This window comes from Lepisma saccharinum, chromosome 23 (genome assembly GCF_977018435.1).
Source record: "Lepisma saccharinum chromosome 23, izLepSacc3.1, whole genome shotgun sequence".
Taxonomy (NCBI): Eukaryota; Metazoa; Arthropoda; class Insecta; order Zygentoma; family Lepismatidae; genus Lepisma; species Lepisma saccharinum.
Window position 1 is genome coordinate 55,246,500 of NC_139251.1, and position 124,462 is coordinate 55,370,961.

The following is a 124,462-nucleotide window of genomic DNA, read 5'->3' on the forward strand; positions in this document are numbered from 1 at the left end:
GTGTCAAATGATACATTAAAATGCTTCATTTGAGTTATGCATCTATACGTGCCATTAGAGTTAAAGAAATGTTTGAATGCATTCTAGGTTTGTCAAATGACACATTCATGACTATTCATGGAGATAGAACTTTCCTTGAAGGTTATTCAAAGACATTTCTCCACTATAAAGGAAATTGTGCACTTTTCGCCCGACCCTGTGGCCGAGCGGTTAGCACATCGCGCTGCGACGCCAAGGGTCCCGGGTTCGAATCCCGGTCGGGCTTGGTTGTTTGTGAATGTCCATTCATCAATTTCATCCTTTCATCACTCATCCTCATCTTCGCAAATTAGCCAAGAGGCACAAAACGCGAAGTAAAATAAACTAAATCAATCAATCAATCAATCAAATTGTGCACTTTTCAAACCACTTCTGGAAGCCACCTTCATTTCTTAAACGTGCACCAGAAGTGTTTGTAAGTGTTCGAAATGTGTAAAGCAAGTGATGAATATATGTACTCGTATGTATGTATATATGAATAACGCGTAAAAAAAGTGCACTCTAAAAACAAATTTTAATCACTTCTAGTATATTTGACACATTTGGAACATGCTGAGAACAATTTTACACACATTGAAATAATTCATCACTACCTGCAAAAGCACTTGCACTGGAAATTTTTGTGGAGGATTTTAAAACTGGATTGGCCAATACTTTTGTTCGAAGTTTTTCTGTGGAGTTTCGTCCGTTACAAAAGCAAGGCTCAATACATATTCGATGTACTTTATCAATTACTTGTGACAAGAAACGTGTTTGTGTTATTGCTTCTTTCTTGTTCCTTGAACTTTCATTTCTGAACCTGGTTTATGAAATATCTAGACATTCTCTAATTCAAGATAATTGTATTCAATCAACAGAAGATTTGATGTCCAGAAGAAAGTTACAAAAATAAAATGGCTACCTCCAGTTTGGATGAAGGTTCATGGGGTCGTATGAAGAGAGTAGAAATAAGCAACTACAACCCCCAACCCTTAGTAGTAATTAATTGATACAACACGGAATTACATAGAAATACGAGACTTCACTTTGTATACTGAGACTTTAATAATGATTCAACTTAGCGTATGTCATTTTATCTTCCTCTCCTCAATCCCCTACTTAAACCGAATCCTCCCCTGGAAATCAGACCTTGGTCCACTTCCAGTTCACATCCATATTTTTCCACAATCCTGGATTCGTTATTCACATGACACTTATATTGAATTTAATATCTTTTTTTTGGTGAGTTGAATTATTTCAATGCTTTATTTATTATTATTATTATTATTATTATTATTATTATTATTATTATTATTATTATTATTATTATTATTATTATTACTATTACCTACCAGGATAGAGGAAGCGGTAATACAATATGTACATGTTTTGGGACATCAAACGATCGAAGGCACCAGCTTTTCTATAAACAATTCAGCCACATTGTTGGTGCTAGTTCAAGGAAATGTCACACGAAAATTTTGTTGCAAAAATAGGTATGCAATGGGCAAAGTAAGCAAACAATGTAATCTGTTGCATGGAAACTGTATTTTTAGACATAGAATACATAACATACGTGACAAAAAAAAATTCACTTTAATGCCTTAGCATAGTAGTGAAAGTTCATTAAAAATAAGGATCAGAGATAGAGATTGGATTTGGTAAGTTTACTGTGTCATTCAATGTCAAATTAGGCAGTAGTTGACTATCATAATCTCTATATTATTAAGTTTTTAATGACTTTGGACTGTGTCACAATGGCTACTTCGATAGCTTTTTGCTGAAATTAGATTATTCAATTGCATAGGAATGTTATTAAGAAATTATTTTTGGCAGGATATTTTCCATTATTATGTATATGTGAACAGTATATGGAGGGGGATGTAGAAAAGATGCGAAATATTGCGTGGATATTCGTTTAAATGGGACAATTTAACACCAATGCCAAATATTTAAGTTCAACCGTTTCTGCTGAGAAGGTCTCATGAACATTTCTTTCGAGGTAAGTGTGTGATACGTGCAAGCGCCTGTCTGTATTTTTATACTATTAAACGTATTATTATATTTATTAATAACTTAATAATACTCAGCGGTGAACGATGAGACTCGGTGAAGTACACAGACTCCTCTCAGATACAGGGATAGTGTTAGGCAAAGGCAATATTCACAGCACAGAGAAATAAAACGACATTACTGCAGTATGTATAAACTGAAAGGTTTTATTCTTTATTTATTGCAATTATAATGCAAATATACTTGAGACGAAGACGAGGATTTCGCTTTGTCGATGAATTGACTCAACTTGCATAAACTCAATGCGTGGCTATCGGCATGCCTATGATCACATAGACCTAGCTTGCGCCCCGAACTACCACACCAAGAGATATGCAATAATATCTGAGCCAATATTTGCTCTTTAGCCATTTATTTCCAAATTAATCCTTAGGCTAGCTTTATTATTTAACGTAGAATGGTTGCAGTATTGTGCATAGCATCAATGCATGGCTATCGGCGTACCTATGATCACATAGGCCTAGCTTGCACCCCGAACTACCATACCAAGATGCATGCACAACACCGAGGAGTTCCTTTTAAATTTAAATGCTTCGTCGATCCGTGGCGAAAGTGTGATGATTTCTTACGCGATATCCTCGCTTTTATACTATTTTCGAGAACACAGATTCAAGTACAGATGAATCACTCACTATCTACAAAAGGATACTATCAACAAAACTGATATCTACACATGTTTAGAAATACAAATTCACATAGTGCACTCGGGGTGTAAGGGGTGCTCCTTCCACATAGTGCACCCAATAGTCAACCTCACTTCCCCGTAGTACACCCTGGACTGCAGACTAACGAGGCTCTGGCGACTGGCCCCATGGCCAGTATAATTTTGTTTGTGTTGTCCTGTGTTTTGTCCTTATTTGTGCTGAGTGCTCCTTTACAGCCTCAGCTTTTAACGGAAGTCAGAAGATTTTAATATTTTATATTTCATGCTTTTAGTTATGCAACGTTAGAGTTGTTATTTGTAACAATAAGGGGCTGGACCCCGAATAATGTGACGGGTGCAAAATAGCCTTAGTGCTGACGCACCAAAAATTTTAAATTCAAATTCAAATTCAAAACATGTTGCACTCTCGCAAACATGAAGATACATTAAACTACTCATAATAGAGCATAAAATACAATAAACATTAAACAAAAGATATACATTACAAACAGGGTGCAATATTATATATAATAACACAACATTTACGTGTCCTTTCATAAAAGTATAATATATCCGTGACATATTTTAAAGTTGTGACGTCACATAAAAATGTGGATCATATCCTCTGCTCCAGCCATAAGTGAACTCTATTTGTGCTTGTACCTATATGTAATTGTTATGGATCGTCTGTGTATCATAAATGCTTTGATGGCTCAAATGCACTTCTTGTAGAATGATTCAGAAGAAGTAAAAACTCCTGCAGGGTCCGGTGTCCCATTCTACACCCTCTATTTCGAAAGTTTTTGTTTTTATTTATGAAGATTATGTGATGCTAATTATGAAGAAAAAAAGTTGGAGCGCGGAAACAAGTATTTACGAATGTACAGCCGTTTGAAGTTGAAATATTGTCGTTTGAAATTGTTGAGTCCAAATTTCCTACCGATTCCGGGCCCCATCCCTGGGGTAATTGACCTACCGCCCCCTACCGCTTCCGCGGCCCCGCCTTTATCTATAGAGTCCCTTTAAATGCATGTTAGAAATTAGCCGGACTCACCTGCCCCCACCACTATTTCTCACTGTTTTCCGCATTGACACATGAATATACCAAAAATTAAGGCTAAAATTAAACCTAAGAAGGTAACTTACCTTTTTTTACCAAGGCCAGGCACTGAATTGCGGGTCGAAGTTAAATTTCGGTATTCACTGCACCGTCCAGAGTAAAATGCGTCTCGTCAGTCCACAGAATATTCCCCGGCCACATGTCATCCACTTCCATGCTTGCCAATAACCGATGGACAAACTCACGGCGTTGTGGAATATCTTGGGGTTTCAATTGGTGCACAGTTTGAATCTTGTAGGGATACCAGTGTAAAATGCATCGCAAAACCTTGCGAACTGTTGACCAGGGAAGTGACAATTCACATGCCACAGCTCTAACACTGGTTGCAGAAGTTGAGGCATGTGCTGCACGGTCAGCTACAACTAAAGCAACTTAGTCCACAACTTCCATGGGGATGGGCCGCCTTCCTCTCCCTGGTGCAACACCCAATTCTCCTGTTTCCTCGAATTTCTTCATCATCTTCTTCAGCCCATTAATTGACATGGGCCCTCTTCTCAGCCCTTTCTGTTTGGCGATATTTCCGCAGTGCAGCGTTGCTATTGCTCCCATTCTGGTAAAACAACTTCACTAGCAGTGCACGTTCTCTCTTCGCAATAGCAATTGCTTTTTACACGGAAAAAATCAAACTTTTTAATGTTCGGCGAACATTCACATCTCAAAAGGAAAAAAAGCAACAAGCGTCACCAACAAAAACCAGGGAGCTCACATAATCGTTAGGCAATGTCACCGAATTTGGAATAACATCTTGACGTCAGATTTACGGAAAATTCCACGTTTTGCCTATTTACAGCGCCATTTTTTACCCTGGTGGCGAGAATTGGAACTATTCGCGAGCGCATTGCTTCATTAGCATATCTACGAAGTTTCAGACTGCTACTCTCATTACAGCCCGTGCTGTACCACTCTGAACACCGTCACTTTAATTATAACCACCTGGTATATACAGGGTGGCTCAATAAGTCACTTAACACCCCCAGTACAAGGCCACTGCGGCATAGAACGTGAAAATGGCGATGACCAATCGTTGCCTGGCCAAGGGAGAACCACATTGACGTCACCCGCATTGTCGGCAGCCATCTTGATGTCCGCCATCTTGAATTCAACTTCAGAAATTTAAATGGGAAGGGGGTCGTGCGACATATCAAAATGGGCTAGAATTTCACACACACGGGTAATCGTCTCTCCCATGACCTTACCACATTCTGAAGAACCTCAGACATCCACAATGCGTGTGCGCAAATGGGCCAGATCCCTGATTTTCGTAGCATACACCATGGCTTTCAGGTGTCCACAGAGGTAAAAGTCCAATGGTGTCAGGTCAGGTGAGCGTGCAGGCCATTCCACAGTCCCTCGGCAACCAATCCAGTGGCGAGGTAATTGTTGATCCAGGTACTGACGGACTATCATCCCATAGTGCGGTGGAGCACCATCTTGCTGGAACCAATCAGGATAGCTCCCATCCTCGGACAGTAAAGATGGTAAGATCTGCTCCCGTAGCAGAAGCAAGTAGTGCTCTGCATTTAAGTTGCCCTCAATGAAAAATGGACCAACAAGTCGGGAACCCCAAGTACCACACCATACCATTAGCTTCCCGCCTCCCGTCACCTTGCTGGGATCTGTCCAATGTGGATTTTCGGGTGACCAGTACCCAGATTTTGCTTATTCACCTCCCCCGACATATAAAAATTAGCCTCATCACTGAACAGAATCTTGCTACCGACGGCAGGGTCACGTTGTAGTTGTGCTATAGCCCACTCACAAAACTGCAAACGCATGTCTGGATCGTCCTCACTAAGGTGCTGCTGCAGCTGTATCTTATACGGATGCCAGTGGTGGTCACGTATAATCCTTTGAATTGAACCCCTGCCGACACCGCTTTCCAGCGCCAGTCTCCGTGTGCTACGGGTTGGGGACTTTGCAAATGATGTCAATCCGTTCCTCACGTGTTAGTGGCATTTTCGTTCAGATCAGTGAAAAAGGAAATGTGCTACTCTTGACACGATCAATTCACTCTTTTAAACTTTTATGTAAAGACAAAACACAATTGTAATTCCCATGTCAACCAACACTACAAGATATGTACATACCGGTAAGTCAATATCCGGACATTTTCAGTGATTGGTCTAAACAATAAATACCACATAATCACATACTAACGATAATTTGAACAATAAACATTTAAGCAAAAAGGAAAGGACGTGTCACTCTCCCATGCGGGAATCGCCCTTAAATTTAAAGTTAGGTGAAAACAAATGTCACAGTTGTTTTCCTGGTGAAATTCTAGCCCATTTTGATATGTCGCACGACCCCCTTCCCATTTACATTTCTGAAGTTGAATTCAAGATGGCGGACAACAAAACTCATACTAGAATGTATTCACTTTCATGCCTCGTGACAGTTGTGTAAATTTATCGAAAGTAAAGAATATAGATGGTATACTTACCAAATCCAGTCCCTGCCATTCAATGCAGAGATTGTGTTCAAACATTATGATGTAATTAAGCTTTTATTGTGGTTTTTGCAAAACGCGAAGTAAAATAACACTAAATCAAATCAAAATCAAATCTTGACTTATAAAGTAATAATTAAATTTAATTCTATAATTGCATGAAATAATTTATTGTATTAATGCAGAACTGTCATTTGTAAGCTCTAAACCAAACTAAACACTCCAACCATTTAACCAACTCGTACGTCTCGCTACCAGACCATCTGGGCTTCTGTATCCTCCAAATCGCTTGAGGTAAAAATTACATTAATTTGGTATGTATTGGAGCCATAATTTTCTTTTTTTTATTATTGTTGTTTATGACTACTGAACGACAGAAACAATATTTTTTGCCATGCTCTACATACACACCAGGGGTCATGGGTTCGAATCCCGGTCTGAGGATGGGTGTTCTTTGTGAGTCGCTTCATCAATTTCATCATAGCATCACTCATCCTCATCGTCGCGATTAGCTAAAAGTAGCAGAAAAGCGACACCAAATAAGAAAAGTTAATCAATGAAATAAAATAATATTTTCTGCAACTAAAAGGAATGATCTGTTTTCCCCTTTTTCCTTACATGGTTCTCTCTTTCTCTTTATGAATTTTAATAGCATATTTTCAATGGCAATTTCTACCAACGCCGTAGAGTTAGGCAACACACATAACGCCTTGCAAGCAAGCGAGTATTCCAGGATGTAGGTGTCCCATTTGTATTGCTGGTGAGTGTACATACACACTTAGACATGGAGAAAAAAGTAAATCAATGCACGTATGAATATATAATTCAACACACAGAATATAGTATTTATTTTCAATCTCCCCCTTCCCCCCCACCCAAAGAAAAAGAAAAATTGATCAGGAAGCAGGGCGAAAGTGACCTGCCTACTCTCGTCATCAAGATAATGCATGATTTATATTTTGACTGAAATTTAATCAATTATATAAACGTTCCAGATATGTTCTTATTTAGTACGTTTTACACATGAAATGTTTCTGAATTTAAAATATATGTTTATTTTTTAACTTAGGCAAGCAACCTAACCACACTAACACAGCGTTGCAAGTGTTAGGAAGGCGTACATTCTTACGCGGAAAAATCTTGAAACACTAAGGGTGCCGTGAAACGAAAAGTTTGGGAACTACAGATTTATGTGACTTTTCATCACGATAGTGGGATATGCTGTATGCTTCATTCTTCCTTTCTTGTTTTCTCGTTATCTGGATATAGTGGACTGAATGAACAAAGATAAATATTTACAAGAAGGATTTATACGTTTTTTCCCCAATGAGAAAATATTAAATTTAACCTCTATTACTCTTCATAAAATATTTTCTAATTTAAGATATAATATGAAACTGTGTATATTTAAATATCGTCCTTGGGCACCTGGCAACTCTGAAATTACGCCATTTTTTGGTAACCCAGTAACGCTTTGTGTTAGTTGGGTTGCCTATAATATAAAATGTCGTTGTTATGAAACTTTTGGTAAACGCTCTACACTTAGGTTGCAATTTTAGTTTTCCTCGCGCAGTACAGGAACTCAAAGTGCAAATAATTTGTGTTGTGCGAGAAAGTTCGAAAGTTAGATGGAATTTAGCATCAATATGGTGATTAGGATTGATTTCTTCTAAGTTTTTATCGCATTTCATGTTTTCACTTTTACCACAGCTATACTTCTAAAAGAACCGGGAATTGCCAAAGAGAGACGGGTCCCGAAATTGTTAGTTACGCCACGCCCCTGTTCTTACTGCTGCCGATATTCTTCGATTTAGAGACAAAGCATTCTCTTTTTGTGAAACGACAGGTGCAACCGCGGCGTAACGTATACAAAACAAGACACTGTTTTGTGCTTTGCGCCATATCCTTCGTGGCTTCAGCTTGTAATAGTTCGTAATCTCGCCGCTTGCTCTGGCGCTGCTATCACAACTTCATCCTTTCTACGAAGCTCGTTCTTGCAGTATGATAGCTTTCTCGCAATGTTGAAAGGTGTCAGGTGGAGTGGAAAGAGGTTTGAGCAATACTTTCTTACATGTAAGGTTGATTCATTGGTTCATTTTGTTTATTTCATTTCGCTTTTCTGCCACTTTTTGCTAATCGTGAAGATGGGAATGAGTGATGATAGGATGATATTGATGAAGGGACACGCACAAAGAACACTCATTCCCAGGCCGGGATTCGAACCCGGGACCCTCACAATGTAAGGCCTAAACAGAGAATCTTTTCTTTATCAACGTCATGGAGAACGGACTTACGTTCCAAGAAAGTGTCATGTAAATATACATTTAGTTATCTTAATAAATATATGCATTAAATATGGATTTACAATTGAAGGGGTCGGGTGTAAAACATGGTAAGTGACATTTTGTTCATTTCTGAGTTCATTAAGGCCGTACTAAAGGCAATTTTGTGGTAATTTTTCGATAACAGATGGCAGCACCGTTTGCCATGGCAACCGAGGGCCATGCTGCCATATCTCCGGGTAAATATAACCAAGGTAGATACATACAGGTTGGTCGATTAGGGTGCTTGATGGGAGATGACGCCATTTTGGTTAGAGGTGAGTTAGTGGATTAAAAAGAAATAGTAGTAAATCAGGGAAATTGATAATCATGAGATTTTAGTTATATGTTCTTATTACAGAGATAAGCAATATATCATCAATGGAAGGTAGTAATAGTCGAAATATTAATATAAAATCCGTTGTTTTATATTAAGTATTTATTTTAATATTTAGAACGCAGAGAAGAAAATACAATAATAAGTGTAGTTAATTCAAACACGAAACGGGCTAAGTGAGGACAGTAATTGAAATAATTGAAAACATTTTGTGAATTCGTTTGAAGCAAATGCTGCGTTGACTCAGACACGCATCCAAAGGGGGTCTCAGGGGCTGGAGCCCCCCGAAAGTTTTCGGTTTACACTAGATAAAATGAGGCTTTTTGGTTTCTTGTGTGTGTGAAATAAAATAATGTGACGAAAATTTAAGGAGATAAATAATTATTGAGGCAAGGTAATTTTTTCTATAACCCCGTAATTGATAATAGCACGTATCCAAGGTGGGGATAAGGGGGTCGAGCCCCCCTCAGGAAATATTTCAGTTTACACTAGATAAATTAGGTTTTTGGTTACTGGAAAAATGCGACGAGAAATAATTATCAAGGCAAGATAGAGAATGTTCCATAACCATTTTATTGATAATAGCACGTATCCAAGGTGGAGATCAGGGAGGTCGAGCCCCTGCAGGAAATCTATCAGTTTACACTGGATAAATTAGTTTTTGGCTTCCTGAATAATGTGACGATGTAATTTAAGGAGAGTAATTATCGAGGCAAGACGGAGAATGTTCTATAACCCTTTCATTGACAATATTGCACGTAAACATTTCTTGCGCTTTCATTGTTGTTGTCGCAGCGAGCGCGATCATTGTGTAAAGATTTGTCATCATTTGAAAGCTGCACAACAAAGCCTGCCACGAATAGGACATTCTTTGTATTATTTACTCTTTGGAAAGCGGGAAAGGAAACGTTCTTAAATAAGAGATTGAGTCGAACTACTGGTAATATTAACGAAACGTTTTATCTGCGGAACATTCTAGAATATAATGAAGACGTAAATACCCGGCTTCAATTTCCCGGTTGATCAGTAGAACAGAATCGGTTATTAATTCGAAAATGAAGAAGACTAGTGACACAATTTCCCTTAAACTACCGAAGTCTACTTCTAGTTCCAGTTCGTGTCCAAAGCTGAAGATATGAACGACTGTGGAACTCTAGGAGCCTCAGTGTAGTGCTAGTTCGGGGCATGAGCCGAAGAGATCGAAGGTCTCTAAAGTGAATATTTCAGGAGTAGGTACCGGATATAGGGACGGTTTATTAAGACATAAATAAGTTGCACAGATCAACTGTAATTTTATTTGTGCCCGGGCCAAATTTCGTGTATGCAGTCCGAGACTTTTATGGGATAAAAATGACTTTTATTAAGCCAACTGGGTTCGACAAACACTTAAACACTTAACTACTGCAAAGGGACAGCCGATAAGTATTTATGAATATCGAGAAGAGAAAGCAGGAAGATGTTGCATATGTAGATATTTTAGCGGAATTTTCAGGCTCTGGCAGGATCCGAACCAGGTTATCTGGCATATTGTGCCGTTTCACTACTGGCATATCCAGGACTTTCGAAGGGGGGAGGGGGGTACGTATACTTTTTTTTGTAGTCAGTCCTCATTTTGCCATCTTTCTCTGCCTTTGACGTTCATTGTTTTTAGAAATACTGGGCCAAAGGAGGGTTATGACCCCACCAACACTCACTCCCTTGGGCACGCTACTGGAGATAAATGAGTGAGCATTTTATCATATTGGAAGACGAAACATTAGATGTGTTGGGAACGGAAGGGTTTTCACTGTGCATTAATTGTTTCTCGATCCAGATGTGTTCGAAAAGACTTCCTCTGTTTCGTGCCGATATGTGACAAGACTGCGGAAGCTGTGACGGACAATTTTGAACACTTGCGAGCAGAGATGGCCATTTGACTTCGGCCTCGCGAGGGCCGGCCTCCGGAGGCTGGACATCTCTGCTTGCGAGTGCTTAGGCCTTAATATGAACAATTTGGTGGGTTTCAGATTATATAAGAGCTATAAAACGTGGGAAGACAAGACACATTAGTGGTGTTCAGGCTCGAATCAGGGAGAAATATTCGAGAACTGCGTGCGTCCAGTTCGCAGCCCACAGTTTGAATCTCGCATTGTCGAGTGGATTGTCCATCTATTGTGTAACAGCTTCGTGAAAACACTCAAAGACACGAAAGATGTTTTGATGCCTGATGAGAAGAAACGGACAAACACGTTGTGATAGAAATGGCAGCCTTAAACGATGGTACTATTTAGGGGACAGTTGCTCCCCATTTTTTTGCCTCCGCACTATCGCCTCTTAATGCTAGGCCTTGTTTACCAAGAGAAATTAAACTTTCCTTGCCCCCCCCCCCACTTTTTGCCACCAAAAGGGCACCACTGGCCTTAAACATGCACTTGTGAGGTTCTATCTATACCCTTAAAAATATATTGTTCAGCCCCCCCCCCCTCCCCACAGAAAGGAATTTCTGGATACGTGCCTGCGTTGACTGTACGCTTCATTTTGTATGACAGTACTTTCTACCTTTGACTGGAGACTTTATACTCTGTCCCGACCAGTGGCGTAGCATGACCATTTCGGGTGGTAACGCCAAGATCTTTTTGTGGGCATAATATGAATAATACAAATCACAAACTTGTGGCACATGCAAGTATAAGTACCGTACATGTCTATATTATAATTTTCGGTACAAAATAACATTTTTAGAAGCATAAAAATATATTACATATGAAATAAATTAAAATAACTTACCTTACACAACCTTGTACACTAGATCCAACCTTCTTTTCTTCTTTTCTGCAAAAATGTCTATAACCCTATCAATAAATGCTGACTCTGATGAAAGTTCACCTAATAAGGACTTCTCAATTGCTAAAGAATTCAAGCATGACAGGCGATTGTTGTTCATGGAATTCCTAAGATAGGTTTTGATCCTCTTCAGGGTGCTCATACTTCGTTCACTGCTGTCTGTAGTGGTTGGTATGGTCAGCACTAAGCGGAGTAGTTTTGTTACTTCCTGATAGACTGAATCTAGACCATTTGCAACAAAATATTTCAGATCTTTAGGAGCCAAATATTTTGTTTCATCTGCATACACATTATGAAGTTCATTTTGTAGTTGGTTGCTATCAAAGAATTTATAATGCTTTACTAAGTTATCTACTTTGTTCTGGGGAAATGTTTCGCTATAGTCTCTAAATTTATTTTCATACATCAATTCCATGAAATTTATACGAGGAAGATCTTCAAATCGGCATTTCATTTGAGTAGTTTGAGAATCTATAATTTCAAAACACAGTACTCTCAAAGTGTCTTTCTTCTTAGCATCATAAATAAGATTTCCATTCAAGACCATGCTGTTCTCAATGCAACCCTCAACAAAATCTTCGTTCCTTAGGTTTTCTATATTTTTGATGACAGCATTTATTTCCTTATGACAAGTTAATATACTCACTGTAGATGACTGCAGGAGTTTGAATAGAGGTTCAATGTGTACAAAACAAGCTTCGAAAACACACAGCAGATACACAAAAACTGGATCATCCATGTATCTCTTGAGTCCTACTGCGCAGTTCACAGTTTCATTGTCCCATACACCGCCGTCATCATCGATAATTTCATTGAAAGTGCAATACAGTTCTGTGAAATGCTTTTTAATGGTGAAAACTGCTCTCGAATGGAAAATCCATCTTGTACTGCTGGCTTGTGGGAGCTTAAATCCTTTTTCAGTTAACAAAACTGTTCTTTTTGAAGACTTACTGAAGAAATTGTGAAAAGCAGTCAAGGCACATACAAATAAACGAACTTGTTTTATATTTTTCGATCCATGTAAAAGCACCAAATTTAATTGATGGGCATATCAATGGATGAAAAGAGCATATGGGCAAAAGTATTTCACCAGTTTTTGAACTCCTCCTTGTCTACCTGCCATTACAGAGGCGCCATCATATGTCTGAGTTACAACTTTTTTCCGTCCACATCCCACTCAAGTAAAACTTGACGTATTATTTCTGATAATCCAGAAGCAGATTTGTCCTTCGAAACGTCGTAAAAACCAACGAACCTTTCTTCTACTCTGTCATTCACGCAATATCTAAATATTATGCTCATTTGGTTCTTACAAGATACATCTAGCGTCTCGTCGGCTTGAATAGCAACGAAAAGAGACTCATTTATTTCAGCTTTGATTCGTTCATTTAAAATCAGTTATTACCTCAATGAGGTCATTTTGAATGGCTGGCGATGTTCCTTTTAATAATGAAGTTGACTGGAAATGATCTCTAACAATTGATTCATTTTGAGCTATCAGATCCAACAATTCCAAATAGTTTCCTTTGTTGGCAGCACTCCCGTCCTCTCGGTGCCCACGGAAGGCTAGCTCCTGTTTGCTTAAATATATTACAGACTGAATGAGTCGCCGTAAGTATTGTCTATTTGAAAACACAATCTCATTGTGCTTTTTTTGCCTGAAGTCGGACAGCTTCCGATAAAGCATGACCTATGCGTGTTTTGCCCAGCAAATGAAATGCCTCACTGTGCAACAAATGATGTTTGGAAGACTGGTGTTTCATAGCTTTTTTAATTAGATTACTTAAGTCAGAAATACCTTCCTTACACCATTCGGAGTCTTTGAACCCAAACATAATACATGTGTAGCAGAACATTGTTTTTTTTCAGCGCACCCAGCTAACCAAGGAAATCTTTCATACCACGAGTACTGAAAACTACGAACGCGATTTTTACCGACTTCTTTAATCGACAAAAGCGGTGTTGGTCTTTTAGATTTTAATACGCATCGCTGTTCATATGATAAATTACCCAATGAAGTTGTCATTAAGAAATTTAGTATGTTTAAGTCTGGTAAACTTACGTCAGTCATATTGCTTTTTGAAGCACCACACAACACACAAACACACAAAGAAAGAAAAACAACACAGGCCAACCCCTCCCTGCTGACCCCGCGCGAGAAAAAAAACAGCAGGAAATCGGTTTTCGTCTTCTGCTAGGGTTTCATTGCAGGAAGGGTCGCATGAACCCTGGCTCGTACGCCAGCGTAAAAGGGAGCATTTCGCACGTGCTGTAGAGATCCAAGGTTTCCCTCCAGGCAACAGAGTCTTCTAATCTGTAAGGCAGAGTCTTGTACGTACGCCAAACCTACTCGGCGTCCAGCCAGCAAAGGCATTGGAAAAATGCTAGCTAGAGAGCTGTTAGCGGAGCGTTGTAGGCGAACCGAGATAAATAGCTATTATAATGCTACATAGGTTGTAATGACCCCGAGTTTGCCATTACTTCGTGGTTTTATATTATTATTATTATTATTAGTATTATACAGTTAATAATTCATATATATATTCAAAAATATGGCCGCCTTTATAATCAATACACATATCTACAAGTATCAATAGCGGCAAATTTAAACCATTTACATAGTTTCAACATTAATCATTTCATTTGCTTTTAAATGTTCTAAGGAGTGTTATAAGTTTCATTTTAATCAAGTTAGTGAAGCCTAAGTTAATAATTTCTGAGTTAAATTCCTTATATCTATTTGTTGTTTCATGTTTCTGGCCAGCGCCGTTCGTTTCTCTTATATTTTGAAAGCCATTGTTGATTTATTTAAACTCTCGTGGTGTGAGAAGATCACGTGCTTTTCATTGCATTGTTGCCACCACATACCTAAATTCACTGTGCCAGATTACTGTACTTTTCTAATATATTACTGTTGGCTTTTATAGAACTTCCTAGTATTAAAAGGTTATTGTGTCTGGTAACACTGTGTAACTGAGGAGGTGTTTTCGCCTTCCAGGAAAACGGTTAGTAGTCGCGCGGAGAGATTTGAAGTAGCCAGAGGTGCTTCGCGTTACGGAAAAGATAGGCTTACGCATCTCGTGCTGTACCGTTCAAAAGTATTTCAATTGTAATTTTCGTATTACATTATATACGTGCGTGTCTATAATAAACGTAAAGTTGAACATATTGCGGTTTTTCTTTATTTCGAAAGTGTATTTCGTACTTGTGGATACCTGCATCAGGAGGAAAACCTCGTGGGTTGTCATTGGACTTCACCTGTGGATCCAAGGGGAAGGAACGTAGTAATTCAGCCCGATCCCTGGGATTATCCAGCATGCTCTGCTGAGCTTATAAGGTAAGTGTACTTGTGAAGTGGACCGCTACGCGGGACGTAGCAAGGTCAAACATATGTACTATTAGTAATGTTTTACTTTTTATTTACAGGATGAACGTATTTTTTTCCTCATTTTAAATAAAGGGAACGCCGGGCGTATGGGCGTTCATTAACGCTACGCCACTGGTCCCGACTGTCTCTGGTGCAGCAAGGTGCTTTCCCCCGTTCTACGCAATATTTTTTTAATATACTATAACAGTTTTCCTTGGTCAGCATTTTAATGTTTTACTAACATGGAAACAAGGCTTAATAGTGTTACAATGGAAATTAAAGCTCAAATTACTATACTATAAGAAAATTATTTATTTTAAAACCTTGAATTGATGTCTTAAGTCCATTTTTTGCACAGATAGGTTATCAAGACTGGACCTACAGTTTAAAGTGGGATCCTAACCACTGTGCAATGCGCCTCCACCATGTATCGAACCTCTTGAGTACAAGGCGACGACGTTACCACTACGCCATCGGGGAGGTCTTTTTTTTAAAACGGGAATAAAGGTAAACGAGCAGCAGAGTGATTTATTTGTTCGTTTCATAATTCTTTAGTACAATTTCACACAAGTTGCCTCCGCACAAAGTCCAATGTCCTGTTTCTTAGTTCTTCACGAATTATACTGGTTTGTTCTGCAGCTGTATTTGTAAGTAACAGTAACATTTTTGACTAACAGTAACTGTAAACTACTTACGTTATGAAATTAGTATCTGAAATTCAGTTATTTTTTCACCTAACTAGTAACTAAATTGAACGTTGGTTGTACGTACACTCCTGTTCGCATAAATTGTCACTCTCTATAGGGTCGAACAGTTGAAGTATGTACTAATTGATCTGAACAGAAGTGTACAATTACTATTTTTTCTCATAGAAAGGAATTTTCTTCTGTTCCATTTTTACAATTTGTTGAATCATATCCTCGCCTGAAAGAATGGATGACTTTTTGAAATCGTGAGACCATGAGAACAATCCTATTTATTGCCAAGAACCAAAAGGTATTTATTCCAAGCGTATTTTAATTAGAATAATTTCGACATAAGGCTATATAATCTCCAACAGTCCTCATTGGTATACCACAGTTCAACAGTAATTCTGAATAATATATTGTTTGCTCAACAAAAATACAATAAAATATTATTTTTTCATCTTTAAGTAAAAGATGTGGATTTTATTGTCTTTGTATTTACATATAAACTATACTAACTTAGTTAAAATTATATGGTTGATTCATTTAGTTTATTTTACTACGCTTTTCTGTCATTTTTGTCTAATCGCAAAGATGAGAACGAGTGATAATATGATGAAACTTATGAAGGATCACATACAAAGAACACCCTTTCCGGGATTCGAACCAGAGACTCCTAGCGCCGTAACGCGCTGTGCTAACCACTCCAACACGGAGATCAACAGATATAATTATATATGAAACTTAATGCTAAGTTGTTGATGGTCATCTGTGATGAAATTAATAGTGCGCTTGAATTTCTTGTTCTGAACCATGTCTTACAATATATAACTAATGTATAATAAAATAAAGTAATTGTAATAGTAACTAAGTTAGATACGTTTTGAAGCAACAGTAATTATAACTGGATTAATTTCTCAAGTGATTAACTTCGAATTACAAGTAACTTTCCAAACACTGTTGATATCTTAGAGATCAGCATTACTCAGATAAGAATTGTGAGAGAAGTTTTATAAGATAAAATATGGTAATAATTACCATTAGAATAAAATTAAAATCACTCAAAAATCATTGCATGAAGGGACTACTAAAACTATATATTCGGGATATACGTAATATGTTAATATTTTATTCAATAATCTACTGAAGTCCAAGTCATATTTCACATGCACTGTAAAGATAGATCTGAGTCACTGAAGTGAGCTGATACCGTGAATCAAACCTTTAATAATTCTGTTATACAGGACCACTTCTTTAACCATTATGAAACAGTTTAGATCAATTATATTCACATCCAATTACACAACATCTCTAAGTTGTTTTTATTTTAGTATTAACTCAACTTGTCTGAGGTTGTAAGAATGTAATGTAATTTTTTTTTCATCTTTGTTCAGTTCATAGTCTCATACACCATATTAACAAAATTTTTATTTGTTCCTTTTGCGCACTACCATTACAAGGCGTTCAAAATTATGAAAGAACGAGAAAACCGAAGAGTTTTATACAGCTTACAAAACCGGTTTTCTGACCTGATTCTGTGAAAGAAGCTAACAGAACGTTGTCCACAACTTGCACAAAATTCAGGGATCTCACATTAAATCTATTCCAATCCAACCTAAATTAACTTAACCTACTTAATGCATTTAACATTTTCGAGATTTATGAACTGTGTTCAAGTTTCAAAAACATAAAGGAGAAAAATCTTGTTCAAAACAGGTCAGAAACGACTCGTTCCAACCATGTACAAGGGCAAAGTGAAAAACTATAATGAATAACTGATTTGTAATACAAATTCCGATGTACATTTCAATAGCACCAGTGAAATACGAAAATAATCTCACAGAAACGATAGTAGAGCATTTTGTGCAATTTCGATTTAATTCCAGAATATAATCTATATCAAGGTATTTCATGCTCTAGTAATAATCACAAAACTGTAATATCTGCATTATGCCTAATTTAAATAACATTCTCTTCTGATTTTACAATTGCAAAGAATGATCAACTTCGTTTGTAAGGAAAAATGCGTGCTGTGTTGAAAAGGTAGACACGTTGAAGCCATATTCTCACAGAAATTATATCGGAAGGTATTTCCTGAACATATAAATAAATCATACATTATGCATCACTCTTGCATATTGCAAATGTTTTGCTTTTGATGGATTAAGCAACAAGAATTTAAATATAAGACTTACCTTTGAGTTTTGTCCGATGTTTGCTTCTTCCAACATGCACTGGATTCGTTATTCTCTGGTAACTTAGTTTAACTTTCACGATTTCGACGCACTCGCATTGTAGTCCAGGCAAATTAGAAAAAAGAATGGAAAAAATTCCAACAGAGATAAAAATTGGTAGATATCACCAGTATATGGTATTTCAAACAACATACTAAAAGTCCCCGACAATCCGAGTTGTGCTCTGTCCGCCATATTGGAAAATGGCGGATGAACGGTGACGTTTGATCATAATTGCTTTATTAACTAAAAATGGTGAAGGCTGAGCCGAAAATGTGTTCAGACATAAATTAAAGAAAATAAAATTTCCAATAACTGTAAGAAGATAATTTTTTGTGATTTAACCTACAATTTCACTGTTAATAATATATGTAATTTCTTTAAGGGTGCTGCCCATTGTGGAACTTCGATGTAATGGATCTGATCATCAGAAAACAAACTGAATAACCTTTTTGGCAAGGCAACAATGGATATAACCCAATATTGTATTATTTGTGAACAAACGTTGAGTGAAGGTGACACTGTGGTTGTGATAAAAGGCTTAAATGCTATAAAGAGCAGCAGTTTACGTCGAAAAGATGGAATATTTGAGAAATTGGAAAATGAGACGAATGTGAGGTTACATATTAAGTACCGTAAAGACTATACTCGTGAGAGTAGTATTACTGCTGCAAGTAATTGTTCACCACAAAATTCAATACTCCTTCGATCAAATGTGATTGCTTGTCTTGCAGTGAAGTTTGTGATTTTCAAGCAGAAATTTAAAAAAAAAGTGAACAGACGAGTTAAAATATTTGAAGTTCGATCCTTAACATTCAAGGATCAAATCATTGAAACTGCCATCAAGAGGAACGATGATTGGGGAAGGACAGAGCTTGATCGAATGCACACCGTTATTGATCTAGTTGCAGTTGAGGCTAGGTATCACCATCCTTGTTTCACTAAATTTTACACATCCTCACCTGCATCGGGAAAACGTGGTAGGCCTGAAGATGAGTGTATTCCTATAGCATTTCTGCAGTTATGCTGCTACCTTGATAATGATAACGACGAGTGTGAGTACTCGATGAATCAACTTATGACGAAGATGAAGGAATATCTTCCACAAGATAATGATGTCTCAGAAACAACTCTTAAGAAACACCTATGTGAACACTATGGAGAAGACATGATAATAAAACACGTAAAGGGCAAACCACTACAGTATGTTTCCGTGATACAGGATATAAAATATTATCCAAAAGTTGGTACACACAGAAAGAAGAAGATCCAAAGAACGAAAGACTTAGAATTGTTAGAACTGCTACCGCAATAATTCGGGAAGATATACGATCTGAAACATATGCTAAAGATATGTATCCAAATCCACATTAATGCTTGAAGACAGCTGATGATATCGTTCCAGAGACATTAAGGGTCTTTACAGAGGGTGTGATTATGAAACGAATAAAAGGAAATGAAGACTCCATCAAAAGAAAATGTGCGTGTATTGAGCATGCTATTATATCAGCAGTAAGACCACGGTCATTCAATTCAATGATTCAGATTGGACTTACAGTTCATCCACATAGATATTTTGGTTCAAGAAATATTATTGATATGTTATCAAGCATGGGTTTATGTGCATCCTACTATGAAACCGTATTGTATCTTAGTTCTGCAATATTAAGTGATGAGGAAATTGTTGTTGACAAGGAATTATTGAATCAGTTTGTATTTGATAATGCAGACGTCAATGTTCGGACCTTGGACAGACTAGGAACTTTCCACAATACGGGGAGCATTATGTGCACTACTCCTGCAAGATCTGTTCATCCCAGAAAATAAATTGTTCGGTTGAAGAAGCAACCACCAGAATGTTACCTTGCCAAATTTGGTAATGTTCCATTACGCACATACGTTGTGCCTGCTGTCCGTGGCCTGGAGAAAATCAAGATTAAAGAAATTGAATACACCAAACAGGTAGCACCATCAGTGCATGTTGCATCACTTCTTGATTTTGTATAGATGTATGGAAATCACCTTACCTTGTCACCAAGTCCAAGTTGGAGTATTTATATGGAGCTTGCCACTGAAGGTAGCAAGGAATATCACATTTCTGAAATAAGTATATTACCATTTATAAAGCTGCTGCCGACAAGTCCAGATGCCATATACTCATCCCTTATGTTCGCAGTTGAAGAATACATGAAACATGGTCAAAAGACATGTATTGTTACTTTCGACCAACCTCTATATCTGAAAGCCTCTGAAATTGTTGCGGCTTCTCTAGACAACGGATATATGTCGTCAGTTGTCCTTCGTCTAGGTAGATTCCACATGCTTATGTCGTACATGGGAGCGATAGGATACATGATGAGGGGAAGCGGATTGGAAGAAGCTTGGTCAGAAATATATATTATTCGTTAAAAGTCGGAAAATAAAAGTGTAAAACTTCAATCAACACCAGGAAAATTTGATTACAAAATAATGGGAAAAGTTTCCACAGAGTTAAATTTATTTTTTTACATTATTGGATTTTATTGGTTAAATTTATTTTTAACAATATTAGTTAAATCACAAAAATTTATCTTCTTACAGTTATTGGAAATTTTATTTTCTTTAATTTATGTCTGAACACATTTTCGGCTCAACCTTCACCATTTTTAGTTAATAAAGCAATTATGATCAAACGTCACCGTTCATCCGCCATTTTCCAATATGGCGGACAGAGCACAACTCGGATTGTCGGGGACTTTTAGTATGTTGTTTGAAATACCATATACTGGTGATATCTACCAATTTTTATCTCTGTTGGAATTTTTTCCATTCTTTGATGACATTTTGCCTACTTTTACTGGACTATTGATCATATCGTTAGAAAACACGGAGTGAAATTTCGGCAACAGTGTTGGCTAAAATATGCACCACGGAGAATATTGCGACGAAACGCCACTTCAAAAATTTTAATGATAAGCACTACTCTCTGAAGGTACGAAATATTTTCATTTTTTCACATAGTATTTCAGATGCTTGCGGGAAGAGCATGTGATCTTTGTTTCACCACATAATCTTCCACACTAGTCATTAAGGAAAAAATGCACCGGTATTGACAAAACTACCACTTCAGCGCCATCTGTACGCAGAAGTTTGAACATAACGGAGACCTTTTATTTTCTCTTATTTACTTAAATATCTTTAATCGTAAGAAAATTTTAAGGCTCACAAGTTCTAGTGAATAAAACAATTTTTTATATCGGAAAATTTCTTCCTTACCGAATTTATATTAGTTGTACGCTTATCCATTGAAATTTGGTCCTATGCTTTAACATGGCTTTAGAACCCCCTTAAGAAAAATGATTATTAGAAACTATACTGTAGATAAATTGTTTTCGTGTTGTGTTTACCAAATTCAGCAGGCTTCACTGAATCCAATGCAAGTTGTATGACATGGCAATTTCACTCGAAAATTGAAGGACGGCACATTTTACTTTCTAATTAAAAAATGACCAAAATATCACTTACCAAGTTTTACACCCGAGCACTTCAATTGTGAAATATGACCATTTTCATTAAGCATTAAGCTCGTAGAGCTAAGTAAAATGCATTGGGCTCAAGTGGCATATATAAATTGTAACTGTAACGCAAAATTAAAATATAAAATATTTCTATATTTTTTGGAATCAAAATAATGTACGAGTACCAGGCTTTATTTTAAGTACTGGAACGAAAACCTTCTTCTGTTGTGTCTTGACTGAAACTGCGTTCAATATGAGAGGGTATTTCTTCGTGTGAAATCTAGAGGTACGTAACTCTAAATTTATCCAATTTACAGGATAGAGAAAATAATGTATTCTTAGGAATATGTCTGACTCTTAACAAGAGTCTGTGTAGCTATTGGAGATACGTGACTCATCTTACTGCTAAGGATTATAAGTGAAGTCATGTCGATATGACTAAAAATAGAGCACTTCAGAGCAGGCACTTATCTAGAAATATGTTTCGAGGGTCCAAACCGAGTGTCTCAAATTATTATTATTATTAATAATAATAATAATAATGTTATATTTTAATATAAGTAAATGCAGAATTTTTACGCTTAGCAGACATAACTTATCTTATATTCATAACTATACTATCAATGTGATAGTTTTGAATAGAGTTAAACTTATAAAAGATTTGAGACTTTTATTAGACTCAAGGCTTACCTATAGAGAACACTTACAAACATTAGTATCGGATGCATTTAGAATTTTGGGTTTTATATTCAGAACTACCAGAGAAATGAAAAATATTCAAGCTATTACTTCAGTATACAATTCGATATTAAGAAGTAAGTTAGAGTATGTTAGTGTCATCTGGGATCCTTATTTTCAATGTTACATTGATTTAATTGAGAACGTTCAGAATAAGTTCATAAGATATCTATATTTTAAAAAATTTAAAAGGTCTTCATAATATGTAGAGAGAATACCCTATGACAGTATTTTATCTGAATTTGGGTCATCTTTATTAAAATCAAGAAGAGAACTAGCCCAATATATTTTACTTTACAAATTTATAAATAACTCAATTGATGCTCAAGATTGTCTTCAGTTGATAAGATTTAGAATTAAACCTAGAACGCTTCGCTCTTATTTGCCATTTTCTTTGGTTAATTCTAAAAATATTGTACGTACATCAAAATTCAGTAAAGGTTAAAATATGTAAAGCTCATAATACATTTTGGTATGAATGTACAATACCGGAAGTATCTCCAATTGCTTTCAAATTCGGTATACTCACTAATTTTGGCCTCGTAATCACGAATCTGCAGTTACAAATTGGAAGGTCACGTCTACAAATTGCAAAATAAGCTTGTCAATTACCGCTATGATTCTAAATACGAAATAATGTTAACATCGATTTTGTTATGTCTTATAAAAATTATGTATTTGTTATTAAACACTTTATTTTTAATTAGTTTTTGTCTAAAAATTGGTACATTTTATATTTTAAGTTATTTTAATAATGCTAAATATAATTTTTGTATTATGTATCATACAACTGAAAATAGGCATTGATATCATTTAATTATTTGTGTATATGTGATTGGTTTATGTGTTTGTTTATGTTCATATTTATGTTTATGTATATGAATATTATAATAAACACTAAGTTGCTGACCAAGGCAGTTTATTAAGATATAAAAACACTTAACATGTAACGTTTCAACCCTGTATCAGGGTCTTCCTCAGACGAAGAACTGAACTAAAATTATAAAATATACTACACACAGAAAGATTACATACACATAGCAGGGTCACTAGTCACACAAAAACAAATCAATTTGACAGTCCTTATCTTGAAGATTTCCTCAAAGGAAAGTATCACGTTACATGTTAAGTGTTTTTACATCTTAATACACTGCCTTGGTCAGCAACTTAGTGTTTTTTAATATGGAAACAAGGCTTAATTATATTACAATGAATATTATGTACTATGTAAACTTATTTACTTGTAAACCCCCGTTGTAAGAGGAGCAATAGATCTGTTACGGGGAGTATGTATAAATAAATAAATAAATGTTTAAACTAAAATAATTATATTAAATTAATTAAAATAGTATTAATTAATATATTCAAAGTAATTAATATAATTGTTATTACATGAATGGGTAAATGGACGGTGGATGGAATAGTGGTATAACAGCATTATCTAGCTTACGTGTAGTTTAGATAGGTAAAATTTGTAAATGAAAAACACAACAACTACTGCACTGGCAAGGAAATAAATGTCAAATACATAAAGAATTGAATATTTATTGACTATAGAAAAAGGATGTTAGATCCAGTTTTCGAAAAGTAAAGTTTCTGGTAATATTACATACATATTATTATAAGTAGTAATAAATCTTGCATAAATCTTCTTTGGTACTGTCATTCAAAGTCGTATGATCACAATATTATATCCTTGCTTGATTCATTGGCTTTATTTTACTTCGCCTCTTGTGCTACTTTGGACTAATTTACCAAGGCCAGGATTCGAACCTCCGTAGCACAGTGTGCTAACCACTCCGCCTTAATTTTTGTACTTAGCCTTTCGGGGTGGTCCTAACCCCCTGGACCCCCTAAATACGTCCTTGCTTCAGAGGAGTTTATTTAAACAAAACCGAAAACTTCATTTTTGGAGTTACAGTCCTGTGGTTCTCATACGACAATTTGAAATATGCAATGGATATCACGTGAAAGCATGAGCTTGCATTCACTATTGTTGACAATAATGTTAGAATAACAGATGCATTGTCTATTGTCAAGATTTAAAATAAACAGAAAGTATAAAAAAAAAACATAATGCAGATAAACGGAAAATCGTTGCTATTTAACGCAAGGATGGCAAATGTAGTGGTAGAATGAGTATGTAATGTATGTAGGAAAATGGTTGTAATTATGGAAATTGTTTGTAAAAGTAACTGAAATGTGTGAAATATGTGCTAAAAGCTAATAATGTAAAGATATTGAAAATAACATAGTTTGACCTTATATACCACAATTCGCAAAGATAATACAAACTAGCATTGATTTTAGCATTATATGAACATATGTATCTACATATAAATCCGTTATCTGGATCATGGATCTCAACAGTATTAGCGCCATACTTCACATAAATATTTGGAGGACAAGATAGGCAGAATATATATATACATAATTTCACATATATTCGTCACTGCATAAACAGGCTTTGCTGTTCACTAGGGTGGAGTGAAAATGGGCTAAATTTTTTTTTTTTGGAATTTCAATTAGCTAGATATGTCAAAAGGTGCCAATAGATCAATAGAACACTGTGTAAAAATTTCAAGACTTTTGAACAATATTTTGATCGCCCTTCGCAACCTTTTATTTTGCAATACTAAGCGACATTACAACGATATAACGATATAGTCAGTCAATAGTGACTATTAGTCAGTTTAGTCACCTTTAAACTCAGTTAATGCAATCAAATGCCACAAACAGTTACAAGGTGAAGTGACAGAAGTCACGTTTCGACTCGATTGTCGGCATTAGCAGTCGAGAAGCGATGCGTGCACGGATGAAGCCATCTCGCGATTTCTGTCCACAAAGAGCTTTCGCCACCTCGGTCACCAGCTTCACGTGTCTTTCCACAGCCTGTGTGTGGTTGGGGAATTTTGAGAAGGTGAGAGTTGGAGTCACCTCCATCGTGATGAGATTCCTGAGCTCAGTGTCTGTCATTGCCTTGATTACGGGAGGATCCGAGATAAGGCAGATGGCCCAGTCGATGACGTCGAAGTATTCCACGGCGTCGAAGTTGAGTTTTGCGGGAACCTTAAAACTCCGTATTTGTCCACTGGGGTCTGCTGCAGCTCTGGCCTTCATCACTCGTCGCCGGGCCAACTCACGTATGTGTGGTCGATGGTCCGTCATCATGGCCAGGAGCAGATTCTCCGGGTGAGCGAAGTATGCATTGCGATGAATGACGGGTTCAACGATCTTCTTGTGCTTAGGGCTGAGGTATCGTCACTTGACGAGCATCTGGGGAAGGTGCCTAGCTCCATCTTTGCGTGACCAGTGGGCTTTTACGGCGAACCACGTTGGAGCATATACGCGAATGATGAACGTCACCAGCTTTTTCAGATTCTCTGACGGTTCCATGTCGCTTACATATAATCGGAGGATTCGATTGGCTGTCGTTATCCATCGTGAGTGATTCAGGCAACCTGAGTTTCACATTGCCAGATTGACGCTACATTCACCTTTGCCGATGCTATTGCACGTTTCCAGTACATAGCGCTGATCTGTGCTCAACTCCTTCGGGTCAACGTTGGACAGTTGCTCGGTCAGCTGCACTGGTGCAAATGAGGAGACAGGCTGTTCGCTACACGTCACTAGCCGCTTTCCGATATCTCCACAGAATCCGTGCGGGCCTGTAGTCGTGCCATCGAGTGCCTGGAATAGATGGCGCAGGGGCAGCTCATTGGCATGGAGCAGACATACCAGCCACTGCAGAGAACGCTCCAAGGTTTCTTCCAGTCGGATGATAACGCCCGCTGTGTGTCTCGTGTTCACATTTGTGCCATGACACCCTACAATTTTAATGTTCTCTGTCTGCGCATTCCTCTCTTTGAAACTAGCGACTATTGACTCAGCTATGTCTTTGCTGGAGCCTGATGGTGGAGTCGTGTGGCTGAAGTACGAAGAACCAGGCTCTGTGATGATGCTTATGTGTTCTTCCGTGATGGTTCTTCTGTGTTACTTGTTGTCGTCACCGAGAACTTGTGTCAAAGTTTGATCCTTGTGGCCATCAAAGAATATGCCAGTGTGAGTGTGGTCAAACTGGTCATCGTTCTGCTGGAGATCGGTCGATTGGCGACACGAGACCAAGATCATGCAGAACTGATGTTGCTAATACAGCATCTGATCCATCCGAGACTCGGATCCGATCGTAAGATTTAGCGAGTGAAGGAAGAGAGATTGTCATTTTCTTACATTGGCGATTCTGCTTTGGCTTAGTCTTGACTGATTCTGTATCTGGAATGTACTCATCGCCAGTGACACTGACCGACGGGTACGTGTCATCTTCGGCACTGTCGGCAGAATCGGCTTGACCTTTACTCTCAACGGTCCTCTGCTTCTTCATTCTTTCGAGATTGGCTTCCTCTCTTTCAGCTTTCTTCTTCAATTTTGACATCTCCTCTTGATCTATACTGATTATCATCTTTTTTGGTCCTCTCTGGTCTTCAAGGAAATGGCGTTCCTTTGCGGAACTTTAAATTCTTTCGCGCATTTGCAGTTGGAAACCATGTCGAAGCACTTGCATTTGCTGAGATCAAACAGACTGTTACCTCTGTCGCGAAAGTCCGATAGCCTTCGTTGGTAGTTGGGTTGATCCTTTTTCCCTTTGTAGACTTTTAGGATTATGTTGTATTGTCGTGGAACCATCTGAGTTTTTCAGTCGCTTGTGCGTGAGTTACTGTTGGAAGTGAGGCCCTTTCCCAGATCTCCTCGACTTCATAGCACAGTTTGTGAGATATGTCCAAACATTGTGTATTTTCCATTGTCCGTCCTCAGGTCTGGTCGCAGTTGAATATATTTCTTCATGAGATCGGTGTAGGTCGGCAGAGTATTGGTCGGTAGGTTTCGTGGAGCGCCAAATATCACGCACGATACTTTGTCTCTTGTAACTGCCATCTCTCTGAAAATGTAAGTTCTGGGGATGGGGATATCCTGAGGATAATATGATGTCTCCTGGATATCCTAAGGACATCCTGGGGATAACGTGTGTTGTATAGGTAAGCAATAGGGCAAATTGAACATTTTCCATAGTCTAGCTTCTAATAATAATAAAAAAATTTCACTCCACCCTACTATACAACACACGTTATCCCCAGGATGTCCTTGGGACATCCTGGGGACATAATGTTATCCTCAGGATATCCCCATACAATGTATAGGTAAGCTTAAGATGGCCGAAACCTTTTCAATAAGTAGCTCGCTTAGATTCGCTACTTAATAAGCCATGCTGAAATCAAACTGAATCAGGCTACAAAGTCATAAAAAGGGTTAAAATTCCAATTATTTCAATAAGGTGAAGGGAGATCAAAGAGTTGACAGAAAATAATATGATTTTGCAGGATTCTTACTATGGACAAATGGCACATTTTCCCTAGTCTAGCTTATAAAAATAAAAATAAAAGATTTTTCACTCCACCCTACTGTTCACCCAGCATTAAATAAATGGGTACCTTGGATCAACCCTGGGGGATAAAGGTGGCCCACAGGGTGGTGCTGATCACATCACCTCCAAAATGGGTAAATTAGAGAATGCGTGGGTCGTACCCCCACATCCCCTCAATGTGTCTGTACGGAACGGTGCAATATGCACGGGGAACTTTACCTTTACACATTATGTAGTGCTTAACCACCAAGGACGATCCTGAAATTACACTTGGGATGGCAAATTTTTGTCTGGGAACTTGCTAAGCCGCGGATGTATCCTAACCCACCGGCGTACGCAAATGGGGGCTGATGGGGCTACAACCCTCTCCGAAATTTTCAGAAAATCAACATTTTCAAATCAAAGCACCGGAAAAATCCAGAGAGGTAAATGCAAACCCCCTTTTAATGACACCCCAATTGCCATTTTTGAAGTGGGAAGTTCTCAATATACTAATATAATACATAATGAATATCTTATTGTATATGCTACTCCCCTAGTAACCAGCTATGTAATAATCACCTTTATAATTCCAGCCCCTCCCGTAAGCCAATGTCCAAAATTTGGGAGGGAGGATCTTTTCCTTAAAATAATATAAAATTCTAAATGTATATATTTGTCTAGAATATATGTAAACAAGTTTACATTTTGGCGCCATGCTTCAATACATGCGATAAGGAGGGGGAGGGGAGAATCAATATATTTCCATTGTAATTCATTTACTTTAATTTGTTAATGGTTTAATGTTTGTGAGTGTCCATTAATCAACTTCATCGTATCATCACTCATCCCATCACTTTGCGTTCGCAAATTAACCAAAAGTGGTACAAGAAGCGAAGTAAAATAAATGAAATGAAATCAACTAAAATAAATGAGTATTGAAATAATTTACGTTTGAGTTTTTGTTTTAAGTCCACTTCATACACAGATGAGCTAATCACGACTGCATCTACAGTTTCAAGTGGGATCCAAATTAACATACGAGGTGGTATCAAAAAGTTTTGAGGCTAGTTCTGCAACACGCCAACAAATTGTAGCACAAGGCTGTGTGCACAGTCACAATGAGCACAGAACTTCATGAGTCAGTGCGCCAATGGACATCGTCCTGTGTACATAGGGAGCTGTGCAATTGGGGCTATTCTGACCACGTGTGTTACCACGTGTGCGATTTTATCATGTACAGCAAGTTAGAACAGAGCGAACGTGAAATTCTGCGTGAAACTGGGCAAATCTGCCACAGAAACGTTTCTCATGATTCGGCAAGTTTACGACGATCCTGCAATGAGTCCTTCGAAGTGTTTTGAGTGAAACGCTTCAAGGGCGGAAGAACATCAGCGGAAGACGACGAGAGATCAGGAAGACCTTAAACGAGCGCAATCCGCGACAATGTCAAAACGATTCGGCAACTCGTGTATGAGGATCGTCGAAGAACAATCCACAACATTGCTGCCATTGTCGGTGTGTCATGCGGAAGCAGATTTGGCTCCTGCGGACTTCGCCCTCTTCCCGAAGATGAAGATCCAGCTCAAATGTTACCGTTTTGACTCCATTGTGGAGATCCAGCGCGAATCACAGAACACGCTTCGAAAGGAAGACTTCCAGAACGCTGGGAGTGCTGTATCGCTCTTCCAGGGGACTATTTTGAAGGTGATAGTGCGTAAACATAGATACATCAAGTACTTTCTTGTAAACAGAGTTAGTCTCGAAACGTTTTGATAGTTACTGTGGCTGAAATTAAATTAAATGTATGAAATATATATTTTTTTGTTGACTTTCATTTACAAGGAAGAGTTCCCCCCCCCCCCCCCACTTCCCGCCTTTTCGGGCGTCCATCATGAGTGCGCTCAAATACAATTTAAAAATCATTATTTATCTTTATACGTGATAAAATATTCAAATTTAAATAAAAAACGGTCGCGTCCCCTTTTTATAAATTTTCAGGCAGACAATATTGTAAATTTTACGGTATTATCTAACAGTGTATGACATATAGGTATACCAGCTTCATACAAAATCTTACCCGCATGTTTTTCCTTGTTACAGTTTCTGAGAAAAAAATTCTAAACCTGTCATCCAAAAAATACCGCTTGGAGGTCCTTGACCCACAATGGTCTGTTACGTCACTGAGCTTAGTTCAGTGTTTAATTATACTTGTTTCCTCCTTATAAATAATAGTTTCTAGGTAATTCATCCGCTGTAATTATATAATAACAACGTGTAATACATTTATCTGATGAAAGTTAAAGAAGGCAAGTAGAATAATAATCCAGAATATGAATTCAGAACGAAATTCTTGCATACATTAAAAAAGAATCACACCTCGTATGTGTCTATCTATAATATATTATACAGGGTGTCTATAAAAGGTCTGACACATTTGAATAGTCGAAAAACTGAAAAGAATGAAGATCCAACGATGCTAATAGCACATATTTGTAGATAAACTCAAGAATGTTTTTTTTTTGTTAGTACAAGTCTACATGTTCTGCGTCTGTTTCATGGATAATATCAAGTCAGAAGTCGATTTCTTGCCATGGTCGGGTCAGCATGCCAACATCCACAGTGTCTATAGCTTATTCTGGCCTTCAGTTCATCCATGTCTCTCACTCGCGTCCTGTATACAATTTATATAAAAAAAATCGGATACCCACAACGTCATCATTGTTTGTACTGGGACGTCCGAGACTCTTCTTAACTTAGGACACTTCCCGTTTGTAAAAGCTTCCTTTTCTCGTAATGTGTTCTGAAATTTCCTTGCGCTTGAGTCGCCGATTCCATTACAATAAGTCAACATGAACCCTGTCTTACGAAGTCGCCATTTTCTTCAACTACAGAACTATAAGTCATCCACGAGCATATTCATTGCCTAGAAATAGGGAAGAAAACTTTTTGAATTTATCTATCCATCCATGCTACAAGTTTCTTTGTATCTACATTACTATCTGTTTTATTCCCGTTTAAATGTGCCGTAACTTTTGCAGGCACCCGGGTTTTCGTAAATGATTGTCGGGTTTACAAACAAGCACTGTATTTTACGTAATAAAGATAGATACATGCAAGATTTTGCAAAATGTTAGAAAACTCACCAAGTTTTTATGACAAAGTCACAAATGTTCCATGTGCTCGCCTCGCGATATCCTGCAGATATCTAAGCGATAGTCCATTTCCTGCCACCCTCGGGATAGCATATCACGTGTAACACTGTTGATGGAATTCGTTATGCATGTTTTCAGTTCCTCGATGGTAGTGGGTAATGGGAAACGGTATCTTTTACGTATCCCCAGAGAAAAAAAATCGCAAGGAGAAAGGTCAGGGGAACGAGGCGGCCATGATGAAAGGTTTTCATCTTCATCACTCCCGCGCCCAATCCAACGTTGTGGTAATTTTCTGTTGAGCAATGATCGCACTTCACAGTGGAAGTGAGGTGAGGCTCCATCCAATTGCATGCTGAAGGTGTTAGAATCTTCTTCCACTTGAGGATAGCCACTCATTCCACATATCCAGGAATGTCAATCCCGTAACCGTTTTCTCCATGAAGAAGAATGGGCCGTGCACCTTTTCTCGTGACACAGCACAAAAAACATTCACTTTAGGCGAGTCCCGAACCAACTCAACAAACTGATGACGATTTTCCGTTTCCCAGATGCGCACATTGTGTGTGTTTACTTTTCCACTTAGGTGGAATGTCGCCTCGTCAGTGGAAACGAAATTCTCGATGAAATTGTCATCGTCAGCCATGAGATTTTGCATATCGCTGACGAAAGTTTCCCGTACACGACTGTCGTTACGTGTTGGCTTTTGATGCAGACTTAGGCAGTATGGTTTCATGTTTAGCCGTTTTCGTAGAACACTCCATAATGTTGTGTTCGGAATGTTGAGTTCCTTGGATCCAGCAGGAATCGATTTTTACGGGCGCCGTAGATAGGTTTCACGAACTCGCTCCACATCATGTTCCGACACTGATGGTCGACCACTGCTTTTGCCTTTGCAAATGCAACCTTCTTCTTTGAACTGTGCATGGCACCTTCTAATCGAATTGTCTGACGGTGCATCTTTCCGACATCGCGCACGAAAATGTCGTTGCACAACTGTAACGGACCTCCTTGCGTGATATTCAAGGACAGAGAACGCCTTCTCACTAGTAATATCCGCCATTTTAGAAAACTGCCGCCTGGCGGCAGAATCGGAAAACAGAGGTCTATTAAACAAATAAGGAACAAAACTTGTTGAGTTTCTCAACAATATCGTGCATTTGTGTTCACCGTGTCATTCACCCAGATCGATTACAACGATGAGGAAACCCGGACAATCATTTACGAAAACCCGGTATATTATGCATAAACCGCAATGTAGGAGGACCCGGTGTGCGCCTTCCCATGCTCACATACTGAAATATGTGTAGGTAAAACAATAAGTGGTTGTTTCTTCATCAACTTCATCCTATCGTCACTCATTCTCATCGTCGCGATTAGCCAAAAGTGGAAAAAACGCGACGCTAAGTAACAGAAATTAAATCAAATCTTTCCAGAAGAAGAAACTGAATAGCAGCAAAAGTTTTGTCAATTCCTTCCACTAGGAGTGTACTTTATATAGAGGTTGTAATATTTTGTTGGAGGGCCGAAAATTTATAGATCCGGTACTCAAATTATGCACTTATGAGTTTCGTGTTTATTATTGATTGATTGAATTTGAACTTGTGGGTGCGTCAGCACTTCGACTATTTTGCACACGTCACATTATACGGGGTCCAGCCCCTTAACATAACTATAATGTCAGGGGATTAAAATATTCTTAGTTTGGTTAAAAGCTGTGTCTGCAAAGGGGGCACTCAGCACACATAAGGACAAAACACAGCTCTACAGAGGGTTGGTTATACTGGCCGCAGGTCCAGTCGCCAGAGCCTCGTTAGTCTTCAGTCCAGGCGTACTACGTGGAAGTGTCGCCCGTTACACCGCTCGTGTTTAGGAGTGTCAGACTCTAAATCCCTCACACGACTGAGTACTCAGGATCTATGTGCGAAAAAGAAAGTATGGAAATTTCGTGACTGTCAACATTATTCCTTTCACTTCCCACTTTAGAATCTGCATGGGCAGAAAATCCGACTCTCAGTCCACTTATTATTTGGGAAGAATGTCTCATTATTTGTGAAAGAAGCCTCAGTGTTGAAATCATATTGCCACGAACTTGTGCTTTGCTTCGTGTCCTTGAAATGGAAAGAAAAAGCGTTGGCGTGTAGATTGCCTCTTACTTATTGGAGGCGTGCTTTCACCCAAAGGTCAGGATCGAATTGACCCGTCGTGCCTCTCGGCTGGCGACCCGGTACTTTCAATATGTTCAGAAGAGGAGAAAATTGAAGGCTCGTGGGTATATACATAGCGAATCTAATACCAAACCACTCTTTATTTGGTCACGTAAACTTTCTTTGTTTTACTGTATACGCAGTGACGTTCGTCACTCTTCCAATGTTCCACATAAGTTCTTTCACAATTCATTGAACCATTTCGGGCCAACATACCGAGTAAGCATTGCTCGTATGTTTCTTGACGAGGTATGATTATCGTAACCACATGAGGAATGCGCACTTTTTACCTTTTTCGTAACCCTACAGAAACCGTGAAAAGTGTGCACAGTGGTGAAATGCAAATTTCCTTATTGTAAGAAGGCTTCTCATACGCTTTCCTTAACCCACGCCAATATGTTTGCCCAATCAATTTCTTCCCAGAGTACACTGCGTGATGTACAGGCCCGTACCTAGGAATTTAGATGAATTTAGGGAGGGGCCAGATCCGTTATATACACACACACTCACATATATATACACATATGGTGTGTGTGTGAGAGAGAGAGAGAGAGAGCGTGTAAAGAGATTCTGTTAATAATGATCAAGAAACAACTATGCCCAGGTAGAGATTCGAACCTCCGGCGTCCTAGCGCATTATGATAACAACTCCGCCACGGTGGTGGGCGAAATGCTGTTGCAATATTATGGCCTAATGGAAAAACTTCAACTGACCGATTGATTCCCCTCCCCCCACTCGAACCGACAACAATACAGTTGCTTACAGACAAAGACTGTCACATAGCGTACAACTGTGTGCTCGTTGTTTACAATTTTCACAACAATTCGAATAGTGCTGTGTTCCGCAGATTAACAATGTTTGCAAATTTACATTAATTATACCAGAGCCCAGGGCCGCATTATCGTTTGTGGAGGCCACTGGGCAAAATGTTTTGTGCCCCCCCCCATTTTTATTATTATTTTTTATTAGGAGCTTTATTGGCTCAATATGTTAACCACCAATTTCCAGCAGTTGAAATAGTAGACCTGATTTTAGAATCAGTAGTCATTCACAATCGAACTTATCGCAGATAGGTTTGCGGAGAGAATGGCGCATAAAATAAAGTTACAGGACGAAAATTGTAGCGCTATTGCAGCAGTAAAATTCTGCGTCTAAATGTCTACAGTATATTATGAAGAGTGAGCACCGTAACTACAATATATAGTAAATACTAAGGGGGTTCAGACGGAAACAGAGAACTGAGCAGTAGACTGTACCTTACGTACATAATTTACATATAAATGATATTATTTACAATTAAGAGTAAATATGTCACTACATATGCACGGTCCATCTACTGGACAATTACCGACAGGTTCATTGTGGAAATTGTAGTAACTACACTTCCTTCAAGAAAATTCCCAAAGGCTTAACACTTATAGTAGACACGCTTTTCTTGCCCTTTATCCATGGTATAAAGTATACTGAGCTTCAGATATCTACAAACAGATCGACTGAGAGCTGTGCTACAATTGGATCCAGAAGAGTGTAGACATACGACAATATTGAAGTTTTATTTATTTTTAAAATACAACTTCATATGTAATTTTTCACAAGCATAGCCAGCTGGATAAAATATTTTTTGGTGGAGGCCCTTCAGCTTCCTTTTGGGGGAGCCCTGGCCAATTGCCCCAGTTGCCCATAAGTTAATCCTGCCCTGCCCAGAGCCATTGAAAAGCCATGATAATTCCATGTTTAAAAATATATATATTTATAAATTAAGTGGTACGTATGGACTGTCCCGACTAAATCGGTAAAGTTGGTGCCTTGCATTAATGTTTATAAAACCAAAACTACCCAATAATGCAGACAGCAGACTTCTGAAGCCTGTCTCTTTACACAACAAACACATTCATTTATGCAAGGACAAAATTTAATTTTTTATAAATTTGAAAACTCATCGATGTTATTTGTGTAGCTTTTTATAGGTTCACATTTAAATACAAGTATTTCATGGTTCAATGGTTCAAGGTTTGGCAAGGTCCCCATAGCCTCCCCCTGGGTACGGGCCTGCGTGATGACATCAAGTTGAATTTGAATTGAATTGATATTTTAGGTCCACTTTATCCACAAAAAAGGCGAATAAGACTTCGAGTTGAATATCGTCCTTTGAACAAAATGTGTATGTGGGTGGGAGCATGGGCGTATCTTGGGGCCTAATATTGGGGCGCAGAATGAAATTTTGGACTTAACTTTGGAGGGGAATCAAACATGAGTCTAAACTTGAGGGACAGAATCAAACTTAAGACTTAACTTCGAACGGAGAAGAATCAAACTTAGGACTTGTCTTGGGGGGAGATTCAAACTTGGGACTTAATATTACATGGCAGAATCCACAAGGTTTCTATCCCATAAATATGGCATCCAGGACTATTTTGTTAAATAACTGTTACATTAGAAAATCATAAGAAAATACTCTTCATTACTTTGCTCCTCACGTCGCAGGAGGTTAAGAAAGAAATTTTAAATTTATTAACCTGGAAATTTTGGGAGGTAAGTGCCCCCCCCCCCTTGAGCCCTCCAAGTTACGCCTATGGGTGGGAGAAGCAGAAATACCATCCTCCATATGTATATATTTTTTTTCACTGTTGTAACTGCGAACTAAAAAATGAAAGGCACCAAAACCAGAAAACTCCGTGGTCAATGATTTTTCCACACATCCCCAGCACCCTTGAGATCATCCAACACTCTATAGCTACGCGGGAGCCCAAATACAATGTGTTAGTACTTCAAGGTATAACAGAAATGCACGAGTAAGAAATCCACAATATAGGTTTTACAATAAAATCACATGCAAATTTGTAGAATTCAAAACGAACATAAGTATATTTCTCAAAATGTTGTATCCACTAACTCGTCCCCCTCAAATTGTTCGTTTTACGGACAATGTTTATAAATAAAAACGAGAACGAGAAAAGCATTTAAAACTCTAAACGAGACCGAGACTATGTCAAATAATGTTTCGCTCTCGTCTCGATTCCATCTCTATATGCGACAACCAAAAAAATACGGAAAGCCTTGGCCCCTTTCAGACTGTTGTGCCATGAAATCCAGTTGAATTCCTTGAAAAAAATGGTAAATTATACCGTTCAGTTTAATCTGCTGTATTATATTAGTAACAGGGACACAATATTTCCCAATAAAGAATCAAATTTGAGAGAATTGTATTTGCATCCACCAGAATAATAGTTACAAAATGCCATTTTAGGTGCTATAAAAAGAGGGATTTAGGAATTTATAAACTTCATTTTAGTACTTTTAGTCATTTATAAGAAATTAACAATTATGAAATCAAATTTTAGGTGCAATTTGTATACAAAACGTCACTATTTTCAGTGGAATGAGTTCTATTCTTGTTATATACTAATAACGCATTATTATGCATGGTGAACTGGCTGCTATGGCCAAGTGCATTAGTTTGTGCATAACAACTATTATGCACCTTGTTTATGTAACTTATGTAGAGCTAGGAATTTTAGGTGCTGCACCTTCAATTTTTTTGTGTGAAAATGGGTAAAAAAGTGACTCATCCCCAAAATAAGCACGTATTGAACTTTACTCATGGTGTTTCGGTTGCACCTTTTTGCACCTTTTTCACAATCTCAGAACCTTTTCCACCTTTTTCACAATCTCAGAACTTTTTGCACCTTTTCGCCCTTTTTGCATCTTTATCATTTTCTTAATACAACTCGCGTGCTGTTTAACCCCACCCACATTTGAGGCACGGCTTCTTGGCACGCGATTCTTGTTTACCGCACAACAATGAAACGGCTTTCTTCAGTTCTTGGACGTTAATGTAGTAAGCGCGCGGACTTTAAACAGTGCCAACAATGACGCGTTACAATTGCTAGAAGTTGTGCTCTTTTTGTTCTATGCTGTATTGTTTACGACTTGTTGTAGGAAAGCTGTTTTGTTTTCGTTTCCTTCTCCCGTCTCAGCGAGCAAGGTAACTGCTGCAGTCTTTGATCGACTGATCGATGCATCAGATTTGCTTGTTCACCATGTCAAAACATAAAGTAAATGTTGGGAAACTGCAGGACATTGTTAAACAGTTTAGCGGTGACGGCATTCAGAGTGAATGAATCTGTTCTGAGGTGTGATGTGTGTGATATTTCTATTGCTCTTGATGACAAACACCAACGCACTCGGGTTGTGCAGCATATACAAAGTGGGAAGCACGTCAGGAATAAAGAACTACGAGATGGTAAAGGTGGGAAGCGATAGCAATTCATTGGTGAGGCGCTTGCATCTTCGAGTTCCAGAAATACAAATGAATTTTTCAGTTGGACAGCAAGGACATTTTTAGCGTGTGGAATACCTCTTTCGAAACTTAACAATCCTGTCATGAAATCATATTTGCAAAAATATACTGGGAAGTTAGTTCCAGATGAGAGCACCTTAAGGAAATCTTACCTTCAACCTCTTTATGAAGCTAAAATCTCGCAGATCAGGCAAGTAGTAGCTGACCATCCAGTCTATTTCATACTAGATGAAACCACAGATAGGCAAAACAGGTACCTTTTGAACATTTTAGTAGCACCTCTCAATGGACATCAAGTGAAACCCATGCTTTTAAAAACTTATTTTCTCGGCAAAACAGATAATGCAAGTGTAAATCAAAGTTTCAATGATGCATGTTTTGTATTGTGGCCGGAGGGTGTAAAATATGATAGTGTGTGGTTAGTTCTTACAGACAAAGCATCTTACATGTTAGCTGCATTTTCTAATCTGAAGAATATGTATCCTAACTTAAAACATGTGACCTGCTTTGTTCATGCTTTGCATCGAGTTTGTGAAGCTCTTAAAGATGAATATACATATGTGAACGAATTTGTTTCTAGCATTAAGAAAATACTGAAAAAGGCTCCTTCTAGAATACAGAAGTACGTAGAAATTACGAAACTTCCACTACCACCCTCTCCCATCCTCACTAGGTGGGGTACATGGTTAAAAGCTGCAGTGTTTATTTGCAATCATTTCTATACAATATCGAAATTTTTAGAAGCTTTGCTTAATGATTCTTCAGCTGTAGAAAAAGCGAAAAAACTTGCACTTAAACAGGAATTGCAAGATGAACTCTATATTGTACATGGCTTCTCTTTCCTTTCTACTGCAATCACAAAACTGGAGGAGCAGTGTCCTGAAAAGGAAGCGCAGAGGGCTGTTTTGATGGATGTGCAACGAGAGCTACAAGGGGTCGGGAAAAAGTTTAGCCAAAAACCCTGATGTTCAAGAAGTCGCAACCAACAAGGATGTGGATTACCGGTTGAAAACAAAATACGCACCACTTGTGTCTGTTGACGTTGAACGTTCTTTTTCAACTTACAAGTATCTGCTTAGTGACCGCAGATGTAGCCTCACTCAGAAGAACATAGAAATTTTGAATGTAATCTATTTTAACAGTTTTCGAGATGATTGATTCTAAGCAATTAAGAAGAAGCATGTTTTCCTTTATGTTGCTCTCTAATGTATCAGAGAATTTTCTTTGCTTAGTTATATTAAACGATTTAAAACCGAGAATACTCTATGTGTTTATCCAGACAAGTTGAATCATATATGTATGGACTGCTCACAATAAATTCTACATCTGAAAATTAGCACCTATTTTAGCACCTTTTTTGTACAAAAATTGGCACCTTTTTTGCACCTTTATTGGCAAATTTTTGCACCTAAAATTCCTAGCTCTAAACTTATGTATGATTTATATGTGTTAAGATGTAAATCCACCTTATTAAAAGTTTAAATATACTTATTTTTGAAGTTCCACTCTTGATATGTGTATTTATGTTTATGTCATGAAGATATATACATAACAATTCTTTGATTATAAGAAAGATACAATTTATCCAATCCAAAATCTTTTCGAAGTACCGTCACCATATGCTTCTCTTCGTGGTGAATTTATTCCGGTCGTCCGTGAGTAGGCTCTTGTACAGTCACGGATACTTCTGGATAGTAAAGTCCCCATTAGAAGTCAATGGAGTTGTTACAACCCAGAAATGTCCATGACTGTACATGAAGAAAGTTCTCTCCACGTCAAAGGAAGTTATTGGTGCAAAGTTCATGCTTGCAACTTCTGCTCGTTTCCAAGGCAGGTTCGCAGGTTCGCAGTTCATCCTCGATGAACAACCACTAACAATGGAATGGATTAGTAGCCAGGATTCCATCCTAAAACACATATTTGTTGGGTATGCTACATCTACGGTCTCTTTGATCGCCTGGGTTCTTGACCTCAATAATCTATTATTGAAAGCCTTTGTGGTGGAAATTATGGATGGTTCTTAATAAGAATTATTTTTAAATTTACAGAAAAAGTTTAAAAGGTGTTTTTCAGGTATAAACTGGGCTTTATTAATTAATTAATTAATTTAATTTACTGCCCTCAACAGAGGTAAACCTCCAATTACAGACGGCAGAAAAAAACAAAGAAAACAATACAATTAGCAAATATATAAACATACATCAACCGATAATACAAGTAATCAATAACTTAATCAATAATGAAATTAAACAATCTGGCCATTTCTCTTGTCTTTCACCATACAAGAACAAAGACTTGTGCAATAATTACAGACATAAAATACCTATAGATATATAATTGTACAATACAATGGAAAATAATGGGATAAATAGGGATAACGAAATTATTACAATGTATATGTTGTCATCATTCTGATTCAATCATTTTCTTATATAGTTTCAATGGCAATGATAAATCTAAGGCCTGGTTATTCATTGAAAGCGTATTAAACAAATCACACATTCTACTTAATGGGCTGCTTTTATATTTCTGAGTTTTAGGAATTTTCGGAATCAGTAGGCATTTGTAGGAATTTATGGTTCATTTTTGCATTTTAGGTCCTATAAAAGTTCAGATGAAGGGTGGTGTGTACAGGAAACGCAAAGGTCTCTGCCGGCCTGGCGAGTGGCGAAGTGGATAGCAGATCGCGCTACGACGCCAAGGGTTCCGGTTTCGAATCCCGGCCTTGGCATGGGTGTTCTTTGTAACAGTCCCTTCATCAATTTAATCTTATCATCGTTCATCCTCATCTTTCGATTACTCGGGGTGTAAGGGGTGACCTTCCACGTAGTACACCCAATTGTCAACTTCACTTCCACGTAGTACACCCAATTGTCAACTTCACTTCCACGTAGTACACCCAATTGTCAACTTCACTTCCACGTAGTACACCAAATTGTCAACTTCACTTCCACGTAATACACCCAATTGTCAACTTCACTTCCACGTAGTACACCAAATTGTCAACTTCACTTCAACGTAGTACACCCAACTGTCAACTTCACTTCCACCTAGTACACCCAACTCTCAACTTCACTTCCACGTAGTACACCCAATTGTCAACTTCACTTCCACGTAGTACACCCAATTGTCAACTTCACTTCCACGTAGTACACCAAATTGTCAACTTCACTTCCACGTAATACAACCAATTGTCAACTTCACTTCTACGTAGTACACCCAATTGTCAACTTCACTTCCACGTAGCACACCCAATTGTCAACTTCACTTCCACGTAGTACACCCAATTGTCAACTTCGCTTCCACCTAGTACACCCAATTGTCAACTTCACTTCCACGTAGTACACCCAATTGTCAACTTCGCTTCCACGTAGTACACCCAATTGTCAACTTCACTTCCACGTAGTACACCCTGGACTGCACTTGACAGACTAACGAGGCTCTGACGTCTGAACGTGATTTTAATAATATAATTTTCGTAGGACTGTGTGTGTGTGTTGTGTTGTGTTTTGTCCTTATGTGTGTTGAGTGCCCCTTTAGGTTTAGAGCCTCAGCTAATAACCGGAGTCAGACTATTTTAATGTACGGCATTACAGTTATGTTTAATTATGGTAAGGGGCTGGACCTAAGCCTAAGTGCTGACACACCCATAATTTAAATTCAAATTCTTCGCGATTATCCAGAAGTGGCAGAAAAGCGAAGTGAAATAAACCGAATCAACAACAATAAGCACGAATCTGTAAATAGCATACGTCTAGGACGTAGTAAAAAAAAGTAGGGTTGTTAAAAGTCCAGGAATTTTAAATTAATTCAATTCCGGTCCAGGAGAGAAAATCAGCAAGCGTAATTGGGTTCTGGACTGTAAAGAACCTTTTCATCTGTAAAGTATTTCAATTCGGTCCAGGAACCTTCTTTCCGAATCAATTTAAATTCGGTCCAGGAACCTTTTATCCGGGTTAGTTTAAATACGATCCAAGTTATGTGTTGAATTGAAACTAAACTCAACTTGGACAGAATTTAAAAACTGAAAAGAAGATTCCGGTCCTGTTGCGGAACCCATTAGAATTTATGCATACCTGGACCTTTTACAAACCTAAAAAAGAAACATGCAATCTAGAAATCCCCTTATTATAGAAACCCAACTATGAATTTCAGTACGAATTTTTTTGCATACATTAAAAAGAAACTGGTGAACCGAAATTGGTCCACACCATTGTGTCCTCGGAGCATGGGGGAGAAGGGGACAACTTCCCACGGAAAGGAAGAAGAATGCCCCTGCAGTACGAATGACTTTCTTCTTGCCGGAAAGAGAAAGGTGCTTAAAGGAAGTGAAAGAATCTTCGAGATGTTTCCCCCCGCTAGTCAATGCATGGGAAAGAGTTCACGGTAAGATCTTACACACGCAGGGCAATTACGAGCATGCTGCCTGCACACGATGCATTTCCTGTCTGTTGCAGCTTTCCACAACAAATGGTGTAACTGCATCCTTTGCAGTAGCGCTCACGGTAATTTCGCAAGAAACGATAAGACCCAGAACAAAAAAGGTTCTGTTCTTTAACTTACGTCGTTCTGGCCAATCCTGTACGACCTAGGGAGCTTAGTACGTAGATTAATTGATTGATTTGGTATATTTAGCTTCGCTTTTCTGCCACTTTGGCTCGTCGCGAAGATGAGGATGAGTTTCAGAGTTGTTAGAACAGCACGATACGACGCCAGAGGTCCCTGCTGGGCAGGAGTGTTCCTTGTATTTCACTTCATCACGTCATCGCTCATTACTCTCTTCGCCAAAAGTGGCCGAAATGCGAAGTAAAATAAACCAAATCAATTAATCAACGAAGAACACCCATTGCCAAGTCAGGAACAGAGACACCCTGCCATTTTCTTCAACTACAGAAGTATAAGTCATCCATGAGCATAGGGAAGAAAACTTTCTGAATTTATCTATCCATCCATGATACAAGTATCGTTCTATCTACATTATTTACTGTTTTATTCCCGTTTAAAATGTGCCGTACCTTTTGTAGACACCCTGTATATTACAAAGTGCCAGATCTATAAACCGCAATGCGGGAGAACCCGGGCTGCGCCTGTCCATGCTCGCATACTGAAATGTGTGTAGGTAAAACAGGAAGTGCACTATGCTTGGTCTGTAGAGACTTTTTCCAGAGGGACAAGCAAGCCTTTTCCCATGGGGATCAATATCATTTTCCTAGAGAGGGCATTATTTTGTTATTTAAGAAAGGAGTAACATTTCTTTAATTTTCCACTTACAAAAGCGTAATGAACAGAATGACAATTTTTCACCACTTGTTTTCCTGGGGGCAAGTGCTCTCCCAGGTCCCGCTGGATACGCCCATGCCATCATCATTAGCAGCTCATTATTTTCTATTACTTCTGTATTCAAGTGTTGGGAGTCAGGCTTTGGGCTCCGGCTACAGGAAGCGCGAGTCTCCTGGGGGAAGCGTAACAACCTTTCTTCTGAGATGTCGGCCTGTGTATGGGACCCGTGGCCAAAGAAAATGGGAAGCTACGAATGAGTAGCGTAAACCGGTCACGGAAAACCTGCAGTAACGAATGCTCACCACACGCCACCCCGTAACTGGTCGGATGAGCTCCCACCTCGGAAGTCGGTAGGTAGGCACTAGCTCTCACGTGCGGTCACGCCACGGGTTATTATTATTATTATTATTATTATTATTATTATTATTATATGTTTACCTTAGAATAAAGAAGAAAAATGAAAAGGATAAATTTTGTAGAGAAGATATTAACTCTCCAAGTTGACAGTGAATTCTTTTTGAATAATATAGCTTATAAAATTCCCAGATATTCCCATAGGTATATCTCAATTCTCACATGCCTAAACAAGGCAAGAGGTTTAGTAGCTGATCTTGTTGAAACCTACAATTTGAATATATGATGATGTATAAGATTATAGGATCCACTGTTTTATTTTATAATTATTGTAACGATTGATAAATTTTGGTAAATTTCTTTATTATTCAAATTACTTTTCGATAGCCCTCGTATAAATTCTTTTGGAGTTCTAATCTTTTGAATGTATGTTTTATCCTTGTTAAAATTGTAACGCAGTTTCTGCCAAGCGAAAAAGAACGGGAAGCAAGTTGAAGCTTGCATTCTTTTTCTTTCTTAACAACAATGGGTTCTTTTTCGTTCGGAGCTGCGCGGGTTTGTAAATAAGTTTAGCTTTCATTGTGTTTCTCGATATGCCTTTTTGGAAGGGATAATTGTTTAAGCTAAAAATAACTTTTCAGTATGTCCAAATCTTTTGTTGGGGAATAGAATTGCGCAATTCCGCGAGTATAAATACCAGCCGTTTCGCTGGCAAAAAATAATCAGTATAGCAGTACATTCAGGAATCGTTAGGTGATTAAATCGCTTGTCGAGGTCTAGGGCTGGGAGAATACGGGCGTTGTGTGGGGAGTGGCTGGTCAGCTCTCCCTTCCACAATGTCCGAGGTTTTCCGTAAGCCACCTTTCAGGATTTGTGCTGGTCAGCATGATCCTTAAAGGGGATTTTGGCAGGCATATAAATAATTTGATTCATATTTATATATTTAATCTTAATAATTTAAACTTTGAAATTATTCATACATTTTAAATTCTGTCGAAGTTGTCACTGGTCAGTGTAACTCCGATATAAATTCAAGATATACATCCTTCTCGTCGAGTAATTTTTAAATCATTCTGAATTCTCCTGGTCAGGAGGTTCATTTAAATAAATTTGATTCTTTTTTAGTTTAATCCGAGAGCATACCTCTGGTCAGAGGGTGCCTTCTAAATCTGATAGCTTATATAGTTTCATGTCCGTTTCAAAGTCTGAGTTTACGGAACGTTGAGGAAAGTTTAATGGTTTCTCTTATTTAGGTTTATAATTGATCTAATTTTGAAACAGCTATAATAGGTGACCGGTCTGATATAAGTTTTTCTAGAAATTCATTTAATGTAAAAGTCTATTGTTTTGCGGGCCTCCCCGATGGCGCAGTGGTAGCGTCGTCGCCTTGTAATCAAGGGGTCCCGGGTTCGATACCCGGTGGAGGCACAAGTGGTTCGGATCCCACTTTAAACTGTAGGTCCAGTCCCGATTAGCCTTACTGTGCATAATGTGGACTTAAAACACCAAATCAAATCTATTGTTTTGCTTTTGCAATGTGAGTAGCCAAAAAGGGTAGACATAGAGTCCCCTATTATGTTAAGGAATTCCACGTGGACATTTTTAATTTGTGGCCTAGATATGGCTTTGATATTGGGTAGAGAAAGGCTCCCCTTATATTTTGTTATGAATGTTTTTAGAGGTTGACCCTGAAGGTGGTACACCTCATGAGTTCTAGAGAACATAATGTAGATGTGAAAATATGACAGAAGCACGAATAGATATTTACGGAAAGATGTTATTCAAATTTTTCTTTGGTTTTGGTTAATAGTAATTTTGTCGACCTTTAGTTAATAATTTGTCACCCGTTATTTGAAACCAAGTTAAAGCTGCGTTAGTTCTATGGTGGGATATGGACATGTTATATAAGAGAGAGCTCTCTGGATTGTATGTTTACTCTATAGCAAGTTTCATTCTATGTTACGGAGTCGTTATTGATCTAAATTTTATTTTGACATTGTAGTTTTCTTTTGATCAGAAGTTTGTATATTCTTCTTTTAACTTAACTATGTTTGGATTTGTAAATAAATTTGTAATCGTTAATGGGTATTTCCTTATAGTGAATTTGGTCCATAAGTACAAATTAACTGGCATCCTTTTGGTTTGGTGAGGTGTCCCGCCGTCACTGGTCAGTGAGGCGGAGGCTTTATCAATCCATAAGACGTCAGTTTCGATTGTGCTGATTTCGCTCGAGACTCGCATGCGTATCCTCACTGGTCAGTGGGATGCGGGTGCGATCACGATGGAGGTTCAAGCATGAGAATGGTTACCTTATTTTGGAGTTCTTAGATAAGTAAGCATAAATTTAATTTTAATTATTTTATTATTCAAAAGCAGACCCTTACCCGAACCTTGAGATGCGGACTCTCATGACCCGCAGGAACTGAGAATTAGTCGTGGCATATATTATAACAGAAAGATAATTGGTAGGCAGCGACGCCCGGTCTTGGTCTTTCGAGGGGACCGAGCCGATGTGTCGTGTGCTAGGCAACGTGGGCCAACCAAGCAAATCGTGACATTATGTATTCAATTTTTTAATTTTGTATAACCAATTTTGACATAGTAATATACCTGGTTGTTTAATCGTTATCATCACTTCAATAAATATGATTATTATTATTATTAGAACAATACACAGTTAATTTCACAATATTATATAACAATAAACAATTATTAGTATCAGAGATATAATAGATCTTGTTGAAAACTGTAACTTGAAGTGTAAATATGCTAACTTGTTATGTTATGTTATTCTACAGCTTATGTATTCTATTCGTGTAACTTTGTACTTTTGTATTTGACTTAGTGCTGTATTAGGTTTCTTACTGTGCTCAACACTTAAAATAAAAAAATATTATTATTATTATTATTCAAGTGTCATTCTATAAAATATATTATCTTTTGAAAACTTGGTTACGATTTTCTTGCTTTAGTCACAACAATAATGCCCCTTAAACTACATACCGTGAGAACACATTAGACGTGAGAAAACTATAGGATATTTGAGGTTGAGTCCAATCAATGTACTTGCATACACAGGGTTTATTTTTTCTGCAGGGGCTTCAATTGTAAATGTTGATAGTATATAGCTTCGTTCTAGGAGGCGGGATACACGAGCTTTTCACTCTTTCAAAATTGTACTCGAAGACAAGTATGGTAATCGAATGTCATTTTAAGGACAATTTAAATTTATACCTTTTCCTCAAGTTCGTAACTGATTTTCATTAGAATATTTTCATATTTTTTTTCGGGAGGGGTTGTAGGCCCATCAGCCCCACTCCAGTGTGCGCACAGGATATTTACCTCGGGTTTCCTTGATTATATAGCTACGACATTATTACTGTTCCTCTAGAATATATGATCGGATACCGTAAGTATTCACACCACGGTACATAGTTATTCAATTCTCAACGTTAATTCCACCATAGTACATTCTACGTATATACTTCGCACTTAATATCAACACTGAAGGAAAATATTAATATTGCACATTATCTCTGTTTATATACGGCCATAACGATACTTGTAGAGGACGTTGAACTCTGTGAAGTATTACACCAAGGGAAAAGTGTTCCACCACTCAGCGGCTTTTTGATACGGAAAGTAAGAGGGAATGGCTGAGAAGGAAGGGACTTATATATGTAACTATTATGACGTTCGGGAAACAAACAAATCTCAACAAGCATCACTTTGTGACGGACTCTTTCTAAGTTTTGCTGACACAGTCACGGAGCTTCGTCCTCTTTCGCTCTTCGTCGCCTCTGCTCTTTTTTTTCCTCCAGTGAAGAGATTTCACTTTCACCGCGTGCTCTATCCGAACACGAAAGTCCAAGCCTCCTGCGTTGGTCACGGATCTCGCTCAGGGTCAATTAACGAACGCCTCTTCTCTGTCGTACTTTACTTCTTCTTCTTCTTCTTCTCTTCTCCCTCTCCAAACGGTCCTTCACTCCGTAAGTAGCTGCTGAAAGACTTAACAAGATGTCAATGTGCTGAAAGTACTAACCGTACACCATGGTCGTGTATATAGATTGAAAATAGGAAAGCTTTAACTTTCACCCAGTCAAGAATATTAACATTATATTATTGTTGTTATAAACCCTAACTTATGCCTGAATCACACGAGGCTTCATTTCCTGCTGGATTTTCTAGTTGGACTTTTAATAATTGTGTGGTACTGGCTCAGTTGCTAGTTTTCGCCTCACACGATACTTGTTACCGAACACTTTTGTTCCCACAAGGCATTGCGCAGAACAGACAAGCTAAAAAAGATGGACGAACGATTTGAAGAACGTTGTAGTAAAATAGCTACTGGTCTTATTAAAACTTAAAATTGAAAAAGAATAATAATAAATTAATAAGAAGGGAGTAATAATATATTTTCCTTAAAGGCATTATTTTAAATCCATTTTGATTTTTACTGCTAGTTTCATCTAAAAATAACAAGTTATTAATGTGCCAATTTTATGTATGATTAAAAACAATCACGAATGGATGTATCACTCGCATGCATTGCTTATTTTATTCATGAAAGTTATTGCAAGTATTACAGACATGAAACAATTATGGTGACACTATTTAGAAATCTAAATACTGCAATTGAGGAAACATTGTCGAACTGTGTCGCCTGTTGCTGAATCATAAAGAAATGTTCAAACATTTATGTATTAATTTTAGAATTTTTTAACCAGATGAGGAAGAGGTATATCAACGTCCTGATTTTCCCTCCTATCTATTTCTTCATTCTTTATGTTCCTGTTCCTCTGTTCCCCTCCATTCTTACTCTTGCGTCTCTCTAATGTTACACCTCTGCTTTTCTCAGCGGGGGGTCCAGAAGCTACAATTGGGAGGGGCGGACTTCAATCGGGTACCTCACCTCACCGAAGTATTAATTCTAATCTTCCCTTTCACTGTTTTGCATAAACAATATGTCACGTGCCAGTTTCGATGACACAATGAAGGTTGCAAGGAGGAATGGTTTCTCGGAATCGACGATAGATGGCAGCACGCCATATAAAGAAGAGCAGAGCTCATTGTACAAACTAGGAGCGCAGAAGAGGGATTATATATATTATAGTAAATTGAGAAATATATAAAAGAAGAGTTCAAATACTATAATAGAAGTAAATAGAATGATGTATATAGTAATTTAAAAGAATTAAGAATATAGCCGCATATCAAACGTTTAGGAAATTTATTAAGCGAGCAAATGAATTCAGCAATGTATCTCAATTTCTTTTTGATTCTCTGACGAGGAGAACATCGTCAGCTTTTGCATTTGTCCGTTCCCCGGTGGCGCTGTGTCAAATTAGACGCCCCGAAGCACTTTTCGGTTGCGCTTTTTATTAGTCGCACTGGGCCATTGGCAGCGCTCGTTATTAGCGATCCTGGTTATTCCCCTTTGGTCGTCAAATAGGAGTCAGTTTAGTCGACCCTACTCTTTCTACAAGTATAGCTTGTATTGTTTGACAAAGAAGCGGGGGGGAAAGCGAGCACATAAATAAGATTACGCTTTAATAAAAGAAGAAGAAATTCAAAGAAAAAGAAGAAGACATTTCCATATTAAAAGAAGAAGAAGCCGTTTTCATAATAAAAGAAGAAGAAGCTTTTTCCATATTAAAAGAAGAAGAAGCCTTTTAGAAGAAGAAGAAGCCTTTTAAAAGAAGAAGAAGCCGTTTCCATAAGAAAAGAAAAAGCTTTTTCCATATTAAAAGAAGAAGAAGCCTTTTAAAAGAAGAAGAAGCCATTTAAAAGAAGAAGAAGCCTTTTCGATTATACATATACATATATTTTCTCTGTATTTTGTCAAGTTCTCAGAATATAGATCCGCATTTTACTATATCCTCTTGGCTATAAAACGCTTTCTTATTTGGAATTCTCAAACAAAGAACCTATCCCCCTGAGATTAAGATATCTGTAGCCGTGGTAAATAACATTTAAGTACGTACCCACAAGGGGCGTAGCATTAGTGGCGACCAACGTTGCGGCTAGCAGAATTGTGACTAAGAAAGCGAAAAAGGAAGAAAGCCAAAATGGAGGAAGAAAATAAAATTGAAGGCGAGAACAGAGAAACTATAATGAAGGAAATGGAAGACAGAAAAGAAATATTAAACTGCTGTGGAAAAGAGGGAAATAAGGAAGAAACTATCCTATGCAGCTCATGCAAAGAAATGAAACATTGGCTATGTGAGAAAATAAGAAGAGAAAAATACATAGGAATAAGTGAAAGAGGAGATTACGTATGCAAAAATTGCAAGGAAGAAAGGATAAATGAAAAAGAAGAGAAGAAAAGGGAAAAGGAAGAAGAGAAAATGAAGGAAAAACCAAAGAAGACAGAAGAGGTGAACATGATAGAAATGTTCCAGAAGTTATCGATGCAGATAGAAGAAAGTAATAAAAAGAATAGCAGAGAAGTAAAAACACAGATGGAAGAAAATAGCAGAAGATTAGAAAGAGAATTAAAAACACAGATGGAAGAGAATAACAGAGAAGCAAAAGATAATAATAGAAGACTCGAAGAAAAGATAGATGAAAGTAGGAGAGAATTAAAAGAGAATAGTAGAAAGTTAGAAGAAAGTAATAAAAAGATGGAAGAAAGGCTCGAGGAAAACAGCAGGAAATTGGAAGCATCGAGGTCCGAAACCCACGAGATGTTCTTGAGATTGAATGAAACTTGTGAAGGAAATAGAAAGTCGCTGGAAAGTAAGATAGAAGAAACAACGTTGTTAATCGAGAGTACAAGTTTAGATACAAATAGAAGAATAGAAGAGGAGGTTTCTAATCTCAGAGAGGAAAATAAACAAAGAAACGAAAATTTGGAGAGAAAGCTGGTTGAAAGTAAATCTCAAATAGAATTAGCCGTTTCAAGAATAGAAGAAAACGAAAGCAAGATAGAGGAAGCTAAGCTCATGATAGAAGATAGAAGTTTGGAAGTGAATAATAGAATCGAAAGGGAAGTTCTAAAACTCAGAGAAGAAAACTCGCATGGACTTCAAGAAACTCAAGAAAAAACTCTGAATATAGAAAAGGAGATTGTGGAAAATCGAGCCAAAATGAGTGCAGCAGATAAGAGAGGAAAGGAAATGGATAGAAAAATAAACGGAACAGTATCCAGGATGGATAAGACAGAGAAGAGAATCGAAGAAGTGGAAAAAAGATTAGGGAATATATCAGTAAGAGAAAGGAACGCTAGATCAAGTTTTCGATGCAGCGAGGAAGATATTTATATCAAAAAAGAGATAAAAGAAGAAAGCTCTAGCGATGAGTCTACAACAGAAGAAGAAAGGAAAAAAGATTATGGAAAAAGATCTCACCAAAGGAGAAAGAGAAAATGGAAGGGTAGTGAAGAAAGTAGCAACAATGAGAAATTTTTAGACACGCTAGAAGAAGAATACAAAGGCTGTGAAAGATATAAATCAAGGATACCTAAACCACAGGAATTACAGCATATGCCTAAATTTAATGGAAATATATCAGAGAAATGCCCAAGGAAATTCCTGAAGGAGCTTACCACGAACATACGTTTAATGAGAATCCCAGATCACATGACTCTTAGTCTCATTGACACGTGTTTCGAACAGTCAGCAGCTGGGTGGTACCAATTAAACCAACACAAATTCAAAGACTTTCGAGAATTCAGTAGAAAGTTTTTAGATTACTATTGTAGCAAAGACATCAAGGAAAGGCAATTGGAAGCCCTAAAAAGAAAACATATCGACTGGTCGAAAATTGAAAGTCTGGAGGAACGTACATGGGAAACCTTGAGAAGCTTTAAGAATTTGAAAGAAGGATGCAGTGAAGAGGAATTAGTGAAACAAGTAATCCAAACGCTACCAGTAAGAATCCAAAGAGCCATAGCAGCGGTGAAAATAAAGAAAGTGGATGATTTAATAGAATACCTAAGGACAGAAGATATGTTGAAGAAAACTCAAAACTCTTGGGATAGAGAGAGGAATGACAGGGATGGTCGACCTTATTCAAAGAGGCGTTATGATGACGAAGATAATAGCAACAGGCAAAAGTTCCGAAGACAAGAGCTCGAGGTTAGAAATCTGGATTTGAGAGGTCAGGACCAGGATAGAGGAAGAGGAACCAACTTAAGAAATAGGAACGATCACGTCAGGAATCAAGAGTTTGTTGGAGATGGACGGTACCAGGGATATGATAGGACATATAGAGGTCGAAATAGGTTCCAAAGATATGGCAGAAGGGGAAGTCCTAGATGGAGAGAGGAAAGAGAAGAAAGACAGCAGAATGGACGAGCATCCAATGATGAAACTGAGAGAAGAAATATATCTCAGGACGAAGAGAGAAACGAGGCAATGGAGCTAACAAGAAGCTATTGTAATGATGGAAGAAGGTTCCAAGAAAGATCGCACGGAGGGGAACATTTGGAGAACGCCCAAAGTAATCGAGCGTCAAACATGTAATGCTCTTGCAGCAATCCCCAGGTGTGAGAGCTAATGAAAAGGAACATGAAATGAGGGGAGAAACAATAGAGAAACCCAGCGATAGTCTAGAATTATGTTTAGTAGGAGAACCAGACTTTGGAAGACTAAAACCTGGAAGGACGTTTTATGTTAACGCTAAAATAATAGAACTGGAAGTTAAATGTTTGGTAGATTGTGGAAGCGTAGTGGAAGTCATGAGTTACGAATGCTGGAAGAAAATAAGAGAGAAGTACCCGCAAGCTAGATTAGATACATGCGAGAAAGACAGGATTAGATTGGTCATGGCAGCCGGCAAGGATGAATACAAGATACAGGGATCAATAAAAATCATGATGAATATTCAAGGTGAAAATTTCTCAGTAAATTTCTTAGTGGTGAAAGGATTACGGTGTGAGATTATTTTAGGAGTGTCTTTCCTAGAAAAGTATGATGGGCACATTCATGTCAAAGAGAGAAGGCTAAATGTGGAATTGGAAGAGTCGTGTAGACTTGATATTCCTATGGAGACAATATGTGACGAGTCGGCAAAAGAAATGTGTGTTCGAAAACAAGGTCTTGTGGTTAACAAAAGGGACGTTATGTATAAAGAAAGTGAATACGACGAAGATAAACATAGAGAAATAAAGAGAAAAGAAAATGAATATGTGGCGTCCGTTAAAGAAATACAAGATAAAGTGAGCGAATGCATAGAAATCTCGGAAAACGAGAGAAGAGAATTGAGAAATGTACTTGTCAAACATAGGAACTTATTTAGCCAACGACCTGGACTTACGAATGTGTATTCATATGAAATAGAGGTAGACACAAATCAGCCCATAGTATCTAGGCAATATTCTGTACCTTTTACCAAGAGGAAAGCTGTTGAAGAAGAACTACAGAAATGGCTGGACTGGGATATCATAGAAGATTCGAATAGTATTCACATAAGCCCCATGCACGTAGTGGATAAACCAAACGGAGGCGTGAGACCTGTTTTGGACCTGAGAGAGCTAAATAAGCATGTATTACTACCCCGAAATCAAGTTGAAAAAATTAATGAGTTATTGCATTCATTTGCGGGAAGTAAGTACTTCACATCTTTTGATTTAACGCTAGGATACTTCCAGGTGGAGATTGAAGAAAAGTCTAGAAAATACACAGCATTTAGGTATGGGTCTAGGTTATTGCAATTTAAAAGACTACCTTACGGATTAAATTCATCGGTGTCGGCGTTTACAACAGCGTTAAACAGAATATTTGGTCTAGAAACAAAGTCATGGTTAGCAATATATGTAGATGATATGTGCATACATTCAAAGGACTGGATGGATCATATAAGCAAAATAGACTGGGTTTTATGTAAATTGAAAGAAGCAGGACTTACTGTTAAGTTAGAGAAGTGTTCGTTTGCAAAGAAAGAAATCAAGTTCCTAGGGCATATAGTATCTGGAGGAAACGTAAGACTTTGCAGCGATAAAAATGAGGCTATAAAATGTTTTCCAAAGCCTACAACCAGGAAGCAATTGCAAAGATTCCTAGGGATATGCAATTGGAGGAGCAAATTTATTAGGAATTTCGCTTCAAAAGCCAAGCCTTTATACGATCTTTTGAGAAAGGATGTGAAATGGAAATGGGCACAAGAGGAGGAAAAGGCTTTTAATGTATTAAAAGAAGACCTGACATCTAGTCCAGCTATAGGCCAGCCAGATTTTAAAAGACTTTTCATCATAGGAACAGACGCATCGAATATAGGTCTAGGGGCCTATCTCTTCCAGAAAACCGAGGATGGAGAAGATGTTGTAATTCAATATGCGAGTCGTGCACTGAAAGCGTTTGAAAGGGCGTATACCATTAGCGAACTGGAATGTTTGGCCATCATATTCGGCATTGAAAAGTTTGCGGTTTACTTGAAAGGAAGAAAATTTAAAATTCTTTGCGACCATAAGAGTCTTATATGGTTAAACTCTGCAAGGCAATGGAATCCTCGCTTGACAAGATGGGCATTACTTCTCCAGGAATACAGTTTTGAAATAGTGGACATTAAAGGAAAGGACAATAAAATTGCAGATGCCTTAAGTAGATCCCCTTTACATATGATGCAGGAACCAGAGGAAGTGCTGAAGTTATCCATAAACGCCATCATGGATGAAGAACTCGGGAACATATCCAGACAAGAATGGATAGAAAGCATGAAGAAAGACGAAGAATTAAACGGCATCTTAAATGTCTTGAATGGAGATAGAAATGAAAACGAAAAGAAAATGAGAAGAGCGAAGATAGAAGGAAAATATGTAATTAAGGAAGGAATGATTTTTAGAGTAAGCATAGAGAAATCCAATCAAGTGCAACTCTGCGTACCTGGAGCACTAATTAAAAAAGTACTCGCAGAAGTGCATGAGAAGTCTGGACATTTCGGGATTGATAAAACACTGAGGCTTGCCCGGAGGTTTTTCTTCTGGAAATGTATGAAGAGAGACGTGGTGGATCATGTAAGAAATTGTATGTTATGTATAAAAACTAAACCTTCAAAATTGAAAATGGAAAGAGAAGAGTTACACGTAACTGCAAAAAATCCTCTAGATATGATATCTATTGATCTGATTGGACCTCTCCCAAGATCGCGAGGATTTACATATATTCTCACATGCGTCGACGTGTGCAGTAAGTTTGTAATATGTTATAACCTCAAGAAGGCTACAGCAAAGGAAATAGTAAAATATTTAGAAGAAGGATTTGTCAAACACTATGGAGTTCCATTAAAAATTCTAACGGATAATGGTACACAATTTGTATCGGAATATTTTAAGGATTACATGAAGTTTAAAGGAATTAAGATGATAAATGTTACTAGGTATCATCCAAGTTCGAACCCGATAGAGAGATATAACGGGGAAATAGTAAGAATTCTAAGAATGTTATGTCATGACAATCATACGAAGTGGTCTACAGCAGTTAACAGAGCCATAAGATGGATAAATAACTCTATATCGGAGGAAACAAAGAAGAGTGCAGCTGAATTGTTTCTGGGATATATGGAAGAACCCGGAATCTTCAAGGAATTTGATTGGCCGAGGGAAGTAATATCCAAAGAAGAGATTAAGGAAGTATTACTAGACATATACATTAAGAGAATGAAGAAAATGAACAAGAAAGCAGAGAATGGTACGAAAATAAAATTAAAAAAGGGAGACTTGGTATTTTGTAAAACACACCCAATGAGCAAAGCATCAGAGAAAGCAATCAAGAAATTGTTCTTCATATATGAAGGTCCATACGAAGTCCTGAATTTGTTTCGGAACACAGCAGTAGTAAAGCATACAGAAACAAATATAGAGAGAAGGGAGAACCTGGAAAATATCAGGAGGTACAACTGCACGGAGGAAGTAAAAAAGAGCTTAGTTAATGAATAAAAGAAACAGTAAGAGAAGTCGCATAGAACGAGGGAAAAATTTATAAATTTACAAATGAACTTTCCAATATATACATTTTTCATCCTCAAGGAGGGGGATATTGTGTCACGTGCCAGTTTCGATGACACAATGAAGGTTGCAAGGAGGAATGGTTTCTCGGAATCGACGATAGATGGCAGCACGCCATATAAAGAAGAGCAGAGCTCATTGTACAAACTAGGAGCGCAGAAGAGGGATTATATATATTATAGTAAATTGAGAAATATATAAAAGAAGAGTTCAAATACTATAATAGAAGTAAATAGAATGATGTATATAGTAATTTAAAAGAATTAAGAATATAGCCGCATATCAAACGTTTAGGAAATTTATTAAGCGAGCAAATGAATTCAGCAATGTATCTCAATTTCTTTTTGATTCTCTGACGAGGAGAACATCGTCAGCTTTTGCATTTGTCCGTTCCCCGGTGGCGCTGTGTCAAATTAGACGCCCCGAAGCACTTTTCGGTTGCGCTTTTTATTAGTCGCACTGGGCCATTGGCAGCGCTCGTTATTAGCGATCCTGGTTATTCCCCTTTGGTCGTCAAATAGGAGTCAGTTTAGTCGACCCTACTCTTTCTACAAGTATAGCTTGTATTGTTTGACAAAGAAGCGGGGGGGAAAGCGAGCACATAAATAAGATTACGCTTTAATAAAAGAAGAAGAAATTCAAAGAAAAAGAAGAAGACATTTCCATATTAAAAGAAGAAGAAGCCGTTTTCATAATAAAAGAAGAAGAAGCTTTTTCCATATTAAAAGAAGAAGAAGCCTTTTAGAAGAAGAAGAAGCCTTTTAAAAGAAGAAGAAGCCGTTTCCATAAGAAAAGAAAAAGCTTTTTCCATATTAAAAGAAGAAGAAGCCTTTTAAAAGAAGAAGAAGCCATTTAAAAGAAGAAGAAGCCTTTTCGATTATACATATACATATATTTTCTCTGTATTTTGTCAAGTTCTCAGAATATAGATCCGCATTTTACTATATCCTCTTGGCTATAAAACGCTTTCTTATTTGGAATTCTCAAACAAAGAACCTATCCCCCTGAGATTAAGATATCTGTAGCCGTGGTAAATAACATTTAAGTACGTACCCACAAGGGGCGTAGCAAATATATGTGAAGAGGAAGCAAACTTCATTGTTCTAGTGAAATGTAGAGTCTAGGGCCAAGGGCATACGCAGGATTTTTTTCTCAGGGCGGGGCAGAGTCATACAACCTTCTTAGTATTACTACTAACATTACAACTCCTATTTTACTACTACTACTACTACTACTACTACTACTACAGTAAAACCTCGTTAATCCGGACCCCAATAAGCCGAACTTTGCTTAATCCGAACAGGCAAAAGCCCCCCCCCCCAAAAAAAGCAGAATGCAGCAAGCTTTTCAGAGCCAGGTCCGTCTGGCACATGATCATAATATAGGTATCGCGTATATACAGGGTGACAATTAATGAACTATATGAAATAAAACGGAAATTAGTGACAAACCACGTAGTACACAAACTGTATTGCACATGTAAACGGCACTACAGTCATTCGGATTTAGGTTATGACATGTTCGATATGTCTGCCATCTCTGGCGATGACGTGGCGTAGACGAACAGGAAAATTCTGCATGACCCGCTGAAGTGTCGAAACATCGATGCTATAGATGACCTCCTGAATGGCAGTTTTCAGCTCGGCAATGATTTTGGGGTTATTTCTGTACACCTTGTCCTTAACATAGCCCCACAAAAATGAGTCACATGTGTTTAGATCCGGGGAATATGGCGGCCAAGCGAGTCCCCTTCCAGTGGCCTCTGGGTATCCCAGAGCCAGAATGCGGTCCCCAAAATACTCCTCCAGGACGTCAAACACTCTCATGGTCCGATGGGGTCGAGCTCCGTCTTGCATGAACCACATCTTGTCGAAATCAGGGTCACTTTGGATAATGGGTATGAAATCATTTTCCAAAACCGTCACGTATCGTGCAGTAGTCACCGTGCCGTCAAGGAATATCGCACCGATTATTCCATGACTGGACATTGCACACCACACCGTCACCCGTTGAGTGTGTAGAGACTCCTGCACGCTGTACCGTGATATTTTCACTTGCAAATGGCCGACATCAACAAGTTGCGCGCGCATGCGCATACGAATTCCCATCATGCCCTGTGGCCAGCCACGCAGTTTGGACGTCATCACGAGAAACGTTCAGAAATTATGACAGTTTTCTTTCATATAGTTCATTAATTGTCACCCTGTACGTACTGCATTGTATGTAGTACAGTATTGCTTTACATTTTACTGTACTGTAAGTGTATTTAGGCCTGTGCCCTTTAAATATACCATAATAACCATGTTTTGTTGCTATAAACGGAGTTTTAATGCACTTTCTACTTTTCTTTTAGGTTATTTCAGTTAATCCGGACTTTTTTAAACCGGTCAACTTATCCCATCCCTTTAGTCAGGATTAACGAGGTTTTACTGTACTTATTATATATATATATATATATATATATATATATATATTAAAAATACATACATTTATAATTTTCATATTCTGTATATCTATACATATTTGCATAACTGTATACTTAACATATTAATTCATGTAGGACAAGAAGCTGTTTTTTTACAGTTAGAGATTAGACTGAATGCTTAAGTGTAACCCTACTTCAATAACAATAATAATAATAATAATTACGACAACAATAACTGTTGCCTGTAAGTCACAAAAAACAATACTTTTTGTTGTAAAGTATCTCTACAATTTCACCACTCGAATTACATTAACTCTTTCCAGAAATCTCAGAGGGGGCATGTGCCCCCTTGTTCAGGGCTGGCATAGATGGTTATTGAGTTTGGAGTCCACTTTATGCATAGATAGGCCAACCGAAACTGGACTTAAGTTTAAAGTTAAATCAGATCCAGTATCAGGATATCGAACCCGACACTCCTTCATTACAAGATAACGACCTTGCCATTACGCCATCGGGGGAGACCAGAATATAAAGTTTGTTATTTATGTAGTCTTTATAATTCCTTCAATTCCCACGGTAAACTGAAAGATCTAATATGTAAGGAGGTAACTGAATAAGCCAAGAAAACAAAATCCTAATCTCTCAAGGAGTCTCGGGTTTGATCCTCTTTACAGGCACGGTGGTTCGGATTGAAACTTAAACTGTAGGTCCAGTTCCGATTAGCCTATCATGAGCATAAAGTGGGCTGAAATAAAACTTTAAAAAATAATATTCTCCATCTTGTTAAACATTGTGATGAAAACGGAGCGTATGAGGCGTTGCGGATACGAAGGGCGAACTCAAGAAACGTACATTGTGAGGGAATTGAGTTTCAAGTTGTCAGGCACAGTGAGAACTTCACAAAAACTGGGTAACAGTAGATCGGAATGTTTCATGCGTGATTTCCAAAGCTTTTTGTGGAATTCGGTTACTGAGAATATGCGTGGTTTTAAATACATAGGCCTCTATATTTTCAGTTTGATATAAGAAAAGTTTAATTTTAAGTTACTAAATAAAGTAGGTTAAAGTATACCATGTACGAGGCTTTTAGGCTTGTAGACAGCAAACAATCTACAAGACTCCAATTCCCATCTTTTCAGACAAACTTTCAAGCAGCTGAATAGTTATAGGTATTTTCAGTTCTTACGGCGAACGCTCTAGAAGCTGGCAAGGGAAGCGGGAAGCGGGGAAGCGACCAATCCAGGGCGATAAGAAACGCAGCAGCCTGTAGAACGAGGTACACGTAGTACTTATTCCCGCCACGTCGCCACCGCTGTTGTCTGGTTGGTCTGTGACGAATTACCCGTTCCCCACTTCCCACTTCTAGAGCGCCTGCCGTAAGAAGTGAAAACACCTATAATAATACTGGTTTTATTGTCGTTATTTTCATTATTATTATTATTATTTTGTTGTACGAGTATGTGCATTTTGTCACGTTAGGTGTATGCTTGTATCAATAAGTGAATTTAGACCTCCCCGCTGGCGTAGAGGTAACGTCGTCTCCTTCCACTTCTCGGATTCCACTTTAAACTGTAGGTCCAGTCCCGATTATCCTATCTGTGCATAAAGTGAACTTGAAACAACAATTCAATCAATCAATAAGTGAAATTAAATAAATGTATAAATTGTATATCATATATTACCTTTCTGTGTACTCCAAGCAAGCAATTCCGTGTCGATATCTGTGTCGCCATATGTTGAGTGCCAGAGAAGAGCGTTCCTTGTGTAAAGAGAATGCACAAATGGCGTACCCCCTAAGGTAACTGCACTTCTACAGACCGCAACCTGAATCTGGAAGTGCCATGAGGCAAAGAAAGTGCACTCCTGTAGGTGAGATTGCAGGTGAAATGATAAGTACACAACAAACACGTGGCTACGTTATCTGACCAATATTGTGCCGTATGCATTGATAGATCACTCAACCAAATGATATCGCTAATGCTAGGAAGTTGATGAAAAGTCATTTTATGAGCCTTGGAAACAATGCTAAACCTCATATTAGTCCGTTTTCCTTCAGTTAGAACCAGAAAACCTTATTTCTAATTTGCATTTTTTTTTCTTTTTTTAGCTTTGAGGTAATTTTTCAGTGTTTGGCAGTTTTTGTTGCATTTTTTCTAGACTTCTAAGGTTTATTATTCTCCTTCCCTGTTGTTTCGTAAATTTTAAATGCATTTGCATAGAATACTCTCCCTGCCTCATTTTATATCCCACGAGGAAGTGTTCTCGGCTCTCTATCTGTATTTGTATTACAATTATTGTAAATTAATATAAATAAACCCATTTAATTCTGCATTATTATCATTGTTATTGCAATTATAATATCATTTGGGATACACTTCTACTCGATCCACCATATGACTGAAAATCCAGCTGAATTGATTTTCATTTTCTTTTATATTTCATATAGTTAGTGTATTGAAATGAATAGTTATTGTATTTTGTTATAAACTTTTACCGTCCAAGAAAGAACCTTAAAAGTTAGCGGGAAACTAGTCCTAAAATTATCCTTTTCCCGGAAATCTCTGGAGCATAACGGTAGGGAAGGAGAGGAAGCGAGTGGGCGGAGCGAAACAGTACACACTGCTTCAAACAGCTGGAACCAGAATTTCGAAAATTGTGGAAACATTTAATCTTTGATAGAATATAAAAGATAAACACATAACCTATTTATATATTTATTTATAAAAATATTGCAACAGTAAGCGCAATGGGCCTATTGAAATCGTGAAACTAGCCTTTTCCGGTGAAGCCAGCAATGCATTAACCAGGTCATAAGTAATTGCAATTTAAAACCCAAAAAGGTTGACCTATAATAAGTCTTGCACAGGTTCTTGCATATAATTTATCTCGGTTAGAAAATCGTACCGATTCATTTACCATTATCTCAGATTAGTGATCATACCAGTATATACAATTAACAGAAACAATGGCTTTATCTTAGTTAGGAACTATCAACTTCAAATCCTACCACGTGTCTCCGTTTAATACCAGATACAACCGTTTTCTTTACTCTTACAAATTTTAATATAAACTTTTATAACGTCTGATGATCTGATACGTCCGATTCCTTCCCATCCCCATTTCTAATATACACTGGTCGACAATTGCTAAGGAACAAACACATATTGACCCATATCTTTTTCATACACAACTCCGTGTCAGTTTGTTGCCTGAAAGAGACCAGTAGAGGGCAGCAAGGAATCGTTGCACCTATTCAGAAAGGAACGTGTTCGCTTGGAGCATCGTTATCAGGAAAAGACTGCAGTACTGTGGCAGGAGGGGGTACCCACGAGAGACAGTCGAACACGGTAGAGGCCGTTGGCAGTGCAATACTGGTGTGCAACAGAAGAAGCTTGTAGGAAGATGGCGAGAAGAGTACATTCGAGTGATTACCAACCGGGCAGAGTGGTTGGTCAGCTGGAGTCAGGGCGAAGTATCACTGAAGTGGCACGTGTTATGGGGGTATCGAAAAGTGTCATTTCTAGACTTCAGAAAGCTACTCGTACCAGAGGAACAGCTTTGCGTATGCATGGTGGAGGTCGTGGAAGGTGTACAACTACAACTGCTCGCCAGGATCGGTACATCGTCCAGGTGGCAAAAAGGGATCGATCTGCCACTCCAGCCCAAATTGCTCAAGACCTTGTCGGTGCTTCAGGTGTCCGTATATCCCCAAAAACCATTAAACGACGACTGAATAGTGGTGGGTTGTATGCCCGTAAGCCAGTTAAGTGTGTGCCATTAAAACCAGCTCACCGTCGTCCCAGATTACGCTGGTGTGTGCAGCATCGTAACTGGGACCAAGACAAGACAAGGCAAATGTGATGTTCTCCGATGAATCGCGGTACTGTGAGACAAGTGATTCTGGACATCAAATTGTGTGGAGAGAACGTGTAACACGATATCATACACAGCACATCTGTGGACGTGACAGGTATGGGGGACCCGGAGTCATGGTATGGGGGACATAATGAAAAATGGTAAAACACCACTGCACATCTTCGCCGCAGGATCCGTTACTGGAGCACGGTATTCTACCGAGATCCCGGAAGGTTATGTTCGTCTTTTTCGGGGTGCAGTGGGCCCTGACTTTCATTACATGGATGATAATGCGCGTTCACACAGAACTGTCCAAGTGACAGACACACTGGAAAGAGAAAACATCACCCGCATGGACTGGCCTGCATATTTACCGGATCTCAATCCCATCTTGCTATCTTCAGCTCTTATTCGTCTATAATCATCAACCTACAAAAAAAATGTACATAAGTAATACTATTGAGAAAATGAGCTGTGTTTATCTTGGTACGGTTTTGTCTTTTGACACTAGTACACTATTGTTTCTTTCCGGTTTAAATGGCTTCTGCTGTACTGGAAAATTCAATATATAAATATGTGTTCAAAAAGAATTTCTACAGGTTGAGCATATTTAAAACTAAATGAATATGAGGTGCTAGTTAATCACTTGCTATCTTCTTCAAGTTAATTGCATGATTGGTCATGAACTTTCCTTTGTTGATGGTGTTATGAATTCCTTAAGTGGACGTAGGCTGGTTTAGGCTAAATGTGGGAGTAACAGCAGTGTGCGAATGAACAGGGGGATGCCGGAGATTCCCCACCCCCACAAAAAAATTATCCCTGGAAAAAAAAATTAAATGTTTGCCAGGTATGTTTTTATCACACTAAAATAAAATGGCATTGAAAGCATATAGCGTGACGATTTTTTTTTCTAGTAATTCTGAACGATTTTTGCGACAAGTTTATTTGAAAATAAAAGAGTTCGCAAAAAGATCGTCACAATAGTATACCATTTCTCAACTATGCAACGAACACAATTGAAAAATAATTTGTATCCATTAAGAGGCAGGGTGACCATACGTCCCATTTTGACCGAAGCAGTCCCGTTTCAGAAGCGTGTCCCGGTCGTCCCGTCCATATTATTAAAAAGCCACTATTTGTCCCGTTTTATAAAGGTCTAGGAGTTATCTTGAAATCTAAATTTGAGAGACATTTCATGCTAAAAGAATGTTTGTATGTGTTCCGTTATTTGTAGAACAGTGAATAAGAATGCAATTTCTTTACGGAATTGCGACAAGAATATAAATTTCCTACTTCTTGACGCAAACTCAAAAGAAATATTTAGTGTGTGTCTGATATGTTGGGTAAGGTTTTCGGGGATATTTATAAAAGATTAATGAAGAATAAAGCTGCTCTCAAGAAGATTGGTTCTTCTGCTAATATTTCTGGCATTACTCAACTTCAGCAAAAAGGTTGATCAGAAAGGACGAGGAACGCTATGTAAGTTATACCGAGACTATAATAATTAATACCTTTTGACAATGGGAGATCGTGCTTCATTTATTGTTTTTGATATATCATTTATGTGATAACAAGAACAACAGAATAACAATAATCTTATGATTATGCGTAACCGATTTTTCAGGAGGGCAGGGGGGGAGGGGGTTGATTTCCTTAGAATGTTCCGTTCTTGGGTCAAGATATTATGGTCACCCTAATTAATAGTCCAGTCATCAAGGATTTCCTTGTCGAAAAGTAAGCAGCCTTGTGGATTAAAGAACGACATCATTCTGTAAATCACCAAGCCATGACACAGCAGGCTGTTTTCCGCTTAAATTCTCATGGCGTAGTGCTGATATTGTATTGCATTAAACTGTTCACACGAAACTTGTAGGTTAGGTTACATGGACGTTAAGTTTGAACTTGATAATAGAAATTAGATAAAATTTTCGGTGTTTTTAGTTCGATAGCTCGTCTAGTGTTTTGGGTTTTCTTAAATGCAAATATAACAAATGTTTTTAAATTTCGTGTAAATGTTATCACAAGATTTAATGAACTAGGTAAGAACCAATGTGGCAACAGTTTACTTGGTAACAAGATGACCGGTAACATATATACAAATTTTCATACCCAAAAAGAAACCTACCTCCAAAAATGAATTACAAATACGCCACTGAGTGGGCATAATCCCCAAAGCAAAAAGCTTAATTCGCACAGTGAGTAACAGCACAACTAAATCGAACTCTAAAAACATAACGTTAGCATGTCATCGGGAAGACTTCTCGCTGTGGTGTAATAACCTTCGTGCTTAATTCTACCAAAATATTACGCTAGCGGAATAAATACGATACATGAACTGATAAGACAAACAAGGCATAAGTGTGCCATAAAGATGTTCCAAGTTCAGTAGTGTAATTCGTTGATGGTTGTGCCACTATTCTTCAAATTAAACTCAAAGATAACATTTTTCGTGCGGTGTGAATTGCAACGCCTTCAAGAAGCGTTCTGTCCGAAACAAAGAATATTGTTGCACAAAAAAACACCTCGTATTCTCTTCCGTCATGAAGCTCACGCAAATCACGTTTTTGCATCAACAATAACGTTGCATGGCTTGCAGTTATGCTTTGTATTACTCGCAGGATGCGCTCATACAATGACGTTCCTCTACATTACAAGGAAGTGCTGCACATGTCATGCGTCTCTTGCCATTATGCAAGTTACCAACTCGCGATGGGGACCAGCAGTGTGTGGTGAAAGAAAGGGGGGAGGAGGTCAAGGAAACTGAATGATTGTTGAGTGGCGTGGGAGGTTTCGGGTTAAATCTCGCAGGTGCTAATCGTGGATTCTGAGGGTTTTTTTATTGTGTGTATGTGAGTGTCAGTGGGTGTGGATCATACTCGGATAATTTATATAAAAATATAATGTTCGATAACTGGTACTTTTCAATATAATAAAACCTCGTTAATCCAAACTCAGATAAGCCGGACTTCGCTTAATCCGGACAGTCAAAAGAAAAAAGAAGCAGAATGCAAGGTTTTAAATGTCGCTAGAAGCATAGGCGGAGTTCTGGAGGAGCCAGTAGGGGCCTGCTCCCCCCACTTAAAAAAGTCTAAAAAAATAATACATGATTAAGTTCAGTTACTACATTTTTGTTATGAAGCCATACCGTTAAAACCTTAACGTTCTAAAAAGCCTGAAGCTTTCAGTTATAAAATCGTTCGATTTCATTGTATGTTTATCAGTATTTTCTGAATATCTCCCCCTCATAAATGTTATACCCCAGTCCCTTCAGAAAGCTGATACCTAAATAGCTCAAAGTTCCAGTGTAGCCAACTGAGTGATTAAGGAGCTTGAGTCCCTGCAACAGTTGGGACAGAAAATGGAATGGAATAAAGGGTGTTGACGAAGAATTAAGTCTAAACATTTTTGAAGGTGGAGGTGAGATAAAAGAAGACAAATCCAGAATGGCCTAGACTGATATCAAAAAAATTAGATGTTTATCTGGTTTGTTCTTCAGTTGGCCAGAGAACCAGAGAAGAGACATCTGCTGAAACACTTTCTACATTTCAAAGTGAAGAAAACTGGAAGAAAAAATACAAGTGTGATTTTTATTATCCATTGCTGGATATTTTGATTGGCGAAGTGAAAAGATTTAGTGGTGAAACTTTGGAAGTTGCTGAACGCAGTGAACGATTTATTCGTCTGGATGAAGTAGGAGCTGCATTGAGATTTACTTCATTCCTGGTATTGACACAACAATGTTGATGGCAGAAATGACCATTTTAAGAAATGTAATGGAAATTCAGGTTTGAGTTTGATAAGTGCGCCTTTGAAGATTGTTGTTCTAAAGATAGTTGACACAGTTTTGAACAAACATGCAGAAATACACACAAATTTTAGCATTCTTCTGAAAATTGCTTTTACCCTGCCATCAAATAGTGCCACTTGTGAGAGGACATTTTCTGCTATGAGGCGAATCCACAACTGGTTGCGTTGCATAATGGGTAAAGAAAGATTGAATAATTTAATGATCTTATACTCTGAATCAGATGTTGTTAAAAAAAATAACTTAGACGATTTGATTGATGTGTACAGTTTGAAGAAAGAAAAACGTAGAATGAGTTTGTGTTGAGTCAACAGTTATTGTTGAGGCATCAAAATAACTTTTCAATTTAATTTTTCTAAAATTTCTGAAGCTTACTATTGTACCGTAACTTTTTTAAAGTAATACGAGTATTGTATCAATAAAAAAATAATGAAATATAATTTGCAGTAATCGTACTATTTTGCTTCTTTTACATAGGCGCCGACTCCATGGGGCTTAGGGGGGCTCGAGCCCCCCAATGTTAATGATGTGGGGGCAGAGCCCCCCCAATGTTAATGGTGTGTGGGCAGAGCCCCCCGAAATAATTTTGCTTAAGAGGATCTAATGTATTATTTTTCTTATCTTGTAAAGTTTACTCCGAATTGTGCCACATGAACTTAATTTTAAATACACATTTGAAATGTTCTAGACCATCAACTTTGGGGGGGCTGAGACCGCTAAACCATCAACTTTGGGGGGGGGCTATGACCGGAGACAGCAAAACACATGACTTATTACTATATACTAAGTATATAATTATTATTAACTATTTTACATATATTAATCAGAGACATAATGAATTTAGCCAACGACTTGTTAAAGACTGTTTGGGAATCCCCTAAAAGAATGCAAATATTTAGGAATATTATTGATGTGAATGAGCAGGCTGGCCATACTGGACTGCGTCCACTTTGCCCTCGTCGGTGGACGTTGAGAGCCTCCAGTATGCAACAGATCTTAAGGAACTATGAAAACCTTCTCAAATTTCTTGAGAAATTTTCTGAAGAAGATTCTACTGACGCAGCATTAAAATGTGCTGGATACCTGGAGACAATGCTTCACTTCAAGACATGTTTCTTTCTCTCCCTCTACTGCCATGTGATGGGTCCAATAGAAGAGGTAAACTGTAAGATTCAGTCTCCACGCATTGGTTCTACAGAAGTGGAATCAAAACTAAAATACTTGACTGACATCTTTCAAGAAAAGCGAATGAGTTTTGAGCAGTTCTGGCTGAAATGCACAGAGGGCAAATCAAGCCTTGTTGATGAGCCAGAATTGCCCCGGCAACGTCACGTCCCTAAGAGACTTGAAAATCCTGATGCTGGCAAACATCACAAGTTCTACACTCCAAAATAGGATTATAAATCAATATACGTACACTGACGTGTGTGACACAGCAAAATCATGTGTTAAACAAGGGCATGAATGTACAGGACTACAAAAAGTAACAGCCGTAGAGAAAGAATGCATCTCAGCTGTGAACAGTTGCACAACAAACTTTCAGCAAACGCGGGAATTCTTTCGCCAAGATTTGGATGCCGATAGGCTCTCTTTACACATGTCCATGCTTCGTGATATCGCCATACAGAAGAAAGTGATTCTAACTACCATGCGTGACATAAGGAAGTTTCTTTTGGAAGACACCGCCCTCCAGAAGCCAAATTCATGATGGTTCTCCGCACTGTGCCAGTGACGACAGCCACAGCCGAAAGGTCATTCAGTGCTATTAGCTGACTAAAGACATATTTGAGATCTACAATGGGGCAGAAGAGACTAAGCAGCTTAGCGGTACTCCACATACATCAAACTGTGCTTGATAATTTGGGCCTGAGACCGCTCGTTGATAAGTTCATAAAAAATAACCCACTGCGTAGAGCAACTTTTGCTTTATTTTTAAATCATGTTCATATGTTTTGTTGTGTATGTCACTTTATATCTTAGTGTACATGCTATTTTCTTATTATTGCAAAATTAAATTAAAAAAGTAACAACGTATTGTAGCAAGAAAAAACAAGTAAAACTATTTTCCTGCGATTTGTGTTAGCATTTATGTAAATAATTAAATAAAACTGTTAAATATTCGTTATTTGCAACCCATCACATGTCTGTTGCGGACATTAAAACACACCCATGCCCTCGATGGAATTCGAACCCGAGACCTCTGGATCAAAGCGAGTTGAGTCGACCAACCAACACGCTCGGCTACCGAGGCCAGCATAAAACTGCTAGGTTGGTCTCTTAATGTCTCGTACTTTTCAATAAAAATGTTAATTGTTATCTAAAAAACAAATGAGCAGACACAAAAGACGTAAAGAAACTTTGAAACATTTTCTAAACGTTTTTCCTGTTAAATTTCATTTGCATGAGGAATATAATAGCTACTTAAACATTGCTATATGAGGACGTAATTTTTATTTTTAAAAAAATGGAGTGAGTGAGTCATTCATTCATTTATTTCAGTGATCAGAGCCCCCCCAATAATTTTGACAAGTCGGCGCCCCTGATCAACAATAACGTTGCATGGCTTGCAGTTATGCTTTGTATTACTCGCAGGATGCGCTCATACAATGACGTTCCTCTACATTACAAGGAAGTGCTGCACATGTCATGCGTCTCTTGCCATTATGCAAGTTACCAACTCGCGATGGGGACCAGCAGTGTGTGGTGAAAGAAAGGGGGGAGGAGGTCAAGGAAACTGAATGATTGTTGAGTGGCGTGGGAGGTTTCGGGTTAAATCTCGCAGGTTCTAATCGTGGATTCTGAGGTTTTTTTTATTGTGTGTATGTGAGTGTCAGTGGGTGTGGATCATACTCGGATAATTTATATAAAAATATAATGTTCGATAACTGGTACTTTTCAATATAATAAAACCTCGTTAATCCAAACTCAGATAAGCCGGACTTCGCTTAATCCGGACAGTCAAAAGAAAAAAGAAGCAGAATGCAAGGTTTTAAATGTCGCTAGAAGCATAAGCGGAGTTCTGGAGGAGCCAGTAGGGGCCTGCTCCCCCCACTTAAAAAAGTCTAAAAAAATAATACATGATTAAGTTCAGTTACTACATTTTTGTTATGAAGCCATACCGTTAAAACCTTAACGTTCTAAAAAGCCTGAAGCTTTCAGTTATAAAATCGTTCGATTTCATTGTATGTTTATCAGTATTTTCTGAATATCTCCCCCTCATAAATGTTATACCCCAGTCCCTTCAGAAAGCTGATACCTAAATAGCTCAAAGTTCCAGTGTAGCCAACTGAGTGATTAAGGAGCTTGAGTCCCTGCAACAGTTGGGACAGAAAATGGAATGGAATAAAGGGTGTTGACGAAGAATTAAGTCTAAACATTTTTGAAGGTGGAGGTGAGATAAAAGAAGACAAATCCAGAATGGCCTAGACTGATATCAAAAAAATTAGATGTTTATCTGGTTTGTTCTTCAGTTGGCCAGAGAACCAGAGAAGAGACATCTGCTGAAACACTTTCTACATTTCAAAGTGAAGAAAACTGGAAGAAAAAATACAAGTGTGATTTTTATTATCCATTGCTGGATATTTTGATTGGCGAAGTGAAAAGATTTAGTGGTGAAACTTTGGAAGTTGCTGAACGCAGTGAACGATTTATTCGTCTGGATGAAGTAGGAGCTGCATTGAGATTTACTTCATTCCTGGTATTGACACAACAATGTTGATGGCAGAAATGACCATTTTAAGAAATGTAATGGAAATTCAGGTTTGAGTTTGATAAGTGCGCCTTTGAAGATTGTTGTTCTAAAGATAGTTGACACAGTTTTGAACAAACATGCAGAAATACACACAAATTTTAGCATTCTTCTGAAAATTGCTTTTACCCTGCCATCAAATAGTGCCACTTGTGAGAGGACATTTTCTGCTATGAGGCGAATCCACAACTGGTTGCGTTGCATAATGGGTAAAGAAAGATTGAATAATTTAATGATCTTATACTCTGAATCAGATGTTGTTAAAAAAAATAACTTAGACGATTTGATTGATGTGTACAGTTTGAAGAAAGAAAAACGTAGAATGAGTTTGTGTTGAGTCAACAGTTATTGTTGAGGCATCAAAATAACTTTTCAATTTAATTTTTCTAAAATTTCTGAAGCTTACTATTGTACCGTAACTTTTTAAAGTAATACGAGTATTGTATCAATAAAAAAATAATGAAATATAATTTGCAGTAATCGTACTATTTTGCTTCTTTTAAAACTGACAACCAATATACTAATTAATATTTGTTTACTTAAGCGAGGAGATTTAACATTTTCAAATCTAAAAAGCCTAAAACTCAGTGTTTTTAAGTTACTATTTTTTTAAATTTCCGGGGGAAGGCCTCCGGACCCTTATAAAGTAGGGGATATTCAATAACCCTCAGGTGCATCGTATGTTTCTCCCAGAGTCTGGCACCCCAAAGCAAAAGCTCGAATTCCGCCCATGGCTAGAAGTCAACAAGAGAACTTCCCTAAGAAAGCAGTCAACCATTGATGAAGTACTGTTTCCCTCAGACTTTGTACTGTACTGTACAGTGTATTTTAAACGTTTCTTGCTTCTTTTTGTGCGGAAGCATGTGATGCTGGTTGGTTCATTAATTGATATTGGGTGGTTTACGTCGCTTTTCTGACACTTTTGGCTAATCACGACGATGAGGATGAGTAGCTATATGATGGAATTGATGAAGGGACACTCACAGAGAACATCCATGCCCAGGCCAGGATTCGAAACCGAGAACCTCGGAATCGCAGCCCGCTGTACTAACCACTCCGCCACGGAGGCCGGCTTTGTCAGGAGTTGGTCACCCTCTGGTGACAGTTAACCGTAATAGTTGAGATGTCTAAGCCCTATTCTTAGCAATTTTAAACAGGAAACAAATGAACCTTGGCAGGATTTAGTAAAAGTTGTGCACATTTTATGAACGCCTCCAAAGCAGTTATTCTCAGAAGCTAAGTACATTTTAAACAAATACACGCAGATTTTGAGAAATCCTATTCGATGTCCGATGGCAACTGTTCAGAAATCTTGCGCGTAAGAATATAGTGCCTGTGATAAAGTCATACCATTCCGCGTAGCTTCTATGTTGAAGTTATTGAACCTTATTTCATGAGCTGTACAGCCACGACCAAGATATTAACGGAATAGCAACACCAGAACTAACTCGTAGGAAAAGAACTATTTCTTCTCTTGTTGGAATAGAAGCTGTGCAGTAATGTCGCGCGTAGGAATGTAGTTAATGTGATAAAGCAACGTAACTGCTATATGGAAATTATGAGCCTTAAATCAAGAGCTGTATACAAGTATAACCAATATTTTCATGGACACAAGAACTAACACATAAGGAAGGAACTATTTTCTCAGACGTCACGTGGTTTTGTTGACATTAACTTCAATGGAGAATAGCGAAAATATATGCGATTGTTCTATTGAAAGCCCCGTATAGTTCGCTGCACTTCTTGACTCTCTCTGCACTCACGTGTCTAGTTAGTTACAAGGCGCAACACCGACTCGTCTCCTTGTTGATTTCGTGTCAAGTAGTGTATTTAGTGTCTGCACCGTTTGCACTACGTTCTGGATCGGTGTAATGTGTGGTATATGATCACGTGGTGCGTGCTAACTAATCAAATGAACGTTTAAAGCAGCAGGCAGGCATTTGTTGAATATTCTGAACTTGAACACCGTTTTTCGTTGGCGTCATTTCCTTGCACCAGCCTGACTACTTGAAGGGGGTACGCGGTCAGCTCGGAGAGTGGTTTTTCATCCACGGTGTACTTAAAAAAGACAAGTACCGAAATAGACTAAATTTGGAGCCGAAACTACGCTTGAAAGTTTCAAGTGCACAACCAGACATCAAGAAACTGTGTCAGGCTATGCAGGCACATCCTTCTCACTAGAAACTCTGAGGATTTACAATGAAAACTCCAAAATTGTACTTGACAATTAGTTTACAAACTTTTTTTGTTCCTTACTTTTTTCAATAACTCTGGAAAAAAATATATGAAAATTATTTTTTTTATATATATACTTCTTACCATACACGTGTTTCACATTTTTATTTTTGAAATTAATCATAATGATTGTAAACGTAGGAACGCCCAATAAAATAATAAACGTAGGATTCTAATGTTGATTTGTTTACCATCTTTCCACATATAATTTCGAATGCCATTTTGCTGTATTGCAGATACACGGCTCCAACATATCAAAAACACCCCACCAATCAGGCAGCCAAAAAAATTCACCAAAATCCTATTGGGAGAAAACCTATGGGAAGGGGGGGGGGGTTACATTAAACTTTTAGTTAGGACTAATGGGTACAATGAGAAAGAAGTTTTAGAACCGCTGCTCTACAAGCATAGGCGCCGACTCCATGGGGATTGGGGGCGAGCCCCCTCAATGTTATCGATGGGGGCAGAGCCCCAAAATAATTTTGCTTAAGAGAATCTAATGTATTATTTTGCTTCTCTTGTAAAGTTTACTCTGAATTGGGCCACATGAACTTAACTTTAAATACACATTTGAAATGTTCTAGACCATCAACTTTGGGGGGCTAAGACCGCTAAACCATCAACTTTGGAAGGGGGGGCTATGACCAGAGACAGCAAAACACATGGCTTATTCCTATATACTAAGTATATAATTATGAGTATTGTTAACATTTTTACTAAAAACAGTTTCAAAAGAAGATGTGCATGAACTAGGAGAGTGGATGAGACATTCGGGCTACAAATGGCTCTCACATGACATTCAGAACGAGATCATTGATATATTAGGGAGATCTGTTTTGCGCTCCGTGGTAGCAGATATTAAAAGTCGGGAATATTTTACTATTATGGTTGACGAAACTTGTGAGATATCCATCCCTGGACAATTAACATTTTGCATTCGAACTGTAAATGAAAATTTTAATATTTTTGAGGAATTCATGGGCCGTTACGAGATTCAGAACACTGAGCCCAAAACTTAAAGAAGGGAGTGAGTGAGTCATTCATTAATTTATTTCAGTGATCAGAGCCCCCCCCCAATAATTTTGACAAGTCTGCGCCCCTGCTACAAGGTACAAGTGTTGTTACCTGTCTCAGTTCAAAAACGCAGAGAATGACATTGCCGAGGGACAATCGACGTGAGTTGCAATAATGCATAGGAAAATATTGAATTTTTTTATTAACTTTGGCGCCTTCCCAGGCAGGCGTGCCGCACAGCTTGAATAGCACAGTAGTAGAGAATTATGTTCGAAATCTTTACTTGGAAAACAAAACTGGTAAAAGCGACGAAAAGCCCATCCCTGGCGCTGCCATGAAGTGTGAAAGATCCGTTTAGTTGAGTTCCGTTAACTCTGAAGGCTCGAATGTGGTTTTCTGGGAGATGGAACACAAAGCAAAGAAGCCCGAGGCTTCGGTTCGAGAGGAGAAACTGCGAACCGAAAGCGAAAATTATTCACAAATGCTGACTTTTTTTTTCTTTAACCAACGAGCACAAAGGCTTCTAAGCTGACGATCATTGTTGCTGGCTGGCGGATGCCTTTTCCCACGACGCTCCCACTTTCTCCGTCGGTGATTGTCTAGCAGCCGAATGGCGCATCGGAAGGCGATGGCTTATGACAGCTATAAAAGCGAGCCTCCCTTCGCAGCAGCCGAGTAGAAACAGGATTTTCAGTGTCAAGTGACAAGGGCGTCTGCGAGTTCTGCCTGCAGCCGTTGGCGTGCTGCTATGGAGCTAGGAACCAGTGGATGCGCAATGAGGAAGGTCAGTCTCTGCTTTCTCTCCGCGGTCCGCGTGTTTGTCGTGAGATATGACGCATGGACGCTGCTGCGTGATTTACACGCTGTGAAACTGTTTCCTTGACCTTCGGTTAACGGATTTCAACTCTTTAGCCCCGAATGGTTCGCTGCACTTTTTGGTGTACTGCAGGTGTATCCCGGTGTCAGGCTGGTGAAAGGAATTGACGCTCAACGAAGTAGACGAAAAGCGGTGCTCAAGCTCAGAAGATTCAACAAATGCCTGCTGCTTTAAACGTTCATTTGATTAGTTAGCACGCACGACGTGATCATAAACCACGCATTACACCGATCCAGAACGTAGTGCAAACGGTGCAGACACTAAATACACTACTTGACACCAAATCAACAAGGAGACGAGTCGGTGTTGCGCCTTGTAACCAACTAGACACGTGAGTGCAGAGAGAGTCAAGAAGTGCAGCGAACTATACGGGCTTTCAATAGAACAATCGCATATCTTCTCGCTATTCTCCATTGAAGTTAATGTCAACAAAACCACATGACTTCTGACAAAATAGTTCCTTCCCTATGTGTTAGTTCTTGTGTCCATGAATATATTGGTCATTATAGGTGTACAGCTCATGATTTAAGTCTCATAATTTCCATATAGCAGCTACGTTGCTTTATCACATTAACTGCATTCCTACGCGCGACATTACTGCACAGCTTCTATTCCAACAAGAGAAGAAATAGTTCTTTTCCTACGAGTTAGTTCTGGTGTTGCTATTCCGTTAATATCTTGGTCGTGGCTGTACAGCTCATGAAATAAGGTTCCATAACTTCAACATAGAAGCTACGCGGAATGGTATGACTTTATCACAGGCACTATATTCTTACGCGCAAGATTTCAGCACAGTTGTCATCGGACATCAAATAGGATTTCTCAAAAGCTGCGTGTATTTGTTTAAAATGTATTTAGCTTCTGAAGAATAACTGGTTTGGAGGCGTTCATAAAATGTGCACAACTTTTGCTAAATCCTGCCATGGTTCATTTGTTTCCTGTTTAAAATTGCTAAGAATAGGGCTTAGACATCTCAACTATTACGGTTTACTGTCACCAGAGGGTGACCAACTCCTGACAATGCCGGCCTCCGTGGCGGAGTGGTTAGTACAGCGGGCTGCGATCCCAAGGTTCTCAGTTTCGAATCCTGGCCTGGGCATGGATGTTCTCTGTGAGTGTCCCTTCATCAATTCCATCATATGGCATACTCATCCTCATCGTCGTGATTAGCCAAAAGTGTCAGAAAAGCGACGTAAACCACCCAATATCAATTAATGAACCAACCACCAACACATGCTACCAGAGGGGTGTAAGGGGTACCTTCCACGTAGGCGCCCAAAAGTCAACCTCACTTCCACGTAGTGCACCCTGGACAAGAGAGTAACGAGGCTCTGGCGACTGGCACTATGGCCAGTATAATTTTTTGTGTGTTGTCCTGTTTTATGTCCTTGTGTGCTGAGTGCCCGTTTACAGCCTCAGCTTTTAACAGAAGTCAGAACATTTTAAGGTTTTAAAATTTTTAGTTATGCAACGTTAGAGTTGTTATTTGTAATGGTAAGGGGCTGGACCCCGTATAATGTGACGGGAGCAAATTAGCCTAAGTGCTGACGCTCCCAGAATTTTAAATTCAAATTCAAATTCAAAATTCACATGCTACCAGACAAAGAAAAGCAAGAAACTTTTGAAATTTCTAAGTCATTTTGTTCTGCGGTGTCAATATGCAACTATATCTTTTGGTTTCGTGCTCAGTCTTAGTGAATTGACTCAGTACTTCGCACGACTAGATAACGGCTACAATTCCATAGTGTTTCACTAATTTCTTATTCGATCGCTTGTTTTTCTCGAAGTCTTAAGCAACTCTTCTCCTACTCAACATCCACTCTCTCCAAGTCAGCCGGAAGGAATGTGGAGAGGCTGTTATTGATACTCAGAGAACGCATCAAAGATTTCATCTGATGTCTGGCAGTATATTTTAGATAAAATTGTTTGAGTGGGAGTGCTATATTAGTACATTTAATATCGATCTGTTATATCGCTATCCTTTTACATATTCATGTAATAAAAATATTTTTAATTAATTTAATATAATAATTAATTTTGCTTAAACATTATTATTATTATTATTTTGAGACACTTGGTTCGGAGCCCCCCCTCCCCCGAAACATATGCCGCGCCACTACCCAGAGCGGCAAAATTGGAAGAGAAGAAAAAAACTGGAAAATAATAATTGGAAGTTATTATATTATATAATTTAAGAAGTTAATATATGCCAACCCACCGTTTTGGAAGAACATATCAGCATAGGCGTGTGCACGGGGTGCAAGAGGGAATACCGCTTAGAAATTTAGTGTAGAGAAATTTTATCACCGTTATTAAACAATATTATGCTCTCATAAAAATTAAGTATATGATGATACAGCATTTCTTAAAAGTGTTGTATCATCAATAGTTGCATTGCTCTACTTGAATTGGACAGACCAGGAAACAACTGAATACATTTTCCATTTGGGTTTGAGTTTTTTTCAGTTTTTGCTTAAATCCACTTTATGCACATACAGGCTGATTGAAATAGGATCTACAGTTTAAAGTGGGATCCGAACCACCATGTATCGAACCCAGGACACCTTGATTACAGGGGGATGACTTTCTCATTTTAATCGGTCACATAAACAACGTTGTATACAATAAAAGCAAAATGTCATAGAAAGAGCACAAGAATCAGGTATGCTTTCTCTTATACGTTTTCCTTGAAACAGGAAGTTCCAAGGTACACTGTTTTTAAAATGTGTCACTATTATATTATCGACGCCAGAAAAAAAAATTCTCCAACTTTTCGTGTCTGGCCGATTTATTTGTGTTCGATTAAAGTAATATATGTATATTTTATACCATATCAGTAAAGCTACAGTAAATCATAGCTTTTTATAGTGCCACGTAAAAGAACTAAAAAGACTATAACAATGTCACAAGTTTTCTAGGACCCAGAGACTAAATTGGACGGCAGGTGTAATACAATTTAATACTTTACGTAAGACGTGCAAGCACTTCCATCCCAGAATCGTGACAAAGGTTTTGCACAGCGGAAATGCATATGAACATTAGCATGTGTGAGGAACAATCACATCTATGGACAACTAGATGTCTGTAACATTGCCATAAATGCCTAGTAGATATGTTGCACGCGAAACGTTGGTGTCTACCGTTGAGGAAAATAGGAATGTATCACGTGTGTTAGTGGGTGTCATCGTAGAGTTTTGATAGAGTTACTGTTGATTTTTTAAGTATACTGTATGCACAGATAGGCAAATCGGAACTTGATTATAGTTTAAAGCAAGGTAGATTGATTTAAACCAGGTGGATTTAAATCCTGATTTAACAAGGTTTAAATCAGGTGTTTTCTTTCTTAAAACATTCACTGATTTAAATGACTTTAAAGAAATAATTTATAGAATAATGTACATAAGGATTTTGTAGATATGAGAATCACTTTTGGTGAAAGTACATTAATCTCATAATCATTTTATAGTGTTTATTAGGCTCTAAGAAAGGAAAAGAAAGAAACAAAAAATATGTACTGATGGTCCGAAGCTTATACGAATGGAAATGCAATATATAACGGTAAACACACTTGAATTTCCCTTAAAGTAAAATTCAATAATTTTCATAGGCAAGAATAACATAAATTTAGTGTAGAATAACATACACAAAATCCTAATCATGCTAAACCATAAATAGTGTCATTATCATTAAACTATAAATAAACATGGCAGCTGATATTTTGCAAACTATTATTAAAAAATGTCAAAATTCAGTTAAAAAGACTATAAAAATATGTTAAGCTACAATTAATTATATAGTACATACCGATTGTTTTATTTTCACTGAAAGTAACACATAGTTTCATGAACACACATACTCAACAAACGTTTCCATGGTAGTAGGTTCATATATACAGTATCAGAAACAGAAAAATGTAGATTTACATATATTATTTTATTTGCTTTAATCAAATGTTTTACAGGGCCATTTTTCTTAAAAAGAAAATGTACGAGATTTATGGTGCCAAAGACCATACAAGCATATCAATAAGGGGGTTTTAAGATAAATAAAAGAAATAGATTTAAATTTTAAAAAATCCTATATAAATTTAAAAAATAATAAAAAATTATTTTATTAACCCTGGTTTAAACTGAATTTCGAACCATTAAGTACCTCCACTAACACCGAGCATCAATCCTGGAACTAGTTTTGAAGGAGAAGGTGACGCAGCACTACCAGTCTAATAAAACTACATCGACCGACGAACGTCAAGTGACTTTGCATTACACGATTGATTGATTGAATTGATTTATTTACTTCGCTTTTCTGTCACTTGTATCTGATCGCGAAGATGAGGATGATTAGTGATAATATTTATTGGATGAAAGGGCAGTCACACAAGGACAGCACACAACATGACTTCCACAGAGAATTATACTGACTGTGAGTAGTCTTGACGCCAGAGCCTCGTTAGTCTGCAAAATGAAGTCCAAGGTTTACTACGTGGCAGCGAGTATGACATTTGGGTGATTGCAGGCAAATCACCCTTTACTTTGCACCAGGTTGTGTGCGCCTTACTGCATATTAACGTGTGTGTGTGTCAATCTTTAGAAATCAGAATAGGTTTTTGCACCCGTCGAATATCCAATCTCGGTTACCTCGTTTAATTCTAAATGTATAGTGGAAAATATACAATAAAAAGTTAAGAAAGTTTATGTCTCTCTCTAATTAAAATATCATTTAATACACAGTTACCCTTTCAGATTTCTAAAAGGTTGATTGGAATAGAATATCGCAACAGACAGACGATTTCATCTTAATATGTTAATAAACAATGTGCATGTTATTACAGAAAATTTTCTTTTAACGTAAATTTTATTTTTGAACTTACTTCAAATTGATTCAGAGTAATGTTTTCAGAAAATTATACTTATTTATGTTATACAGGGTCTACCAATTGGAACGTCAGAACTTTGAAAGTGTGTTGTGGCAACACTAACTGAAATGACGAGATTGGACTGTGACATCTGTGTGCAGTAGTCTGTGGCAAGTTATCATGGATACACAATGCAACAACGCATAGAAATTATTCGAATATATTATCAAAATTCGTGTTCAGTTCGACAGACATTTCGTGCATTGAGAGGAATTTACGGTCAACATAATCGACCGACAGAACACCATATTTACTGCAGGATTTGGGCAGATGAAAATCCGCAAGTGCTTCTGGACGTACCCCTTCATCCTAAGAAAATGTGTGGTGTGGTTTTTGGGTCAATGGCGTGATCGGACCTTACTGTTTTGAGGACTAACATGGAAATCACGTGACTGTCAATGGGGAGCGATACAGGAATACGGTGGCTCAGTTTTTGTGGCCTAAACTGGCATATCTCGACATGAACAATGGGTTTTTCCAACAGAACGGTGCAACTTGCCACACAGCTCGCTAAACAATGGAATTATTGCAGGAAAAGTTCCCCGGACGAGTTCTGTCCAGAAAGGATGATGTGAACTGGCCACCAAGATCATGTGATCTACCCCCCTGGATTATTTTGAATGGGGTTATGCCAAATCTAAGGTCTATGAGACTAAGCCACGCACAGTTTGTAACCTGAAACGGAACATCGAAAGAACCGTTGATGCTATACCACTCAATATGTGTGCAGACGTGAAGAACATTCAGAATCCATTCCACCTATCGAAGCAGAGGAGGACATTTGAACGACATATTGTTCAAAACTTAATGCCATTGCTTGCTCTTCAAAATAAAAAATATATATAGGTCATTATCACTTGTGGTTTTCATTCTATCTAATTTTAAAGTTCTGACGTTCAAATTAGTAGACCGTTAATTAAAGATACACATATACATACGTACATATGGAGCCTCGCATATGATGTAGTGGTAACCTTGACAATTTATAATCAAGGGGTCTCGAGTTCGATACCATATGGAGGCACATTGCACAGTGGTTTCGATCCTTCTCCAAACTGTAGGTCAAGGCCCGATTGGCCCTATCTGTGCATAAAGTGAACTTAAACACAAATTCAGACATATGTATACGATTCGTATGCTGGCGTTTTCATATACACTCACTCGCTTACATGTAGAAATTGGCATTAACTAGGTTTTATATTTTACTCTCCCCCTCACCCCCCCCCCCCAATATTTGAAGTCAACACCGCTGTATTTGTATGAAACTGTAGCAGTACTTCAAAGAAGGAGAATTTTAGATATTGCTTATAATGATTGTTCAGCGAATTTTGAAAAAGAGAAATTAGTGTAAAATGACAATAAATTGTTGGATCCTACTTTTAATTCTTAGCATATTGTATATCAGACTGCGCAGTTGTAATAATTTTGACCATATTGTTTCTCTCTGTGGCTTAAAAGTTTCTTTTCTGTTTTGTAGGTCATGCTTGTGACTTATATCCTGTTGATTGTGCTGGGGACGACGTTAAGTGAACCCCCTGTACATGGTAAGTAGTGTTCCTTGATTACTCTATTCTTCTCTCGTACATCAGATTGTTTTATTAACATTGAAACTTCTCCCTGTTGTAATTTCATTTCTTAAAAAGATACAGAGCGTCTCAAAATAATGTAAAGCTGTTTGAACCAGAATATATCAGTAATTAAAATGCATACACGTAGCTACGGTTTAGAAGGGGACGGGATACAGTGTAAAATATTTCGCAAATATAATTTTTAATCTTCCATTTAAAAGTTGTTCGAAGACAAAACTGGTATCGGGGGTCATTTTAAGGGGGGGGGTTGCGTTTACCATCTTGCTAATTCCCCGAGTTCCTTACTGCAAAAATTGATTTTCTCAAACTTTCAGGAGTGGCTGGAGCACCATCAGCTACCCCCACCCACAGACACACACACAAGAAGTTCATCTGACAATTTAATACTTAATACATAAGAACTGGACATGGTCCTCCCCCAACCCCCCAAAAATACATCTTACACGTGCCTTAGCAGGATATTAGCAGTACAAGAAGTGATTATTACATGTTAACAAAGTTCAACTTTTATCCAATGCTGACATCTTTATTCAGTCAAATTTTCATCACATTAAAACAAAACAAAAAATCCCCCAAAACGTTGCGTCTTCAATCTAGCCCGTGGGCACCCCTGTGTGCACAATAATTATTATGAGAGGATTCATTACCATATTTTTTACACTACTTATTACATTTCGAAGTCTATCAATAAAGTTACACCTCAAACAGGAGAAAATGAAAGTAGCTAATTGCAAGTCGGCAAGTTCATTGCCCTTCGCCATTGTGACCTGCAGCACATTTTTGAAACTCGACAACTCGTGTATTATTGGTGCGTACGGTCCAATATACAGTTAGATCGTTTTGTAAAATGATCATTTTAAAATTACATCCACTCACAGTGGCGGCGATTAGGAGGGGGCGAGGGGGAACTTGCCCCCCCCCCCCCACATTTCGCCACTTTTGCCCCCGCACTATGCAAAACCTTATCTATAAAGGCAAATATACTGTCTTTGCCCCCGCAGTTTTGGCACCTTGCCCCTACCCCCGGTTTGGAACCCAATCGCCGCCACTGTCCACGCATTTAAATAGAAATACTGTTCATGAAAGTATAGTCAATCATTTCTGCTTACCCACCCGATTCCGAGATATTAGTGAGTCCCGAAGAAACTTTTTCGGGACACCGAGACAAATTATACCATTCCGAGACTGTCCCGGAAAAACGGGGATGAAAAGCTATCCTACCCTTGAGAAAAGTTAAAAGTGAAGGGTTGTAATGTAAAGTGACTTGCACAGGACAAGCAACACATTAAAGAGATAACTGTAGTCTAAAACCTTCGTTACAAACAGTGTAAGAGATCCTCTCCTTTCAAAGGTTAAAAACATTGCCATAATCTCTCCCAACATGGATGATAAACAACTAGAGTTGACGAGCTGTATCTTTGCGGGTGGCCTTGGCTACTCCGCGCAGAGTGTGAGAGAGATACGTTTATGTAGTTGCCACCTACTCGCCCTTTGGGTGGTCGACAGCAAGGACAGAACGCAAGGATTATGACACGCAGCCGGTAGCTCCTCCCCCTTGCTACTGCGCAGCCGGTATTGGGCAGGGTTCACCCGCAAATATATAGCTCATCAACTCTAGGAAGATTAAAAGTTTGCCTGAGGACAGTAAAATCGGCATATTCAAAAAGAATATACCGAACGCTGAAAATAACATTGCAGACACGACACGACACATTGATCTTATCATGCCAACAAAGAGCTGAATTCAAATTTAAACAATAACTTGTGTTTTACCCGTGTAATACAACCATTGTTCAGAACAATGGTACTATTGACTAGAAGTGTCATCATGGAAACTGATACAAGCTTTCTAAGACATGCTTGACACACAGGTCTCCAAAGGAAATGTCTTGTGAATGTGCATGTCAAGCTAGAATATGTATATACATGACTTATTTAGCTACTAGTTCTTTGTTGTAGACGCTAGAAGCTTAACTAGCTGGTTTCTCACTTTATCACCAGGCAGTAGATGAAGACAAAGTGCTTCTTTTCGTAGTAATATTTTGTCTTCTGATATCACCTATTGGAAAGTTGGTAATGTTATATATGTCTTTGTCTACGTTGTCTACATAAAATTGTGCTGCAAGCGGTGACCTTCTGAGAGGCCCTGGTTCGATCCCGGCGGGAAAGAACCGGGATTTTCTCATCCTGTTCAAACTGCTCCGGCGCCCACCCAGCGTCGTATAAAGTGGGTACCTGAAAGAAACTCTGGGAGGGGGTAAAGGCGGCGAGAGGCGTGGTGCTGATCACATCACCCCCGCCTTCGGCCGATATCAGGAAAGTGTAGACCCTACTCCACACCCCCTTTGTGTCTTAATAGCGTGGTGCAAAGCACAGGGGAACACTTTACTTCACTTTACTTTGGTAGATCTCTATCAAGCAGACCAAGGCAAAATATTAACTCGAACTGGCTGTCTGGTCGTGAGAGACAGTCATCAATAATAAATATAAATATCAGGAAGTAGTAAATGTAATTATCTAAAATATTCTAAAGCTAAATATTCTGAAAATACTACTTTAACGTAAAATAAATTCTTTCGATTCCTCTGTCTGTCTTCCGATGAATAATTGCATTGCATTAAGAAATTATCATAAAGTTCAAACCACTTTGATAGCTGGTCATGTGTTTGCAGCCTTCCCCATTCTTCTACCCATCGAAATAGTGTAAGAGAAATGTTTTCATACGCAAAGAGGGATACAGAAAGATAGCGTGCTAGAAATAGAGAGTATAACAGATGAAGTAGGAGATATATAAAAAAAACATAAAGGAATTCATGAATAAAGAGAGAAAAGGATGAATGATACCAAAAAGAGAAACATAAATAGAGAATGAGATAAAGATGGAGAAGCAGAGAGAGAAAGTAAGCGAAAAGAAACAGTAAACAAGTGAGAAGACAGAGAGAAAAATAGGAAGAAAAACAGCAACAGATAGAGGATAAGACGTAGATATAGTGAAATATAGAAAAAATTAAGAAAGAGAAAGATAAGCAAACACAGAAAAGTGGTCAAAAAGAGAAACACAAATACAGAAAGAAGAAAATAGAGAGAGAAACGATGAAAAAACAGCAGAAAGAAAAAGAGACAATGAAAGAAAAGTAGGAAGAAGGAGAAAAAGAAAGAAAAAGGGAAAAACACAAAGAAGGAGATAAACAAATAGGGAGAGAATAAAAGAAAGGTAAGTAGTAAGAAGGACAGAGAGAGAGAAGAATACGAAAGAGAAAAAAAGAAATGTACTAAGGAGAGAGATACATAGAAAGAAAGGTAGAAGGAATCGAAGAGAGAAGAAAAGATAGATAGAAGGAGAGAGAAAAACAGAAAGAACATTAGCAGAAGCGACCACCAAAGAAACAGAGCTCTCTTGAAAATTTGTCTTCCACCCTTGAGCCTGCCTGAAAGAAGTCCCTGGTGACGACATCTATTTGAAGTGGTTCGATGCTTCAGGGAGTTTGATCACCTCTGCTCTAAATGCTTCAAATGCTGAATATAAGCATCTACTTTTATACATTCAATGAGTATCGTGCTAATAGACATTCTAAAATGCATCAGGTGTTTAAATAAGCTCTAACTTTTTAGGTGCTAATGATGTTATTTAGGGAGCTTTCTGACCAAAACGGAGACTCTATACTTGTCATTTGGAAACCAATCTTCAGGGAAAATTCCACCTTGTTTGAAGCAACACGACATGCTTGTAGCTTGCGTGTCGCTCGGACTGGGTCGCTTTCTCTATATCGTGCATCATGTCGCATCTGTCTGTTGGCATCGTATACGCGATCATTATCATCAATCATCGTTATCGTCTTGTAACTTTAAAACTGGATTTTGCGTCTTTTCTTGCTTTGGTTCAGTGGGAAACAATTCCTTTTCAGGTTTTATTAATACTCTCAAGTTGCGTATCCAATAAAAATTACATTTATTAAAGAATAACCTTTAGTAAACAATTATAAAATTTAAAGTGAAAGGCCGCTGAGTTCCCGCTTGTCCTCGGTTTATAAAAGTCAACTTAATACAAGGATTAAAGTGGCACTTTGGATTGTATTGAAAAAAACAAAATAAATTTCTGTAGCTACACACTCTTATAATAATTGAGTTCAAAATAATTACTGAATATTGCTACATTTACTTACATGACCTAAGGCTAGCCTGTTTTGAGATCTCTACCTTTTTTCTGAATAGCGCTTTTCCTGCACCCTTTTGTAACAACCACTTTAATCACTGAATACGAGAGCTCTCTTTATTATCAAAGTAATCACGTCTCACTTTAGCACTAAGTTTTTCACTTTACTTTCCTTTCTGCAAACTCGGATCCAATTAGAAGAAAACTCTCTGGAACAGCTGACAAAATCCTTTCGAGATGATCAAGTCATCATCTCAGACCCATGCTTCTGGGCACACGTTTCCATCTTCCTCACTGCAGCTTCCGGGCCAACCAACTTTGACCCTACAGTTTTCGTGGATATCGAAAACTAACAACGGACAGTCGCCGATTCAGAGTTTTAACTTCTTCTTAACGTGATTGCGAACTACCGTTCAGTCGACAAGACTACATTTTCAGTCTTAACACGACGAAAACTGCGCGGCCTTCCAAAGGCTTCCCACACTCGCTCGCTACCCCTTAGCGCCAAAAGTAACTGACACGGCTGTTTCCCGCGAGACATAGTCCACTTTTAGGAGGGGAGTTTATAGTTCTTTTCGTAATTCTTTTCGGACATCTCAACAATCTGTTACAGTCTCGATTAGTCAAAATTGGAAGAAAAGCAACGTAAAATAAACTAATTCAGGGGATCCCAAACTTTTTCGTCTCACGGTGCCCGTAGTGTTTCAAGACATTTTCGCGGCTTCCAAGTCAGAATGTAAGCCTATAGAACACTTGCAACGCTCAGTTAGTGAGATTAAGTTGCTTGTATTAAGTTAAAAAGCAGTGATGTGCCGTACACTATAAGTTTACGTCTACATGCCTTGTCTACACGTAATCTACGCGTAGATTACATTTGGTTGTAGTTTACATAGACTACGTAGACAATCTAAAGTGTATTAAAATTAATTTTCAAGGCTTTCATGAAAGGAAAGTGACATTTTCAACTATATTAGTTCCTAACGAACTGACAACAATCCTATTTACAACAAAATGTATCTTCTCTTCTATCATCAACTTTGGAAGAAGATAAATAGTATGCAAGAAAGACAACAGATGGCAGTCATGAGGCGAAATTAGTCATTTCCCCATAAAACACTAGAATATTTTATGTTAGGTTTTTTCCTAGGTGAGAAATTGTTCGAATTTGGAAGGAAGAGCATGAAAAGTTCTCCTTACACATCAGCAACTGATACGCAGTATAATTTTGTCATACTTTCAGGGCGCCCTTTGCTAAGTTATCACCTTTCGCCATGTTGTTTACATAGATTACGTCGTCTATGTGTATAAAATAGTCTACGTGTAAAATGTAGACTATTGTTGTTTACACGTAGACGCACATCACTGTTAAAAAGTAAACACATACTTCAAATTCAGAAACATTTTGTGCGTAAAAAGTACTAAATAAGCACATATTTGGAACAATAATATCATTTCACTAAATATTGGAACATTTCACGGCGCCCCTGTAAGCCAGCCACTTTGGGAACCAGTGACCTAATTCAATAAGTCAATCAAGAACACTCACTTTGTAGAAATTTTAAGAGAACACAGATTTCGTGAAAAACCTTCATGGGGCTACTCTAATCCCAATGTTCATTGAACATTTCGTTTCATGCATCGTGAAAGGTATCCCGTGTTCGATTCCAAATTTCAACTGCATTAAGCGGGGTTCTAAGGAAAAGTCTTGCTTCAAGCTAGAACATAGGTCCACGGTTCTTACGTCTGTGTACAGAAACTTACTAGCTGTGAGAATTCAACAAAGATCCTCGCAGAAAATGCAAATGTAAGCGACACTTATAAGTGAAGGGTGTCTCATGGTACAGACAATGTTACACAATGCCCTCAGAACATATAATTGAAGAGCAGGAGAAAGCCATAAAACATGCAAGCAATTAGACATATAGTCCATCGTGAATCTGGCCTCTCAAAGTCATTAAGTGCACAAGATGCATTTTTTCGACTGGAGAAAGCGCTCTGCTTGGAGTGGCGAAAGCGAATCAACAAAGAATCTGCATCTGTTACAGAGCTAACAAGAATGACATATTGTCCTGGATTCTCTTCAAACAGAAGGTTTGAGAATTTGAAAAAGCAATTGTGGAGTCAGTTTTTGTTTTTGCCTTTCCTTACTGTTCGACTTATCTTTTTTCCCTCATGAGAGTTTGAAAGAGATGTACGGGGGAAAAGTTGAAACTGTACTTCAACTTACATGCCTACCTAAGTCAGTATTTGAGTCTTGCTTGAGGGCGTGGTCAATGCGAATTGTGAATTTGTCTTATCCCGCCTTCTGCTCGTTTGAATAGCACATAACTTCAATTAACATTTTCGCATGATGATTGTTTTTGGTGTAGAAGAGGGAAAGAGAGAGAAATGGAGAGAGAGAGAGAGAGAGAGAGAGAGAAAAGGAAGAATGAACAAAAATTAAGAAAGGAAAGAGAAAGAAGATAGGATAAGGAAAAGAGAGAGAGAACAGTGAAAGCAAGAGAAGGAAGAAAAGAAAGGAGAGAGAGGGAGAGAAGAAAGAGTAGAAAGTAAGGAAGATAGAAAAGAATGAGAGAGAGAAGAAATAAAAAAGAAAAATTGATTGATTGACTTTATTTTACTTCCCTTTTTGTGCCACTTCTGGCAAATTTGCGAAGATGGGGCTGAGTGATGATATAATGAAATTGATGAATGGACACTCACAAATAACCATGCCCAGGCCAGGATTCGAACCCGGGACCCCTGTCGTTGTAGCGCGATGTGCTAACGACTCCGCCACGGGGCCGGCTAAAAAAGATAGCGATAGGAAAAAGGAAGTAAGAATAGAAATAGAGAAGTAAGGTGTTGCCATGTTCCACGTACATATTTACTCCATTGAATACAAATCTGTGTAAACCCTGTTTCGCAATGTGAATTGACAATGATAAAATGCCTTTATTCAGTCTAGACCAGTTACATTAACATTCTTTATTCAATACTGTAGCCAATAGCATAGTAATAATTACATATAGTAACCTGTATTTAGGAAGTAAAGGTGGCTTTTACTGGGTTTCAAACAACTTGTTACACTGGATAACGCTCAGCATTTCTATGTTTTCCAATGCAAATCCCCGACGCTTTGAGCTCAGGAGTTCCTTACATCTGGACGAACTATGTTATCTTAAGAACTATTGGGACTGCAATGAATGCATTTTATAGCTCTCGTTCTGTTCTACAAAATAAGACTATAGGATTTTCTATACAGAAGCTGCTCAAGAAGAATGAAAATTCATTATTTTTATTTCAATTTTTTTTAACAAAACATGAAAGAAAAGGAAGGAAAATGGTGCTGAAGCGTCAAAGAGGGTTTAAAAGGGGGATGAATGTGCTAATCTCACAAAGTGTATTCATTTTACTTGATTTCATGTCCTAAAATACATATCTCAAGCGATTGGTATGAAAACAGCTATAATTTTGTAAAGGTGCCGCACCTTAAAATCCGTTCCCTACATTTCTACGTTGGAGTAAAATCCGTCAGGTTGATTTATAAGCACAATCAAACAGTAAAATAAGCAAGTTAATAAGCACAAAAATGAAAAAAATAAGCACCAAAATATGCATAAACAAATGCAGGAAAATCTGAAAAAATATTTGTTTATTAGATCTATTACCTTATTCAAAGCTGTTAAAGTATATAAGGAAGGTCATCCTGAGATTTTCTTGTGTGAAGCTCCTGCGTCTTTCAGTGAAGAATGATTTGTACAGTGAAAATGTTCTTTCCACATAGCATGACATCACAGGCGCATGTGAAAAACACCACAATTCTTCTTCGGTAAATTCCTCTTCAATGTCTGTTTCTTCACCAGAAATCTTTTTATAAATTTGGCACAGTGTTTTGTAGCCGGGATTTTTCAGTAATTCCTGACTGAGCTTGTCGGACACAATTTTACCAACACCGTGAGTTTCTGAAGACAACGTTACTGAAATTTCATCAATAAGACAAGGCGAATGTTGCAATGGATTATTTCGAGCTTTCAACTGTGTTATAAGATCAGGTAATTTGGAAAAATGATTATGGATGCACTGTGTCTTTTCTATCTCTCGTGCAGCTATTTAGAAGCATTGATCTCGTCATCCCGATGCCGTAGTGTGATTGAAATAGGATTGAAATATGACATATTTGAGTAAAATATGCTATTTTAAACTAAAACCATAAAATAAGCATGAAAAACAGTTTCCTGCAGAAACTTTCAACTTTAGTTAAATAGCTCATCAAGGTATGTAATACGAAGTATAACCTTTCTTCTTACCATTAGAAGTCTGGAAAATAATATGCATTTCGCTTATAAATCCGGGCTCTATTAATAACATTATGACCAGGGTACGGATTTATATGCAAATACGTATCTTCATATGATGTTAAATCAGGGTTATTTTGTATTATCTTTGCGAAACGTGTTACCTGAGCTCCATTTTATTTTATTTTATTTTTGTTACTTCGTGCTAATCGCGACGATGAGGATGAGTGATAAAATTGATGAAGGGACACTCACAAAGAACAACATACCCAAGCGGGATTCGAACCCAGGGCCCCTGGCTTCGTAGCCCGTTTTGCCAGACACTCCGTCATGGAGGTCGGCTTATATAAGCTCGATAAATGCTAATTTTATTTTCCATATGATTTTATATATGATTTTCATGTTTCCAAACATTCCCTGCCATCACTGGCGTAAGCAAGGAGATGCTGATGGTGCTACTGTCCCTAACAAAATTTTGAGGATATCAAAATTTTCAAAATGAAGCAGTAAAAAATTCGGGAATTTGAAAGTTATGAATGAAAACTGTCTTTAAAACACTGCAAGTTTTTGGGCAACTTTTAAATCGGAGCTTAAAAATTATAATTTCGAAATATTTTATAGCGTTCCACTCCTACCTAGAAAGCAGTTGTGTTATATCAATTTTTACAATTCCAGCCCCCCCCCCCCCCGAAAGAAAATTGTGCGTACGGTAGTGTCTAATAAATATTCCATATTCATGCTATTGCTACATTTCCCCTTAAATACCAAAGGTTTTCTCTTTATCTGTATTCTGTTTGTTTTATACTCTTTGTTTATTTTTAATTTTGACAATAGACAATACATCTGTTCAGTGGTGTAATTAACACCCTCACGGTGCGGGGTGCGCATGAGCTTTGGGGGCGCAGTAAGGATAAATTAAGAAAGGTCGATAGTTCACAAAAGTTTTCCTCTCGGCGTTAAAATACATTTTTAACCAAAGATATTATATTTTTATGCCCTTATAACGGCAACCAGAAAATGTTCATCACTTGAAAAGAAGAAAGTGAATTTACCAAATCAGAAGTCATTAGCTGAATAGTTCAAGTCATCGAAGGGTAGACGACAGGCAAGAAAATGCTCTGGCAACGCTCACTTACAACCTTGCAACGAGATTTGCAAATTATTTGACCCGATACAATACCACTTCCTTTTCAACACCTTGCTTTTCTACCATTTTTCGCGTCGTTGGTTCAAGTTGGTCTACTGGACGCGTTGCTCGCTTCGTTTTACAGCACATAAAGTGGTTGATAGTTTGTCATTTATCACAAAATTTGTCTGTTCCTTGCAACACTGCCGTGCGCTGTTTCACCCTCAAGAAATGACGTCACAGATGCGATGTTAGGTTGCCAGCATGCAGGCGTCAAAACGGGCTATTTTGAAGGTTCGTAGCGCCGAAATGACGCACCAACGATAAAAAGGTTACCGAGAAAACTTATTTGTTTTGATATCTATATTTTTCTGTGGTCCGTGGGCGCCATGACACGCTATACATTTTATTTTTCAGTTTGTCTGTTGTATTAACATTGTGCACCAGTTTTCAAATTGACTAAAGTTACATGTATGTATTTTCATATTTGTATGTATGTAATATAAATGTAGGCCTGTAGAAAGGAAAGTTTTTTTCTAAACGAGTAGAGGCGTACAACTGAAACTTCCGGGGGATGCAGAGTGTGTTAGTTATGCTACTGCGTCTCTTATTCTAACATTCTTGTCGACAACAGAGAATGCAAGTTGAGGCTCTCGCGGTAAAACAACCATCAGCCGACAAGAAAGAAGTAAATAATAATTTCCCTCTGATAGATTTATTGATTGCATCTGTAAAAAAGGTCTTACTCAAAGCACCAAATAGAATTCATCTTTGAAAGAAATTATATCCCAAAATTCCTTTCCCACCTAAGTAAGGTGATCAGATTTTTAAAACAACAAAACGGGTCATTTTTCATATTTTCCAGAAGGAAAATCGGGACCGAAAAGTGTACACATTTTAATATAAAAGCTCTTTTGTCACAAATACTTACGTTTGAAAACTAGTTAAATAAATACTGTGTAAATTACTTACATAATATTGCGATATCCACTGCACTCCAACCAAGCCGTCCTTTAGAATTAGAAGTCATTCATTGATATTTTGACGATGAAAGGATCTTCAGTACATCCTTCTTTTTAAATAACATTTTGTAAAAGTTTGCACACGTGTGATTAAAATTCACCTTATTAATCAACATAACTTTAAAAGTTTGTAGTGAAAGAGCGTTTTGTCACTTCTTCACAAATATTTATGTACGAAAACACTCGTTTAGTGGAGACATTAGTTCCAGGCAAACAGAGAAGCAGTAGAGCAGGGGGGGGGCAGTTGCCCCTTCATTCTTGCCACCTTTGTCCCCGCACTGTGCTAAACTTTATCTACCAAGAGAAAGCAAACTTTCCTTGCCCCTTTAGTCTTGGCACCCTGCCCCCCTAGTTTTGGAACCCAATCGCCGCCACTGTACAGAATAATACATTATGGAAACTGGAATATGACACATTGTTGGCATTGAAGTGTCAAATAATCTCTACCCAACAATGCCAAAGTTCATATTAATAGTAGAGAAGGTGTATTGTTACAGTAAATCTATGGCAATAAGTCATTGTAACAAAAAATAACATTTTGGTGTCCCGTTTTGTGTTCCAAACACATCGGGGCAGAGAGTCAAAATAGGGAGTCCGTCTCTTCACCATATACCTAAGCCAAGATGATGGCTCGAAGCGGTGGAGTATTGTGCTGAAAATAAAGACTATGGAGAAGCAAATACAATTGTCAGTGACACAAGTGTGAAGACTAACTTAAGTTACATTGAACATTCTTCTTCATGCATTACAAGAGAAGTCGAAAATCTTCAGAACAGACCTTTCTCTTTCTGAAAGTTTTGAAATTGTAAATTAAACTTTTGAGAATTGAATCATGATGAAGGGCACGTTACGAATGTCGTTAGAATGAAGGAGTTGGTGTTTACCAACAACCCTGGGTATGAAGAAATTCAGAAGGTTGTTTTAATTTTACGCAGTGATCAAATGGGAATTAAAACTTGGACTTAACTACGAAAGACATTGCATATTTTAAATCAGCGCCCATTTACTTCATGCTATATTGAATGCAGTTTCAGTCAACATAAATCTTTCTTAAGAAACAAGAAGTAGAGTATAATGTTTGAGCACTTAAAGTGGAAGTTTTGCCACGTCTATTCGTGTAAGGCCCCACGTTGTGAGCGCCACTTAATATGCAACCTCCCTTTGGGTGCAATCCTTTATATTTTACCACGGCTAAATATATTCAGGGTGTAGGGTTCTTTTTAAAAAGGAAACCAGACAGCAAGCCTTCCAATGGAGACAGTTAACAAGATTATATTATATCTTATCTCTTTACATTAACGAGATAGTTTTCAGAACACACTAATTTAAATATTTACATAATCGTTTTTGTTATTTCAAAAGTTCTTATTACTTCAATTGAATTCACATTAATAAACTTTCATCTTGATATATATATTTCTCTTCTTCTATATGACTCATGGCTTAATGTCCTTCATCAATGGGTGATGGTCTTCTTCCTTCTGGTCTTACTTCTGGTTTGGGATTTGGATCTGAACTTCCTTTTGGTTCGGGATTTGGGTCTGGACTTCCTTCTGGTTTGGGATTTGGGTCTGGACTTCCTTCTGGACTTTGATTCTTATGTAATCTCCCGATCGTGGGTCCCATATTCCACTCGTTCTTGCACCTTCATACACATGTTTTCCCTTTTCACCAAATTCGATTCTCGTAAGTTTATAACACCTCACTTTTTTCCTCACTGACACCAAGTTCTAGATGGTTACGAGTTTGAGCTGGAGGATTAATGTCTTCGCCGCCGATTTCAACTCTTCGTTGTTTGATGAATTATTTTTATCCTTTTTCCCGCTCTCTACCCTTGAACTTTGGGCATTATCCTAATTTCCTCCCTTGGGGCGTCGGAACTAGTAAATACGACAAAGTGTAAACGTGTTGCCAAACGATTGAAACGCGCAGCCAATTTGGTGCCGCAATTGTGATGCGCAGCCAAAAGGTGCTGTGGGTCACGACTGGAACGCGCCGCCACTGGTGTAATCAAAACTTCCACAAAGGGGATTGTTAGGAGGCCCAAGATTTGTTAGGAGGCCCAAATTGATATCGGTACTTTCACTTCTTTAAACTTCGTATCTATTTACATATGAGTACCTGTTTCATTTCACAAGTATCTTTATATATTTTCTTTATTATTTTATACTGTGTTCTATTATTGTTCATGTTTCTAATTTACTTTGGCTCTTATTTAGACTGCCATTCATGTATATTACAGCAATCTTCTGTCTTGCTCGCTTTGTGCTGCCATCTCTTTTTAATATTCGTAATCACTCACGCGCTTAAGACCCATTGGGTACGTAACAGTTTGGTAATCCATTCTTTCTGTATCACTCCATAGCTATTGTTTATCCGTGTTTCTTTTTACTTCGTACAAAACGTTTTATACACTTTAGGAACATTTCCCCCAAAGTGAACGTTTATGTAGAGACTATTTTTTTGTTTAATGTTTAAAAGACACCCACGTAGACAAAGTAAATACCCAACGAAAGTTTCATTTCCATTGCTTTTTGTACAAAAGTTACGTACGATCAATATCTTGGTTGAAACATTCCACACTGTGGAATGTTTCAATACTTTCATAAGTTTTGTCATCAGTTCAGTGTCTCCATTGGCTGCATTTGCTTCTAACATTGCCTTTTGCAATTCCAGGAGGTGGCTTCGGTGGAGGCGGCTTTGGCAAAGGAGGAGGCCACGGAGGAGGGGGAGGCTTCGGAGGCGGTCACGGAGGAGGAGGAGGCTTCGGAGGAGGCCATGGAGGAGGAGGAGGCTTCGGAGGAGGAGGCCACGGAGGTGGGTTCGTTGACGTAGGAGTCCATGGTGGCGGAGGACACTTTGGACATGGTGGAGGTGACATTAACCACCATTTTGGTGGAGGAGGTGACGGAAAGTTTACTAACGGTGGCGGATTTGAGCATTTTGGTGGTGGATTCGAAGTCCATGGAGGTAAGATTGGTTACAGGAACCTAAATTAATGTTTCTTAACTAAGGACCTTGACTTTCCGCAAAGCGATAACACCGAGCTTATGTATGTGCAATGACGTGTTCTCAACAAATATTACATCCATTCAAAATCGCGAAGAAACGCATATTTGGCCTACAATGCGAATTGTGGACATGTCGCGAATTTCAACACATTTTGCGCTTAACCCTTGACTACCATGAACCGTCTCGCAGACGGCACTGAATTTTTCTTTTACCTTCCCATACCTTTCAGTTGAGATGGTGGCTACAGTCTCTGAAGGTCACTAGGTCTTATCTTTTTCCTTCAAATCTTACTTACTTTATTTTCGGCGAACGGTCTGACAAGCGTACCATAGTATCGGGTGTTCCATTTACAACGCAACCCGGAGTTGGGGATAGTACAACTTTTGAACCGGAAGTGGTACACATATAATCCTTATACCAAATTGAAGCCTTGTTCATGCATATAATTTTAAACCGGAGAACAATGATTGGATTTCGTTAGTGTCCACGCAGTGTTGCCAGATGTAACGGGAAGTGTAAATGAAATTTTTTACAAAGCATGAAAAATGGCACGTAACACACACGGTAATTTTTACTTTGGTTAGGTGGATTAACTCGGCATCTATGGAATTGAAAAAAGAAATATTCATTTCTACCTATAGCCAATCGGATGAGTCGTGTTTTAAGGGGAACTAAGAAAATCGTTGTTTTTAGAAATTAAGACTGTGCATTGGCAACACTGCTGGCGTCTCAGTGCCACAAAAGGTGTGTTTCGAAACTGTATACATCATGCAATTAATGAAAACAATAAAAAAGAAACTTGGAAATTTTCGTGAAAATAGTGTTAGTTACATGCACCTGGCAACCATGCGATAAGTTCGTTTCTTCGTCCGAATATGTAATTGCTGTCAATGTTAATGAGAATAGCTCATTGTGATAAATTCCTGATGCATCGCATAGTTGATCTACAATTTAGATACTTAGTTTACTTTTATTTATATTTGTTTTATCTTACTTCGCTTTTTTTGCCAGTTTTGGCTAATTTGCGAAGATGGGGATAAGTGATGATATGAAATTGATGAATGGACATTCACAAAAATCCATGCCCAGGCCGGGATTCGACCCCGGGACCCCTGGTGTCGTAGCGCGATGTAGATACTAATTTAAAAGCACAATAAATATATATACGTATATTTAGCAGAAGTATACTAAACTAAAAACGCGATTTTTTGGAAAGATAGGGCCCTACTAGATGTCGCAGTGGTAGCGTCATCGCCTTGTAATCAAGGGATCCCGGGTTCGATACCCGGTGGAGGCATGTTGTGGTTCGGATCCCACTTTAAACTGTAGGTCCAGTCCCAATTTGCCTTACTATGCAACTCAATCAATCAAATTTTGGGAAGGATAACGCCGAAACGTAAAAAAATAAAACCTTTTGTAAAAAATAATTCGAGTTCACAATTGATAAGCTGTAGATTTAATTTATGCAGGGATCGATCAACACAATGTAACTTGTATTTCTTTGTAAATATAATTACTTGCTCCAATGTATCAATTAAACCAAGTGCCTCCCCGATGGTGTAGCGTAGAATGCGAAATCCTAGAGGGGTTAGGGGGATTTTCCACACTAAGAATATTATCCTAAAAAATACCTCCACCAAACATTTCCAGGAGGAAGAATTTTTGTTATAACAACAGAGGAAAGTAGTGTTTACTTCAAATATATTTAGGATAAGATCGAAATCAAACAAAGGAAGAAAGGATAATGCTGTCTTTGTGTGTGTTTGTGACTATTGTATGGGTCCTCCATCCTTGAAGAGCTCTTCTTGCGAGTTTACCGGTGTCTTGTAAACTAAGTCTTTCATGTGGCTCCAAATGTAGAAGTTGCAAAGAGGAGAGGATCTTAACAGCTGGTCAACACATCAAGGACACCATCACATCACGAGTTAAGAGAACAAATGTCCGTAAAAACCTGCGTGCCTGCATTCGTAACTGAAGTGCCCACTTTGAGCAAGACGTGTAATGTTCTTTAATTGTATTGTTCATTGATTCTATTCGCATGAAGATGAATGAAGTATTATTTCTTGTACACAAATGTGTATGTTAGCAACATTTGTACCTTGTTGGATAGCTGATGACACAAGGAAGTATTTTTTAAGTAATTTGTACGCTTCGTGTCATACCATCTATGTTATTAATATGTTGCCAAGTAAACTAAGATTGGATTTTTTTATCACCACTTGTAAGTTTAGATCCACCCGTTACTTACATGTGATTGTTATTTGGGACAAACATTTTTCCAACCAACCACTTATTTGTTAGTTATCAGAAAACGCTGAAATATGTGCCATACAATGAGCTGTTTTTTCTCAATTCGCATTTTATGTGGAAAATTGTCATTTAAAAAAACAATAGAAATTCGATTATCTCGAAAACAACGAGATGTACTAATTTTCGGACGGAGTATCATATGGTCAAATTTATTGCAAAATGCCTCTACTTTAACATCTAATTACAGGTCACCCTGTATATATCTAATAGCATATATATTTAAATATTTAGTAATTTAATTTTGCATTTAATAACTTAATAATGGGCCTCCCCGATGGCGCAGTGGTAGCGTCATGGCCTTGTAATCAAGGGTCCCGGGTTCGATACCCGGTGGAGGCACATAGTGGTTCGGATCCCACTTTAAACTGTAGGTCCAGTCCCGATTAGCCTTACTGTGCGTAAAGTGGACTTAAAACACCAAATCAAACCAAACCAAACCAATAACTTAATAAATATGAACATAATAATTCACATAGATATATAGGGCCTCCCCGATGGCGCAGTGGTGGCGTCGTCGCCTTGTAATCAAGGGGTCCTGGGTTCGATTCCCGGTGGAGGAACATAGTGGTTCGGATCCCACTTTAAACTGTAGGTCCAGTCCCGATTAGCCTTACTGTGCATACAGTGGACTTGAAGCAGCAATTCAATCAATCAATATAGATATATATACTTGTGTGTGTGTGTGTGATCAAAATTGTCCCCCCTCCCCAATCTTCGATGATTTCAATGGAATCAGTGGCCCTTTGCAAAGACAGCCAAATTTCAACCTCCCCTTCACTTAGTACACGCTGGACTGCATTTTGGAAACCAGCGAGGCTCTGGCGGCTGTATAATCCTCTATAGGATTTGTGTGTCCATATCTGGTTGTGATTGCCCCTTAATCTATATTCCTTTTCCGGAATGTCTGGAGTAAGAGAACGCGAACGCGTTCGGGGCGCACGTTGCGGGTGTGTGCCTCGTCAAATGAACGCGCGGAGGGGAGGGGTCACGCGAGAAGGGGCGACTCGACTGGTCCAGTAGTTCTGTAGTAAACATGACAGCTCGCAAGCCTACTAGGGGAATTCTGCATTCTGCACCCTTCCCCACCTAGTCTGGCCCCGCCCACAAGCTTTCGCCTCTGCGCGTCGCTACTCCAGACATTCCGGAAAAGAAATATATTTCATCTTGTCACGAATCACAGTGATCCTCGCAATTAGCCAAAATCGGAAGAAAAGCGAAGTAAAATGAACTCTGTGAAGCAAATCAAACCAACAGCCTTTGCGTAATGTTAACGACGTCACCTTTTAATCAAAGGGTCCTGGATTCGGTACCCGGTGGAAGCATATAGCAGTTCGGATACCACTTTATTCCCATCAGCCTCTCCGTGCATAAAGTGGACTTAAATGAAAGTTCAACTCAACTCAAACGTTTCTTTGTGATGGACCCGTTCCTTGTTCCATTCGAGTAATATCCGAGAAGGGTATTGCCGACCTCCATGAAGAAGTGAATAGGAGAAATCGGTACGACCCCAGGGGTCCCGGGTTCGAGTCTGGGCCTGGGCTTGGATGTTCATTGTGAATGTTCCTGCATCAGTTTCATCACATCATCACTTTCCTTTATCATCACAGTGGCGGCGATTAGGGGGGGCGAGGGGGGCAGTGGACCCCCACTTTTCGCCACTTTTGCCCCTGCACTATGCTAAATCATTTATATACAAAAGGAAATATACTGTCTACTGTCTTTGCCCCCCCCCAGTTTTGGCACCTTTCCCCCCCGGTTTTGGAACCCAAGCGCCGCCACTGGCTTATTCTCATCACAAAGAACACCCATGCCTTGTTATAAAATGAATCAATGTGCTGTTTGTAATGCATGCAGTGGCGGCGATCAGGAGGCGAGGGGGAGCAGTTCCCCTCCACTTTGCGCCACTTTTACCCCAAACATTATGCTAAACCTTATTTACAAAGGGAAATATACTCTCTTTGCATCCCCAGGTTTGCAGCTTGCCCCCCGTATTTGGAACACAATCGCCGCCACTGAATGCATGACAATAATAATCCAAGTTGTTTGGCAGGTGGAAAGTTTCACATTAAATAGACGTGGGAGGGCGAATATTACGCTATCTTTACATTTCAATAATTCCATTTCATAGACCTTGTACTACGAAACTCTTAAAACCTTCAATCTAACAATATATTTAAAAAGCAATAAAATTGATAATTGAAAATTTTCGAAAAATATTTTCAATTTTTTAAATTTTTAATATTTTGAATATTTTCAAATTTTGAATATTTTGAATATTTTCAAATTTTTAATAGTTGGTTTTGTTGCAGTATGCACACATTCATAAGCTACAAAGTTATTATTTTTTCCAGCTCTGCATGTCCTCTAAGAGCAGAAGAAACATGATAATACAAAAATTTGAAATATTAGAGAAGATATTTCCTAATTATAATAATAAAATTCGGCGGAAAATGTAATACTTTCCCATGTCAATAGTTTGATTTTGTTTGAATTGTTTTTTAAGTGCATTTTGCGCAAAAATAGGCTAATTGGTTGGTTGATTTCGTGTTTAAATTAAGTCCGCTTTATGCACAGTAAGGCTAATCGGGACTGAACCTGCAGTTTAAAGCGAGATCCGAAACAATGTGTAATGTGACTCCATCACGGATAGAATCCGGGACTCCTTGATTACAAAAAACGGCCTTAACACTACGCTATCTGGAAAGCCCTTGCATTGTGGAACAAAATAGAACATGACACGGGCAATATTAAGTCACATGATTATACGTGATGAACAAAATCGGAAGAGTGACAGAGAGAAACTTAAAAAGAAGATACGAGATGGCAGCACTAAATAGGAGAATCTGTATAAATTTGTTGAGAAGAAGTATCTCGATCTAATGAGAGTGAAAATAAGATAGAAATGTGTAAAATAAGTGAGAACATTGTACGAAATTAGGTGATTGATTAAAAGGAAAATGGAAGTGTGAGGTATTGTTTAACACGATGTAGCTCATAGGCATGTGTGAAGCATATATGAAGAAGTGCGTAACGAAGTAAAGCTAATGGAAAAGCAAAGGTATTTGTCTTTATTACCATCCCTTCAAAGAGGAACTTTTGTGCTTTGTGGTGAGCGTGTATCATTCGTAAGTTTATGAACGCAGTGGCGAGTACGTTCCAGCCGATGCCCAACTATCCCACGGTTGTTACAATAGCTGGTGAGCGCTTTCCAGCCGATGCTCCTATCCCGCGGTTGTTACAATAGCTGGTGAGCGCTTTCCAGCCGATGCTCCTATCCCGCGGTTGTTACAATAGCTGGTGAGCGCGTTCCAGCCGATGCTCCAAGTATCCCACGGTTGTTACAATAGCTGGTGAGCGCTTTCCAGCCGATGCTCCTATCCCGCGGTTGTTACAATAGCTGGTGAGCGCGTTCCAGCCGATGCTCCAAGTATCCCACGGTTGTTACAATAGCTGGTGAGCGCGTTCCAGCCGATGCTCCAAGTATCCTACGGTTGTTACAATAGTTGGTGAGCGCGTTCCAGCCGATGACCCAAGTATCCCACGGTTGCTATAATAGTTGGTGAGCGCGTTCCAGCCGATGCCCCAAATATTCCCCGATTCTTGTTATAGTTTCTGAGCATTTTCCAGCTGACACCCCAAAGGGAGGCGATGATAGTTTGTTCGAAAGGTCTTATGAGTGAAAATCCCATCTTGCCATGCCAAAAGATAGAGGCCCAAGCGAGCGCGAATAAAGGTGAAGGAGTTTGTAAGACGTCGTGAAGAGGAAAGCGGAGAGGAGATGATAGAGGCCTCCTATGATTAGAGGACATCGATACACAGAATATTCGCCATCTGCTCTGACTATGAAAGTCTAAATATTAATCTCTAAATTAGATTTTTTGAACTTCAGGAATGTATTATGTCAAATAACTTTGTAACAATGAGACATATCGAAAACAAAGTTCTCATAAAAAGGAAATCACCGAAGTTATGAAATGAAATGTACAATAACAAACTATAATTCCGTATTCCAAAATTATCATAATTGCTGTTATATTGGCTTGCGAGCATAGAGCTAGGTGTCTGACGACTTCAGAAGGAACCAGACATCACTGTTTTCTCACTTTAAATCTGTTCTGTGTAGTTAGACGTTCGAAAAGTACTCGACATAAGTGTATCTGGATTCAAGTAACATGCCATACAATGCAATGCAAGGAATTATGAAACCTTGAAAATATTAATGTATGTAATGAAATATGTACGTATATGTTATGTGTACATATATGAGTGTGAAACCACGGGAGATAAAGTTTGGGTGAAAGATTTATCAGTATTGGCTGTTTGTTTGTATCATCAACAGCCTCGACATGCAAAATTATATTAAGAAAAAGTTTTTCGTCCTGTTCTCCACACTGTGTAAAAGTTAACACCATTAAGCCTTGTTTCCATGATAACCAACAATTCAATATGCTGACCAAGGCAGAATTTATTTTATTTTAAAACATAAACTAAACGTTACGTTTCAACCTTCTAGGAAGGTCTTCTTCAGACTGTGTACCAAATACATATGAAATAAGGTACAAAAACAGAAAGATATATATCTACACAAAAATTACTCCCCTCCAGACACAAGATTATTAGAAAGTTGTTTATCTGGAACATTCCTTTCTAGGTGTTCCAGCAGGTGGCCTTCTGTCAACTGTTGTTTCACCTGACAGGTGATTTAGATAAACATTTCCATTCATCTGGAAAGTGGTTGGACTCCTTATCTCACGCTCTATTTCCTTATCCTTTCTTTCCTCATTCCTCTTCCTTCTTTTCTCCGTATAAACGTAACATTTAGTTTATGTTTTAAAATAAAATAAATTCTGCCTTGGTCAGCATATTGGATTTTTGTGTAAAACTGTCAATGTTGTACGAGGCCCTATATAACTGTGTGTGGGGTGGGGTGGGGGTGTGTGTGCGTCTGAGAGTAGATAGATGTCTATGTATGTATATCACATGATCTGACTTAGGAAACACCAAAGGATCATTATTCCATTTCTTATAAAATGAAATTTAAAATGTATTCCTTTGCATTTTCAGGTGGAGGTGGAGGAGGCTACGGCCCACCCAGCAGCAGTTACGGGGCTCCAAGCTTTGGGGGAGGAGGAGGTCACGGAGGAGGGGGTGGTTTTGGAGGTGGGGGAGGACACGGAGGAGGAGGGGGAGGTGGTTATGGTCCACCACCTAGCAGCAGTTACGGGCCTCCTAGCACAAGTTACGGAGCACCTAGCAGCAGTTACGGTCCACCAAAAGGAGGTGGAGGAGGCGGTGGATATGGAGGAGGAGGGGGTGGACACGGAGGAGGAGGGGGTGGACACGGAGGAGGTGGTGGTGGTGGTTATGGTCCACCACCTAGCAGCAGTTACGGCCCACCTAGCAGCAGTTACGGCCCACCTAGCAGCAGTTACGGTCCACCAAAAGGAGGTGGAGGAGGCGGTGGATATGGAGGAGGAGGGGGTGGACACGGAGGAGGAGGGGGTGGACACGGAGGAGGGGGAGGTGGTGGTTATGGTCCACCACCTAGCAGCAGTTATGGACCACCTAGCAGCAGCTATGGGCCACCTAGCAGCAGCTATGGGCCACCTAGTAGCAGTTACGGACCACCGAAAGGAGGTGGTGGAGGTGGTGGATATGGAGGAGGAGGAGGGGGTGGACACGGAGGGGGAGGTTTCGGTGGTGGTGGACACGGAGGAGGAGGAGGAGGAGGTGGTTATGGACCACCACCTAGTAGCAGTTACGGACCACCTAGCAGCAGTTACGGACCACCTAGCAGCAGTTACGGACCACCTAGTAGCAGTTACGGACCACCGAAAGGAGGTGGTGGAGGTGGTGGATATGGAGGAGGAGGAGGGGGTGGACACGGAGGGGGAGGTTTCGGTGGTGGCGGACATGGTGGAGGAGGTGGTGGAGGTTACGGACCACCACCTAGCAGCAGTTACGGAGCACCCAGCAGCAGTTACGGGCCACCCAGCAGCAGTTACGGACCACCTAGCAGCAGTTACGGACCCCCAAAAGGAGGAGGTGGAAAGGGGGGAGGCTTCGGAGGAGGTGGTTACAAAGGTGGTGGCGGGGGAGGGTTTGGAGGGGGTTTTGGAAAAGGTAAGGGAGGGGGATTTGGTGGTGGAAAGGGTTCTGGCTACAGCAGAAGAGGTTTCGGAGGAAGTTCGTTCGGAGGCGGATTCGGAGGGGGCTACGGGGGCGGGGGTTTCGGTGGAGGTGGAGGTGGATTCGGAGGCGGAGGACACGGGGGGCCCTATGGTTTCCGGTAATCAAGTTTCAGCCGGAGGTTCTGTACCTACAAGAATAAGAAAAGGTAAGTGTCCACACATTGATGCATAATTCACACATTATAAAGAATGCTAAAAATAATTTGTAACAATAGAAATTCTACTTCAATTCTTCAATTGTTCATATGTTATAAATCAATATAAAATTTTGGAATTAACTACTGTTGTAAAAATATATAGTGATTTATATCCTTTCTAATACAATATTTACTACAGTAGATTAGAAATCGGAAAGTAAAGTGTTACAAGTATCATTCAATCTACTAAATTATCAAGAAAAGGAAACTACAGAATTGTTCCTACAATAACATTGGTCGACATTTTGAGAAAATATGTTCCGAAGTTTTCAAATCAATGAGTGTTTCTGGAAGTATTATGAATGCTGATCACAGAAATAACATCCATTTGTTCCCATCACGTCAGAATTTTTCACAATTTCATAATCAGAACTTTCATATTCACCATTACATTGCATTTATTACACAACGCAACAAAATAAATTTATACCAGGAAAATTTCGGTTGTTTTTTAAACCAGTAGGTGATTATGGAAGTATTTTGAATGCTTTTCACAGGAATGACATCAATTTCTACCCATCACGTCAAGATTTTTCCGTCAGGATTTTTCTACAAGTCAGTAAGTTCAATCAACCCATAATATTATAACATTAAGTATTGGACATTTTGTGAAGGATTTTCACGAGGAATGTTGGAAATAAAACTACGTAACCAAAGTAAATAAAGTTTTCATGCTAATGTGTCATGTAAAGGTGGAATAAATGCATACAAATTTACATACATTTATGGTTCAAAATTGGAGGATATCTATTGTAGAAAATCAATATATCAAAACAGAGCCATGTATTGAGGGAATAATGAAACTACATATTTTATTGTGAAATTATGATATATCCTGACGTGATGGGGGAAAATGTATCTCAACTGCATGATCAGCATTTCAAATACTTCCATAATCACTTATGGATTGGGAATCAACCGAATTTTCTCTTTTGTTGCTTTATGTAATAAATGTATTGTAATGGCGAATATCATAATTTGATTGTGAAATTGTGAAAAATTCTGACGAGATGGGGAAAAAATTATTTCATTTCTGGAATCATCATGCTGAAATTATTCAAAGACAACAGTCATCTGCGAGACATCGGGACCCACGTCGACCAGTGTAATTTTCCGAATTATAAAAATCCCTGGTTCAGAAAATAAATTGTTTTTAGTGGAAAAGACTTGGCTTAGTCAGTAAGAAACAAAATTATACTACATTCAAATGCAATTATGTCGGGAAGTAGAGGGTAGGAGGGTATTTCATAAGCCCTTTTGGGGTTCAGTTAATATATGAATGAATAAAGTTTACCGAATAGTTGTAAGGGCGATGAGTTTCTATTTCGAAGTAATTGTACGTGTTAAGCCCTACTAAATTATAAAGACTGTTGCGATTATTTCTACAGTACTAATTTTATGCATTATTAAATACAAGATCTAATTTGTCTCTGTACTCTAACAAGAGAGATAAAAAATTCTATAATAAAAATGTCAAAATATTAACAAAGGCAAGGCCAAGGGGGCAAAGCTCTCCCTACCGGAGGTTGGAGTTAATCGCACCGCATCTCCGAGTCAAAATACACAGACGGGCGTGGTGAAACGCCATTTGTAGTACATCTTTGAAGAGCTTTATTGTGAATTAAACGTGCACAGCAGTCCCTTCTTTATATCTTTTTAAATATGTAACTGCAGAGAATGTATTTTCATATTGACGTCCCATAGACAGCAACAAATATACAGTTCATCGTAAAATGTCTCTTTGGCAACATTCGTGTAGTTATTCTGCACCGAAAATCTTTAGTGCTCTTCTAAGCAAAATTACAGTAGTACAAAGTTCACAACATAACATGCCATTCACTTATTGATGATCGGAAATGATGCAATCCTATATTCTATTGAAACTGAAGATTCCTGTGAAATACTTTTTTTTATACACATATGATATGTTTAACCCTTGAACCTCAACGGCAGTTTGTGTCACGGAGATTCGGATACCATTGTGTTAATAGTATTTTATTACTTGTTGTTATACATTGATGTCTTATTATATAACTGTTCCCATCTGTTGTACTATCTTTATGGGGCGGGGGTGGTACGAGAAGAGCATTTCCTGAACTTTTCCCAGAAATAAAACCAATTGAGTAGCAGTGGCGTATGCTGAGTTCAAAATGTAGGCTATCTCACCTCACTGTGTTGTTCGAATTGAGAAAAGATATGCTGAAGGTGTCGCTGTTCCCGTTAACGGTTTTGTATTAAAAATTGAAGTAAGCAATCACATAATAACAATAATAATAACAGATCAAAGAAAGGAATATATGTTTAATGGAATGAGTAAATATGGAGGGCAACATGAGAAATCATAATTATTGATATGAAATTGCCTACCCGACGAAGTCATTACGGAATATAAAAATTTTCATTGTAATATCTAAGGCTGTGTTTTAACTTGCTGTGTTTTTACACAAATTTTAATACTTCAATTTTCTCAAGCCAAATTGACATTTTCATTTATTTTGTACGTTGAAAGAAAAGAATAGTTATCATATTTCAAAGAAACTGAGCCTAACATGCCAGCTAATAATATTCCTTGGTTCCTTTTCACCTAGCATTCTCTGGGCTTCGCAGATATCCTAGCTAGCCTACAATATACGCCCCAGTTGAGTAGAATAGGTAGCGCCTAAAAACAACAAATTAATATCTCGTTTTCTCAAAACACCACACATCTCCTCAATCATTTTCTGTTTCGAATAGGTAATGTCAGTTCTGGAAACGTTGGGACATGATCTCCTATCTGATCTCGATGTTCCATCAAGAACACTCACTTGATTAAAAAAGAAACTGTTTGTGGACGCTGGAAAATTATTTTACACAGGAAAGAAATATATATATACATTTCACAAGTGAACATTTGCCAGTGTACACGTCGATCACTTAACCTGATCGGTCACTGAGGTGGCTAATGATTGATTGATTGTTTGATTAAAAAATTTTGGGTGTGTCGGCACGTAAGACCATTTTGTACCCTTCTAAGCATGTGAGCGAAAATCCCTTGCCTTAAAATTTGAAAAGAAATGTAAATATCCGCTTGAGAAAGGTTTAAATGCAACTTGTAAATGGACCTTCATAGGACAAAAGCAATACATTAAAAACTATAAAGGAATAGTTCAAAAACTACCTCATAAACAGTGTAAAAGACCTGCTCTTCTCAAAAAACCTAAAAGTTTTGGCTGAAAGACTGTAATCGTTTCCACATATAACTGACAAATCGTTGAGAACGTTAAAACCTTGTCTAGGGTAATTAAAATCGACACATATGAGAGGCATATGCGGAACACTTGAAATAACGTCACATACATGACACAACTGATTGTCCAGCCTTTGCAGAAAATGGCGATGTGTGGCAGAGACGGGACGAGGATGGGTTTGATTGCGCGAAGCTTGTTCCGCCGTACCTTATCGCACTATACCTGCGCGGTGCTGATCACACAGCCTCCAAAAATGGCAGAGATGGAGAATATATGGATCCATACCCCCAACAACCCCCATAAATGTGCCTTAATGGTAAGGTGCCTCACAAGTGGGACATACTATGGAACTCTCGAACAATTGATAAGATATCATAAGTATCCACACTTCAGTATATATTTTACATCAATAAACAGTAACCACAGCTTCCACCAACATTAATTCAATATACTTCACACTTAAAAAGAAAGTACTAAAGTATATAATAACAATATTAAAATCGAACTACCTTTCTTCAATTATACTTTGTCAACATTCTAAAAAACTAAACCTTATATCTTTTGATCTGAAAGCACACATGCCATAATATCTTAACAACAACAATCTCCCAGCAACCAAAATCCTATTATAGCCAAATGCATCATCATAATACAATTGATGCCTCTCCATAAGATTGCATTCCTTTTTAAATCTAAGATTTTACTTATTGTATTACTCATGCTTTGAGGAGGCGTTACAAGTTACTGTAGCTCGCCGTAGGTTCACTTCACGTTGGTACACTCTTGGTGTGTTCATAGTAGAGGAAATAAATTATTTCACATGGAAATAATTTCAACACAAATAACACTGGGGAACAAAAAAAAAGATTTTATTTTGTGGCATAAAGTTTAATAACAGTTTCAGCACACAAAACAGCTGTGATTGCCAATTGTATGATTGGTTCAGTTGAATTGACTCCAGTTATAAAAATAAACACACCATGGAAAATGTAGGAGGTAAAATTACTCTACGCTTTTCTCGGTAATATCAAAATTTCATAATGGGCTGAAATTCCCATTAAGAAACTTATTTATTTATTTGTAAATTTTTGCTAGGCAACTTATGAAGCATTGCTAGGCAATATATCGGACACTCAACAAAGCTTAAGGAAGAATACCAAAACATAAAAATGGTTTTAGAAAAAAATTGAATATGCTGAACATAAGTGGCTCGTGTGTGTGGATTTCAAGATGGTGAAATTTTTACTAGGACAGCAAAGTTGGTACACAAAATATCCCTGTTTCCTATGTTTGTGGGATAGTCGTGCTAGAGAAAAGCATTGGACGATAAAAGTTTGACCCCCAAAAGAAAATATTAGTGGGAAAAGCTAATATCATTCATGAACCGCTGATAGATAGAGACAAAATCATCCATCCGCCACTGCATATTAAACTTGGGTTGATAAAACAGTTTGTCAAGGCCTTAGATACAAGTGGTGATTGTTTCAAATATATATGCCACACTTTTCCAGGACTAAGTATTGAAAAATTGAAGGCAGGAATCTTTGACGGACCACCACAGATTCTTACACTTATAAATGATGCCAATTTTACAACTTACATGTCTTACATCGAATCTGAGGCCTGGCTAAGCTTTGTGTCCGTCGTCAAAAACCTTTTTGGAAATCACAGAGCAGAAAACTACCGCGATATAGTTGGAAATATGTTGAAAAATTTTGAAAAATTGGGAGCTAATATGAGTGTGAAGATACATTTTCTACATAGCCACATTGACAGATTCCCTGAGAACCTTGGTGATTTTAGTGAAGAACAGGGAGAACGGTTCCATCAGGGTATAAGAATAATGGAAGAAAGGTACCAGGGTACCACATGATGGCCGACTACTAAATCGCCAAACGATTGTCCTAAAAATGAATACAGCAGGAAATCGTATAGAAAACGTTTCACATAGTTTGTTACTTCATTGTGTACATATTTTTTTTAAAATTATTATGATCATAGGCCTATATAAATTTATTTTTATAATAATGATTGTAATCACAAAAAGAAATATTAAATTGTTGTTGGAAGTTCATTTATATGTATGTCTTATGTTTCCGCCATTTTGGTTTAGTTGCATTTATTTCATAAATTAGAGCCAATTCAGGAAATATATTATTATATCATTATTCAGAAGCATGAAATTTACCTAAATTAGCTCTCAAACACTGTGCCGCAATTTCACTGTTCCCCAGTGCATTTCACCAGAATGTGCCAAAATGTATTTTCTCAATTCAAAAATCCACTACCCATCTCTTTGGGTTATATCCGCCATTTTGGGAAATGGCGGAAAAGAAAAACCTTTAGCCTACATAAATTACTTGGAAACGGTCGGCCTGACCCACAAATACTTTCAAATTTACTATTATCAAAGGCAGTAGACAGAAAGTAATGCAATGCAAGGAAATAATTAGAAAGTTGACGAAAGTACCCAAATTTCGCCCACTTTTTTTTCATTTCACATAAAATCAACTGCACTACACATTCTTTCGGCCCTAACTCTGCAATGGTCCGACCGTCAACCTTGAAATTTTGAGGCATGAAGTCACCAACCCCTCGGATCGAATGTCTGATTCATCACCTCCACTGGCGCGAAAGAATTTTCTCTCATTGCAATCCAAACCCGAACGAAAAGCCATCCAGTGATTGCCAACCTAACAATATTTTTTAGAGAAATAATTTCACCTCTTTGTTTCAAGTTTTTTCAGCATTGCTTTTCAAGGAAGAAAAATTTGATTCAAAGTTTCGATTTGATTTATATTAGAGATCTCTGCTATACATAAAAATACACACACACGCATATATATACGCATGTAAGCAAATAAATATACATATATATGAAAAAATTCTTAAATATCTCAAGAAGCAGGTTTTTGCAAAAAGTTTCCAAAATGGCGGATGTTTGGTGTTATTCACTATACCATTCCTCACAATCGAGTACAGAACACTCTTGTTTTGAATCACACGACATAACACATATTCTATAACTGTAACTATTGGTATTTTATTACTATTGTTACATTATTTTTTCTTACTTGAGGACATCCTTATGTTAACCTTCACATTTGTATTTTTCTCTCAGTTCTTTTCTACTCATGCTTTCATACATTTGTGTTTTTTTTTAATTTCTTTTAAATCTTTCTTGATCTTTCACATTTGTATTATTTTACGACTACTATTACTATGAGTGTATTTTAATTGTAGGTTTTTGAGAAATTCTTTAGGTATTACGTATTATATTATCATATATAGCCTACTTATATTTTGTTACGTCGCTCATGACAAGGGTTAGGTGGTGGAGCAGCCAACGTCTGAACCTCGCCTGCTAAATAAAGGAATTATTATTATTATTATTTCTATGGTAAAGGTAAAGTGTTCCCCTGTGCATAGCACCACGCCATGAGGCGTATAGGGGGTGTGGGGGTAACGCCCCACACTTTCTTGATCCGGTCGTGAGTGGGGGTGATGTGATCAGCATCACGCCCCTGACCGCCTTTACCCCCCAGGGTTTCCCCCAGGTACCCATGTTATTCGACGCTGGGTAGGCGCCGGGGCCGCTTCCACCGTTAGAAAAGTTCCCGGATTTGAACCGGCCGGGATAGATCATAATTTTCATCCGTTGCCTGTACTATCAACTGAATCGAACAATATGTATTCAGAGTTCCCTACAAAATAATAATAAAAATAAAAACCGCGAAGACGTCACTTTCCACTGTTGTCTAAACAATCTCTTGGATGTATGCCTTTTCATTGCCTGTAGTCATTTAAGATATTTTTCATTTATCGTACATTAAATAAGTTGATATCACAGAAATCATTTACGAACACCATGTATATTGCAGGTGAATGAGTATTGAAATCGTTGTGATAATGTTTAAATGTCATTTTGTGTATTTCAGATGGTTCCTATATAAGCTCAGTGATTTTCACACTTGCATATGCCTTAGCTACAAGTCTTCTCGTTGATAAGCTGCGAGATGTCATTGGAGGGGAATACCTTCTGAAACGAGCCAGTCACATTTTGTGTGAAAACATGAGTTGTATTGACTTTTGTTTATGTTTTATTAAATAAACGTTATATGTTTTTTAAGTCTTGAATTTTGATTTGTCTTGTTAGAGGATTCAATCTGCAAATTGTGAACTAAGCAAACTTTAGAGTAACAGTAACTTTTAATATTAGTAACTGTAACACAGTTACTTTTTCAAGTAAAAAACATTGAAATTACCACTATGTCTTTAACCGAGGACGTATTTAGTGGGGTCCAGGGGGTCCGGACCCCCACCCCCCAGAAAGACTTATCAAGTACTAAAATTAAATAATGAAAAATATATTCGTTTAGCCTTTATTGTATAATTTTCTCTGAACTTGTTGGAAGACAAGGGTTATATTGGGATCATACGGCTTTGAATGACGTTACAAAGAAGATTTATGTACGCTACTACACAAAATAATATGCATAAAATATTAATCAGAAACTTACTTCTCCCCAACTACATGTAACATCATTCTTGTTATTCGATAAATATTCAATTATTCATCTATTTGACATTAATTTCATTGCCAGGTCACTTGCTTTTATGTAAATTATTCCGATCTTAACTACAGGTAAGCTACGTAATGAATATGCGCTGTTATATCTCTATTCTTATACAGCCTTTTACCTATTCGTGTAATAATAATATATTAATTTATGTATTGAAATTAGTATTTTTAATTTGATTTAATATAATTATTTTAATTCAAACATTATTTTTTATTATTATTATTCCTGAGACACTTGGTTCGGACTAACCCCGAAATATATTTCTCGATGTTCTAGTCATCGCATGCATTTTAGTGCATCACACGAAACTTCATCTCATAAAAATACCCTTTAATACATTCCTATGTGTATTTTGACACACTGAAAGGTGCATCATTTGCAGTTTATGCGTTAACGTGTTATTGAAATCAAAATATATGTGTCAATTGACACGTTTTGGGTTCTGTGTGTACGTACAAACTATCTGAGGACGTACAGTCATGAAAAAATACTTCCTCCACAGAGCCTTAATACCAGTAGTGTTTTGGGGGAAGTGTTTCTATCCACGACTGTTATTAGAAGCGCACATTTTGGCTACGGTAGGGGGGAATCCTATTCATGAATCTGCTAAACACATAAAGAAAGATGTAAAAGGTATAGAAAAAGCATCTCACGAGCTTTACACGAATTATGTAGCCTGGAAACTTTTAGAGAATTTCATTTCTAAATCACCACGGCAATAAATGTAACCACACAAAACTTTAAGAAATAGATACAACGTTGTGTATGGAACAATTGCCCATAAAACTGTACAAATGATTAAATCTTGTATACGCGGAACTCATATTGCAATACTTCCTTGCTTTCTCCGAATAACTGTAGTACTAGACCTTTGTGGCAAGCATGTAGATGACATTTTTTTGGCAATAATTCTATTTGGTTCATGCATAAGTTCGTAGCGTTTGTGTTTGGTATGGCAACACTGCGGTGATAGGAGTTTGTTTATCGTTTAATGTTCATCAGTTGGAGTGGCATTGTTGTGCTTGTGAATACGCATTGAATTTTACAGATTTGAAGAAAGGCGGTGTTCTTTATGGGCTAAAGAACATGGGGGGGGGGGGGGGGACATTTCCGACATATTCTTCTGTCTGAGTTTAACATAGGGAAAAAGGCAGCGGAGGCGGCTCGAAACATTTGTCCCTTGTACTGGGAGAATGCCAACGGGGAAAGCAGAGCAAGAAAATGGTTTTGTCATTACAAGGAGGGCATTTTCGAGTTAAACGTCTCTCCGCGTTCAGGAAGACCATCGGGCTTTAATGAAGACTGCTTGAACGCTTTAATCCTCGAGGATCCACATCAGTCGACTCGTGAATTAGCAAATGTGAGGAACTGTGGCCATTCAGACATCGTGCGTCATTTGCATTCAATGAGTAAGGTTCAGCATACCGCACGCTTTAAATGAAAACAACCAAAACAGCAAGTAGGCCAGGAATACAGCATCAAGTGCTGCGACACGATAATGCACACCCGCACTCCGCTAACATGACGAAAGCTGCTATCCAGGAGCTTGGTGGGGTAGTTATTCCACATCCTCCTTCCTCCCCCCGATCTTGCGCCCTCGGATTGCTACCTTTTCAGCCCTCAATCCATCAATATTCAAGGAAGCTCCTTTGGTGACGAAAATGCTCTTCAAACTTGGTTTGACGACGCTTTCAACCCCGAATTAGCTGATTTCTTCAGGCGTTGAATTGAAAAACTGCATCAGGGTTGGTAGACAGTCATAGACAATGAAGGAAAATATATTACTGATTAATTTATGTCTTTTGTTCATCTCAAATCAGTATTAAAAAAATACTTTTACCATGTTGAAAAAAAAAACGCTACGAACTTATGCATTAACCCAATACTAACACGATAGTAAGTTCCAGCCTCACTCAGTGTTTGGAAGTAACTAGTTAGAAGTAAGTCAGTTACAAGTAACAGTTACTTTTTGAGGAAATATCACTGTAACTATTTACTTTTAAAAGTAAGTGACTGTAGCTGTAACAGAGTTACTTTTCTCCGATAGAAGTAACGTCTTAACAGTTACTTTACGACACTTAAATTGCTAGATAAGTGTCCTAAATTATTGGCGATTTAGGACTTAAAGTGAGCTGGAACTCAATACCTGTTGGGATACAAAAGCCATTGTTTGTTACATTAATTCTTACAAACAACAGATGTAGAGGAAAAGAGAAAGTTGTTCCTGTCGGTGGGCAGTCGGTAGGCTCGAGGTGCCTGGTAGGCATTTCACGGTGGCATGTTTATCGCATGTTTCATCTTTCGTTTGGTAGTCCTCAATTCCAAAGCGATATGCATACCTCGTAAGAAGGGTGGATTTCCCAGAAGCGGGAAGATAAGCTTCTAGGAGGAGAATTCTTTTCCATTGCTGAAAGTTTGCCATTGTGAGGACACGAGTGTGCTGTGAAGTGTCTCTTGTTTCTGTAGTTTGTTCCTCTGTGAACCTATAATTTTCCCTCTTGTGTAAGGAGCATACGATAGTTTTTTCCTTTGTTAGAATACCGGATTACAATGAAAAGGGACATCCTGCAATATTTCAATGTTTTTACCAAAGAACTCGATGGTGCTGGTACTATGAACAAAACTGAAGAAGACAAGAGCTAGCAAATGAGCATATGAAAGCTGAAATCTAGGTGATTTCATTTATATCTCAACTCCAGATAATTTTAAAAAATAGAGGCAAAAATATTTCCGTTTAGAATTCGCTTATTTACTATTATTCAACATTTCTGGAAAATTTGAAAAATTAATACTGAAAAGTGAAAACGCAACTTCCTGAAATGACAGACGTGACATATCTTCACTTTGGATGCAATAATAATAATAAACACCATTGATTGATTGATTTGGTGTTTTATGCACAGTAAGGCTAATTGAGTCTGGACCTACACTACAGTTTAAAGTGGGACACGGACTCGGGACATAGAAACCGTGGAAGCTGCTGGCTGACACTGCGAGCGGTGTCAACACACGTCTTTATTTCGTTGAATAAAAATCTGTATAAAATCGGTTTGGCAATGTGAATTGACTGTGATAATGGGTTTTAAAAACAGCTGTAAGACAATAATCGTATTTGTAGGATTACCCACTACTAAGAAAAGATTGTTTCACAATATTGATCAGAGCCTTTTTTGGCCGATTTAAAAATCTGTAAGTAGAGAATCGTCTTTAAGACCTCTCTACTTCCACTTTATTGAAATTTTATCACTAGCGGACCACAATTATTTTTATTTAAAGAACTCCAAAGAGAGAAGTCGTTCGGAAAACATAAAATACCAGCATTTTTTTTGTTCTCACGGCGATAAGAAAATTGAAGGCATGCTCGAAAAGAAAATTGGTTTACCACATCTTAACGCAGAATTGATCAAGCTAAATTTTGATGTAACTCGTTTCTACGTAGACCCACTGGTTAATTTTTAACTAGAGTCCAAGTATGCACATTTTCTGATGCGATAGTAGGGCGAGAAATATTTCGGATGGGAAATTTCCGAAATATCCCGACGCAGTGAAAATCTCGAATTGTTCAAACTATTTCTCCCCTGCTGATTTTGAGAAATTTAAGACACTTACAGTGCCAAAAATATAAAAAGTTAATCACTTTTAAATACTATCCTTGTAATTTCTCGATGGTTCCGGATCCCGAAGTCTGATATCGGTGCACTGTGAAAAAGGACAAAGAAACAAAGCACTATTTACAAACAATTTATAGCTACATGTATAGAAAGGGAGCAAGGAGAATCCAGAATCTAGTATATAAATAGTTGTAGTCAGGGTCGGATTAAGCTGGGTGCTATTTATGCTGCAGCATTAGGCCCATTCCTGAAATAGGCCCAGATGAAAACAGACGAGAATTTTCCAAATGCTGATTTTTTTTTCTTTCTATATTAACCTGAAAATAAATCATAGAATGAAATTTTGAGCCCCAATTTCGGACGCCTAGACACAGCGTTACTTATTATACAGTTACTATTATTCTTTGCGCTGTGACGTAACTATAACGTCGTTGTGTTTATTGTTCACCGAAGATTTCAAGCATTAGGCCAAATTTCGTGTTAATCCGGCCCTGGTGTAGTTGACTAAAGTCTGAACTTCTTAACAACGCCAAAGTATTTTCAATTTCAATTTAATGATTTTTATATTATTGAAATAATAGTAGTAGTAGTAGTAGCAATAATAATAATAATAATAAAAGTGTCTATGACTGAAGGGCAAGATGTAAAATCTTACTCTGCGCCCCCTGAGAAAAAATTCTGCAGGCATCTTTGGATAACAATATTAATAATAATTCTCGCTATTGCAATCTATTCTTTATTTCAATTCAAACTTGGACACACTAACTTCTCTGCAATTTGTAGTGCTAACATATATTAAATAAATGACACATATACTAAGGAACAAATTCATACTAACAAACACTAGATATGTGCACATGACAACTTACGACGACTAAAATTCTTCGCATTGTCCGTGACTCTCGTGAATTGTTGATGGGTGAACGTCCCCTGGTAACAACGCTCGTGATTTGGTATTAGGTACAGTGAGATGCATAAGTAATACAAAGCAAATTGTCCACCACCATGTAAGTCTATTTTCTTTGTTCTACATAACGAGGGCTTCAAGAATTGAAACAAAACACTAAACAATCTGCTGACAACTTCTGCATTAGCGTACGTAAAAATCCATCCCATAAAAACGTGTAGGATGTAAAAGAAATATTAACGATAGTAGTCATGGACTATTCGCCGAGCAATGCTTATGCAATCCACTGTACATAACACGAAATTTTGAACACACTGGCTTCGAAAGCAAGTGATGTCGAAATGAAACAAAGTGTTTATTATGGTCTCAACAGGTACAATCAAATGGAGCTGAAGTCCAGATTTCATACCCGTACAAGAATATATTCAAAGTATGTAGGGTATTTGATGTAAGCAGCACCAGTAAGCTTTAATTTAAAATGTATTTTTCATTAAACATACGGAATAGATAAAATATCTGTTTTATTGTAAGCCAAATTAAGTGTTTAATGCAAAAAATGTCAATACTTTTGCATATAACTTATTTCATCGTAATTATTCTATGAAACTTTCTTCTCTGTCCTTGACTGTAGTGAAGAATTTTTAGAGTATTTTTGGTGTTTTGTGACTCTCCCATCTGTTGGTATCAATTACAATCACTGGTAAAAATTGAGATGTGTGTGGTTTTCGTATCGTAAACCTCTTACAACTGTTTTTATTAATGTGACTGTACCGTTAAAAATAAAGTAGTGTATCATTCTCTTTACACCTGCATGTTAAATCTTTGTACATCGTTTTGCCTTCTTTATATTTAGAGAAGCAATACTTGACTCTCCTGCCACCTGTGGAGAACCTCGGAAAACACATGAAGCCAGTTACAGGCTTGAACTGAGACGCAACAAGGATTTCGAGCCAATAAGAATGATGTGAAACTTGGTTTTTCGTGTACTGTAACATTATAATATATATCATAAGAATGAAACTTTCTGAGTACTTAAACAATCACACCATTTCAAGATAGATAAATATTTACATCCTTATCTTATTAACTTGTATTTAATTCGGCAAGCTTTATCTGTTGAAGTATCAACTCAACTTTCAAAATATGGTATGTGGTCAGAGGCGTAAGCACGAATTTTTGTTTGGGGGGATGCAAGTACCTTGATAAACGTACCAATAATAATAATACATATTAGTAGTAGTAGTAAGTAGTTGTATTGATGATATAACCAGGACAACAAATGATGAGCTCCTCAGATTGAATTTGTTCACACTTAAAACAATGGCAAATCGGGCATATGCCCCAATCGGCCAAGTGTGGAACCCTGTATAATCCAAGATTTTTGTAAAAATGCCCTGAAACTACAGTGTACAAATGATGAGGGGCCTCAGATTGATTTGCCCATACTTACAAAAGTTGCATCTGCCAGATTTTTGTCCATAAACTTGTCAAAAATTGATATTTTTTTGGCTACACCAGAAATTAAGCCACCCTCACCCATACCCATACATATTTACTTCAGGTTTAAGTTTAATTGGATACCAGGTTCAAATTGTGTATTAAAACAATGTAATATGCAGAGACCCTCTAGAATTGCTCTGTGACCCTCTCATTTCTTACATCATAAACATATGATTTTTCTCCTATGAGAATAACACTACATATGGTGTCATCAGGTAATGCCTCATGGAATTCACAGATAATTTTAATATTTGTTCTGTCATTCACCACAACTTGTTTCCTTTTTGAAGTGTTAATTACAAACATGGGTCTCTGTGCTTTGAATTCATCTGGTGTGTAATACATGTCAGTATTGCCAGTAGTGACCCTTTTGAATGCCGAAAATGCCTCATATAATTTGAGGAAATCATCCTTGGACATGTCTAAATTGTAATTTTCTCTAGGAAATACCTCATTTCTGCCATTTTTAAGATATATGTTCTTGATGTTGCAGGTATCAAATTTGCTTGAATTTTTTTCCTGATTGTTGTGTCTTCCAGTCTGAAACAATACTACCACAAAATCAGGCATGTCGTATTGTATGCTGGAGAATGAATTTGTAGCATCAAACTCATAATAAGTACCAGTTGCGGGCTTCTGTACACATTGATATGTATAAAATTGTAGAGGAACCTGTGGATTTTTTATTATATCTGCTTTGTATTTAAGAGCATAACTGGCCTCATATTCAACAACAGGGATTCTTAACTCCATAGTCTGAATAATGCATTTGCCTGCATCTGGTAGGGTATTAGGCAGAGCTTCCCCTGTAGAATTTAATGCACTGTACCTCATCAAAGCATTATTATCATTGGCAGCTCTTCTAAATGTGATTCTTAAACCACCCTTCCACATAATTTCTTTGTAATCTGAGAAGAATCCTGGCAACAGGCGCATAGGGAACAGCACTGTGTGATTTTTAGTTAATATCTTATCACCAGCCTCAAATCCACCTATTTTGTAGTAAGAAGCCTCGGTTTTGGATAATTTTAGTGTGGCCAAAGCTGTGGAGGTAATGCCGGGATAATCCACTCTGTTTATAACAACGCCATGCTTTCTGATCTCAATTTCAGAGAAGAGATGTGGCACAAAATTATCTACCAATCTTATATTTGAATTTGCTGGATAATCTGTTCCATCGAGCTTTACAACATCAAATTTGATGTATAAATCTGCTCTGTGAGGGTGTATAAATCCATCCCCTACATCAAGATCAACCTCAATCTCTGTGTTGGGTTGATTTAAATTTGCAAATGTCCTCCTGTTTGGGGGGAATGATTGTAGCTCATAACTCTCAATATTTTCCATTTTTTTCTTGTATGTATTTTTATTTAAATGTTAATCTCTATGATTGCAGATGTTGTGGCTCCAGCAAAATCAACTAATTCTTCTTTTTCATTAGTGACCATCAATTCAATATTATCTATTCTGTTATGACACACAGGAAAATATAATGTTGGGGATGGATTGTAGATGATGGGCTCCATAAATTCAGAATTAGGTTTGAATGTTGCAATGATGCCTGTTTGTTTGTGAGTGCCTATGCCATTTGATTTGGTGATCATACCCTCTGCTATATTACAGTGTATATTCAGAGTCTCTATGGCCAAGAATTTAGGTATATTCATAGCAGTGTGTTTGATGCCTGGTTCAAGTTTTTTGTTGTTCTCAAAGCCCAACAGCTCTCCAATAGTACCCAGATCCACTGTTTCTGTAGCAGATACAATTTCTACTCTGTGAGTGACAGAATTTTGACTTAACACTATACCTCTGGGTAATTGAGCATTTAGAGTAGATAGATTATATTGCCCTTGAGTAATGACAAATTTTTCATCACCAACTGCAATTGTGTTGTTGTGGTGTGTAATATTAGGGATCAAGTACATGCCATAAAATGCTCTGAGAGCTATTGTTTTTGGATACACTATATCATCATGCAATTTGAGTTTCAATATTGAATTTTGGCTGGTGAGATGAAATACCCCCATGATGTTTTAAATACCACAAGGCTTTTTGAAAATCTTCAATTGATGGTTTATTTATTTGAGACATATATCTAAGAACAGATAAACACAAATGTCCACAATTAACATCTCTGAAGTTTTGAACACGGGTATTATTGTAATAAAGATTAGCTGAATTTAGATATTTTATTAAATTTTCAGGTGGAACACCTCCAAATGAATCAAACACAAATGCCTCATCTTTTAAATATTTAAGATAACAAATCCAGTGAGTGCCCTGTTTTTGTACTTATCCAAATTAACAATGCCACACTCTTTGTTGAGTGGTTGTTCTGGCAAAGAATCAGACATGTACACACCTCTAAAATGTTTGATGCCCAGTGGCTTGATTAAAGCTTCAATATCTTGGATGGTAAGCGGCTCTTGTTTTTTTTAAACTTATTCATGGCTCTCTTAACACCTTTGCCCTGTTTCTCCATTGCCAGGTTATGGCGCTTCTGCTCATCTAATTCTGCCCTATTTTTCTTGGCATCTATTACTGTTTTTGCTATGGCAGCTGATCCCCCAGCCAAGCTCCCCACAGCCCCGAGATCAGCTAAGATGGCAGGGATGGTAAATATAAATCCCCCCACATGTGATTTTTTTTCTTGATTGCTGTAATTTTTTTTAATTGGGGGGTGCTAAGTAATAATTTCATACCATGGCCCTTTGCAATACCAGATTTTTTTTCTTGCGCTGCTTTTTGGTTAAAAGACTGTCAATAGTTTTAAGAGATTTGAGACCAGCATAAGGTATTTGATACATAACACCCTTGGCCTTCATTGTAGGTTTATTATATACATATTTACAACCCCCACCCCAGTTTTTGTTTGGTGCTCATAGCTATGGTGGTTCCCAATGCTGCTATTTTTTCACTTAAAGAAGCATCTTTGCTTACAAATCTACCAAATGCAGCCTCTTCTAATTTCTTGTCTGCAACATGCCTCTTGTCAAGATCAGAATGTGTGTTGTATGCTATGTCATGGTCTCTACAAGCAGCATCTAGGGGAATAACACCAGGATCACCTCTGTTTAATCTATGGTCCAATTTTGTACCGGGACCACAATACTGATAGCCTGGAATGTGTAGTTCAAATGGCAGCTTGTTTATAATGTCATTAACAAGGCCCCGACCCTCAGAAATATTCCAAAATTTAGGTGGTAGAGTATTAATAATTTTTATAAGATATCCAATCCCCTTAGTGTCATTTACTATAAAATTAGACAATTTGGTGCTTATCATGTCCATAATTCCAACCTTTTCATTGTAAAAATTGTGGTTCCCAGCATTTTCCTCCCCAGCTATCACCAATAACCTATCTACAAGTTTCCTGACATCATCAACCCACACAAATTCTTTAGGCAGGGTGTTGTATTGTTTGATTCCACTGCCAGTCTTGATTTGTGACCATATGGGCTTGATTAAATTATTGTATTTTGCCCCACTGCTCGACTTGACTCTTTTTTGTGTGGGATCATTGTTCTGGTATAGAGCATCTGATTTTATTAATATTTCTTTGTAATATTCATAATCTTGATCTGTATAGCTGCCAGGCCTTTTCCTAGTCATCAGTTCCCACAATCCAGGTGTGCCGGGGTACTTAACAAAAGCACCTTTTTCTCCGAGACGAGATTCTGAATATACAATCAGATCATCCCCCATAAATGTTACTCTGAAATTGCCAATTCTATGTATGATGCTGCCATCAAGCTCTGTGTCAGCATATAAGCCAAAAACCTCATCTTTATTGTCTTTAGGTGTGGTTAAAAATTTTTGAGCAAGAAGACCCAATTCAATAGGATCCTGACTAGCCTCAATTCTTCTAGGAGCAATAGGACTAGGTGTATGAATACTGGAAAGTGGGGTGAATGGATAATCTAATATGTTCCTAGCAGCTACAGGTACAAGCTCTGTGAGCAAATTTTGATTCTGCTCTGTAACAGTTTTGATATTCTTACCTAAACTATTAATAGCATCAATTACAGGCTGTTCTGTTTGTTTGTGTTTTTCATAAATTCCTCGGTTCTCTGATTTCCATCCCTTAAATCTTTTTACAAGATAATCTCTTAATTTAAGATCATCAATAATTGGCCTTTTCATGTTTATTTATTTATGTTTCAATGTCTAGAAAATTGTTGATTATATTTCTGTATTTGCCACTATTGGGTGTTCTTGTCATATCAATTGTGACAAACCCATAACTGTCCTGGTTCCAGCACTTACTGCAAAACTTGGAAAAATCATTGTAGCTCAAGTCCCCACCTACATATTCATCATGTATGTGTTTGAGGTTGGTATGGTCTTGATGAAACACACATATAAAATTGCTGTTGTCCCGGATCAGTTGCTTGGGTATTTTTGAAAAAGTCTGTGCCAGGTAGAAGCAATCAATGTTTTTGTGCCGGCCCTGTGTAAAAAAGTTTCTAACCTTGTTTTGATTATCCAGTATAATGTCATCAAACACAACAACAGAATTATCGAGACATTCATGAAGTGGCTTAACATCTGGTTCAAAAGTGGCTATATCCAATCCATCATAAAGCTTCATCAGCTGCTGATATTTTAATTGTTCCAAGCTCTTAGAAAAAATATACAAGTGCCTGTTTTTCCAGTCTAACCAGTTGGGTGCCAATAAAAAATTATCAACCATTAGTGTAGTTTTACCACAAGCAGATGGCCCAACAATAAGACATCTAATATTATCAGGTAGCAATTTGCCATTTCTCTTATTCTGTTGTTCAGGTTCTGGCAGCCTTTTTATAACATCCCAGGTGTTCATATTATTATTTTGTTTGCATCGATCCAGCTGTGTTCTGGAAGTCCTAGCCATTTGACAAGTAACTTTTTGCCTTTTCTGCGGATGATTTTTTCTATGAGATATGTGTCAGGCTGTTTAGTTTTGCTGAGCTCTTGTTCATAGAACCTGCCTTTAAGAATTTCTCCTCGGTGATCCTTTATTATATAAGTGTTAAGGGTCCCAGGTTTAACTTGAACCACTGTAAATAATTCAGTGCTCCAGTTTCTTGTAAAACCTCTCTTGAATAAGTGCTTATATTTGCTGATTCTTACTTGATCCCCCACCCTGTATTTGGCCTTTCTTGTTGTTGGCTGATATTTAGGATAATAAACAGTGCTGATCAATTTTTGCTCATCAGATGAAGTTACTTCAGAGGGTTTCATGTTGATTGTGGAATGGACCGAGTTGTTATATTTATGTAGAAGTTCTGGAAGAATATTAATCCATTTATAATTACCTTGCAGGGTAAATTGTTTATACATAAGATTTTTTAAGGTTCTGTTGAATCTCTCTACAATTGAGGCCTTGAGGTCACTGTTACTCGAATAATGTTTTATTGCCTGGCTTTTAATAAATTGTTGAAACACTGAATTATAAAATTCTTTGCCATTATCTGTTTGCAAATAGCGCGGGGATCTTCCACTCTGATTGATGATTGTCCTAAAAGCTTCTGTGACACATGTTCCAGTCTTGGATTTGAGTGGCACAGCCCAGGCAAATTTTGAAAATGTGTCTATTACAGTGAGTAGATACTTGTAGCTCTTGTTGATTTTGTCTAAGTTTTTCAACTGCCCACTTGCCATTTCAATCAAGTCCCCCTGCCATAAATCATCTATGCCCTTTGTGACCACTGGGAGTCTCTTAAAATTATGTCTGGCCTGTCTGTGTAATTCATCAACAATAATTTTTCTAGACATAATATGTAAACAAGAATATTGCAACTATGGGGTGTTCAGCAGCTGAAACTGCAGGATTTTCTAAATATAATTTGTCTCCAATTTGTATTTTAAATTCCAGAGAGCCATCATCTTCAACATAGGCTGTTTCTAATGTATTGGGATCTGTAAAATCCTCCAATTCTACACTGGTGATTTTCACTTTGTTATCAGCATTTGTTATTGATAAGGTAGGGTAGTGATGTGCCTGTGGCTGAAGCCAATATTTGATCTTGATTGGTCTCAATGTGCCCCCAACAAAAAACTGGAAATAAAATTGTGCAGGGGACAGCATATATATTTTGCCACCTGGTGTAAATGGAGAATCATATTCTTTGTTGGGGATGCTGTACAATTCAAGAATTACTGAATGTTTTGGATTCTCGATTATGCCTGTTATTTCCTCTTCTGCTGTGAGCAATCTGCTTGTTACAGATTCAAGGTGCTCATTGATGGTTCTAACAACATCATCATGGCCTGGCTTAATTTTTATGTCCACAACAAGTTTTTTGTATTGTTGCACAATATCTTGGAGCTGGGTGGCAAAAACAGACAGAGCATTTGCTTGATTGGATTCCATGGTCCCTAGCTGTTGCTTGATATTAGCTACAATTTGTTGCAAATTTTCAACAATTGCCAATTTTGAATTTTGAGCTGTAAGATCATGGACCTGTCTTCTGATATCCTCAAACAGGGCATGCAGTTCATTAATATGTTGATTTGTTGGTAGAGTGGCCACTGTCTGAGTGAGATGTTTGATCTCTGCCTGGATATTCTTGATATCTTCTGATTTCAATATCCTATTCACTGCTCTCTTTATATTTTTAAGTTCCTGTGATGTAGGAAGATTTGATACTGTATTTTGCAAAGATTCAAGTGCCAATTTCACATCATTTAATTCAGAAGCATGAGCCACATTTTGCATAGCATTTTGGAGCAGGGCTATATCTGCCTGAGAGGGTGTTGATTGTTGTAAAATTTCAAGTTTTGTTTGGATATCATCTATCAAGTGATGAAAATGAGACAGTTCAGATTCAGTGTTGAGGTTTTCAAGCTTTGTGATTTGTTGCTGGACACTGACAAGGGTATCTACAATCCCAGGCAATCTGGATTCTAGTACATTTGCCAAATCACTTTGCACTGCTGCTATTGTACCTTCAAGATGGGTTATGGAACTTTGAATTTTTCCAAAATCTTCATATGTTTCAAGTTGCAGCTTAATATTTGCTACACTCCGAGTTATTGCATTCAAAGCATCAGAAGATGGCAAATTGTTCATAAAATTTGCAAGTGTCTCAATTTTTTCTTTAACCTCGGCTATGGCATTGTTCAGAGGGTCCAGATTAGGTATTTGGAGTGACTGAATCTGTTCCTTTAGAGTGGAAATCACTAGATCAAAATCTTCTTGTGATTTTATGCTTTTGACAATTGTTTGGAGCTGTGCCTGGACATTATTTATTTGCTCTTCTAATTGTTGTTTCAATTGCTCAGAGTTGTTAGCCTGGGTCTTAAATTTGGCTTGAAGAGCTGCTACAGCTTCTTCCAAACTTTGAAAATTATCTAATGTGGCCAAATCAGTATATTTCTGAAGCAGCAATTTGAGTTCAGAATCAATTTTAAGAAGAGGGTCCATGCATTGTGATTGCAAATTTGTAATTTCTAATTGAAGACTGGCATTGAGTGTAGTTTGTAAAGCTTGTAAATCACTTCTTAATTTCTTGACTCTGACATCAAGCATCAGAATCTCATCACTGTGATCTTCATGTCTTGTATGGCCAAAAATATCATTAGGCATTTTGTTTAGTAGTTATTTATTATAGAGTATCTGATTCTTAATTCTATAAAAAAGGGTATAAGCTTATCATAGGATCCAGGGACCTCAATATATAAGCAGTCACCAGCAGAAACAGTATAAACAGTGCCAGAAACCATGTTTGAGTGCTTAATTCTGTAAATATTTCTCCCTACTGAAATTTTAACATCACCCTCAGGAGTTGTAATAAATTGCAATTGCCCACCTACAGGTAATTGGTAATGATTTAAATTATTGTTAAATATGTACAATATTTTGCCTGTTTCATCATCAACATCTGTAAATATGCTGTTCAGATGAATAATTAAGAAACCACTCAGTTTAGACTGCATATCAGAAGAGGGTTGTGGTGTTGGCAGCTCCATAATAGCCCGTTTTTTGAACCCAAATAAGTTCATAGGCATGTTTATTTATTTCAAATCATGCTCTGTGTTTGTGCATTGATTGCCATTTTTCAAATCACAATGACCCCATGGTAGAGTATGTATGCCACATGATAAAATGCATCTCTTATCATCATGTGGGTCCAGAGCCACTTTTCTTACAACATTTGAAGTCAATAAGTGATCCACACTCTGAATTCTGGATTCTGATGTTTTGATTAAATTCTGGGATTTGAGGCAATTTTTATAATCCTCAAATTCAAGCTCTTTTTCAACAGTTACTCTGCCAATGCCCTTGGCCTTTTTGACAACAGCACTACATGTTTTAAAACTATACATCTTGGCACTTAACCCAGCAAATTCCACAATAACATCACCAAGTGTCTCATCTTTTAACTTGCCAGGCACTTTTTTGTTGTGGGGTTGAATCCTTGTATGTTCACTGGTATCAAAGTATTTAATCAATTCAGGCTGGGTCATATCTTTATAAACATCTTCTGTTTGAATATCAAGAACAAAACTATCACCATAAAAAGGTTTCAACACATCATAATACAATATTAACATATGTAATTTGGCCAATTCCAATATTGCAGCCCCTACATAAATAGGTTTATCAAACTTAATTTTTGTTTTTTTCATGTTGAAAAGTGCCATATTTTCATCATAAATTCTTCTATAATTGAAATTAGGCTTTGCAACCAATTTTTTGCTCAGGCTGGGGTCAGTAATTATTTTAACATCGGTATGTTTTCTGACATTTTCAATTGTTTTGCCATATACAGAATTGACCATCAATTTAAACAAGGCCTTATCAAATTGGCTCTTTGCAGATGTTCGAAGCTCCGTGTTTGTATTAATATATGGTTTCAACCATCCTGAGTGCCTGAACCTCAAAACTTTTCTAAGTTTGGTCACTTGAACACCATGTTTCATCAGGAACTGGAGGTTTTTGTAATATATGACATAG

The 124,462-nt window shown here is 38.0% G+C and overlaps 1 protein-coding gene across 1 annotated transcript; it reads left to right on the top strand.

Moving 5' to 3' along the window:
• Positions 1 to 72,713: 72,713 nt before the first annotated feature.
• Positions 72,714 to 107,723, top strand: LOC146005515 (uncharacterized). Its single transcript, XM_083144760.1, has 7 exons — positions 72,714 to 72,808; positions 79,294 to 79,360; positions 92,660 to 92,800; positions 100,370 to 100,453; positions 100,484 to 101,119; positions 101,201 to 101,533; positions 107,686 to 107,723. The coding sequence occupies exons 1-7, from the start codon at positions 72,773 to 72,775 to the stop codon at positions 107,721 to 107,723; spliced, it is 1,335 nt and encodes a 444-aa protein (XP_083000886.1). The 5' UTR covers positions 72,714 to 72,772.
• Positions 107,724 to 124,462: the final 16,739 nt, after the last annotated feature.

Bases quoted from the DNA above. Each gene is read 5' to 3' on its own strand.
- LOC146005515 (XM_083144760.1), top strand. From the start codon at position 72,773: ATGGAGCTAGGAACCAGTGGATGCGCAATGAGGAAG. The intron at 79,361-92,659 runs GTAAGTAGTGTT...TTGCAATTCCAG, and splicing joins AAGTGAACCCCCTGTACATG to GAGGTGGCTTCGGTGGAGGC. The intron at 92,801-100,369 runs GTGGGTTCGTTG...TTGCATTTTCAG, and splicing joins CGGAGGAGGAGGCCACGGAG to GTGGAGGTGGAGGAGGCTAC.